At 43.2% G+C, this 144,179-nt stretch overlaps 5 protein-coding genes across 12 annotated transcripts; 3 read left to right on the top strand and 2 right to left on the bottom strand.

Moving 5' to 3' along the window:
• Window positions 1–46,994: 46,994 nt before the first annotated feature.
• On the bottom strand, window positions 46,995–48,658 carry LOC311150550 (transmembrane protein 53-like). Its single transcript, XM_084188028.1, has 3 exons — window positions 48,480–48,658; window positions 48,142–48,245; window positions 46,995–48,029 (listed from the first exon to the last, which is right to left on the bottom strand). The coding sequence occupies exons 1-3, from the start codon at window positions 48,532–48,534 to the stop codon at window positions 47,334–47,336; spliced, it is 855 nt and encodes a 284-aa protein (XP_084044154.1). The 5' UTR covers window positions 48,535–48,658; the 3' UTR covers window positions 46,995–47,333.
• Window positions 48,659–49,678: 1,020 nt separating this feature from the next.
• On the top strand, window positions 49,679–80,094 carry LOC311150717 (dual specificity testis-specific protein kinase 2-like). Of its 3 annotated transcripts, none has more exons than XM_084188237.1 (11): window positions 49,679–50,071; window positions 59,346–59,656; window positions 62,582–62,703; window positions 67,019–67,067; window positions 73,927–74,073; window positions 74,541–74,623; window positions 75,180–75,264; window positions 75,397–75,480; window positions 75,711–75,797; window positions 75,988–76,126; window positions 77,329–80,094. In XM_084188237.1, the coding sequence occupies exons 2-11, from the start codon at window positions 59,429–59,431 to the stop codon at window positions 78,270–78,272; spliced, it is 1,968 nt and encodes a 655-aa protein (XP_084044363.1). In that variant the 5' UTR covers window positions 49,679–50,071; window positions 59,346–59,428; the 3' UTR covers window positions 78,273–80,094. The 3 variants fall into 3 exon arrangements, with proteins under 3 accessions (XP_084044363.1, XP_084044362.1, XP_084044364.1); XM_084188236.1 differs by having other exon boundaries at window positions 49,679–50,075; XM_084188238.1 differs by lacking the exon at window positions 49,679–50,071 and having other exon boundaries at window positions 56,937–59,656.
• Window positions 80,095–80,440: 346 nt separating this feature from the next.
• Window positions 80,441–85,457, bottom strand: LOC311150718 (target of EGR1 protein 1-like). The gene is made up of 7 exons (XM_084188239.1): window positions 85,038–85,457; window positions 84,859–84,899; window positions 83,226–83,322; window positions 82,980–83,138; window positions 82,615–82,874; window positions 82,350–82,512; window positions 80,441–81,523 (listed from the first exon to the last, which is right to left on the bottom strand). Exons 1-7 carry the CDS (start codon window positions 85,149–85,151, stop codon window positions 80,543–80,545), a joined length of 1,815 nt encoding a protein of 604 aa, XP_084044365.1. The 5' UTR covers window positions 85,152–85,457; the 3' UTR covers window positions 80,441–80,542.
• A 278-nt stretch (window positions 85,458–85,735) lies between these two features.
• LOC311098993 (selenoprotein Pb-like) lies at window positions 85,736–96,036 on the top strand. Of its 4 annotated transcripts, none has more exons than XR_014609669.1 (5): window positions 85,736–86,198; window positions 86,410–86,563; window positions 86,769–86,944; window positions 87,177–89,191; window positions 93,074–93,161. XR_014609669.1 is itself a non-coding variant. In XM_084139576.1 (5 exons), the coding sequence occupies exons 1-5, from the start codon at window positions 89,094–89,096 to the stop codon at window positions 95,507–95,509; spliced, it is 912 nt and encodes a 303-aa protein (XP_083995702.1). In that variant the 5' UTR covers window positions 89,088–89,093; the 3' UTR covers window positions 95,510–96,036. The 4 variants fall into 4 exon arrangements, 3 of the variants coding, with proteins under 3 accessions (XP_083995702.1, XP_083995703.1, XP_083995704.1); XM_084139576.1 differs by lacking the exons at window positions 85,736–86,198; window positions 86,410–86,563; window positions 86,769–86,944 and adding exons at window positions 93,630–93,842; window positions 94,870–94,981; window positions 95,264–96,036 and having other exon boundaries at window positions 89,088–89,191; window positions 93,074–93,316; XM_084139577.1 differs by lacking the exons at window positions 85,736–86,198; window positions 86,410–86,563; window positions 86,769–86,944; window positions 87,177–89,191 and adding exons at window positions 92,802–92,906; window positions 93,630–93,842; window positions 94,870–94,981; window positions 95,264–96,036 and having other exon boundaries at window positions 93,074–93,316.
• A 90-nt stretch (window positions 96,037–96,126) lies between these two features.
• elovl8a (ELOVL fatty acid elongase 8a) lies at window positions 96,127–110,879 on the top strand. 3 transcript variants are annotated; one of them, XM_084139579.1, is made up of 9 exons: window positions 96,127–96,995; window positions 97,131–97,250; window positions 97,722–97,781; window positions 97,892–98,079; window positions 99,915–99,995; window positions 100,113–100,169; window positions 100,379–100,493; window positions 101,471–101,598; window positions 106,337–110,878. In XM_084139579.1, exons 1-9 carry the CDS (start codon window positions 96,935–96,937, stop codon window positions 106,502–106,504), a joined length of 978 nt encoding a protein of 325 aa, XP_083995705.1. In that variant the 5' UTR covers window positions 96,127–96,934; the 3' UTR covers window positions 106,505–110,878. The 3 variants fall into 3 exon arrangements, with proteins under 3 accessions (XP_083995705.1, XP_083995706.1, XP_083995707.1); XM_084139580.1 differs by lacking the exon at window positions 97,131–97,250 and having other exon boundaries at window positions 97,715–97,781; window positions 106,337–110,879; XM_084139581.1 differs by having other exon boundaries at window positions 96,127–97,250; window positions 97,715–97,781.
• The last annotated feature ends 33,300 nt before the right edge of the window (window positions 110,880–144,179 follow it).

Below are 144,179 nucleotides of genomic sequence, written 5' to 3'. Positions count from 1 at the left end.
TCCTGTGTAAGGCAGGGTCGTACTCTCCGAATGTTGTAGAGCATGAACCTGCAGAATCGGGTCACCGCCTTGATGTTTGCGGAGAACGACAGGGTGTTGTCCAGGGTCACGCCAAGGCTCTTCGCACTCTGGGAGGAGGACACAACGGAGTTGTCAACCGTGATGGCGAGATCATGGAACGGGCAGTCCTTCCCCGGGAGGAAGAGCAGCTCCGTCTTGCCAGGGTTCAGCTTGAGGTGGTGATCCGTCATCCATACTGATATGTCTGCCAGACATGCAGAGATGCGATTCGTCACCTGGTTATCAGAAGGGGGAAAGGAGAAGATTAGTTGTGTATCGTCAGCGTAGCAATGATAGGAGAGGCCATGTGAGGATATGACAGAGCCAAGTGACTTGGTGTATAGGGAGAAAAGGAGAGGGCCTAGAACTTAGCCCTGGGGGACACCAGTGGTGAGAGCACGTGGTACGGAGACAGCTTCTCGCCACGCCACTTGGTAGGAGCGACCGGTCAGGTAGGATGCAATCCAGGAGTGAGCCGCGCCGGAGATGCCCAGCTCGGAGAGGGTGGAGAGGAGGATCTGATGGTTCACAGTATCAAAGGCAGCAGACAGGTCTAGAAGGACAAGAGCAGAGGAGAGAGAGTTAGCTTTAGCAGTGCGGAGAGCCTCCGTGACACAGAGAAGAGCAGTCTCAGTTGAATGACCAGTCCTGAAACCTGACTGGTTTGGATCAAGAAGGTCATTCTGAGAGAGATAGCAAGAGAGTTGGCTAAAGACGGCACGCTCAATAGTTTTGGAAAGAAAAGAAAGAAGGGATACTGGTCTGTAGTTGTTGACATCAGTGGGATCGAGTGTTGGTTTTTTGAGAAGGGGTGCAACTCTCGCTCTCTTGAAGACGGAAGGGACATAGCCAGCGGTCAAGGATGAGTTGATCAGCGAGGTGAGGTAGGGGAGAAGGTCACCGGAGATGGTCTGGAGAAGAGAGGAGGTGATAGGGTCAAACGGGCAGGTTGTTGGGCGGCCTGCAGTCACTAGTCGCAAGATTTTATCTGGAGAGAGAGGGGAGAAAGAAGTCAAAGCATAGGGTAGGGCAGTGTGAGCAGGACCAGCAGTGTCATTAGACTTAACAAACGAGGATCGGATGTCGTCAACCTTCTTTTCAAAGTGGTTGACGAAGTCATCCACAGAGAGGGAGGAGGGGTGGGGGTGGGGGGGAGGATTCAGCAGTGAGGAGAATGTGGCAAAGAGCTTCCTAGGGTTAGAGGCAGATGCTTGGAATTTAGAGTGGTAGAAAGTGGCCTTAGCAGCAGAAACAGATGAAGAAAATGTAGAGAGGAGGGAGTGAAAAGATGCCAGGTCGGCAGGGAGTTTAGTTTTCTTCCATTTCCGCTCAGCTGCCCGGAGCTCTGTTCTGTGAGCTCGCAATGAGTCATCAAGCCACGGAGCTGGAGGGGAGGACCGAGCCGGCCGGGAGGATAGGGGACACAGGGAGTCAAAGGATGCAGAAAGGGAGGAGAGGAGGGTTGAGGAGGCAGAATCAGGAGATTGGAGGGAGAAGGATTGAGCAGAGGGAAGAGATGATAGGATGGAAGAGGAGAGAGTAGTGGGAGAGAGAGAGCGAAGGTTGTGGCGGCGCGTTACCATCTGTGTAGGGGCAGAGTGAGTAGTGTTGGAGGAGAGCGAGAGAGAAAATGATACAAAGTAGTGGTCGGAGACATGGAGGGGAGTTGCAGTGAGATTAGTAGAAGAGCAACATCTAGTAAAGATGAAGTCAAGCGTATTGCCTGCCTTGTGAGTAGGGGGGGACGGTGAGAGGGTGAGGTCAAAAGAGGAGAGGAGTGGAAAGAAGGAGGCAGAGAGAAATGAGTCAAATGTAGACGTAGGGAGGTTGAAATCCCCCAAAACTGTGAAGGGTGAGCCATCCTCAGGAAAGGAACTTATCAAGGCGTCAAGCTCATTGATGAACTCTCCAAGGGAACCTGGAGGGCGATAGATGACAAGGATATTAAGCTTAAATGGGCTAGTGACTGTGACAGCGTGGAATTCAAATGAGGAGATAGACAGATGGGTTAGGGGAAAAATTGAGAATGACCACTTGGGAGAGATGAGGATTCCTGTGCCACCACCCCTCTGACCAGATGCTCTCGGGGTATGCGAGAACACATGGTCAGACGAGGAGAGAGCAGTAGGAGTAGCAGTGTTTTCAGTGGTAATCCATGTTTCCGTCAACGCCAGGAAGTCGAGTGACTGGAGGGTAGCATAGGCTGGGATGAAGTCAGCCTTGTTGGCAGCAGAACGGCAGTTCCAGAGGCTGCCTGAGACCTGGAACTCCAGGTGTGTGGTGCGTGTAGGGACCACCAGGTTAGAGAGGCAGCAGCCACGCGGTGTGAGGTGTTTGTGTAGCCTGTGCGGAGAGGAGAGAACAGGGATAGGCAGAGGCATAGTTGACAGGCTGTAGCAGATGACTCCAACCTAAGTGTATGTAAACTTCCGACTTCAACTGTAGGTAGCTAACATACCGGTACATACTGCTGTAATGATATGCTATGTAGTTCGTAAGGATAGCGTAGCTAACAAAATGTCAGCCAACATAACATGTAAGGTAACTTATTTGAAAAGTAATTACTTTATTACATTGCTCAACATTTTCTTAACATTTGTCATAATTAGTTACATTTGTATCCGCTCTCATTGGACTTCGGCTGCATATTTTCCGCCATTTTCTTCAAATCTGAAAACGATGAGAAGCCACGCCCATTTTCAGAAGAATTGCATTATGGGCCCTAAAAGCACGGAAATAGTGTCCACTGCTTGTATACTTTGTATTTTTGCGAATGTAGTACGACATCTGGGAACTTATGGTATAATAACTCAATTTACATCACAAATAGTATGGTTAGTGCGGTTAGTATTAGTATTCGAACACAGCTCCAGAGTTACCTCTGCTGCAGAGTTCATTAGAGATACCAGCCTCAAGAATTGCAGCCCAAATAAATGCTTCACAGAGTTCAAGTAACAGACACATCTCAGCATCAAGTGTTCAGAGGAGACTGCTTGAATCAGGCCTTCGTGGTTGAATTGCTGCAAAGAAACCACTACTAAAGGACATCAATAATAAGAAGAGACTTGTTTGGGCCAAGAAACACCAGCAATGGACATTAGACCGGTGGAAATCTGTCCTTTGGTCTGATGAGTCCAAATTTGAGATTTTTGGTGTTTAGCTTCAATCAAAGCATATATTTTGCCTAGTGGTGCCACGAGACAAAAATTTGACCATTCGCACAATCATCCTGAAATCTCATAAGAATTAGGCAGTGTTTTTTGTCTTACAGTAACATTATACCATATTAGGTTATGTTATGTACAATACTATCATTATTAATTAATAATTTAATTAATATGCCATTTAGCAGACGCTTTTATCCAAAGCGACTTACAGTCATGCGTGCATACATTTTTGTGTATGGGTGGTCCCGGGGATCGAACCCACTACCTTGGCGTTACAAGCGCCGTGCTCTACCAGCTGAGCTACAGAGGACCACCATTATGTGATCTTACAGACATTGATTCAGCTTTGATCTAACTTTATTAAACAAGCAGTATTTGCCAGTGTAGCTTTTCTCTATGAGGAGAGAAGAGACTGTGCATAAAGTAGAGAATCACACATTTGCGCAGATGCTTGAGGACCTTTAGCTGTCGGGAAGAGGGGTCCAGAAAAATTTGATCCGCAGGCACTTCGTTTTAACTTTAGTAGTACATGTAAGAAGAATCAAGTTAGCGACCTAGACAATTTTTTCCCCCATTAGCTAGTGATAGCTAGTGATAGTGATGCACAAGCTAGGCCTATTTTAAACATCGCCATCTCCTGGTCGCATTTACCCCATTGAAACCCCCATTAGATTTTTTATCAAAGTTTAGAAAAAAACATCAACATAATTCATGATGGATTTTATTTTATTGTAGTTACTTTTGGAGTCAAAGATAATAGTTTTAGTTTTTCAAACGGGTTTGTTGATTATTTTATTAAACACACAGTAATCGAACATGGTCCTGAAAACAGTCCAGATATAATTTATCATGTCTGTTTTGTGTGAATGGCAAAGCAACGTTTTTATAATAGATTCATATGTCATCCATACTAAAAGCCTCTCCTCGGGAACAATTAAAGATAACAAATTAATATTGCCTATTATTTCAAACAGATTCCTATATGCATAATCCATCATTCTAAACCAATTGTAAAATTATGAATGTGCTGCAACGTGTAATGTAATGTTTTTTTCAGACTAAAGCCATTTCTTTCATTAATCAGCAGTTAATGACACTGAAGTTTTAGAGTTGATGTGATGAGAGGCCTGTGCACTCAGACTCTGAACACTCAACTTTTTGCAGTAGAGAGCAAAACGATTCTATACTATATAGGATGATATGGGTACTGTATGGAGACAAAGCAAAAGTTTAGAGAGAGTGTAAAATAGTATTTTACACCCACACTAGCTTCCCTAGCAAGCCTTAATTTATTAATTCATGTTAAATCTATTTGTTACTAGGCTTAATGACTATAATCCCCAACTTAAGCATACATCATAAATAAGACTATTGTGTTGCGTCGTTAAAAATGTTAAGTACATATAGTGCTCATGTGTAAACAGATATTCTCTCTCAAAAATGTACTACAGTACTACTAGTGATTACAGGATTATTTACAATATCTAACATAGAGCACAGTAGCTCCACATCATTGTCTCTCCACCAGTCCTTTGTCATGCCGCTGTGTGGAAAATGCCTGATGAGGGATTCATACAATCATTGCAATTTCATTATATGTTTTTACAACTCTCAAATTGGAAAGGTTGTATTTCTCTCCTCCTGAAATCACTTGTATGTTCAGAGAGGAAGTGGAGACAATTTCCAAATCTCCTGAATTTACTATTGTAACCAGGGATTTAACAGAACATCAATCTCCAGAAAATGTAAAATGTCTATGTCTATACACAAGACTGCAAACCAAACGCCTGAATAAGGCCTTGTTGGATCATCAAGCGTACAGTGCTTGCAAAAGTATTCATCCCCCTTGGCGTTTTTTCAATTTTGTTGCATTACAACCTGTAATTTAAATGGATTTTTATTTGGATTTCATGTAATGGACATACACAAAATAGTCAAAATTGGTGAAGTGAAATGAAAAAAATAACTTGTTTAAAAAAAATGTAAAAATAAATAATGGAAATGTGGTGCGTGCATATGTATTCACATCCTTTGCTATGAAGCCCCTAAATAAGATCTGGCGCAACCAATTACCTTCAGAAGTCACATAATTAGTTAAACAAAGTCCACCTGTGTGCAATCTAAGTGTCACATGATCTCTCACATGATCTCAGTATGTTTACACCTGTTCTGAAAGGCCCCAGAGTCTGCAACACCACTAAGCAAGGGCCACCACCAAGCAAGCGGCACCATGAATACCAAGGAGATCTCCAAACAGGTCAGGGACAAAGTTGTGGAGAAGTACAGATCAGGGTTGGGTTATAAAAAAAATATCAGAAACTTTGAACATCCCACAGAGCACCATTAAATCCATTATTAAAAAATTGAAAGAATATGGCACCACAACAAACCTGCCAAGAGAGGGCTGCCCACCAAAACTCACAGACCAAGCAAAGAGGGCATTAATCAGAGAGGCAACAAAGAGACCAAAGATAACCCTGAAGGAGCTGCAAAGCTCCACAGCGGAGTATCTGTCCATAGAATCACTTTAAGCCATACACTCCACAGAGCTGGGCTTTACGGATGAGTGGCCAGAAAAAAGCCATTGCTTGAAGAAAAAAATAAGCAAACACGTTTGGTGTTCACCAAAAGGCATGTGGGAGACTCCCCAAACATATGGAGGAAGGTACTCTGGTCAGATGAGACTAAAATTGAGCTTTTTGGCCATCAAGGAAATCACTATGTCTGGCGCAAACCCAACACCTCTCATCACCCCGAGAACACCATCCCCACAGTGAAGCATGGTGGTGGCAGCATCATGCTGTGGGGATGTTTTTCATCGGCAGGGACTGGGAAACTGGTCAGAATTGAAGGAATGATGGATGGCGCTAAATACAGGGAAATTCTTGAGGGAAACCTGTTTCAGTCTTCCAGAGATTTGAGACTGGGACGGAGGCTCACCTTCCAGCAGGACAATGACCCTAAGCATACTGCTAAAGCAACACTCGAGTGGTTTAAGGGGAAACATTTAAATGTCTTGGAAGGGCCTAGTCAAAGCCCAGACCTCAATCCAATTGAGAATCTGTGGTATGACTTAAAGATTGCTGTACACCAGCAGAACCCATCCAACTTGAAGGAGCTGGAGCAGTTTTGCCTTGAAGAATGGGCAAAAATCCCAGTGGCTAGATGTGCCAAGCTTATAGAGACATACCCCAAGAGACTTGCAGCTGTAATTGCTGCAAAAGGTGGCACTACAAAGTATTGACTTTGGGGGGGTGAAAAGTTACGTACGCTCAAGTTTTCTGTTGTCTTATTTCTTGTTTGTTTCACAAAAAAAATTATTTTGCATCTTCAAAGTGGTAGGCATGTTGTGTAAATCAAATGATACAAACCCTCCAAAAATCCATTTTAATTCCAGGTTGTAAGGCAACAAAATAGGAAAAATGCCAAGGGGGGTGAATACCTTCGCAAGCCACTGTAGGTTCCAGAAGTGGTGCAGCAGCCACACTGACTGTACTACAGTGTAGAGAGGGTGGCGAAGGGTCAGGTAAATAGTGCCCAGATCAGGTAAAGGAGCTGTAATATTTTCCAAATACGGTTTCTATTATTTAAATGACATTGTAGCAGGAAGGAAGGAACCATGCTGGCCTGGCACATACACAACAGACAGTGAATAGGGAGGAAGATGATTTAATGTAATGGGGGAAATAAAGCATCATTAGCGCAAATGAACTTTTGTCAGCCGAGGTGATCTTTTTGGTTGATAATGCCACTGGCAACCGTGGAGATAGCAATTTATGTGCGGGGGGGGGGGGGGGGGGGAGTCAAGTGAAGTGGTCCTCTGTAGCTCAGCTGGTAGAGCACGGCGCTTGTAACGCCAAGGTAGTGGGTTCGATCCCCGGGACCACCCATACACAAAAATGTATGCACGCATGACTGTAAGTCGCTTTGGATAAAAGCGTCTGCTAAATGGCATTTATTATTATTATTATAAGTGCACTTCGTGATGCATTTAGCCCTGAATGGCAGCGGCGGTCACCGGCGTTCCACATTGTTTTGCCTCCCTGAGTTTGCAGTGCCAAGACGAAGAATGCACAATTTTTAATTCATACCGTTGGTGTTTCACTCATGGCCAGGAATTAGCCCTTGTCCATTAATTAGTACCAAACGGCTATTCAAAACAAGATCTGCCTTGTATAGGTCACCAATTTTGCAGCACTCTAGTGTTGCCTTGCTCATTTGACTGGAGTGGAGTGGACATCCAAGGCTCAGAGCAGGAGTCCTGCTGACTGCATGTAGCTGGAATGTATCACAACAATACAGTTTCTCATAATGCAGATTATAGCTGCCTAAATGAAGCCTTGCAGATGCCATTTTTGAGAAAGCAGTTATTGGAACAGTCAGATTAACATTATCATTATTGAACTGCTGATGCTGTTAAGGATGATATGATTGTTTGATATTATAATGGATCATGGTACAATAAGATGTCCTGTGGACTTGTGGTTTGTCTCTTGGCTGCTGTGTAGCTACGCCTGAGTACTTCGTGTTTCCTTGCCTTCCAAACATTTCATTGGCTTTAGTTAATTTATTATTATAGTAGTATTCAAAAGGGACACATGAAAATACTTAATAAAAGCCACTGATGATACAGGAATATGAGAAAATGTTGATGCTAACAAAACTGTATGACATGGTTTTCTGTCCATTTTAAAGTGGCAATTAGGTGACAACAGAAGTGGAGGACCTACCATATCCCACCTCTATTATCACTCATTTTGTAAGCAGCCATAAATGTAAAGAACTAAGTACAATTAAAAAGACAAACGAACAGTGTTGACAAATTCAGATGGACCCTGGTGACAGGATTCTCCTTTCCTGGGGAACGAAGCCAAATTGATCCACCCCACAGTGTCATTTCCTTTTTTCCACCACCTTTTCATGCCATGAAACCAGTTATTACTGCAGAGGCCACAGACATCTCCCTTCTGCAGTTTATCTTTGTTTCAATTCATTGTTCAATGTTATTTATTTGGTTGTGCTGATATACTTTTTGTTAACCTGTATTTTCTCCATTAAATTATAATGATGGAAATATTAAAAACCACTCTTCTATTTTTAGGATGTGTTTCTGTTATTTTCTTGGTATAAGAACTAACCAAATTACATGTATTAGTAGTTAGCATTGTTACAATGGGAAAAGAGGAGAGCAGCGGTGACTAAAACATGATCTGAAACTCTGGCGGAGTAGCTGAGAGACTAGGAGCACCATGTTAGATGGGAGGGAGATTAAAGCCTTATGTTAATCAAGCCATGATGAATAGACCATACTCACACAAACACAGGCACGTCACGAGTCCCTTGTGCATTCTCCACACAACTGGGACGGGGGGACGTGGAGAGAGAATTAATTCTATAAAGTGAGCTTGTAAGGATGTACTGTATGCAGGTAAGTGGTGTGTATCAGGGAAAATTGTGGGGGTGGGGGTCACTGGAAAGTTAAGTTCATGTAATGCACTTCTGAGGTGGGGCTGTCATCGCTGTGACATATCTAAATCTGCTTAGTTAGTGGGGTCTAGCTAACGGATTATCAGCCACATTTGAGTAATAGACTCCTCATTTAGCTTTAATGCGTTTTGCATAGAGAGCAACCTCCCCTCATCACTCTTAAAGATGAATCGGCTTCCTAGGCAAAATTCTAAAGATATTAGTCTGCCGGCAACTGCATAAATCATAACATTTTACTAATGGGAGCAAAGTTAAACACTCCTCCCACCCTTTTAAGCACACATGGAGGAGGATTATGATGATGCTGCCGTAGCAGTTCTCCCATGCAGGCAGGCAAAGGTCCTCTTTATTTACATGAAGCTTGCGCCCAAACGGCACCCTATTCCCTTTAAAGAACACTACTTTTGACTAGAGCACTATGGGACTTGGTCAAAAGTAGTGCAATACAAAGGGAATAGGGTGCCCCTTTATTTACATGGAGTTTTGTGTCCACACAGCCCACAGGGAAGCTGGCTTTACATAAGCATAAAGCCATTAATCATTTATATTTATTTCAATTAACTACTACATTATCATAGTGTAATTTATACTGTTTGCCTCTGCATAGGACAAATACTAATGGTAGTGTTGACCTACCGTGTGTTTACCTCTCATGAGAAGATTATATAAAGAGATGGAGAGAACAGTGTGAACATTTGGATTATTAAAGGTGCAGTAAAGTCAAAAACATGATTTTCCTGTGTTATTTACAGTACCAGTCAAAAGTTTGGACACACCTACTCATTCAAGGGTTTTTCTTTATTTTTGCTATTTTCTACATTGTAGAATAATAGTGAAGACATCAAAACTATGAAATAACACATATGGAATCATGTAGTAACCAAAAAGTGTTAAACAAATCAAAATATATTTTATATTAGAGATTCTTCAAAGTATCCACCCTTTGCCTTGATGACAGCTTTGCACACTCTTGGCATTCTCTCAAACAGCTTCACCTGGAATGCTTTTCCAACAGTCTTGAAGGAGTTCCCACATATGCTGAGCACTTTTCTTTCACTCTGCCATCCGACTCATCCCAAACCATCTCAATTGGGTTGAGGTTGGGGGATTGTGGAGGCCAGGTCATCTGATGCAGCACTCCATCACTCTCCTTCTTGGTAAAGTAGCCTTACACAGCCTGGAGGTGTGTTGGGTCATTGTCCTGTTGAAAAGCAAATGATAGACCCACTAAGCCCAAAGCAGATGGGATGGCGTATCGCTGCAGAATGCTGTGGTAGCCATGCTGGTTAAGTGTGCCTTGAATTCTAAATAAATCACAGACAGTGTCACCAGCAAAGCACCCCTACACCATAACACCTCCTCCTCCATGCTTTACGGTGGGAACTACACATGCGGAGGTCATCCGTTCACCCACATCGCGTCTCACAAAGACACGTCGGTTGGAACCAAGAATCTCCTATTTGGACTCCAGACCAAAGGACACATTTCCACCGGTCTAATGTCCATTGCTCGTGTTTCTTGGCCCAAGCAGGTCTCTTCTTCTTATTGGTGTCCTTTAGTAGTGGTTTCTTTGCAGCAATTCAACCATGAAGGCCTGATTCACACAGTCCCTCTGAACAGTTGATGTTGAGATGTGTCTGTGAAGCATTTATTTGGGCTGCAATTTCTGAGGCTAGTAACTCTAATGAACTTATCCTCTGCAGCAGAGGTAACTCTGGGTGTTCCATTCCTGTGGCGGTCCTCATGAGAGCCAGTTTCATCATAGCGCTTGATGTTGTTTGCGACTGCACTTGAAGAAACGTACAAAGTTCTTGAAATGTTCCGTATTGACTGACCTTCATGTCTTCAAGTAATGATGGACTGTTGTTTCTCTTTGCTTATTTGAGCTGTTCTTGCCATAATCTGGACTTGGTCTTTTACCAAATAGGGCTATCTTCTGTATATCCCCCATACCTTGTCACAACACAACTGATTGGCTCAAACGCATTAAGAAGGCACACTTGTTAATTGAAATGCATTCCAGGTGACTACCTCATGAAGGTGGTTGAGAGAATGCCAAGAGTGTGCAAAACTGTCATCAAGGCAAAGGGTGGCTATTTGAAGAATCTCAAATATAAAATATATTTGGATTTGTTTAACACTTTTTTGGTTACTACATGATTCCATATGTGTTATTTCAACGTTTTGATGTCTTCACTATTATTCTACAATGAAAATAGTAGAAAATAGTAAAAATAAAGAAAAACCCTTGAATGAGTAGGTGTTCTAAAACTTTTCACCGGGTGTATATATATATATACTATGAGGTTGGGATAATACTGTAAAATTGTGAAAATTATGATAACCCACTGGGCACAGACATCAGTTCAACGTTTAGTTTTGATTTACATTTGGTTGAGTTGTCAACTAACAAGAATTCAACGTGAAATCAACAACAAAATATGAGGTTAAAGGTTGGGTGAAAAAATATGAAATGCCCTTTTGTTGATGACCTTTTGCAAATCCAATTAGTTTTCCATGTTGATTCAACGTCATCACATTTATTTTTTGGGTTGAAATTATGTGGAAACAACATTGATTCAACAAATTTTTGCCCAGTGGGAATACCCTTTTTAGTGTAAGAGCTGTTTGAAAAGACCACCTGAAATTTCAGCCTGTTTTGGTGGGATGGAGTTTTGGCCTGCCTGGTGACATCACCAGGTGGTAAATTAGTTAATAGACCAATAAGAAAGAGAGTTCCAAACCTCTCTGACAATAACAGCTAGTTTTCAGTTTTCCCCTCCCCACTCAGACCACTCCCAGACAGTCCATGCAAAATTCGTCATTGAGAAATTGCTCTTTGCTAATGAGCAATTATTTTATTTTTTTGAACATCTTAATTGAAAACAATCACAATAAGGTCATTAATTGTTACCCAGAAATGATTTGATATTGAGATAAAAAACAGCTGCACTGGACCTTTAACCTTTAAGCTGACTATTAAAATAAACTTAAATGGGGTACATGATACATTTATTTTATAACCTACAAATACTCTATGAAACTGCATTTAATTACTCACCATTGATAATTATCAAATTAATTTAACAATGAGAATAACTGTATTTTGTGCCCCTGTATTTTAAACCGTATAAAACCTATAACCTAGAGGTTTCTTGAAATAAACAAAAACACACAAAGACAGTTCATGTCGACAGGAGGCTTGACGACAAGGCATGAGGCAGTATCAAAAGGCTGCTAGCTTGTGCCTGGGCCTGTGTGTGTCTGGCTCTTGGCTTTTGACAGTCCCACACTGGTGGCCTGTCAGACACTGGCACTGCTCTCCCCCTCATTAGTCACGCTTCCCCAGTGCCACTCCCTGTGTGCCTCTCTCCCCCTCCAAGCCAAATTAAACACAAACACACACATAAGCGTGAGCACACACACATCGCCCAGTACACCGCCATCACACTGGCGACGCCTAGCTGACACACAGTTTGTTTTGTACATTTCATTTGACAGTGCTTTAACTAGAGAGCCTGCATCTTGTCAAATGCGCCGGCAGCACCCAGCTGAGCTGGAGGTGTTCTGTTGAAGGGCATCTGTGAAGCAGCAGAGTCACTTTTGAACAGGCCGCGCTGGCTGCTGCTCGCCCTGTGTGCTGAGTGGTGCTGTGCACACGCTGAGGGCGTCTCTTTATTTATTTCCCTTCTTAAGTGGAGGGCTGATGGGAGACGGGGATTCTGATGATGACAGTTGGTTCCATGTCTAGTCCAGCTCAAACCCCCCACACACACTCTCTCTCTTCATGCTTCAAACCAAGCACCAGTGAAACCTTTTAAAGTGTCTCAAAGCAGCACTGACTTTGGTCCCTATAGCTTCCTGGCTTTGAAACAGAGAGGGGGGGTGCAGTGCTGTCACCTCCAGCATGTTCCACAGGACACTTTGCTCATTAGGGAAGAGGGGACTGGTTTGTGGCTCCCTGCTCAACTTGATAACAAGTCAGTCAGCCAAAACAGGTGCTGAGGAAAGGGTAGGACTAGGAAGTAGTGTGTTTTCAGTAAACGTCAGTGTTCTGTGCCAGAGTAGTGTGAGGGCAGTAGAAACGGAAAGACAAACCAGGGATGCTGTCGGGTGTGTTTCCTGACTCCAGACAGTCAAGGATGGAAAACAAATGCCTACGAGCTTAGAGAGCCAGATGGAAGAGGAAAAAGGTGAACTAACATATCTGTTCACATTTGACCTTTAAAACTGAGACACTTTTTAAATATAAATATAATGTAGTGGGTTGAATAGGGAGGCTGGTCCTAAAGGTGGGGAGAGGAGCAGTTTTATTCTACCTTTATTAGAATGCTTTGCTGTTTGCATGGTTTTATTGTAATTTTGTTTGAAAAGAAGGAACTTGATTTGGTCAGAATTATAACTATTAGAACATACTGAATGTTGAATGTGAATAAAATTACATTACATTGGCCTATTGCCTGTAAACTGTAATAAATCAAAATACAGTGTTCCACCTCAAAAGCCCTAAGCTTAAATCAGACATATAGCCCGACATTAAACTCAGAGCAAAAGCAGCCTAGTAAAAGAAAGATCATTCTCTCTTGTAGGGTTGGTGCTACTGTACATGGTTGACGGTCTACACAGCAGGCAGTATACTGGTCACACATCCATCCATATTTAAGACGGCCATTTACTTAAGGGACAATAATATACTGACTGATGCCTACAGAAAACGTTGGAAATCCATTAGCTCCTGTGACCAGCATTGATTCACATCATCCAATCTCATGTTGTTAGGCAGGCACTGCCCCCTGAAGAGCAAGACTAGAAATGCTCGAGACATATATGAGACTATCAGATTAAACTGAGAAAATGTTGCTCAATTACCAAATGCTACCACTTAACACCCTTCATCTTAGTGCTTGCCTTGCTTTCTGTATGAACGATGAGCGTCCTCTAATGTAAGGAGCTTGACAGTTACCATTTTCCATGGAAGAGGAGGCTAAAGAGGCCCATTGACCCCTCCTCACCACAATTTATGCTCATCGTGTCGAGAGACTTCATTAACTTTTAGGGCAATTTCAGTGCATTTTCAGATCAGAGCAACCTCCTTAGAGCTTCTACTGTCAGTTACACAGCCCTACTACTGGTACATCAATGACAGCCTATCGTATAATAAAGTGTTTGGCTTTGCGGTTCTTTGAAGGCCATTGAATGGTAAAATTGTGTAAATAATATACTGGAAAATATACAGCAAAAAGTGAACAATTACACCTTCTATATTTCAAGAGCAATGAGAAAGGGTACAGTGCTTAACAACATTTGAAGAAAAAGATTGTGTGTGTATGTATACAGTATATTGTGATGAGATGCTGAATGACTGATAACAATAGGTTGTTGGAAATAATGGATAAATGCTGCCCTCCACAGGCATAGGCATGTTACTGTGGTCACAATACAGCTCAACTACTGTAGGCCTATGTGAACACATGGATCTGCCTTGAGTTTTCCAGCATTTGACTCACAACAATAGTGTCATTATAGTCGCTATAGACCTATTAGGAAGCAGATTGAATAGTTCATTGGATTGATACTAGGATGAGTTTATGAAAAAAATCTATAGACATTTTGGGGAGTTTTATTTTTACACTTTAGGGATCTGGGCCTTGTTTTGGGGAAAAGCCTATAAAGATTGGCTATTTGTTACACTTTTTTAAGGTAAACAAAATAATGAATGACGTTGAGACGAAACACCAGATGAGGCAGGTTAAGAAAATTATAAAGTTAACATTTTTATTACGGATGACAAGTGTATTATTGATTACAAGTTGTTGTTGTTTTTTGGCCCATCCACCACCCACCTCATCGGAGGACAAAAAAAAAAAAATTGTTTCCCCCAAAAAAAGTGATTACAAGTTTGTAGGGTAATCAAAACATTTACTAGAAAATGAAATGTTGCCAAAACAAGGGCCTGCTACAGTGAATAATAAAGGATCTGGACGCACACTCAGCCAAAATTGAAATAATGTGAGGTGTCCACATAATTGTACCAATACTAGGTCTACTGGTGAATAGAACCAGTGTTAAAAAAAGTATAATTATAATAGGTGCGAGAACACATTTTTACAGAGGGTACTTAGTGTTCACATTTTAACAGTCTTATGTTGAGTAAAACAATGTAAATAAACAAATGCAATAGCACAACTGGTGGATTACAGGATAAATTATGTGTTGTGGAAGATGGGACGGAATGGGGGAGATTTTCAAAAGGACAAGATTGTTGCGGGACTGTGACAGTATAGAAGAAAATTACAGACTGAGCAAGATAGCATGTTGCGTATCGCGTTCAGCCAATCAGACCAGGGGTGAAAAAAACAGACTGTTCCAACCTGATTGTCTGAACACAATACTCATCCGGGACTAGCATTAGCCACTGCAGCATGGTGGTGGAAAATTGTGTTTCATAAAGACAGTATGCATATCTTCCCCGTTTTTTTCTGCCTTCGCCATTAACTCGAGTAAAGGAGGAAATCGATGCCTTTGCAGCCTGAATGGAGAATGTTTTATGTAGGAACCGTTCCACGTGGGATACAAGTGTATAGCCAGCTGCATAGATTCCCTTTGGCCGGTAAAATGAAACGACTCAATATCGCAATCTGCCAGCCTTTGGGCTCCATCATATTAATAATTCTAGAAAAGTAAAGCAAGTCAATATTATCAAAACCTTTTTGGAAAGACTATTTGTATTGTAGCAATGTTTTCCGATATTTTGATTATTGATTGCAAAGAAAAAAACATAGTATAGTAGTATATTTTGTGGTTTGAATGCCAGATATTGGTTTGGCAGTCTCATATTATTTGGTTGTGGGTCTCATATTACTCTTTCTAATAATACATTTGCCGATCAAAGGGTAATACTAGACAGTGCATATGTTTAACAATTAAAACAGTATGGCTAAGCGAAATAAATATTAATGCTTACCTTGTAATTGATGAGGGGTTCTTCATGTTTCCTGATCGGAGAATGTGACACAAACGAGCTTGTGTTCGAGAGTGCACTGTCTTGCATGGTGGGGTTGGGAGAAAATAGTTGAGCGCCATCAGCATAACAGTGAGAAGAAAGACCATGTGAGGATGAGACAAAACTAAGTGACTTGTTGTACAGAAAGAACCAAAGGGGACCCAGTACCAAGCCCTGGGGACACAAGTAGTGAGGGGGTAAGGTGTGGACACTGCCCCTTTCCTACCCCATGTTTAATTTTTCTATTGTGTCCACCTCCCAGGCTGTGAAGAACCTCAGTGTGACCTTGAACGACACCCTGTTGTGGAGTTCAGAACCAAAGAAGTTGTACTATGATGCAGACAGCTGCTGCTGTAAGCTGATTCCTGACCTGGGTGAGTGTTCAAATGATTTAGGCAGAATGCTCCCCTCCTTACCCTTGCTCTAATCTCCACCTCTGTGTTGGCAGTTCTGGAGTGGCATGCTAATGCTAATGGTACTCAACTATTTTGTTCCCACCTCCCCTCTGATGTTTGATCACTGTGTGTCTGGCATACTTCTCTGCTTGGATGTTGGTCCACCACCTCAAGATTGTACTCTACAAGACGGCACTTCTAATCCTTCCTTGGGAAGGCCTGTCAGCTCCAAGACCTCTCCATTACCATTGACAACTCCACGATCCAGAGACGGCTGCTGCTGCAACGTACACTGATTCCTGACCTAGGTAAATGTTAGAATTCCTGGTGAATGTAAATGTTAGAATTCCTGGTGTGGTTGGTGCCCGGCGTCTGACCCGCCGGGTGAATGGAGAAAAGTAAGAAAGTCTGTCGGTCCTGTTGTTTTTTGATAAAGAGCAAATACCTATGCATGTGAAGCTTGGTTATGTAAGATACTCCGTAAGAGCTTTTGTCCCCAAACCACTGCAGTGTAAGAATGTAAAGGATTTGGCCATGTTTCAAGTGTGTGCAGACGAACAGAGTATACTGAAGAACGGAGTGTAGAATAATAATAATAATAATAATAAGCCATTTAGCAGACGCTTTTATCCAAAGCGACTTACAGTCATGCGTGCATACATTATTATTTTTTTGTGTATGGGTGGTCCCGGGGATCGAACCCACTACCTTGGCGTTACAAGCGCCGTGCTCTACCAGCTGAGCTACAGAGGACCACGAAGTACAACAGTGTTGCAATTGTGGTGGGGATCATGATCCTGAGTTCCTGGAGTGCCCTGTAAGGGTGAAGGAAATTGAGGTGGCAAAAGTTAGAGCGGTCAATCGAATCTCCTATGCGTAGGTGATACATTTTTATTTTAGAAAACAGGTGATGCTAGTGAAGATATGGTAGTAGATACAGTTGCCAGACAAAAGATACCCTTTGTGTTTAAAAAAATTTGGATTTTGTTGCGTTCGTTGCCACATTTATAAACTGTAGAGTACAAGTCTCAAAGAAGTTGAAGAAACTGGACATTTGTGGCTGCGGCAGAAACGTTTTTGGGACTCAAGGATTTTACATCTGAAGATTTGCGCCGGAAGACCCTTCTTCTTCTTCTATGATATAATGGCGGTCCACAAACCAACGTTAAAGGTGCATGCCGCCACCTACTGTGCTGGAGTGTGTGGTCAATCACGGTTTACAACATTTCTAAATCCTCCTACCTAACTCAGTACTTCTGAGAAAATAAAAAAGAGCCCTACTAACTTCTAATAGACCCTCCCCCATCCCCAAAATCCCTTCCAACCCCCCCCCCCCCAACCTCAATGACCCTACAATTCAATATTTCCCTCTCTTCAACATACTTACAACAATTTAACAACACATGCTCTACCGTTTCATCGACCATACACTCCAGACACAAACCATTCACATGCTTGCCAACCAGATGTAATGACCAGACGAGTTCGATGTACAATGTCCTAAGCGCAATCGAGCAAACACCACCTCTTCCTTCCTAATCTGACCTTTAAATCTTGGTCCACCAACCTGCCTTTGGAGGGCATATAAATGCCGGCCCTTGGGCTCAGAGTCCCATCTCTTCTACCACACATCTATCAAAATGGCTCTGATCTTACATTTGGCCTCACCTCTACCCAGTGGAACATTAATATAAATTATATCTCATTTCAAAGCTCTTTTGGCTAACTGGTCTATAATTTCATTCCCTTCCACACCTGAATGTGCTGAGACCCAGCAAAATCTCACTAATTCACCCATTCTTTCAATTCTTCATAATAACATTAATACCTCCAATAGTAGATCACTCCTATTAGATTTACCAGATGATAAACTATTCAGTACAGACAGAGAATCTGAGCAAACTATAATTCTAACAGGTTGTATGTCCTCCACTCACTGGAGGGCAACTATTATCGGCAACAGTTCAACTGAGTATACTGAAACTTCTTCTACATATCTGCACATCAAATTTAGGAACGTAAATGCCTGCTCCTGTGCGCATACTATCTGGGTCCTTGGATCCATCGGTGAAAAGCGGTAAAAAAGCATAAATCCTTATACCAATGTAATTGTCAACCTGTTTCCCTATATCACTGACTTCTGACCAATATTTCCTTTTCTCTACCAAGGTTAGATCAACAACAGGATCTGGGAGTAACCATGGAGGAACATCCCCTATCACCACAGAAGGGCCAACCTCCAACTCCCTCAAACCACACTTATCAGCAAGATTTCCAACTGTCCAACCAAAACCACTTCCTTGTCTACTAGCATATTCCCAACAGTCATCTAGAACAGTAGCAGTGGGATGCTCAACCTCACAGCCTTTCAACCTAATCCAATAAACGAATGACAATTTTCTACGCCGTATATCCAAAAGCATCTCACCTGCCTCCACTAGTAAGGCACATACAGATGCTGATTTAAATGCACCAATACATATCCTTAAAGCTATATACTGGATTCTGTCCAGCTTCTGAAGCCAAGTCTTCGCCTCTGTTCCATAAACTATACACCCGTAATCAATTGTCGTCCTGATCAGAGCTCTAGAAATATCCATCAACGATTGTCTGTCAGCACCCCATTCATAACCAGAGACCGAGCGCATAAGATTCAACACCTTCTTACAGTTTGTTTAAACATTTATGACATGATCTTTCCATGTATATCGCTCATTGACCCATAGACCAACATATTTGTACTTAGAAACCCTCCCCATAGGCTGTCCATACAGAAACAACTGTATATTATCAGCAACTTTCTTCTTTGAGAAGAACATACAACAAGACTTCGCCACTGACAATTTAAAACCCCAGTCAATCGAGCATCTTTCAACATCCACTATAGCTTGTTGAATAGATTTGATCGCATGAGAGACATTCCTTCCCCTCTTCCAAATATAGGGAAACCCAAATACCCCTACCTACATTCGAAAACACATTGTTAATCATAATGTTGAACAAAATAGGACTGATAGCACTGCCTTGAGAAATACAGTACCATTGTCAACTCCATAGGTATCAGATAAAATGGATCCTATTTTAACTCGAAAAGAGCGATTAAATAAGAAGACCAAATCCCAGTTATATAATCTTTCCATCTTAATCAGCAGGCCTTCTCTCCACATAGTGTCATAAGCCTTTTCAATGTAAAAAAAAAAAAGACAGTAGCCATTACTTCTTTCATGACCAGAGTTTTTTTCAACTTCATTGCTCACCTTTACTAATGCATCCAAAGTAGATCTACCTTTACGGAACCCACTTTGACATTGACTCAATACACCTCTATGTTCCAGGAAATATGACAATCGATTGACTATCACCTTTTCCATCAGTTTACACAAGTTAGAGGTCAGTGCTATTGGTCTATAACTATCAGCACATGAAGGGTCCTTACCAGGCTTTACAAAAGGTAATATTACTGCACGTTTCCAACCAGAAGGTATAACCCCCTCACTCCAAATCGTATTTAAAAAATCCCAGGAGAACATGAATGACCTCATCACGTAGATGCTTAAACATTACATAGCACAACTGATCATGACCTGGAGCTGTATATCCACAGCCTATTTAGGCTGAACGCATCTCATGTATGGTAAAAACAGCATCCAAAGAAGAGTCAACAGTATCCCTTTTCTTATACACATTAGCATTTAAAATCTCTTGCATCAAAAGGTTAAAAAAGTATTGATAGGAGACAGAATGCAATCGGATCATCATCTAATTGGCCTTCACATAACTCTTTCAGAATTTCCACATGGACGGGGATATTGGAAATGTAATCAGTCTACTGGAGGATAATTTATTTTTAACTAAGACAAAATAATTTGTAACTGAATTGTTCCAGTACAATATACACTACCGTTCAATAGTTTGGGGTCACTTAGAAATGTCCTTGTTTTCTAAAGAAAAGCAATTTTTTGGTCCATTAAAATAACATCAAATTGATCAGAAATACAGTGTAGACATTGGCAGCTTCATTAAATAGTACCCGCAAAACACCAGTCTCAACGTCAACAGTGAAGAGGCGACTCCGGGATGCTGACCTTCTAGGCAGAGTTGCAAAGAAAAAGCCATATCTCAGACTGGCCAATAAAAATAAAAGATTAAGATGGGCAAAAGAACACAGACACTGGACTTTTTCTTTGCAACTCTGCCTAGGTCAGCATCCCGGAGTCGCCTCTTCACTGTTATAATAATAATAATAATATGCCATTTAGCAGACGCTTTTATCCAAAGCGACTTACAGTCATGCGTGCATACATTTTTTTTGTGTATGGGTGGTCCCGGGGATCGAACCCACTACCTTGGCGTTACAAGCGCCGTGCTTTACCAGCTGACATTGAGACTGGTGTTTTGCGGGTATTATTTAATGAAGCTGCCAGTTGAGGACCTGTGAGGCGTCTGTTTCTCAAACTAGACACTCTAATGTATTTGTCCTCTTGCTCAGTTGTGCACCGGGGCCTCCCCCTCCTCTTTCTATTCTGGTTAGAGACAGTTTGCGCTGTTCTGTGAAGGGAGTAGTACACAGCGTTGTACGAGACCTTCAGTTTCTTGGCAATTTCTCGCATGGAATAGCCTTCATTGCTCAGAACAATAATAGACTGACAAGTTTCAGAAGAAAGTTCTTTGTTTCTGGCCATTTTGAGGCTGTAATCGAACCCACAATTGCTGATGCTCCAGATACTCAACTAGTCTCAAGAAGGCCAGTTTTATTGCTTCTTTAATCAGCACAACAGTTTTCAGCTGTGCTAACATAATTGCAAAAGGGTTTTCTAATGATCAATTAGCCTTTTAAAATGATCAACTTGGATTAGCAAACACAATGTGCCATTGGAACACAAGACTAATGGTTGCTTATAATTGGCCTCTGTACGCCTATGTAGATATCCAGCTACAATAGCCATTTACAACATTAACAATGTCTACACTGTATTTCTGATCAATTTGATGTTATTTTAATGGACCAAAAATGTGCTTTTCTTTCGAAAACAAGGACATTTCTAAGTGACCCCAAACTTTTGAACGGTAGTGTAGGTTCAGCAAATCCCCTTATTGTTTGGGATACCTTTAAATGTGCCTTCAGAGGTAATTCAATTCAATATTAATCAATAATAAAAAAGCAGTTCTGTCTAAAGAGACAAGACTAACATGGGAAATACATGAACTTATAGTACAGGTAGATAGCAATAAAAACTATACTACAGAGTTACAAAATAAGTTAGAAGAAAATTAACAAATGTACAAAAAGATCAGTGTGAAGGCCAATTTACAGATGAATAACTTTTTGAGGCTATTAAATCCTTTCATTCTAGAAAAACCCCAGGGCTTGATGGCATACCCGTAGAGGTATATCAAGCCTTTTTTTATATACTTAAAGCTCCATTATTAGCCTGTTTTAACTACTCCTATAGAAATGGTAGTCTGTCAGGTACTCAGCTGGAAGGTCTGATTTCATTATTATTAAAACAAGACCCAGATGGCAAATATAAAGATCCAGTCTATCTAAAAAACTGGCCTTTTACACTTCAATGTTGTGATGCAAAAATACTAGCGAAATGCATAGCACTCAGAATTAAAAAGGTTTCACCAGGTATTGTTCATTCTGATCAGACATGTTTTTTACATGGACGATACATTGGAGATAATATACGACAACTACTAGAAATAATAGAACAACATGAAACATCTAAGAAGCCAGGCCTGGTATTTATAGCAGATTTTGAAAAGGCCTTTGATAAAGTAAGAATGGAATTTATTTATAAATGCCTAGAATTTTTCAATTTCGGTGATTCTCTTATAAAATGGGTAAAAGTACTGTATAGCCACCCCAAGTGTAAAATAGTAAATAGCAGCCACTTCTCAGAGAGTTTTGAATTCAAGAGGAGTTAAACAAGGGTGTCCGCTGTCACCATATTTATTTGTTATGGCCATCAAAATGCTAGCTATTAAAATCAGATCAAATAACAACATTAGAGGATTAGAAATCCAAGGCTTAAAAACAAAGGTGTCCATGTATGCCGATGACTCAAGTTTTATATTAAGTCCACAAGCTAGATCCCTGCAATGTCTCATTGAAGATAACTTTTCTGGACTCTCTGGACTAAAACCTAATTATGATAGGTGTACAATATTACATATTGGAACTTTAAAAAATACAACTTTTACATTACCCTGCATTTTACCTATAAAATGGGCTGGTGGTGAAGTAGATATACTTGGTATTCATATCACAAAATATATAAATGAGCTCTCCACAATGAATTTCAATAGGAAACGTGTAAAAATAGACAAGCTCCTGCAACCATGAAGAGGTAAATACCTGTCAATTTATGGAAAAATTGCCCTGATTAACTCCTTAGTCATATCTCAGTTTACTCACTTACTTATGGCGCTACCTACTCCTGATGATTTGTTTTTCAAATCATATGAGCAAAAACTATTTCGCTTTATCTGGGATGCTAAACCCAACAAGATAAAGCGTTCCTATCTATATAATGAATATGAATTGGGTGGGTTGAGATTATTAAATATAAAAGCACTAAACCTCTCTCTAAAAGCTTCACTTATACAAAAGTTTGAATTGAACCCTAAATGGTTTTCAAGTAGACTACTAAGAAAAGCTCATCCATTGTTTAAAAATGGCCTATTTGCCTATTTGGCTTTTATATTATATTGTAAATTGGAATGGTAGAGTTATGTATTTTATGGAGTCATCAGAATTCTATGGGAAGGTCTGCTCAATCCAAAATTACAGCCAATTGATTACAGCATTACCCCAAAAATGGAGGAGGCAGGTGGCAGCTGGAGGAGGTAGGGAACTGGTCTGTCTGCCCAATATAAAGGATCAAAACTGGTGGAGGAATAACAATAGCATAAATAGGAAAGTATACCAGTTTCATTTGAGGACCAGGATGTTGACAGCTGTGCCATACAGATTGCAAAATAGTTGGGAAGAGATTTTTGATGTACCGATTCCATGGTACAGGATGTATGGGTTGATATATAAAACGACGCAAGATTCAAGAATTCGTGCTTTTCAGCTAAAATTATTGTACAGAATTCTTGCCACTAACAAAATGTTGAAATTTGGGGCATACAATCATTGCAGCTCTGCAGATTTTGTTGTGAGTATACAGAATCAATAGACCTTTTGTTTTGGTATTGCCCTCAGGTAGCCTGCTTCTGGTCTCAGGTTCAGGAATGGCTGAAAAAGCATAACATTAATCTAAGATTGACCCTAGAAATAGCATTGTTGGGAGATCTGGAGAGACCTGGTCATTCAATTACTAATATACTAATACTCTTAGTAAAAGTATTTATCTGCAACTCGCAATCTGAGGATTCTATTCGATTAGATAGATTCAAATTGAATGTTAAACATCACAGCATAGTTGAAAGATATGGTGCGTAGAAATTCGAAGAGGGTAGCCAGCAGAGATAGGTGGGATGAGCTGAGGGTTGGGATGTGGAAAGGGAGACAAGTGGGAGCGGAGTTGCTGGGCGGGGTATAGAATGACGGTCAAATATACTTTTTTTTACTTTTAAGTCAAAATAAAACAAAACAAAAAGTAAGTTTGAATGACAGGGGGCAATGTTGTTACAGCTAATGCCTGGTTGCCTGAGGCTGATGCCGGGCAGGTGATTGTACACACTCTCATTCAAATGCACAGACATGCACATACATGAACACACACACACTGCAAGTAGATTGTATGTTTTAATATTCAATAAAAATAAATAAAAAAACATCTCACACCTGCGTTGCGTATATACTTAATCCAAAGTAACCCCACTATGTACCCTAGCAAATGTCTTCCCCAACAAGTCAGCTTTTTCTTTATCAGTTACGGCCATTTTTTGACCCACAAAAGAAACTGGAATTCGAGTGGACTTCCTTCTTCCCGTCATCTTCTTCAACATAGACCATATATCCCCCAGCTCAGTGCCCCTGCCTATTGTAGAGCAGAACTGTCTCCATGCATTTCTCTAGACAGACTTAATGATCCTACATAATAAAGCTCTCTTCCTTTGGAAATCAACTAGATTCTCAGGAGTCATATTCCTACGCAACCCTCTGTAAGCCCTATTTCTTTCTCGAATAGCCTCAGTGCACTCTTCAGTCCACCAAGGAACCACCTTCCTTTTCTCACCCACTTCACTCACTGGCACATATACATTCGCAGCACTCAAAATCAGAGTTCACAGAGGCAGCACATACATCAACCAGCCTCTCTAAAGACAACTGTCCAACACACTTTAAGCAATGTTCACCAAACTTTTCCCAGTCTGCTTTATGAAAGCACCATCTTCTGAATGGTAGCCTATCTGGAAGAGTTACATCAAAGTTCATGGCACACGAAATCGGGAAATGATCACGTCCAACAGTAGAATCATTCAATACATTCCATTCACACATAGATGCAATAGAGTTAGAAGCCATTGTGAGGTTCAGGTAGGATGTAACCCCTCTAACAACATCAACTCGTGTACCACATCCATCGTTAAGACATACTAATGCTCTTGTTTCCATCATATCTTCCACAATAGTACCATTAGCATCTGTATGTGTGCTTCCCCATAAACTATTATGTGCCTTAAAGTCGCCGCACCATATCTCTCTAGAGCCCAATTCTCCTGATATTTCATCAAACATTGCTACAGATAGTTGACGACAAGGGTTGTAGAAATTGTGTAACTTAATATTACTACCTGCACTATAGATTTCCACCATCACACATTCATATTCAAATGGGACAGTTATATTACGATATACAAGACTTTCCCTTATGAACGTAGCACACCCACCACCCTGTCCAATTGATCTATCAGACCTGATTGAACAATAACCAGGAATAATAAAATCAAGATGTGGTCTAAGCCATGTTTCTTGAACACATATCACATCAGGTTTGATCTCTAAGTCAAATCAAATCAAATGTTATTTGTCACTTGCGCCGAATACTACAGGTGTAGACCTTACTGTGAAATGCTTACTTACATGCCCTTAACCAACAATGCAGGTTTAAGAAAGAATACCCCCAAAAAATACCAAAAAAATACAATATAAAATAATACGAAATAAAAATAACAAATAATTAAAGAGCAGCAGTAAAAATAACAATAGCGAGGCTATATACAGGGGGTACCGGTACCGAGTCAATGTGCGGGGGCACCGGTTAGTCGAGGTAATTGAGGTAATATGTACATGTTGGCAGAGTTAAACTCCTGACCGTTAGCAATAAGGTTTCTGGCATTCCACTGAAGGATAACAAAAACCATAACTCTAGTTATCATCATACTGAGAGATTCCATCATTAGTATTATTAGGAGTCAACACATCAACAATCATGGTGACAGTAACATCTGTACTCCTAAAAACTCTGTTGCTGCTTCCACAATTATCTTCAACTTGGCATTTCTTCTTTCCACAAACGCAGTCAGGTTGATAACCTTTCCAGTGAACGCTATCAAGTCAATCTGATTAACTATTAATGTGTCCTCTGAAACGACACATTTGTGAGAGCAAGATTTCTGAGCAGGTCTCGTATCCGTGTCTGGACCAACATAAGCAACATTTCCTACATTAGGTCCACTTATTCCAGGAGTAACCTATTATCTCCATCATTCTGCCTAGTAGTTCCACCAATCTGTCTTGCAGCCTCCGCATAAGAGACATTATGAGTGATTTGATATCTTTGGGCCTCTCTAGCTTCGTTCTGCACCTGGCATCCGCCAAATGCTGCACTGTGTTCCACCCACAATTACAACATTTAACCTTGACATTGTTCCCACATTTACCATAATCATGTTCCCCTCCACACTTGGTACATCTTCTCTTTCCTTTGCACAGAGTCGCTACATGTCCCATTCTTTGGCATTTTAAACACCTTCATGAAAGTGGGACAAACTCTCTAACAGTGAAAGTAAGGAAGCCCATCTGTACTTTCTTAGGTACAACCTTCTCAAACAATAATACTGACAGGCTTTCACTTCTCTGCCCCTCTTCCTTACTGAACAGCCTTTTGGCTTCAACCACTATGCCCCTCTCTACATTTTATTTTATATAATCTATGGACATAGATAGTGGAACCTCAGAAATGACCCCCCTCAGTTTAGCCGAAGATCCAGGGACATGACTTGTGATTTTCTTCCCATTGAGAGTTTTCATTTTCAGAGTCTTCCCTTGCTGAACATGGTCAGCACATAATATTAACAGTCTACCATTACCAATTAACCGGGCTAATGTGACTTCCCCTATCTCATTCTTAACGCATTGGTTAATCGAATAGGGTGAAGATGAGACCCCATGGTCGCATCAAACACAATTACAACTTTCCACTCCTACACATCATTACTTTTGTTTTTCACTAACCTCACCCGCTTCACGTTCTCAACACTTGAAGTGCCACTGCTCTCTCAGCAGCGCTTATAGCAGCGCTATTCGTTTCCTTTTCCTTTTCACCACAGACCATCCAGGTCCATGACTTTCATCATCCCCACCCATACCATCAGAACGATCATCCATGTCGACAACAGTCCAGCACAGCCGTTGCTAAAACCGCCTATCACAATATAGAACGATTGATTATTTTTCGCTTCCTTGTTCGAAGTCGAACCTCGCGCGTCCTAGGCTACGCAGATTCTCGGTTTCCTTCTGACCGATTCCTTCCCGCCAGAAGACCCGCACTCACAGGTTCCCCTTGAGCTTGTGTATTGATCAGATCTGTTTTATTTATTTATTTTTAACAGAAAAGTTGTTTGATTTTATTTTATTTATAAAAAATAAAACAAAAGTGGTAGTTCCGTTTTGGGGGGAATCCTGTTTCCATCCTACATAGTATGTGGCAGGGACGTCACTAGACATTCAGAACATCTGGGGCTCAGCCCGGAAGACCTGGTGCTGAGCCGGGGGGGATTTGATCCCTGCGTGACCGAAATGAAGTGTCCCACACTCTTGGCCTCGCACCCTAGCAGTGAACATTTTGCAGAAACATAACGCTTTGTTGCATATCTCACTGCTTTGTTCCATGCGCTGTGCTCTCCTGCGCCTAATAATTAACACTTCTTAATATTGTAATGACCTGACTAGATCATAAAAGAACAACTGTCCAGACAGAGGATTGAGTTTACGAATGGATGGTTTATTAAACCAACTTTACACAGGCTACTGTTTGGCCGTAGCCCACGCCAAATAAATGAAAGATAACCCACAAGCCAATCGTGACCTTCTCTTGTGAAGCCCAGACGTAAAAAGAGAGAGAACAAAGGCTAAACCTGGTCTTAACTTCCAATGCTCCATCCCCCTGCCCAACCCCCCTCCACGCCACTCCGCCAACCGCCAGGATGCCCGGCATCAGAACATTCCAGGCATTCCCGTGATTGGCAGATAGCAGGTTGATTGACATGTCGGACCCGCCGAACACTGGGTACTGGTAGGTACAACACAACCATCTACTAGCCTAACACATAACACACAGCTGTCTGTGCGGGTCGCTACACAGCCCCCCCACCACAAAGTCCCTCGTCCCCGAGGGAACAAACAAAGTCTCTGAAGCGACCCGGAGGTCTCCTTTGCCTGCGTGGCTGTGATGGCCGCAGAGTGCCCCTCTGGGAACCAGGGGATGAAGGCAAGGACATGGGGGACAAGGAAGCGGGAACGGGTAATACAGTCCGTGGCTCTGGGGAACCACGCGGTGACACAGGGGGAGTGGGCTGTCTGGAGCCTTGTCTGCGGCACCTGGGGGTGGGTGCCTGGAGAATGTCATTGCCAGAGAGGGGAATTGTGGGGGTTCCTGGGGTTTGGGGAGAAGAGGCCCCTCTATATGGGGCTAACCTGTCCCGGTGCAGTGTCACCTTTCTCCCCCTGGGAGGAAGCTGCACCCGGTAAACAACCTCCCCTACCCTCTCCAGGACACTGCAGGGTCCCACCCAGTGACTGTCCAACTTGGGGCATCTGCCTTTTTTCCTTAGCGGGCTGTAGACCCAGACCAGCTCCCCAGCCACAAAGTGCCTTCCCCGGGTGTGCACGTCATAGTTCCTCTTCTGCCTCACACCTGCATTCAGCAGCTGCTCTCTGGCGAAGGTGTGGGCTGTCTCCAGGCGGTCCTGGAGTCTCCGGGCATACTCCGGCCCCGGGGAAACATGAGGGCTATCCAGGGGCCGACCAAACGCCATCTCCGCAGGGGTACGGATCTCTCTCCCCAGCATGAGGAGGGCAGGCGTGCAGGAGGTGGAGTCTTGGACAGCGGAGCGGCATGCCATGAGGACCATAGGCAGGTGCTTGTCCCAGTCACGCTGGTGTTTGGAAGAGACGATGGCCAGCTGCTGTCCAAGCGTTTTGTTGAAGCGCTCCACAAGGCCATCACTTTGAGGATGGAGAGGAGTAGTGCGGGTCTTGTGCATACCCAGCCTCTCACACATGGTGGCGAACACACGGGACTCAAAGTTTCTGCCTTGGTCGCTGTGGATGGACTCTGCAGCTCCAAACCTGCTGAACATCCCCGCTGTCAGGGCGTCGACGATGGTCTCTGCCTCCTGGTCAGGCAGAGCATAGGCCTCGGGCCACTTTGTGAAATAGTCCATGGCCGTGAGCACCCAGCGGTTTCCACTGTCTGTGGTGGGGAACGGCCCAACTACATCCACTCCCACCCTCTCCATGGGAGCCCCCACTGGGAACTGTTGGAGCTGAGCATGAGAGCGGCCTGGGGGGCCCTTTCTCGCTGTGCAGTTGTCACAGCGGCGGCAAAAGTCTTCCACATCCCTCTTGTGCTGCCCCCAGTAAAAGCCCTGACGGAGGCGGCGCAGTGTTTTTGTGACCCCAAAGTGTCCAGTCCCCAACCCCCATGAGTACTCTGGAGCACAGCCTCCCGCAATGCTTTTGGGACCACCACCTGCCACCTCTCCTCCCCCGTAGCTGACTCCTTCCATGCCCGCTGTAACACGCCATCAGCCAGCCGCAGTCGCTCAAACTTTGACCACAACCCTTTGGTCGCGAGTGAGAGCGCTGTCACCTCTTCCCATGGTGGCCTCACCTGCGCCTCTACCCACTGTAGCACTGGCTGTAGGTCTGTGTCCCGTCCCTGCTGCTGCCCCCATTCAGCCACGTCGACAGTCTGCAGCTCACAGCAGACAGGCCCGCTCGCCCGACACACTGTGGCACAGACCCCCTCCTCTGCACACAGCTCTCTCTCCCGTCCCTCTCTCCGTTCACAGTGGCGGCAGCTGTCTGCAGTACAGGGCCGACGGGACATGGCGTCGGCGTTGGAGTGGCGTGCCCCTGCCCTGTGCACCACCGTGAAGTCATACGGCTGAAGCTCCTCCAACCAGTGTGCCACCTGCCCCTCTGGCTCTCTGAAAGACATGAGCCACTGGAGAGCAGAGTGGTCAGTCCTTACAGTAAAGGGCAGACCACCCAGGTAGTACTTGAAGTGTTTGACGGAAGCCACAACAGCCAAGAGCTCCCGCCGGGTGACACAGTAGCGGCGCTCATGTTTGTCAAATGTTTTGCTGAAGTACGCCACCGCTCTCTCCCCCTCTGGCCCCACCTGGGCCAGCACCCCACCCATGCCCACATTGCTCGCGTCTGTGTCCAGGATAAAGGGCAATGTGAGGTCAGGGGGGGCGAGCACGGGGGCCCCGATCAGTGCACGTTTGAGGGTGTTGAACGCCTCCTCACACTCCACTGTCCAAGTGAAAGCCTTGTCCTTCGGCAGCAGGCGGTTCAGTGGAGCAGCAACGCTTGAGAAGCCCCGTACAAACCTCCTGTAGTACGAGGCCAGGCCCAGGAAGCTCTTCAGCTGACGCTGGTCGGTGGGGGTGGGCCAGTCTCTGACAGCCGCTACCTTGTCCTCCATGGTGCTGATCCCCTCCTTCCCCACTCGGTGGCCCAAGAAGGACACCTCTCTCCTCATGAAGTGGCACTTCTCGGGGTGGAGCTTCAGACCTGCGGCAGCCACCCTCTCCAGCACACACCGTAGCGCCCCCAGGGCTGACTGGAAGGAGCTGCCATGGGCCAGGATGTCATCGAGGTATACCAGACACTGCTGTCGGGGGATGCCATCCAGCACCCTGTCCATCAAACGCTCAAAAGTAGCTGGAGCGTTGCACAGGCCAAAGCACAGGACCTTGAACTGCCAGTGTCCTCTGTTAGTGGAGAACGCAGTTTTGGCTCTGGCCTCTGGGGAGAGGGGCACCTGCCAGTAGCCACTGCGGAAGTCTAGTGAGGAGAACCAGGAGGACCCCCTAACCAGGTCCAGTGACTCATCGATACGTGGTATGGGGTATGAGTCCTTCCTGGTTACCTCATTCAGCCGCCTGTAGTCCGCACAGAACCTCAGCTTGCCCCCCTTCTTCGGAACCATGACGACTGGCGCCGCCCAGGGGCTGTCTGAGGGCTCAATGAAGTCTGCCCGCTGCATCTCCAACACAGCCTTGTCTGCCGCCTCCTGGCGTGCCAGCGGGATACGGCGGGGACGCATCTTGATAGGTCGAGCATCACCTGTGTCGATCTCATGCTGCACCAGATGAGTCTGACACACCTCTTCCTCACTCAGCGCAAAGCTGTCTCTGAATTCAAACAGCAACTGCCTCAACCGTTCCTGCTGCTCGGGGTCAAGACCAACACAGTTCCTCCCCCATATCTCCCTCACTGCAGACAGTGTCCTCTCCCCTCCCATCTGGGGTAGCTGGGCTGGGGGGGCGCGGCCCGGGCTCACAGAGGACTGTGTCGTGGAGGTAGCTGGGGGAATGTAACGCAACGCCGTAGGTGACAGGGGGGCTGGGGAAAAGTCACACCCAGATGTGGGGGAGGGGGGGCAGCCATGAGTCTCTGCTGCTTTAACTGTTGGAGTAAAGGGTTTGTTGGGTTGAGTGAATGTGACATTAGGGGCCATGGTGACCTCCGGCCCTCCCTGGAAGCTCAGTGTGCCCCTATTTAGGTCTAACTGGCAGCCTGTGCTCCTAAGAAAGTCCAACCCCAGGATACAAGGGTCCTGCACAGCCGCCACCCACACTTCGAAGCATCTTCAACCCCCGTTCTCACCTACGGTAGCTAGCCACAGAAGTCAGCTAGCTAGCTGGCTAACTTTTATCAACGTTTTTACTTCTGACACCAATGTAATGACCTGACTAGATCATAAAAGAACAACTGTCCAGACAGAGGATTGAGTTTACGAATGGACGGTTTATTAAACCAACTTTACACAGGCTACTGTTTGGCCGTAGCCCACGCCAAATAAATGAAAGATAACCCACAAGCCAATCGTGACCTTCTCTTGTGAAGCCCAGACGTAAAAAGAGGGAGAACAAAGGCTAAACCTGGTCTTAACTTCCAATGCTCCATCCCCCTGCCCAACCCCCCTCCACGCCACTACGCCAACCGCCAGGATGCCCGGCATCAGAACATTCCAGGCATTCTCGTGATTGGCAGATAGCAGGTTGATTGACATGTCGGACCCCGCGAACACTGGGTACTGGTAGGTACAACACAACCATCTACTAGCCTAACACATAACACACAGCTGTCTGTGCGGGTCGCTACAATATTAATTCAATGGATTGTGGTCAGTAAACCCATGGAATATGGTGTCAATAATATTTTTTAAATATATATTAGCAATTACAAATTACAAGTGCATATCGTAATTTTCCATGAAGAAAAATTATTGGAAAAAGTATTTATCATTTTGTTGCAATGTTTTCATAAACCATGTCCAATATTTGATTGGCAATAAAAAAAAGCTTCATGTTGATGTTGGTCACATTACTGCTAATGTGAACAAGTCATGCTGCACGCACTGTGCAGTTCCAAAATAATCCAAATGGTGGCAGCCTAAACCACAAATGTTCTAGTTACAGTGCAATATAGCTGGATTGGGATTTTAGGCTGCCATCCTTTGGATTATGTTGGAACTGCATAAACTCACAATAGCAGTAGGTTTGTATTATAACTGTAGAGTGGTGAGACACAATCTTTGCAGATATGTACAAACGCAGGCACCAAACGCCCTTGAGAATCATGATTTTATCATATTTGTGGTAATAAATCACAGATTCCAAGGTCAATTAGCTACAGGACAATATTTCTACCTAATGAATTACACTAAAACAAATACACCTCCTCCAACACCCCTGTAGTAATACTTCACAATTTTACACACATGTACATACCAGCATACAATCCTTTCTCCAACTAAATATTCACAATGTTTGCAAATTATGTATCACAGTACTAGGATGTTAGTCCATCCATAAAGATTAGGAAATAAACAAAGTGAAACTGTAGGTGCAAACCTGTCTATGACTTCACTCTTTCCCAAGTGTGTTAGTATGTACAGTGGGGGAAAAAAGTATTTAGTCAGCCACCAATTGTGCAAGTTCTCCCACTTAAAAAGATGAGAGAGGCCTGTAATTTTCATCATAGGTACACGTCAACTATGACAGACAAAATGAGAAAAAAAAATCCAGAAAATCACATTGTAGGATTTGTTATGAATTTATTTGCAAATTATGGTGGAAAATAAGTATTTGGTCAATAACAAAAGTTTCCCATCTTTTTGTTATAAACCCTTTGTTGGCAATGACACAGGTCAAACGTTTTCTATAAGTCTTCACAAGGTGTTCACACACTGTTGCTGGTATTTTGGCCCATTCCTCCATGCAGATCTCCTCTAGAGCAGTGATGTTTTGGGGCTGTCGCTGGGCAACACAGACTTTCAACTCCCTCCAAAGATTTTCTATGGGGTTGAGATCTGGAGACTGGCTAGGCCACTGCAGGACCTTGAAATGCTTCTTACGAAGCCACTCCTTCGTTGCCCGGGCGGTGTGTTTGGGATCATTGTCATGCTGAAAGACCCAGTCACGTTTCATCTTCAATGCCCTTGCTGATGGAAGGAGGTTTTCACTCAAAATCTCACGATACATGGCCCCATTCATTCTTTCCTTTACACGGATCAGTCGTCCTGGTCCCTTTGCAGAAAAACAGCCCCAAAGCATGATGTTTCCACCCCCATGCTTCACAGTAGGTATGGTGTTCTTTGGATGCAACTCAGCATTCTTTGTCCTCCAAACACGACGAGTTAAGTTTTTACCAAAAAGTTCTATTTTGGTTTCATCTGACCATATGACATTCTCCCAATCCTCTGCTGGATCATCCAAATGCACTCTAGCAAACTTCAGACGGGCCTGGACATGTACTGGCTTAAGCAGGGGGACACGTCTCGCACTGCAGGATTTGAGTCCCTGGCGGCGTAGTGTGTTACTGATGGTAGGCTTTGTTACTTTGGTCCCAGCTCTCTGCAGGTCATTCACTAGGTCCCCCCGTGTGGTTCTGGGATTTTTGCTCACCGTTCTTGTGATCATTTTGACCCCACGGGGTGAGATCTTGCGTGGAGCCCCAGATCGAGGGAGATTATCAGTGGTCTTGTATGTCTTCCATTTCCTAATAATTGCTCCCACAGTTGATTTCTTCAAACCAAGCTGCTTACCTATTGCAGATTCAGTCTTCCCAGCCCGGTGCAGGTCTACAATTTTGTTTCTGGTGTCCTTTGACAGCTCTTTGGTCTTGGCCATAGTGGAGTTTGGAGTGTGACTGTTTGAGGTTGTGGACAGGTGTCTTTTATACTGATAACAAGTTCAAACAGGTGCCATTAATACAGGTAACGAGTGGAGGACAGAGGAGCCTCTTAAAGAAGAAGTTACAGGTCTGTGAGAGCCAGAAATCTTGCTTGTTTGTAGGTGACCAAATACTTATTTTCCACCATAATTTGCAAATACATTCGTTAAAAATCCTACAATGTGATTTTCTGGAATTTTTTTCCTCATTTTGTCTGTCATAGTTGATGTGTACCTATGATGAAAATTACAGGCCTCTCTCATCTTTTTAAGTGGGAGAACTTGCACAATTGGTGGCTGACTAAATACTTTTTTCCCAAATGTATATCTTTGTCAATTGTCATGATGCATTCTATCTTGGATCATTGGGCTCCTAAGCCAGGTATGTAGACGTCTTATGCACTGAAATATCTCTCACAGCTGCTAACTGGGATGGTCAGCGTGGCCTGTATGATTGCCTTCAGTGATGGGAACATGTCAGGGTCTAACAATTTATACACATAGGACATGACAGAAGTGGCATCTTTCTTTTTTTTGAGAGGTAATGTTTAGCGAGGACTACTTCCTCTGGCTTGAGAGGAATATGCCATGTTTGTCTTGTGTGGGCCTCCCCTCTCTCTATGTTCTCGCTCTGTCCTGTCTGCTCTCCTCTCTTCCTTGCTGTATGAAGTTCTGCTTTCCTGGATCTCCTATATTATTGCAGAGACGGCATAGTATCAGTGCCGTAACAATAGAGTATTCTGAACAGACAAACACACACATAAGCAATATACGCACGCACACACACACACACACAATATGAACAACAGGCAAATATTTACCTGAATTGAGCTAAAGGTAAAATCTGGGATCATTTCTGTTCCTTTATGATATTAGCAGTTCACTCAATCTTAAACCTGATTAACATTCAACTGTATTACCCTTTACTAACAACAATACTTGTGTTTTCTCTCTGTGTGTAGCAGGTGATTTTGGACGGAGTCAGGCGCAGGAGGGTAAATCACAGAATAAATGATATAATATAGCTCCACTGAGCTATAGTAACCTCCACAATAAACAATCAGACACAAAGACAAGGGGGGCAGAGGGAACACTTATACAGGTACTGTTGAGGGGATATGAACCAGGTGTGTGTAATAAACATGACAAAAACAAATGGAATGATGAGATGAGGAGCAGTAGTGGCTAGAAGGCAGGTGACGACGAACACCGAAGCCTGCCCGAACAAGGAGAGGAGGCAGCTTCAGAGGAAGTCGTGACACTGGCTTTAGCAACAAAATCCAAATGCACGCAATCATGGGGCAAAACAGATGAGGTTGGCTTAGATTGTTAACATGTAAGCTATATATCACACACACCTGGTTCTAATCCCCTAATTAGTCAGTGTATAAGTGTTCCCTCTGCCCCCTTGTCCTTAAAGTTCCCAGCTGTGCCTGAATCGACTAGCGCCTTACACTGGGGAACTACCATGAGATCGGGAAAGTGGATAGGTAGGGTACAGTGCGCAGCAGAGGGCTCTGAACAAGTGTGGGTGTTCGATATCTGGGGTGATGCGTGAGTGCCCTGCCTGCCGCCTCCCGGCCCAAAAGAACGTTGACTACGACGTGTGGTGTATTGTCCCTTCGTGCCACCCGAGTGGCACTGTCGCTGTTCTCCTCCGCTCTCTCGGCCGGCGGCTCCACCCAGCTCCATTGGCTCAGGATCCGAGTCGTCCGGGGTAGAAACGGGCAGACCCCTACCAGGATGTCCTCTGGCTGCCAGCAGGTTGTCCAAACGAATGGCCATGTCCACCAGTTTGTTGAAGGACAACATGGTGTCTCGGCAGGCTAGCTCCCGTCGGACGTCCTCCCGCAGATGGCACCGGAAATGGTCGATCAGGGCCCGCTCGTTCCACCCGGACCCAGCTGCCAGCGTCCGAAACTCCAACGCGAAGTCCTGCGCGGTCCTCGTCCCCTGCCTCAGATGGACCAGTCGCTCACCCGTCTCTCTACCCTCGGGCGGGTGATCGAAGACCGCCCGAAAGAGGCGAGCGAACTCCCTGTAGTCCTCCAACGCGGCTCCTCCCTCGTTTCTCACCGCGTTGGCCCACTCCAGGGCTTTCCCACAGAGGCAGGAAACGAGGACGGTCACCTTCTCCCGCTCCGATGGTTCCGGCCTGATGCTGGCAAAGTAAAGCTCCAATTGGAGGAGGAATCCCTGGCATAGCGCCGTCGTCCCATCAAACGCCCGTGGTTGAGATATCTGGATCCCTCCGGGTGCTGGGGTGTAGGAGGCTGGATCCGGTTGGCCAGCTGGTCTCGACAGATCGGGTTCTCTCCTCTCCAGGCATTGGACAACCTGAAGAACCTGATCCATCGCTTCCCCCAAGCTGGCCAGCATCGTGGAATGCTCCTGGACCCGTGCCACGACTCCAGGCATGCACTCTTCTCCCGCTGACTCCATATTTCGGGTGGGTGATTCTGTGATGTGGTGGTGTTGGAGTCAGGCGCAGGAGGGTAAATCACAGAAAAACAGGCTTTAATACGCAAAATACAGGAAGAAAAGGGGGATAGGGAAGAAAGGGAAAGAAGTGGGGTCAGATGAAGGTGAGTGTAACCCTCACATCACATCAAAATCCCATGATACCAAGCTTTCAGCCCCCCGAGAGTCAGGTCGTCCCAGTGTCACCCATGGACACCTCAGTTACTATGGACACCACGGTTGCCATGAATACCAAGATTACTACGGAGACCCAGGGGGAAGGGGCCTCGGAGTCAGACCCCCGCCAAGCCACGCCCATCCTCCCAGAGGAGCGCATCATCTCTTCATGTACACAGAATCACATTCAAACTCACATAGCTTTATTGTCCATTTTATGTTAACAGACAACTTTGTACCTATAAAAAGAAATGTTCAAGAATAAGACAACAGCCAACACTGATTAAAGAACACAAAAAAGGAAGTGTGAAATGAAATAAAATGAAAACAAGAGAGTATAAAAAAGTGTAAGGTCCCTGCATCTGTCCTTTTTCAGACGGCCAGCGGTTCTTTGCGTGTGTGAGGGTACGTATGCAGAAAGACTTCGCCCCACAGGAGGTCTCCACTCAAGAGGGGGCACTACAAGCAGCCTACTGCAGTCTGCTCCAGGCCCTGTCTCTGGTTCCTTCACCTACAGCAGGTACCATACAGTCGTGGTCAAAAGTTTTGAGAATGACACAAGTATTGGTCTTCACAAAGTTCGCTGCTTCAGTGTTATGAGATATTTTTTTGTCAGATGTTACTATGGTATACTGAAGTATAATTACAAGCATTCCATAAGTGTCAAAGGCTTTTATTGACAATTATATTAACTTTATGCAAAGAGTCAATATTTGCAGTGTTGACCCTTCTTTTTCAAGACCTCTGCAATCCGCCCTGGCACGCTGTCAATTAACTTCTGGGCCACATCCTGACTGATGGCAGCCCATTCTTGCATAATCAATGCTTGGAGTTTGTCAGAATTTGTGGGTTTTTGTGTTTGTTCTCAATGGGTTTAAGGTCTGGGGAGTTTCCTGGCCATGGACCCAAAATGTAGATGTTTTGTTCCCCGAGCCACTTAGTTATCACTTTTGCCTTATGGCAAGGTGCTCCATCATGCTGGAAAAGGCATTGGTCGTCACCTAACTGTTCTTGGATGGTTGGGAGAAGTTGCTCTCGGAGGATGTGTTGGTACCATTCTTTATTTATTGTGAGCCCACTCCCTTGGCTGAGATGCAACCCCACACATGAATGGTCTCTGGATGCTTTACTGTTGGCATGACACAGGACTGATGGTAGCGCTCACCTTGTCTTTTCCGGACAAGGTGTTTTCCGGATGCCCCAAACAATCGGAAAGGGGATTCATCAGAGAAAATGACTTTACCTCAGTCCTCAGCAGTCCAATCCCTGTACCTTTTGCAGAATATAAGTCTGTCCCTAATGTTTTTCCTGGAGAGAAGTGGCTTCTTTGCTGCCCTTCTTGACACCAGGCCATCCTCCAAAAGTCTTCGCCTCACTGTGCATGCAGATGCACTCACACCTGCCTGCTGCCATTCCTGAGCAAGCTCTGCACTGGTAGTGCCCCGATCCCGCAGCTGAATCAACTTTAGGAGACGGTCCTGGCGCTTGCTGGACTTTCTTGGGCGCCCTGACGCCTTATTCACAATCTCTCCTTGAAGTTCTTGATGATCCGATAAATGGTTGATTTAGGTGCAACTTACTAGCAGCAATATCCTTGCCTTTGAAGACCTTTTTGTGCAAAGCAATGATGACGGCACGTGTTTCCTTGCAGGTAACCATGGTTAACAGAGGAAGAACAATGATTTCAAGCACCACCCTCCTTTTAAAGCTTCCAGTCTGTTATTCTAACTCAATCAGCATGACAGAGTGATCTCCAGCCTTGTCCTCGTCAACACTCTCACCTGTGTTAACGAGAGAATCACTGACATGATGGCAGCTGGTCCTTTTGTGGCAGGGCTGAAATGCAGTGGAAATGTTTTTTTCATGGTAAAGAGGGACTTTGCAATTAATTGCAATTCATCTGATCACTCTTCATGACATTATGGAGTATATGCAAATTGCCATCATCAAAACTGAGGCAGCAGACTTATAATATTTGTGTAATTCTCAACTTTTGACCACGACTGTACACACCTTAGATGTGGGGAACAACTTCATGTAGACTGACCTTAGATCAGTGGGGGGACAACTTCATCCTATTTCATTGGTTAGTGGATGCTGCTATGACTCCGCCTGAATACGTTGCAGGCAGTGAGAGGCAAAGTGTGTTGGAGTTCTTCAGAAGGGCAGAGTGTGGCCCCCCAGTGGAGGACTGTGAAACAACAATGGAGGGAAAGCACAGGTGCACTCTGAAAATCGTAGGCGAGCTCAAATTCCACAGCCCTGTTGAGGACTTCAAAACTGTACATTAACTTCAAAACTTGTACATGATTGAAAATAAACTGACAATGTGTATGAACCTTATGCAGAGGCAGTAAAGCCAACAGTATCACTCCTTCTGCCATAAGCAGCAAAACAAGTGTATAACTCCTCTTCCAATGCAGCGCAGTCCTAATCATGCCTTCTCTTCTCATCTGCCATAGTACCTGCCCTTGGGGTACCAAGCTCTGCGTACGGCTCCCACACATCAGGACCAGCATGTGAGCACCGCACTGGATCAGAGTTCTAGAGCAACATCCAGCTTGGATTGCATGGGTTAGGCACTGTTGTCTGACTCCGCCTCTCCCTCACAAAAAATTCTCAATAATAATAATATCTATTGAGGAAAGTTAAAGTTTTTTTTTATAATATCTGGGTCGTTCCACCAATTGAGTACCTTTTTGGGTAGTGCAACTTGGTATTTCACCAAATTATAATATTCTGTTGTAAAGATTACATCGTCAATTTAATAAAAAAACATGTTTTCCCATGTCAAGAGGTTAAATACAAAAAGGGTTGACTGTAACAGAGTTGACTGTAAAATGTCAATTTCATCTTAAATCAGACATAAATCCCATTGTGACAGTGGGAATGGAAGCTTGTTGTGTGCAACAGGAAGGGGCAATTGAACGTAAATGTCAAATTAAAACATTTCTAGCCTGTCTACCTATCGGTAACAGGTTTGACGTGCTATGCTTGACCAGCTCAGTTTTCCACCATAAAACACCAGAAAATGGACAAAGAGTAGAACCAGCTCACCTGCTTTTTCACTATGATTTGACTATTAGAAGTTCAATGTTTCTTTTGATTAAAAAAAGAGGAATAGTTTCACCATATTAAAATGAGAGTTCAGTTCACGTAACAGTGTTGACCTTGTAATGAGGGACATGTAAATTAATCACATGAAATTAATAATGATCTTCAGAAAATATTTTTTCAAAGCAACAAAATAACTAGGGCTTATGGTGAAAACGTGGATACATTTTGGGGTTAAAATCTTCCTAGAAATCACAGAGGGTGCACAGAGGGACGTTAGCAAGTCTTTATTCATATAAAAAAAATCAGATGTATTGAATTTTACATGTGGTCTATATTAAAGATGGAATCCACAGTAGGGGAAACAGCGCCACTGTCCATCCCACCGCCATTGTTATTGTTGACGAAGCCGAGGTGAGCGTCGCACAACGTGGTAAAAAAAATAATCTGTACATATTCTGCTGTTCTATCGCACGTGCAATGATGTCTGAGGGAAAAAACTGTGTTTGTTGATGCAGTAACTTCTTTGTTGTTGTAATATCGCAAACGGGCGTGGCAGTCTCACCATTAAAGATTCCAGCTTTAAAGGGAACTTCATTTAATATAACAGGCTTTTAAAATGTAATATTAGTGCACAATTTCTACTTAAAATGTCAAAGGGAAGCAAAAGGCACACTTTTCGTGGAACAACCCATCCATATGGCAGACATATGACAGTATTTACATATACGTGTGGAGATACTCAAAGAGTTGGTGTGGTATTGCGGGTGAATCTGCCTGACAGGTAACCAGTCTCTGAAGGAGGACTTGAACAGGGAGACCGCAAAATCCAGGGACAGTGAGGGCAGTGAAAATAAGAGGAAGTAACAAGCTGTAAGTGTGCACACACACTAGTACAATGTCAATGTGTATTAACAGAAATGCTGAAAAATGTACTGGTGAAGCAAGAGTGGGCAGGTTTACATCAAGGTTAACACAAGCAAAGATCTTCAGCGCTTTGCCCGGCTCTCACCCAACCTAGGGCTCTATTCAATCCGTATCACGGAAATTCAGAGTTACGGAGTTGTTGTGGTAGAATTGGGGTTAGCTGTTGTAAGTTCTCAAGGGTTATGTTATTGTTCTGTGTTAGACTGTGATGTTATGCATTTCATAGACTCCTGTTATCACTGCACCCTAACACAAGGCAATTGTGTTCTGGAACTGTTGCTTGTATAAAATAACTGTTGTGTAACAATATGATTGTAAATTATTATCACCTCCCACTATATAAGGGACATGGAACCATTTACTCTTTGAGCTCCTTCCTTGACTGCGACCAGAGACGGATCTACCTTGCACCTGCTCGTATGCATTAAATATGTTTCTATTATACAATTAAATAGTCTCTGCCTTAATCTTTGGATCTAATTTTCAACAACATTTGGTGCCGTGACCCAGATGAGAGCGACTTGACTTTTTGACCCGTTTTGAATAATCAAATCAAAATCAAATCAAATCAAATCAAATTTTATTGGTCACATGCGCCGAATACAACAGGTGCAGACATTACAGTGAAATGCTTACTTACAGCCCTTAACCAACAGTGCATTTATTTTAAACAAAAAAGTAAGAATAAAACAACAACAAAAAAGTGTTGAGAAAAAAAGAGCAGAAGTGAAATAAAGTGACAGTAGGGAGGCTATATATACAGTAAAATAAAGTGACAGTAGGGAGGCTATATATACAGGGGGGTACCGTTGCATAGTCAATGTGCGGGGGCACCGGCTAGTTGAGGTAGTTGAGGTAATATGTACATGTGGGTAGAGTTAAAGTGACTATGCATAAATACTTAACAGAGTAGCAGCAGCGTAAAAAGGATGGGGTGGGGGGGCAGTGCAAATAGTCCGGGTAGCCATGATTAGCTGTTCAGGAGTCTTATGGCTTGGGGGTAGAAGCTGTTGAGAAGTCTTTTGGACCTAGACTTGGCACTCCGGTACCGCTTGCCGTGCGGTAGCAGAGAGAACAGTCTATGACTAGGGTGGCTGGAGTCTTTGACAATTTTGAGGGCCTTCCTCTGACACCGCCTGGTATAGAGGTCTTGGATGGCAGGGAGCTTTGCCCCAGTGATGTACTGGGCCGTACGCACTACCCTCTGTAGTGCCTTGCGGTCAGAGGCCAAGCAGTTGCCATACCAGGCGGTGATGCAACCAGTCAGTTCTAAAAATCTGTTTTCACTTTGTCATTATGGGGTATTGTGTGTAGATTTATGAGGAAAAACATTAATTTAATCCATTTTAGAATAAGGTAAGAGACCTTTTTCAAAAATCTCTGTGAGGGACTGTCTGTTTTCCAGCTGAACCTTAATGGTGAAAGATCTGTTGCCCTCCTCATCCACAAAATGTTGGGGTTCAATTTGGCAGAACTATTTTCCTATAATAATGAATCTGGACGGTAACATTGATCAATGGGAGCACAGGGGTGTCTCTAATAGTAGGGATTGGTTTTCCTACAATCACGTGAAAATACTGTTGGATCAGTATAAATACTGTTGGGTCAGTATATAAATAGGGATTGGTTTCTCTACAATTGCAGGTGAAGACTGTTGGATCAGTGTAAAATACTATTGGATCAGTGAAAATACTGTTGGATCAGTGTAAAATATTGTTGGATCAGTGTAAAATACTGTTGGATAAGTATAAAATACTGTTGGGTCAGTATAAATACTGTTGGGTCAGTATAAATACTGTTGGGTCAGTATAAACACTGTTGGGTCAGTATATAAATAGGGATTGGTTTCTCTACACTTGCAGGTGAAAACTGTTGGATCAGTGTAAAATACTGTTGGGTCAGTATAAAGTGTATTCGGAAAGTATTCAGACCCCTTTACTTTTTCCACATTTTGTTACATTACAGCCTTATTCTAAAATGGATTAAATTAATGTTTTTCCTCATAAATCTACACACAATACCCCATAATGACAAAGTGAAAACAGATTTTTAGAAATTTTTGCAAACTTATAAGAAAATAATAACTGAAATATCTTATTTACATAAGTATTCAGACCCTTTGCTATGAGACTCGAAATTGTGCTCAGGTGCAGCCTGTTTCCATTGATCATCCTTGATGTTTCTACAACTTGATTGGAGTCCACCTGTGGTAAATTCAATTGATTGGTGGACATGATTTGGAAAGGCACACAGTAAAGCAAGGCTGTTTTGGTAATGAATATAGGCTACAAGATAGCTAGGGTAGCCTATAATCCACCTATTACAAACAGCCTATGTGAATGCAGCCATACACACAGCTGTCTTACCAAAATAATGCAAACTAAATGCTGAATAGCAGTTTGGCTTAGAATACAGACACAACTGCAAATGCGAACAGAACAAAACAGCGGTACCAAGTAGTAGGCCTACTAAACAAAATATCAGATCATAAAGGTATGACACAATCTATATTTAGGCTAGTTACATTAACAGTAAACAAACGCAGTAAACAAAAGGCGAATGGAGATCCAAATAACCAAAACAAAGCCTACTACAGTGAGATGTAGCCATGCACAGCTGTCTTGCCAAATAAATAAGCCTATAGGCCCGCTTCATCAACACATTATGATATGGCACAATACACAAATATGACCCACGCAATCAATTAAGCAATGCCAGCCTACCATAAACATGTTTCCAATACATAGTGTTCCATTTACAACCACGAAAACCAATAGGCTACCATGCAAACCATAATAGAATGTATACTTCTATGACGAAAGGTACCGATATGTAGCTATACCCAGGTTGGGTTCTTGCATTGGAATTACATTGAATTCTGCTTATACCAAGGTATTTGACCAAGAAGTTGGCGCAAAATCTCAGCTGCGCTCTATCAGCACCATGGTCGGCGCCCTAAAGCAAGATTTTGATAAAAATCAACCAGCTTTTCAGAAGAGTTGGAGCCTCCTTGATGTTCTGTGGAACTTCCTGAGTAATCAATCATTCCTTTGTCGCTGAAATCTTCTTGTAAGATTCCCCTCAAATGCCAGTTGGATTAGTTGAGCTTTCCTCGGGTGTGGCATGCTTCTTCTGTGCCGACTAAACATGTTTGTCACGTCCAATGTCCCCCTCAGTGGTTGCTGGTTTGAAACAAGGATCTCAATAATGTCCACAATCGGCGACACATAGCCTACATGCGATTTCATTTATTGCCAGCTCCCCCCATTAACAAGTGTTGACACCTCAGTATAGCACTTTGAACTTGTTATTCTTTCTACAGTGCAGTGCATTTCAAATGCTCTTTGCTTGATGCGTGCCTAGCGAATCCTTTGGTTCTATCAATGGCATGCTTCCCGTTAGAATACCCAGCTTGGGTGAAGGCCTTGTCTGTTAGCATTGGACACAACACAGAACTTTCTACATGGGAAACAAAATGCCACGTCTGCAGTAACTGAGTATTCCAGCCACTATCTTCCTATGAGCCAGTTGCTATTAATAAGAGTCTATTGACGCACCTGTACGTCAATCTAAGTAATATTATTAAAATCCCCATCAAAATCTGTCAGTTTAAGCTAGATATATGTTTTTTTTTGCATGGGCTGCTTCTCAATCCACCGCATCCGCCTATGTAGGCCTTCCACATCTGCTGTAGAAGGTGGCCGAGCTACAGTGGTGTTTGTCAGACCATTAGACATCCCGAAAATCGGTCTTCTCATGAAAACATCTGTGAGCGTCCAAACGGTTTGGCCTACAAATTAATATGACCACTCTATGACAGATGAGATTCTCACGAACAAGATGTTCTCCGTTTTGCTACAACCCCCACAAGTGTCATGGGACTCCTCTGAAGGTAACCCTGTACTGGTAAAAATAAAAAATAAAAATGAATGGAAGTATGGAGGTAGTTTTGTGCCATCAAAAAAAAGGTGTTAAATATGTGTCCAGAAAAACAACAATTTTTCCTGAGCTTTCTTATATCTCCTAGATATAGCTAATTTTCCCCCAACATCGGACACCCCCTATCTTCGGACACTCTCTAGCGGTTGGAGGACTAAATCACCTCCAGCTCAACATTTAAATGGACTGGAAAATAACGGTACGTTTTGCGACTAAAGACACCCTTCTAGCTAGCTGACCACCGAAACACTTCTGGTACGTGGTTGGTGTCTCTTTTTTGAACAAAATTAAATGGATATATCTTGTAATTGAACAAAATAGTAAGGTGGCCAATAACTGGGGACCGTATGCCGATAATACGGGACGTATTTATTTGCTAAACCGCTTATCAAAAAGCTGATAATAGTAGTATTTCCACTGAAATGTCAAACATGCTAATTGCTAACCCGTTAGCTAACATTTATATGACACCAATAATCACATAACATTGATGGCTTGATCACAAGATAACACTGTTGAAGGTAATATATTTCTTAAACGCTGTTGAATATGCTGATAATACGGGGTTCCACGCTAGGATAGACACTTCAAAATCATTTTTTGACTGTCTGTTTTGCCATTTATGAATGTGTTATTCAATGCGTTTCTATGGGATATAGTAGCAAAGGCCAAAATCAAAATCAAATATAATGTTTTTGGACAGAACCTGCAGCTAGGGTAGGATTCTAGGCTAACCTGGGCTGGCTCCTCTGTTCCAAGATAGTCAGGAACAGTCAGAGATGGAGGGGGCTGTGGATCCATTATCGTGGCAGCGCTTGTGGAAGGGTGGGTAGGCTCTACACGTGGAGCTAGCTGCTGGACTTGGCGGCGGCCTTGGTGGTTTGATGCTGCTTCTGCTGCTCATCGCTCTCCTTCTCCTTTTGGCTTTGTTTGGGGACTTTGGCGAAGCCAATTTATTTCTGATGGAGATTATTGAAGTTAGCATATTGTTAGTTTAGCACAATTGCTGGAAGTCTCCCACAGTAGCCAGCTCCTCTCAAAAACATGGAAATAGACCTAACTACTCCAAAGCTGGGTGGTTAGTCATTTATAGTCTTACAAAGCTATACATAGTCATCTATATTTTATAAATTCATTAATTTGACTGATAATCATAAGAAACAAGATTTTATCAAATTCGTCATTCTCTGTCCCGTTGGCGCATAGAGATGTATATCTCTTTCTGTCTCATTATGGCGTCTGTAAGTGCACAGTCAGCGCCATTGAGACAGATGCAACGTTGCGATCTGCTGGCTACTGTACCGGGAGACTTCCAGCAATTGTGCTAAGCTAACAATATGCTAACTTCAATCATCTCCAAACTGCACGCAGAGAAATAAAAATGGTATTCATGAGTTCATCTGGCTCTGGCTAAGTAGAAAAACGAAATCTCGAAATATTGCAGAATCCCAAATAGTGTTATTTGACGAGTGTCTTTTTTGACACGCAAAGACCCAAACAGCGTTACATAAATTTGCTGGCTAACACAAGCTGACTCCTGGCTTTCTTCTGCTTCAAAAAGTCCTGCGGTTTCCCATTTCAACCAATCGATTGTCTCTGTTTAAATAACGAATTTAGTGTCAACTTAACCACATTAGCATCAGCTGATTGATGCTAGAGACAAAACCATTTGAACCAAAAACTTCATCAAAGATTTTAGATTTCATTAGAATAAAGCCCTCGATAAGGCAGAAATATTCAGGTCATACAAGCTAAAGAAAATAAACATCTACAAAGAAGATAAAGAACACACACCACACACACTCCTTTTCATGTTTGTATATTTGGCACATCCTTACTATTAGGGGCCAGTGTGTATGAGTCTGTATTGTCACAAAGTAGGCCAATAGTTTATCCACAAATCACCTCAATAATTCATTATTTCCGGTCTTACGTAATATTGCTATTCAGACTTTCATTAACTGGGCACACCATCGAAATAGTTATTCATGTTTGCTCTTCATCGCTTAAAGTCAGGGAGGCAGTTAGGTTTAAATCAGGTCAGCAGGAAGTGTCTGCATCTCTGTAAAACATTTCCAAAACAACCATTTGGTAACGTGAGCCATGCAGCCACCCAACAAACAAAAATGATCTAGTATGCACTCCAATAAGCTTTGTTCATCTGTCTATGCAGATAAGTAAACTTCACCCTTCTCCTGAGTGGATCTAAATGATGTATGAAGTGCCAGGGTGAGCTTTCTGTAATTTGACAGTCAGAATCATTCAATAATCATCTATGCCTGACCAATTTAGAGCACTGCTCTTCAAACTATTGCTGACGTCTGGCGAGGCAAAGGCTGTGTTTAGACAAGGCCAAAGGTAGCCATGCACAATCTGCAGTGCTAGGTTGAGTGGAAGGGGTCCTCAATTGCAGCATCATGCAGATCGTCACATCAGAAAGAATATCTAAATAATTACCTTTTGTGTGATGCAATATTTACTATTTCAGTATACAGTAAATAAGAATGCTACACTGCTTTACTACAACATGTTATTGAATTGTAATCATGTGTTCGAACCTATAATTTCACAAGAAACTTTATTCATGTTATGGCCATTGCAAACTAATAGTTAATCTTCCAAAGTAATCTAAGGTTCCGCATTTTCAAACAAGTAGACCAAATGAAATGCAAATGAGGACATAATGCTTTTTTAATTTATAGAAGGCACAATAGTTAAACACGTGTTTAGTAAGTACATACATTCTTAGTCAATCACATTCTTTTGAAATATCAACCAGTGGATTAAAGATTCACAAATAGTACCAATCAAAATTCACAGCACTGGCACTTTGGTTATCACCAGTCTAATTTTGCTTAATTGTCTTCAACTCCTAAAACTTAAGCATTTGAAATAAGATGTTCAGTGGAGCTGCAGATTTCCTAGAACAGATTTATACATGTGTAACATTACAGTATAATCACAAAAACATAAGTGCCATAGACTTTTGAGCGATATTACAGTAGTGTGCTTTCAATGCTGGATCAAGTGTCGCTTTTTTATTTGCGTTGTCGAATCCTTCATGCAGTTGGTCAGGAAATCCAGGCATCGCTTGGAGTACTCCTCTGGAAAGTCACGGAAATGGCTCACGTGGGCAGGGGTTTTGAAGTCAAAACATTCCACAGACACCCCTTTCTCCTTTAGAGTCTTGACCATGAGCTCAACATCACTGTACCGAATCACTCGATCAGCTCTGGAGTACAGGTACAGCTGGGGCCAGGTAGGAGGGCACTCCCGGATGGCATCGTAGTGGTTCTTGTGGATGTACTTGGTTATGGGGTACAGAACCACCCTAAGCAGGAAAACAGTTACAGCAAACAGTGCCAAGAGCACACACCTCAACATCACATTGATTTTGGGTCCCAGAGTAGCTGTAAGAGCCCGTAATGCCCCCCTCACATTTCCACTGCCTGGGGCACTGTCCACCACAGTCCCAACTATACATAAGGTACTGAACTGTTTATGACTGTGCAAGTGCTCAACGATGTAGCGGTACAGCATGAATCCCCCATTGCTGAACACATGGAAAAATATGGGGCTATTTTCCACCTCGTAATCATAGAGTATCTCAAGTAGTTTGTGGGCTGTGTTACTCAGCTCCTTGTAGCCAAATGATTCAGAGACGAATACTGTCTTCAAAGGCGCAGTATAGCAAATAGTGACACATCCCTGGAACAAAAAGAGGGGAAAAGGTAAGTCACACATGAATAATTAAGTAGAACAATCATTTATTGAAATGACAGGAGACATTTACCACCACAATAATAGTTTTTACGCCAACCTGTTCGTTATAAATGGAGCTGTACTTGGCAAGATGTTTGTCTCTGCAGCCAGCCCATCCCAGCAGTATGACAACTGGTTCCTTTGTTCCATGCCAGTGTCTTTCTAAAAGGAGAGAAAAACCAATCAGTTAACTACCTAACCAGGACAACTAATTTAGCTAGCTAGCAGCCTTTGAGTCAGTCCAATTCAGCTATCATTGAATTATGGACGAACCTGCCAGTGCCAACGTTAACGTTGTCGTTGTCTAAATAGCTCATCATGGCTCTGGGTGACAGCTAACGTTAGCTAGATGAGTGTTGTTAGCTAGCCTAGCAAGGCTATAGATAAAGTGCTCACCCGAGATCAATGCATCTGGAAACACAACGTTATAGTCCATGCCATCGTCTGCCATTATGTAGCGGATTATATCACAGATAGAACAATGAGCCCTTTTGCTATACGGTTCATTTGGCTGATGCGCTGAACCTCAACGTTTTCGCAGGTTCGCTAGTCGCTACGGAAGTCGAGGGTTGTTCGTTCATTGTTTCTGATTGGTTCGCATTCCTTTCATTATACATCCAGTTCCATGTTCCTCCATGAGATGGCGTACAATGTCCATATTTGAGTTTTCAAACTGCAGTAGAAAATGAATCGAATATTTCACTCCGAATAACATGGGAATTATTTGACAACGTTATGCAATCTGTGGAATAACATTTTTATAATTAATTTCGTTTGAACAAAATATATTTAGAGGTGCTACATTATGTGATTACTGTTGTAGTAGTGTGATATGTGAAATAACTGTAGACTACTAGAGGCCATGCATAGTAGAGGCAAATTAGTATTCACAGCTGGTGAAATTATTCAATACATTCAAACTACCATCAATATTCGAGTTAACACAGTAAAATATTGTACATTACACACACCCCCCTGTAGCTCAGTTGGTAGAGTATGGCGCTTGCAACGCCAGGGTTGTGGGTTCGTTTCCCACGGGGGGGGCAGCATGAAAATGTATGCACTCACTAACTGTAAGTCGCTCTGGATAAGAGCGTCTGCCAAATGACTAAAAATGTAAAAATGTAAAAAAATAAACAAAAACATTAGTGTGTCGCATTCTTGTCCCTGAATGGAAGCCTCATCTGTCAATCTGGACGTGAAAATGGGATCGCAGTTTAGTGGGAGTGTTCAAGGCGATACATGGTCAATCTGCTGTCTGCATTGACCGTGCAGCATTACGATGATATGGCCATTCATACTTCTTGCGCTTCGCGGAGCAGCGCAGAGCTGTTGTTAAGGAAGTTATCAAGAAAGGGAGTTTCTGTTTATACAGGACCTTCCGCCTCACCTACCGTCAACCAATCATGTCAATGTGGAGCTATACGGAGCCCTCCACATTGTTAAAAATGTTGAGAGGCGCACAGCGATGCGGCACAGAGCTCTATTTGGCCTCTGCTTGTCTCTGAGTGCTCCGCAATTGCGTCACACCATCCATATGGCGCCTCCGACCAGATTTTCGGATCAAGCATAAATTGGTTCGTAGGGGAGCCAGCCAACACTGCGTAGCAGAGCTGTCAAACGATTGAAATATCTTTAACCACTGCGATTGTGTCTTACTAATGAGAAAATAAATGCCACATAAGGGGTACTACGAGTTTACGTTTCGTTTTGAGGTCAGCTATAATTCGTGTAGTTAGAGTTACTTCGGCGTTGGCTGCATAACTTCTCGTTTGTTAGCAAAGTGTAGTGGCTACCGTTAACGTTAGCTAGCTTCTCCTCTTGTTGACAAACTAAACTAACGTTTAGCTAGCCGCTACTTGCTCGTGCATGGTGAGTAGACCGACTAGCCTTCAAGCTATATTACAATGAGGTGGAAGTAACTGAGTTTGGCCTGTCATTTCACAAGTTGTTGTTGAAGAGTCCATCATCTCATCATCTTCATGACTGTAGGTAAGAACTCTGGTTAGCTCTGCCACTGCCAGCATGCGAAGTTTGCTAGCTAGGTAACGTTAACTGAGGAAACCTGCCACTCAAATGATGTGTCCGTTTAGTAACTAACGTTAGCTAGTTGGCCAGCTCGTTTAGCAGGCTGAAATAAGCTAACTATCACGGAAAGTGAAACACGTGGCGTAAACAAAGCAACATTTTTGCAAGTAGCAACTAACGTTAGCTACCAGTAACTACAAAGTTACTAAAACAGGTTCAACTTTGTAGCTAATGCATTAACTCATTGTGTTTCTATTGGAGTATTGCATTGAACTCATCAAACGGCAAGTGTTCAAATAATGCTGGCCAGGTAAGTATTTGGTCAGCATATTGTATCCAAGCTCATATTTTAGGTTATAAACTGATGATATCAGATCAGGAGAAACTGGTCCCTCCCCTATGAACAAGACTGGGTCGTTAGTTCAAATCTCAGGAATGTCAGGTATGCTGTTGCTGCCTCTGATACCCACCCTTTACAACTGATTGAGCTCTGATAGTGAGAATAAAAATACCTTTTAGTGAATACAATCCGTTGACTATTTCACAACAGAATAGAAACCTAACTAGATTTTGCATTATTTTCTACCCTCAACCACTCTGATCATTCCTCTTTTTCATGGGAATTCTTAATCTTGCACTTCCTCATAACCAGATGACCCTCCTGTTGGTGATTTTAACAATAAACATATTTTATTGTAGCACATTTAAACAGCTGGATAGAATATAAAATACTTGGTCTCAGGGGACCACAGGGGATGTCCAGGGCTTGACATTCAGGTAAAGTTGCCAATGGCACACCGGGCAAGTGCCAACCGAAAGCTACTGGCCCAAATAATATAAGAAAATACTGGTCCAGGTCAAGATCTGTCAGGGAAGCAAATGATGCGAGCATAATTTCAATAGCAGGTGATTTTCTTTCATTTGGGCTGAGCATGTAGCCTACAGATGCAAGGTCTTTCAAGGACTTTTTCATGCACTTAATTGTAATTTTCAGGGAACAACATTTTATATTGAATTGTTGTATTAGCCTATAGAAAAAAATATGCATTTACACTTAGAGAATAATGCATGTTTTGTTAAGCCTTCCCAATGGCATTATGCATCGACATTAACCTTATTTTTACATTCGAAAACATGTCAGAATACAGTGGGCATTGCCTGACTAGTTTTAAAACATGATACAATAACCCCTCAATAACTCTCAAACATTTCAAATGGCAAGACTGACTAGCTACCACAGATTTCGTTAGGGTGTTTGTTGGGAACATCTACTGTTGCATGCAGTCTATTTAGAAAGTGAGCAAAAACTGGGTTCCCTTTTTAATAAAACGCTTTGTATGGAAAATCAAGTTGAAGCCTAGTTTCGATGTTGTCTTGCTCATAATAACTGCACATGGTTTTACCGCAACGAGAGCAACAGACTAGCGCAACACCCGAAACAAGTGAAAGCGGCTACATCTTACAAAAATGTATCAGGATTTAAATCACATAAATAATTATATTGGAGCAGTAGAACTTCTAAATCGGCTACCATAACTTCAAGGACCAAATATCCTAGAGGAAATGTCTGATTGTCAAGGTAGGCTATTCCATGATGATTGAATTGCGCAAAGCAAAATTCAACCAAGACTGAACTTATTATAGCTGGTTTGCATACCCATTCTTGATTATTGCCTTAGCATTTACTGGTATATATCATAACTTGGAACATCTAATCTCAAGCTAGGCTATATGTGTGCTGCACGCGTGTGATAAATCATCGACATAACGAACTAACAACTTCAGGAATAAATACATTTTCCATTAAAAAAATTAGGCACAAGTAAAGGCTTTGATTTCTGGATAAACAGATGGAAAGGGGGTCTTAGAAAACATCTACCAGGAATAAGTCTTATAAGGTATCAGAAATTCATCAAAACACAATAATGTTGACATAGACCCCTGCCAACTAATATCAACACTTATATTACGTTTTGGAGAAATTGTTGACCTTCTGTAAGTTTTTAAGAAATATTGTCTTGTGCCTTGTAATTCCATTACCAAAAGCCCACACATCTTTAAGATCTTTAATCATTTCTCTCCCTGATGAGGAGGGAGGATAGTGAAAGTTCACAGAAGTAACAAGTAATGGTAGACCTAAAAATGTGTTATAGCAATTTTACTGATATCAGTTTTGTTTATGAATTATTAAGTGATTAAAACAAATTGGTAATAGAATTACCAAAACATCAGTAACGGAGTTACTGCAACTGAATTGGCTACAATGGAAAATCATAATAGTCACAAACTACAGCTGGGTCACCTGCTACTATCCTCTCTTCCACTGGCATACTGTTGTGTTCCGCTCATAGCTGTTTTCTTTGTCTTTCTATTGTCTGGTGGTCAAACTAAGAGTGTTAAAACAGTCTGAGTCTGGACAACTCCTCCCTCTACCTCTCTCACTCTCTAGTTAATGTCACCACTAACAGCTCTTACTGACACCTACCCATGAGCCCCCTGTCTTTCAATTTACTGTAACCAGCATCCTCACCCACTGAGAACCAACCGACACCGGACGTCCATGGATGTTGAAATTTGGTCTGTCCACCCTGGCCTTGACGTTAACGTCCACCGGACTGGACCAAATCTGAACCTATCATAGAAGTATGTTTCATAAGTTTGGATAGTACAGTCAATAAAGCAGAGTACAGTATATTGTACTGTACTGAACTCTGCTCTGCTGTATTGTACTGCACTGTACTCTACTGTGCTGTGATGTCCGAACTTGTAAATCATGAGGAGAATGACATTCATAACCAAATTATGCATATTATGGTAAGGGTAGGTAACAACACATCTGCCATGCTGATCCTCAACACGGGGGCCCCTCAGGGGTGCGTGCTCAGTCCCCTCCTGTACTCCCTGTTCACCCATGACTGCATGGCCAGGCATGACTCCAACACCATCATTAAGTTTGCCGACGACACAACAGTGGTAGGCCTGATCACCGACAATGATGAAACAGCCTATAGGGAGGAGGTCAGAGACCTGGCTGTGTGGTGCCAGGATAACAACCTCTCCAATGTGATCAAGACAAAGGAGATGATTGTGGACTACAGGGAAAAAAAGAGGACTGAGCACGCCCCCATTCTCATCGATGGGGCTGTAGTGGAACAGGTTGAGAGCTTCAAGTTCCTTGGTGTCCACATCACCAACAAACTATCATGGTCCAAACACACCAAGACAGTCGTGAAGAGGACAAGAGAAAGCCTATTCCCCCTCAGGAGACTGAAAATATTTGTCATGGGTCCTCAGATCCTCAAAATGTTCTACAGCTGCACCATCGAGAGCATCCTGACTGGTTGCATCACTGCCTGGTATGGCAACTGCTCGGCCTCTGACACAAGGCACTACAAAGGGTAGTGCGTACGGCCCAGTACATCACTGGGGCCAAGCTTCCTGCCATCCAGGACCTCTATACCAGGCGGTGTCAGAGGAAGGCCCTAAAAATTGTCAAAGACTCCAGCCATTCTAGTCATAGTGTTCTCTCTGCTACCGCACGGCAAGCGGTACCGGAGCGCTAAGTCTAGGTCCAAAAGGCTTCTTAACAGCTTCTACCCCCAAGCCATAAGACTCCTGAACCGCTAATCATTGCGACCTGGACTATTTGCATTGTCCCCCCACCCCACCCCCTATTTTACGCTGCTGCTGCTCTCTGTTTATTATCTATGCATAGTCACTTTAACTCTACCCACATGTACATATTACCTCGACTAACCTGTGCCCCCGCACATTGACTCTGTACCGGTACCCCCTGTATATAGCCTCCCTACTGTTATTTTATTTTACTGCTGCTCTTTAATTATTTTTTATTTTTTACTTAACACTTATTTTTCTTGAAACTGCATTGTTGGTTAAGGGCTTGTAAGTAAGCATTTCACTGTAAGGTCTACACCTGTTGTATTCGGCACATGTGGCAAATAACATTTGATTTGATATCTGTTTAGTATAGATCAGGTACCCAAGATGTAAATCCGTTACCGGGTGTAAATCCACTTCACTTACTGTAGTTCAATAACCAAAATAGATTTTTTTCAAACTTAAGGTAGAGCATGGCGCTTGCAACGCCAGGGTTGTGGGTTCGTTTCCCACGGGGGGCCAGTATGAAAAACGTATGCGCACTCACTAACTGTAAGTCGCTCTGGATAAGAGCGTCTGCTAATTGACTAAAATGTTAAATGTTCTCCTGGCATCTGCCAAACCCAGATTCGTTCGTCGGACTGCCAGATGGTGAAGCGTGATTTATCACTCCAGAGAACGCGTTTCCACTGCTCCAGAGTCAAATGGCTGCAAGCTTTACACCACTCCAGTCGATGCTTGGCATTGCACATGGTGATCTTAGGCTTGTGTGTGGCTGCTCTGCCATGGAAACTCATTTCATGAAGCTCCAGACGAACAGTTCTTGTGCTGACGTTGCTTCCAGAGGCAGTTGGAACTCGGTAGTGAGTGTTGCAACCGAGGACAGGCGATTTTTACGTGCTACGCGCTTCTGCACTCGGCAGTCCCATTCTGTGAGCTTGTGTGGCCTACCACTTCGCATCTGAGCCGTTGTTGCTCCTAGACGTTTTCACTTAACAACAAAAGCACTTGCAGTTGATTGGGGCAGCTCTAGCAGGGCAGAAATTTGACGAACTGACTTGTTGGAAAAGTGGCATCATATGATGGAGCTACGTTGAAAGTCAGTGAGTTCTTCAGTACGGGCCATTCTACAGCCAATGTTTATCTATGGAGATTGCATTGCTGTGTGCTTAATTTTATACACCTGTCGGCAACGGGTGTGGCTGAAATAGCCAAATCCACTAATTTGAAGGGGTGTCCACATACTTTTGGTGATGTAGTGTATTTTAATCTTAATTCGTAGCAAATATTTAAGAGTTTTTGGAAAATGTGGTCGCATAAAAGCAATAGGGTCTCTATGCTGCCACCTATTGATATGTCATCGCTCAGTGCAGCGCATCTCTCAGGAAAAGTGGGGGTGTCGAAAGGAGTGCGCATTTCGAAAGGAACAATGTGGGGGTTTCGAAAGGAACCATGTAAGGAGAGGTGGGGGTTTCGAAAGGAACCATGTAAGGAGAGGTGGGGGGTTTCGAAAGGAACCATGTAAGGAGAGGTGGGGGTTTCGAAAGGAACCATGTAAGGAGAGGTGGGGGGTTTCGAAAGGAACCATGTAAGGAGAGGTGGGGGGTTTCGAAAGGAACCATGTAAGGAGAGGTGGGGGGTTTCGAAAGGAACCATGTAAGGAGAGGTGGGGGGTTTCGAAAGGAACCATGTAAGGAGAGGTGGGGGGTTTCGAAAGGAACCATGTAAGGAGAGGTGGGGGGTTTCGAAAGGAACCATGTAAGGAGAGGTGGGGGGTTTCGAAAGGAACCATGTAAGGAGAGGTGGGGGTTTCGAAAGGAACCATGTAAGGAGAGGTGGGGGGTTTCGAAAGGAACCATGTAAAGAGAGGTGGGGGGTTTCGAAAGGAACCATGTAAGGAGAGGTGGGGGTTTCGAAAGGAACCATGTAAGGAGAGGTGGGGGTTTCGAAAGGAGTCTTAACACTAGAAGCGCTGGAATTCCATAACTACTAGAACCGCCATGACTTGATATTTCTATTATTATTATTTCTAATATTAAATAATAAATAATACATTGTAAAATTTAATAATTTTAGCTAGCATTTACAATTACAATAAACTTAATGTTACATACATTGCTACCGGTAGGTAACGTTCAAAGACACAGGTCACAGTGAGTGAATAGACATACATTCTTTTTTTTTGCATAACTGAAATTCCTTACTGTCAACTCTACAGACCATGACTAACAGCCGATAACCCAAACGATGTCTTGAGTGGTACCTTTCGAAACCCCCACTTCTCCTTATGATTCCTTTCGAAGCACCCACTCCTTTCGACACCCCCACTTTTCCTGAGCGATGACATATCAGTAGGTGGCAGCATGGAGACCCTGAGGAATGACTGCTCTGAGAGGTCGCAGCTGGACCCTTCTCAATAAAAGGGAGATGTTACCGTAATTCCGTTACCAAAGTTTGCATCTGCACAGTTCTAGTGTTGTCACGATACCAGTATTGCGATTAATATATGCCATTTAGCAGACGCTCTTATCCAAGGCGACTTACAATCATGCGTGCATACATTTTACGAATGGGTGGTCCCGGGAATCAAACCCACTGCCCTGGCATTACAAGCGCCATGCTCTACCAACTGACTTACAAAGGACCACTACGATACCAGATTTTTCTTGGCAAAAAAGAAAACATGAAGCAGACTCAACTCTATGTTCCTGTAATTTTTTCATTACTGGCCCACTGTACCAATTCCTATGTTAAAATTCCTCCAGTTCCCTATCGTTGAGACTCAGATTTATCACTTTGGAAGCATGCATTACGTCCACACAGGCCTACAGTGCCTTCAGAAAGTATTCATACCCCGTGACTTATTCCACAATGTGTACAGCCTGAATTCAAAACACAATACCCCATAATGACAAAGTGAAAACGTCTTTAGACATTTTTGCAAATGTATTGAAAATGAAATACAGAAATCTCATTTTATATTAGTATTCACAACCCTGAATCAATACTTTATAGAAGCACCTTTGGCAGCGATTACAGCTCTTAGTCTTTCTGGGTAAGTCTCTAAGAGCTTTCCACACCTGGATTGTGCAACATTTGCCCATTTTTATTATTTTCAAAGTTCTTCAAGCTCTGTGAAATTGGTTGTTGATCATTGCTAGATAATCACTTTTAGGTCTTGCCGTAGATTTTAAGTCAAAACTGTAACTCTGCCACTCAGGAACATTCACTTGGTAAGCAACTACAGTGTAGATTCGGCCTTGTGTTTTAGGTTATTATCCTGCTGAAAGGTGAATTCATCTCCCAGTGTCTTTTGGAAAGCAGACTAAACTAGGTTTTCCTCTAGGATTTTGCCTGTGCTTAGCTCCATTCCGTTTATTTTTTATCCTGAAAAACTCCCCAGTCCTTACTGATTACAAGCATACCCATAACATGATGCAGCCACCATTATGCTTGAAAATATGGAGAGTGGTACTCAGTAATGTGTTGTATTGGATTTGCCCCAAACATTTTGTATTCAGGACAAAAAGTAAATAGCTTTGCCAATTTTTTTTTGTTGCAGTATTACTTTCATGCCTTGTTGCAAACAGGATGCATGTTTTGGAATATTTTTTATTCTGAACAGGATTCCTTCTTTTCACTCCGTCAGTTAGGTTAGTATTGTGGAGTAACTACAATGTTGTTGATCCATCCTCAGTTTTCTCCTATCACAGCCATTAAACTCCGTAACTGTTACATCATTGGCCTCATGGTGAAATCCCTGAGCGGTTTCCTTCCTCTCTGGCAACTGAGTTAGAAAGGACGCCTGTGTCTTTGTAGTGACTGGGTGTATTGATACACCATCCAAAGTGTAATTAATAACTTCCCCATGCTCAAAGGGATATTCAATGTCCGGTTTATTTTTATTTTTATTTTTACCCATCTAGTCATTGGAAAACCTCCTTGGTCTTTGTGGTTTGAAATTCACTGCTCGACTGAGGGACCTTACAGATAGCACATTTTTACTCCTGAACTTATTTAGGCTTACCATAACAAAGGGGTTGAATACTTATTGACTCAAGACATTTCAGCTTTTAATTTTTAATAATAATAATCTAAAAACACAATTCCACTTTGACATTATGAGGTATTGTGTGTAGGCCAGTGACAAAACAATCTAAAGATAATCCATTTTAAATTCAGGCAGTAACACAACAAAATGTGCAAAAGTCCAGGGGTGTGAATACGTTCTGAAGGCACTGTAGTTTTCTCACCAGCTACGACGTGTAGGTTACTGCTGAGATGCTAGTGAGGGGAGTAAGCATTAAGACTGGAGAAATCCTGTTTACAGTATCTGCAATGTTGCTGTGGGAGGATTGATATGACATCCGTTATTTCTGTTGAGTATTTTTGCTTTGAATGAAGGAAAATGTGTCATTTGAGTGACTTTTTTTTATTTATTACTTGTTCTTGTGAACCCAGAAGACTAGGCCTAGCAGCAATTGAAATGAAAGAACAGCTCTCATATGTTATACATTCGTTCTGCTTCTGATAAGCAGATTTACTAAAATAGCAACTTTAAACATTCTTGGCAGACTGAGTTTGATCATTGTCATACACTTGCAAAATGGCAAAAATGCCTTTAGTAGTGGAGGACGATAACATCCTTTTAAGGGTACGGCTAGAGCAGCAAAAAGATCCCAGAACAAGTCCAGTAACCTCGGATGGTTTGATTTCAGAGTTGTTTTCATTTGGGATTGGATGGGGGATGGGAATCTCACAAGAGGTTGAATTAAGAATAGCATTCTTCTCCCAGAGTTTAATAGCATCTCTAACTCAAGAAAAGGGGAGGACAGCAGAATAATCCAAAGACATCACCTAGTTACAACCAGCTCATCGAGTATGCTCAATAGACCTGTGCATGCTGGGAAAATCAGGGGTCCTTAACCAGTGCTGGATGCTTCAAAGCACTAGTGCCATGTGAAAGGTCATCCTCTCCTCACTCAGTCATAATTTAAATCAAAGGGCTGCTTCCTATGATCATTACTATGGGGTTCTTATGTTTCCTTTTGTTCCTGTTCATGCTCCCTTGTTTGTTTTGAATCCCAGTCTTGAACTTTGGCTTTATCTTGGCTTAATCTCATATAATTGGACAATCCATCCCTATTAGAGCCATTATTTGTAGGCTTGTCAGACGAGAGGTGGGTTAGGGCCCCTGTCATGTGTGTCTAAGTAGATTGACCTTGTGTAAAGTAATGCTTTTGTCTTAGTAGTTGAAAAAAGTTGGAGGAAATGTCAGAGGAATGTGATAAAATAGATTAGGCTCATTATCCCCCTCATGACAACACAACTGTGTTCTGTTTAAATGAGTGTAATGGGGATTAAAAACACGCACACACAGATTTCTTATACTTCAGGGGTGCATAAAACACCATATTTTCAATACAGATACTACCAATAGCTGAAACTCTTAATATTTTTGGCTTTTCTGGCTTGTTATTCGTGTCCTGTGAACCATAAGCTTGTACTGTATATTCTAAACTACAGAAAAGTACAAATATTATTAGCTGGCACCAAAACACACTATTTTCTCAGTCTGCCTGCTGAGAAGGTATTTTGGTGTTTCTGTCCTCTTAGGGCTGTAAAGGGTTGCCAAGCAGTTGTCGAAAATGTGAAACCTTCATCGAGGAGTCCCCCACAGAGTTCACAGTGAAGAGACAATGATGGATCGGAACAAGCGCAACTCCATTGCTGGCTTCCCCTCCATGAGGCCAGACCGTCTTGATGACCTGGATGGTGGAGGTGGAGGGGAATGGGCTCTGTCTCAGGTGGGAAGAGTGTGCCCCTCGTCCTACCGCGCCCTCATCAGTGCCTTCTCCTGCCTGACGCGTCTTGATGACTTCATCTGCGAGTGGATTGGCTCCGGCTTCTTCTCAGAGGTCTACAAGGTGGGTCTACGTTATGATTGACCTGAAATGCAATAGTTCTTTATGGTAGGTAGGTGGTACTGGTAGGTACTAGGTAAATAGTAGATTGTCTGAGGACCATTCATTCATATCAACATATGGTTTAGGCTAGGCTAGCAGAAAGCTGTAAAGCAATGGTGTGTCATCACCAGGATGATTTAGAACGCTATGATCTCATACACTGAGTTGTGGAGATATCTCTCAGCCCTCATTCTATTATTAAACCTCAGTGTGTGGTATAGAATACAGTTAGCTAACACATTGAGCGAGTGACACTGGGAGCATGAGGGGGAGACGAGAGACAGCAACCAACTAATAGCTGCCATAGCTAGGTTATTTATCATCAAATAGGATTACGTAGTACCTGTCTTGACTGCATCAAACTGGGAGAACCTAGTTAAGCTAGCTAATGTTTGGGTATGTACAGGCCCTTCCGGATAAGTCAGTTAAAATGACACATACCTGTGACAATCAGATCTGACCCAGATTGGGTCTCGGGTATTCGGGTACAGGTGGATCCGTGAACACCTCTAGCCGCTTCCTATTACATTGATCTAGCCTATTCTCTCACAATCGACTGATTTGGGACGGGCGGAATGCCCTTCTATATTTTCATGTCGTAATCAGAGCGACATGGAAATATAGAAGGGCTTTTCGCACTGAAGAGGTTTATGATAGTGATTAGACGTTAGGCTACAATGGCTGTCTAAGTGCTATATTGTCAATTACACTAAGTCAGCCTGACATGGTTGGTACTTGTACATAGATTGCTGTTGAGGTTAGATGTTCAAGTCCTTTGCTGACATTTTGAGGTCATGTTAGCTACGTTCACTTTTGGTGTAACCCACATTGTAATTTCCTACATCCGGTCTCAGCGCTCATTAAAGTTATTTTCATTTTTACTTTCAATGAGGGACTTTCAATTAGTTATAGGCTATTGACTTCAGCTTCACCTACTGAAAAGTCAGGGTATTCTTTTTTGATGTTGTCACAACCACCACAATAATGTCAGCACTTTCTATCTCATGCCTCCGTCTTAGTCATACTATTTCCATTCCATCTGTATGTATGAGTCATGCATACAGATAGAATGGAAATAGAATTCAGAGCAGTTCTTGGATCAAGCATGAAACTATCCGAATTACAGAAAGGAGTAGAAGTGTTGCTATGTCTGGAGCCGTGATGTACAGTAATCTAATGCCTGCTTCAGAGCATGGCCATAGTGGTCTGCCTTGGAAATGCTCATTGGATTCAAAGGGTTAATGCATAGCACCCAATGCTGACTTGGTGGGGGAAGGGCAACGTGTAGGGTCCTGCCCCAGTCTGTCTGAGGGGAAGTCATCACACCATGTATTTTAGGGAGGGAATGCCCATCTAACCTGAACATGACTGGGGCCTTCTGCCCTACAAATAGTCCTTGTTGAACAAACCCTAAAGAAAAAGCTTCCTTTATTTAAACACATTCTTTTAAAGGTGCTGTTTAATCCTTAGGGCCATGATATTGTTATATTGCAGCTGATTCCAGTCTTTTTCACTCGAGATTCAATGCAGACAAGAACTATGGCTCAAGTCAAAATGATGACTTCAGCTTTATTAGTACAATATTTACCCTCGTTGCTTGTCAATTGTTTGTCGTCTCACTGACACCACACTTGCATCTGTAAATGCTTAACGGACCCAAATATTTACTGTGTAATGAGAGTTCCATATTTGTCCAAGCAAGGGGACGAAAGATCTACATTACGTTTTCTTTTTTTAAATCATGAAATCAATGGAATTATCTGTTTGTCTTAGACTGTGTGTCCTGTCTACAGGGCTAGGTATTGAGGAGGCTAGCTGGATTGATGAAACAGATTGGAGGTGCAGGGTCTTGCTGGGGCAGCATTATGGGTCTTTGTTTGAGCCAGGCTGTTCTCGCTCTCTCTCCTGGTGGGCAGAGGGTGGGAGTGGGGGAGGTGGTCTAGAGGAGGCCATCTGCTCCTCTCCTACAGGGAAGAGGAAGACTAGCTGCACCTTTGTACTTGAACTTCAAGAGTGGCTAAAGAACCACTATAAACTGGAGACTCATCCAAGTGCTATATAAGACTAGATTGGTCTGCTTCCCTTTTCTGTACCTCAAACTTCCTTTTATCTCCGCTCTCCAACAACGTTGATAAACCCCTCATATCGATCTGAAAAGGATCATAGAGAGATTGAGACAAGGACAGCAAATGAAACCTATAAACTAGCTATATAACCAGATATGCATTGTATCTGTTACTGTACTCGCAGACCGACCTGAGAGACTTAGTATCTTCTTAGTCACTGGTTTCAGTGTCTTAATATTTCAGCTGGAGGAAGTGTGCAGTAGCAGATACAGCTTATTTTCTCACCCTGACTCATAACTTCCTGTGTTTTTTATGGCCCTGAGAAAGCAAATAAATCTGATCTTAGGGAAGTACAGAGTTTGTTCTGTATTGTTGTAGTTGTTAGGACAGTGTTCTGCCTTCTCTGCCAATAAAAGGGGTACATTTTAGGTATTTGTGATAGGGTAACACCTAGGTTACACATTACAACATTCATAGTCTTGACCTCAGCTCAGTATTCTTTCAAGTGCACCACTGTGTGGATGACAGACAGCCACTCATCTTTGATCACAACAGAGAACATGCTGCAAGGAAGGCCAGTGACTGACCTAATTCAAAGTAGAAATAGATTAGGTTGACTCCCCATTGTTATGGTTCTGGATTTGGAATGACATTCATTTTGCTGCAGAAATAGAGAAAACCATTCTCCACGATCTTGGAATAACGATAATGTTTAGGGAAAAGTGTCCCCATGATAAGGGAATATTGATAAGGGAACGTTAGTGTTAAAGAGAAGCGTTCAGATAATGCCTAAATGACCGGATTGTTGTGTTCGTTGCAGGTACGCCACAGAGTGTCGGGCCAGGTGATGGCTCTGAAGATGAACAAACTGAGCAGTAACCGAGCCAACATGCTGAGAGAGGTCCAACTGATGAACAGACTGTCCCATCCCAATATCCTCAGGTGACCTCCAGGAAACAAAACACCTGTCTACCACTACATTTTGGACAGTTAATTTTTTTGGCATGCCACCATCCTCAATATTTTGTATAGTTTGAATATCAATCTGTCCTTTTGAAGAAACATAGAAATAAAATGCCTTCTGCGATATTATACAATTATTTTTAATTAAGTATTGTTCAGTTACTGATTAAATTATCCCAGCTTTTTAATAACAATCTTAAGGGGCTATAAAAAACATGGGTAAAATACAGGGCTAGCAAAGTTCAGTTATGGTGCCTTATTCATAAATGGGGTCATTTCTTACTGACTAATGGCATAATCCCTTTTTTTTCTAGAAAGTCACTTAGTATCACAGTCATTTGTGAACCCTTCATCTTTTAAAGAGACTTTGATCTGTAAATTTCTGTCAAAATGACATTAGCCTCCGCTTTGTAATGGAATCAGTGGGCCCTGTGTAGCTCAGTTGGTAGAGCATGGCGCTTGCAACGCCAGGGTTGTGGGTTCGTTTCCCACGGGGGGCCAGTATGGAAATGTATGCACTCACTAACTGTAAGTCGCTCTGGATAAGAGCGTCTGCTAAATGACTAAAATGTAAAATGTAAATGTAATATATAAATAATATTATAAACCGGGTGGTTTGAGTGCTGATTGGCTGAAAGCCGTGGTATATCAGACAGTATACCATATGTATGACAAAACATTACTATTTATTGGTCTAATTACGTTGTTAACCAGTTTATAATAACAATAAGACACCTCAGGGGTTTGTGATATATGGCCAATATACCACGGCTAAGGGCTGTATCCAGGCATTGCGTTGTGCATAATGGCCATATATAACACCTCCTCTTGGTTTATGGCTTAAATAATGCCATTTAGCAGACTCTTTTATCCAAAGCGACTTACAGTAATGCTTGCATACATTTTACATATGGGGTGTGACCTTGATCTCCCCTGTTCCACAGAATTGAACAATGGATTTTCTGGAACAACATCCTGAGTTTGGATTTCATTGACATGCACACCCTTCTGAGGAACCAACCATTCCTTTTTCACTTTCTTCTCACCAAAGCTGTTTATTTTCGTATAAAGTTGTGAGCCTGCAAAATGGGCATGCACACATATTTGACCAAACCCATCATGATAGAACAAATTGTTTTGGATACATTATTGTATGACATTGTTTTATGTTGTCATGGACAATAATAATTAACTATCTGTGAATTTCCTATCCTCAAATAGATTAGGCTGACTGAGGCTTTGCATGATATTCTACAGAGCTCACATTCTGCTGTAGGTGGTGGGTAGGAAAGCGCGATGGTCTGTGTGTGCTGTGTTACAATCACAGCTTTGTTGCAGTTAGTTCTGTGGTGGTGGGCTGATGACAATTCTGAGGGGTCTTTGTCTGAGAAACCCTTTCGGGGACCCACAAAGTTGTCTCGCATTTATTGGGTCATAACTCAGGGCCACCAACACTCGCTGTGCGTACAGCCTGGCTCGTGTGTTAGGATATTCATACAGCCAGTTTGTCATTTAGAAAAACAGACTGCCTTGACTGGGACTCCTGCCTGTTAAGATTTGGAAGCAGTGGCTCAAAAAAAGAGGGAGAGAAAAAGAGATTGGAATGCAGGTCAAGAGAGTGAGCCTTGTTTTCCCCTAGAAAATGACTTTCTTGTTTGCACCGCTCTTGTTGGGTCTTGTCTTGCAGTGCAGAAATATGCTGTCGTCCTTGGGCCAGATTATGACTTTTTTGCACTGCATATAGGCCCACTCAAATGTTAAACTCTGGACCCCCATAACTTAGCTTTGTCATGTCAATATACAGTGGGGGAAAAAAGTATTTAGTCAGCCACCAATTGTGCAAGTTCTCCCACTTAAAAAGATGAGAGAGGCCTGTAATTTTCATCATAGGTACACGTCAACTATGACAGACAAATTGAGAAAAAAATTCCAGAAAATCACATTGTAGGATTTTTTATGAATTTATTTGCAAATTATGGTGGAAAATAAGTATTTGGTCACCTACAAACAAGCAAGATTTCTGGCTCTCACAGACCTGTAACTTCTTCTTTAAGAGGCTCCTCTGTCCTCCACTCGTTACCTGTATTAATGGCACCTGTTTGAACTTGTTATCAGTATAATAGACACCTGTCCACAACCTCAAACAGTCACACTCCAAACTCCACTATGGCCAAGACCAAAGAGCTGTCAAAGGACACCAGAAACAAAATTAAAGACCTGCACCAGGCTGGGAAGACTGAATCTGCAATAGGTAAGCAGCTTGGTTTGAAGAAATCAACTGTGGGAGCAATTATTAGGAAATGGAAGACATACAAGACCACTGATAATCTCCCTCGATCTGGGGCTCCACGCAAGATCTCACCCCGTGGGGTCAAAATGATCACAAGAACGGTGAGCAAAAATCCCAGAACCACACGGGGGGACCTAGTGAATGACCTGCAGAGAGCTGGGACCAAAGTAACAAAGCCTACCATTAGTAACACACTACGCCACCAGGGACTCAAATCCTGCAGTGCCAGACGTGTCCCCCTGCTTAAGCCAGTACATGTCCAGGCCCGTCTGAAGTTTGCTAGAGAGCATTTGGATGATCCAGAAGAGGATTGGGAGAATGTCATATGGTCAGATGAAACCAAAATATAACTTTTTGGTAAAAACTCACCTCGTCGTGTTTGGAGGACAAAGAATGCTGAGTTGCATCCAAAGAACACCATACCTACTGTGAAGCATGGGGGTGGAAACATCATGCTTTGGGGCTGTTTTTCTGCAAAGGGACCAGGACGACTGATCCGTGTAAAGGAAAGAATGAATGGGGCCATGTATCGTGAGATTTTGAGTGAAAACCTCCTTCCATCAGCAAGGGCATTGAAGATGAAACGTGGCTGGGTCTTTCAGCATGACAATGATCCCAAACACACCGCCCTGGCAACGAAGGAGTGGCTTTGTAAGAAGCATTTCAAGGTCCTGGAGTGGCCTAGCCAGTCTCCAGATCTCAACCCCATAGAAAATCTTTGGAGGGAGTTGAAAGTCCGTGTTGCCCAGCGACAGCCCCAAAACATCACTGCTCTAGAGGAGATCTGCATGGAGGAATGGGCCAAAATACCAGCAACAGTGTGTGTGAACCTTGTGAAAACTCACAGAAAACGTTTGACCTGTGTCATTGCCAACAAAGGGTATATAACAAAGTATTGAGAAACTTTTGTTATTGACCAAATACTTATTTTCCACCATAATTTGCAAATAAATTCATTAAAAATCCTACAATGTGATTTTCTGGATTGTTTTCCCTCATTTTGTCTGTCATAGTTGACGTATACCTATGATGAAAATTACAGGCCTCTCTCATATTTTTAAGTTGGAGAACTTGCACAATTGGTGGCTGACTAAATACTTTTTTTCCCCACTGTAGATCAAGATGCTCAAATAAATTGTAGAGATGAGCACAACAGGCGATCCCTAAATATGCATCCACCACATGTATCTCTCATGGTATTTTGTGGTAAATATACTGAACAAAAATATAAACGCAACATGCAACAATTACAATGATTTTCCTGAGTTACAGTTCATATAAGGAAATCAGTCAATTGAAATAAATTCTAATCTATGGATTTCACATGACTGGGCAGGGGTGCAGCCATGGGTGGGCCTGGGAGGGCATAGGCCCACCCACTGGGGAGCTAGGCTCAGCCAATCAGAATGAGTTTTTCCCCACAAAAGGGCTTTATAGCAGACCGAAATAATTGTCAGTTTCATCAGCTGTCCGGGTAGCTGGTCTCAGGCGATCCCACAGGTGAAGAAGCCAGAAGTGGATGTCCTGGGCTGGTGTGGTTACACGTGGTCTGCTGTTGTGAGGCCAGTTGGACATACTTCCAAATTCTCTAAAACGACGCTTATGTTAGAGAAATTAACATTACATTCTCTGGCAGCAGCTCTGATGGACATTCCTGCAGTCAGCATGCCAATTACACTCCCTCAAGTTGAGACATCTGTGGCATTGTGTTGTGTGACAACTGCACATTTTAGTGTCCTTGTATTGTCCCCAGCACAAGGTGCACCTGTGTAATGATCATGCTGTTTAATCAGCTTCTTGATATGCCACACCTGTCAGGTGGATGGATTATCTTGGCAAAGGAGAAATGCTCAGTAACATGAATGTAAACACATTTGTGCACAACATTTGAGAGAAATATGCTTTTTGTGCGTATGGAACATTTCTAGGATCTTTTATTTCAGCTCATGAAATGTTCAGGATACATAGAAACAATAACTGACTGATGTTTTTGTCTTGCTATAGGTTCATGGGTGTGTGTGTTCAGGAAGGCCAACTCCATGCTCTGACTGAGGTAAGATGAACCACTGTTCTCCTTTGTGACTTACAGCCTTCTAATAGATGGCCTACACCTCAGAAACATGACTGTGCCGCTGGCTGTCATGTTTCAGGTTGGGACACTGTCTTCTTCTGTTTTTCATCCACTCTATGATGGAATGTGATTCTAGAAACATGATGGTTTCTCTAGCATCAGTATAGGCCTAAATGCTTTTTACTTGTAATGTAGCGAATACTGTCATAATGCTCATTGAGTCCTGTTGCAGTATGGTCAGTTTGTTATGTAATGTAAGTCTCAGATAAGTATAACCCACTGAAAGGTGACATCATAGCCATGATTATAATGAAAATAAATTGTGAATGTTTATCAGGGGTTTTTCTTCAGGTGAACACTAAACAGTAACGCATCGCCCAGAAGGACAGCAACATGTAATTGAAAGAACCTTGAGTTTTTCTGCATAGTTTACATGTGAGCAAATAAAGCTGTGTTGATGTTTTCAATGAAAACCCAGGGGATGGGTTCTATTAGGGCTATGGGTTATGTTTTCAAGCTTGACTTATTTTTAACCTGTCTGTGTGACTGAGTCGGCATGTGCGTGTCCATGTAATCCAAATAGATAACCTTGTGCTAATGAAAAGCGTTGATTAGTAAGGGGGAAAAGCTTTACGACTGACTGCCCCATCTGAGCCCAAGCCCTCGTGTGAAGTGAATGATAGCAGGAAGTTATCCAATATGTGGATCCATGGAGATGAAGACTGGGAGAGAGGGAAATGTGTCACACAGCAGTCTCCTGGGGCTGTGGTGTCAGCAGCCTCGAGCCAGGCTGTGAATACTGAAAACACGGCATCATGGGGTTATGTTTTGCTGCTACTGCTGTCTAAACAGAACTAGCCGCTAGCTACCAGCACTGTCTGCTCTGGCTGGATCCTGATCTTAGTGACGGGCCTGACGGGTCTCCATGGTAGGAAATGAAGAGTCACCGTGCACCGTGCAGCCACAGGCTTAGAGATCCAATCACTCCTCAGGGCTCTACAGTGCAACCATTTACTCCCATATGCGCCTAAATATTTTGCTTTGTGACCTGGAATTTTAATTTCGGAGCACCAGTATGCCTAGAAAAATGAAGGATTCTAGCTTAATTACCTCATATATTTAATTGTGTTCCTACATTTCTTTGTGTGTGCCTACATTTTTACATTTAGAATCACACGTGCTCCTTGTAAATAAAAGGTCAGCGTAGAGCCCTGCTCCTCCGACCAAAACTCCCTTGGCCTCCGCTGGCCCCGCCAGGGCCCGTCAGGTCGGCACACTAACCTCTGCTCTGCTTCCCACTGCCTGATAGACCTAGATTACACATTAGGCAAAGACCGATTAGGAGCATTATAATCTGGGTAATCCATGAGCCACTGGGGGATTAGACCATTATTTGAAGCTGCTCGCAGTGGTCACAAGAGACAATGAATTCCCATTTTCTTTCTGTCTTTCTTAGCTTTAATTCAGGAAGGCTCAAGGAAAGCCTTATCTAAAGCTAAGTGTATCAGTTAATGATTTCTAAAAATTGGACCTGCCTAGAACAGTGTTTTCCATTGGTACTTGGGGTAGCCAGCCAAATAGAAAAAGTAGCCAGCCAGGGAGTTCCGGGGAAATTCTTTTTTGAGCTCTATTTTGGTTGCATATGGTACATTCTAATACCTTGATTCCATCTGAAATACACAGATAAACGATTTAATACTTTGGTATTGAGTAGAAAGACATGACTTTGCAATTAAAATTACTGAAATTGTATGAATTCAGTGTGTTAGTAGATGTGGGTATTGTCTAGGCCTAGGCTTCTATGATCAGGACTATATTCTAAGTATGATGACCTTCTTTAACATTAAACCTGTCTTCTCTTGAGATTCAAGTCATGTTTACAGTTTTACTGCAAGATATGAATTGCCACAATGATGTTTGTTAAAATTATGTATTTTGTCTGCTGCGGACATAAAGGTAATATGGGTGACCTATACCATTAACAGTTTGGCCTGTCAATCAATCACTGTGGGTGAGACATTGAAGGAAGGCAGCAGATTATTAATCTTGTCAGAAAAACTAGTCTAGTCTACCCTTTCAATTTAGTTTGTGGCAAAAATCTAAGAGAAAAGGTTGTGTTGTGTTCTGTCAAGTAAACATATATCGTTTTTTTATGCAAACATTGTCCGGTTTTGTGCACCTCCACTTTTCTACAAAGTCAGGCGCCCATGAATAGACCTACAGGTATGATTGAACAATGAAGCAGTTTGACATGGGCTTTGCTACACAGAACAAACTCAATCATCAAGTTTGCTGACTACACAACAGTGGTAGGCCTGATTACCAACAACGATGAGACTGCCTATAAGGAGGAGGTGATAACCCTAGCGGAGTGGTGCTAGGTAAATAACTTCTCCCTCAACGTCAACAAAATGAAGGAGCTGATCGTGGACTACAGGAAACGGCAGAGAGAGCAAACCCCCATCCATATCGAGGCCACATTGGAGAGGGTCAAAAGCTTTAAGTTCCTCGGCATGCACATCACTGAGGACCTGAAATGGTCTCTCCACACCACAGGAGACTAAAGAAATGTGGCTTGGCCCCTAGACTCTCACAAACTTCTACAGAGGCAACATTGAGAGCATTCTGTCAGGCTGTATCACCGCCTGGTACGATAACTGCACCGTCCGCAACCGCAGGGCTCTCCAGAGGGTGGTGCGGTCAGCCCAACGCATCACTGGGGGCACACTGCCTGCCTTCCAGGACATCTACAGCACCCGGTGTCACAGGAAGGCCAAGAAGATCATCAAAGACCCCAGCCACCCGAGCCACGGCCTGTTCCTCCATCTAGAAGGAGGAGAGACAGTACAGGTGCATCAAAGCTGGGACCGAGAGACCTGATAAACAGCTTCTGTCTCCAGGCCATCAGACTGTTAAATATTCACCACTAGCCGGTCTCCGCCCAGTACCCTGCCCTGAACCTTAGAGACTGCTGCCCTATGTACATAGTCATTGAACACTGGTCACTTTTAATCATGTTCACATACAGTTTTACCCACTTTATATATATAAACTTTATTCTAGTTATGGCTCATCCTATATAACTACTGCTGTACACCTTTTCTATTCATATGCTGTCTATACACACCATTATACACTCAGTGGCCAGTTCACGAAAACGGTTCAATCCTACAGACAGTGAGTCACGTAGCAATGGCTTGCTATATAAAGTAGGCAAAAAGGCATCGAGGCATTGTTACTGTACGATTGAACGTTAGAATGGGCAAAACGAGTGACCTAAGCGACTTTGAGCGTGGTATGATCGTCAGTGCCAGGTGCGCCCGTTCCAGTATCTCAGAAATGGCCAACCTTCTGGGTAATTCACACATGAGTGTCTAGGGTTTACCGAGAATGGTGCAACAAACAAAAAAACATCCAGTCAGCGGCAGTCCTGTGGGCGAAAACAGCTCGTTGGTTTGAGGTTGAAGTACAATGGCAATAATCATGCAAGCTAATAGGCGGGCCACAAACAGGCAAATAATGGCACAGTACAACAGTGGTGTGCAGAACGGCATCTCGGACCGCACAACTTGTCAGTCCTTGTCACAGATGGGCTATTGCAGCAGACGACCACACCGGGTTTGACTCCTATCAGCTAAAAACAAGAAGAAGATGTGGCTCCATTAAGCACGCGATCACCAACACTGGACAATTAAGGACTGGAAAAACATTGCCTGGTCCGAGGAATCTCGGTTCATGTTGCGTCATGCTGATGACAGAGTCAGGATTTGCCGTAAGTAGCATGAGTCCATGGCCCTATCCTACCTGGTGTCAACGGTACAGGCTGGTGGCGGTGGCGTAATGTTGTGGGAAATGTTTTCCTGGCACACATTAGGTCCCTTGATACCAATTGAGCAACGTTTCCATTCCCCAAAGAATTCAGGCTGTTCTGGAGGCAAAGTGGGGTCCGACCCGGTACTAGATGGGTGTACCTAATAAATATTCCGGACTGTGACATTGCTCATTCTGTATTTCTTGATTATAATTTTTTTACTTATTGGATTATGTGTGTGTTGTTTTGTATTGCTAGGTATTACTGCACAAGCATTTCGCTGCACCTGCAACATCTGCAAATTTGTGTACCCAACCAATAAACTTTGATTTGATTGAGAAAGCAGCAGCTGACTACTCCATTGTTGACACTTTAATCAAATCATTAGGCCTATATCAATATATTTACTAATACCAAATAAGTATCATGACATTAGTTTTTAAAACCTTCAATCTGTTTTCTTTTATCATATTTTGGACCAGAATGAGGCTCTCTCTCCACTGCCTATTGTTCCGTCAGTGAGGACTAAACAGCTTTATCGAATGTTTTCATAATTTATCTGCAGATAATCTCCAAAAAGCAGTAGTAGCCTACCAGTATGCAAATTGGGGAGCCAAATGAACGGCTCTCTCACCGATTCGGTTCCGTTCACTTTAAAGATAAGTTCAAAAAGAGCCATCCGTTCGCAAACAACCCATCACTAGGCTACATCAATGACTGTATGGGGCTACACTGACGAGTCACTTTAGCGGTCACAGGCAAGTCTCGACATGGGCTTCGAATCCTAGGAAAATACACACAAGATCTTTGGTTTACTTGTCCCAATGCAATACCCTGGACATATAACTACGTTGTATGATTTATGAATAGCAAAGGGATATATGAGATTGACTTTATTCAGTCAGTTCGACACCTTTTTATAAACTACTTTCGGTCATCCAATCAAATGACAGTAAATAGCCTATATGACCAATCTGTGGCTGGCTAAAGGCCTATGAAACACGCAAAATAAAATGTAAATGAATGTGCCATAAAACAATAATTATGTGGATTTCAACTCATCGTTACCACTTACATAACATGGGACGTGTAAATTCACGCACAGGAGACGACGAAGAAGCATCATGCTCTCCTTCCGTGAAAATAAATTTGACCGCAGCCAACCACAGCGCACAAAAATAATACAGGTTCCGAGAGTTGGGACAAACAGCAGACTAACAAAACAGAAGTTTGTCATTGCTGGCTTTTGACTGACAGGCGCATGTCATCGATGGCTGTGACTGACAGGCGCCTGTGCTATCAATAGATTGCTAGAAGATGCATATCGTTCATTCTAGTGGGAAAAGCCTATACTGACTTTTCTGACTAGCGAATTTAAACGTTTAAATTAAAAGAAGCCTGGTTAATGAAGTGGGGAAAAAGTAGCCAGCTGACAATGTCTGTTATCGGCTATTTAGCCGACAGCCGGCGCTTATGGAAAACACTGCTAGATTTGTTTCTCCATCAACATGTCCTGTTTAGACAGTCACATTTTCACTGCCTGGGTTCTGCCCTTTTATCCTTTAGTCCACTACTCTTGCTCTCTGTGATCATGTGTCAATGTCCTTACGGTCCCTTCTCCAGGTTACTGTGTCAGGGTTTGGGGTGGAGGTGAGTTGATGTGGCCTTGTAACCTTGAGCAGGCGTCGCTCCCTGTGTGCCTAACTTTGGTCTTGGCTCACTCTGATCTGGAGACTCTCGTCTCTAAACCTACTGGGTGCATGGAGTGCATCATGTCCACACAGACCGACTGGCAGCAGGATTTGCCTGGGCTTTACCCCTGTGAAGTGGAGGCTCCTAGTGGAGCGCTAGGCTGGCAGACAACAGATGCGGGGGGCTACAGAGGAATTTGTAAGGCAAACAAGCTGTAATCGTCTCCTGCGTCTGGCCTTGGTTTGGGGATGGTCTGCAGGGCAGGGGGAGAGACCAGACAGAGACCGAGGGGGTACGGGTTAGTGTAGAGAGGATTACAGCATGCTGGGCTTTCAGTGCCTTAGACCAAATGACATGCGCACACACACTTGAGTTTATTTGTGTGTTTCTAGGTTTACTTATTATTAGGCCTACTTCAAACATTCTACCTGAACAAAGGTAGAAGACTGAAGCACATGTCAAAAGTGAGTGATGCTGTAACCTCCACTTTGGGAAGACTAAATTCCATTGAAAGGTTAAGCAGTAAAAAGTATTGGCTAAGGGAGTTTAGTCTTTGTTCACATACGTCATTTATTTACAGTTCCAACTGGGAGGAGACACAGACGCGTTTGACTAATATATTTTCTAGATGTCCTGAATGAATTCATTGACAGTTTGCCAAGAAACCTAAAACACACCAGTCTAAAATCACAAGGGAGGCCCAGAAAAATCTGGTCAGTCAAGGGACCCCAGTCTCTCTTTTCGTTACCCTTGTCTACTTCAATTTCTATCAGTAGTTATTTTCCACATTTTTGTTGTTTTGTGGATGGATGAATCATTCTACACTACATGATATACTGTAGGTTAGGCTAGTTCTGTGTGGGACAGCCAAGCCTTTCCTGTTTAGAGCCGACATGCACAATGTAAAAGAGAGCTACTTTTAAAACCACTTAGTGGATTTCCACTTCACTTAGCTTTCCCTGCAAGCAGGTAGTCCCGTTTGTCTGTCACTGGCATTGTCCCCAACTATGTTTAGAGCGCTCAGAGTAACTCGATTGACTTCTTTAACCTGTCTTCCTGAATGGGGCGGTGCTTAGCCCCAAATGACCAACAGGATGCTGTAACAATGTCTGTACAGAACCGTACCTCATATCTCAATACCTCATATAGAGTATGTACAGGATATAGTCATTGAATTCAATAGAATGTACATTTACTGATAATGTGTACTTTTTCCTACCCAGGTTTTGCTCACGTCGAGGTGAAAGCCTGTGACATAGGATAACTTTCTCCTGAACTTTAATTTGAAACCGTCCTAAATTGTTCTATTGTTTTCCCTATCTCTCTACCTTTCTGCAGTACATCAATGGTGGGAACCTGGAACAGCTGCTGGACAGCAACAAGCCTCTGAGCTGGGCTGCCAGGGTCAAGCTGGCCTGTGAGATTGCCAATGGCCTAGGCTACCTGCACTCCAAAGGCATCTTCCACCGGGACCTCACTTCCAAAGTGGGTGGCAGTTAACTGTGGCTGGATGCGTCTGAAATGTGGTGCTCTATAAAGGGAATAGGGTGCCATTTCAGATGCACCTGTGTTTCCTTTCTAAAACAGAATAATACATCTAGTCAGCCTTAATGTACCGTAACGGGTGTGTTCCAGTGTGTTTTCTTCAAACCATGGGAGTTGGGACCTGGTTTCCTCGCATAGTACTTGATGTTATTGTGATTATCTGGCTATATCGGTTTCTTCAATTGCGGGTTGAAACTGAGCCACATGGGGCTTTGACTCATGGGGCACCTCTTGAGTTGAATCTAATCGACCAACACTCTTTGTTTGGTGGCTATGTGATTTAGTTTATTTCTGATTCAGTTCAAGTATGACTGATTTGAGCATTAACTCTGAAAACTTTCCCATTTCCTCCATAAATGTCAGTCATTTTAGAAGCTCATAATGGAATTTGTGCTCACTGTCCTCAGAACTGCCTGATCAAGTCTGATGAGAACGGCTACACAGCAGTGGTCGGAGACTTTGGTCTCGCTGAGAAGATTCCCAGCTATGAGTAAGTCATTTCCACGGAAACGGTTATATATTAAACAGGGGCCAGTGCTATACAAACACAATGTTGGTTGACATTCATTGCTTAAACAGTTTTTAGCACGATACATAAGATAAAGATCAACACTGAAATTGAATCCCACGGTTTAATCAACAAAAACTCCAAAAATCAAATCTAGATTTGCTCCTTTGAGTCGAAGTCCAGTGAAATGTCTCTGTACTAAATGAATGTGGGGCTGGGAGGTAAAGGGATGGAGAAGTGCCAGTAGGAGAGGGTCATTTGATTAGGCAGGAACATGAAGTACTGTTCAGGAATAAACTGGCGCGCTAGGCTAATAATACCAGAGCAGGTTAAGAATCTCTCTCTCTCTCTCTCTCTCTCTCTCTCTCTCTCTCTCTCTCTCTCTCTCTCTCTCTCTCGTTTGTCTAATTGTTGCGATAAATATTGCAAAAATAGTCCAATTGTGTGATGTACTGTAATGAATTGCATTATTCCCTCACCCAAAAGGCTTGTAAACTCCCAGTCTGTTTATCTTCCTGTACTTGTGTTGTGCCTGCAGTGGTGAGGGGGAGAAGTTGGCTGTGGTTGGCTCTCCCTTCTGGATGGCCCCTGAGGTGCTGCGAAATGAATCCTACAATGAGAAGGTAGGTCCCTGATCTCTAACCCTTGACCTCTACTCTTGACAGGACTGGACAGGACCACTGGTCTGATACACATCAACCCCCCAAGCTAAGAACTCATCTCAAACGTCTGTCTCTGTTTTCTTCCATTTCCAGGCGGATGTGTTCTCCTACGGTATTGTCCTCTGTGAGATTATTGCCCGAATACAGGCCGACCCCGATTACCTTCCTCGCACTGAAGTGAGTATTGCTCCGTTTCCTCAGTCCTCCTCATCCCCTTGATACATCACGTTACATAAGACTAACACTCATAAGACTCATGTCTGGGATCTAGTTGAAATGACGTTGGCACCAGGGGTGAAGAACAGCTTTTTCAATATGTTGGGTTAGATGCCAAAAACAGATTAACATAGATGAAATCCCAGTATGAATTTCCTGTCTGATCTCTCTCTCCACTCCCTCCTTGATAGAATTTTGGCCTGGATTATCATGCCTTCCAGCACATGGCAGGAGACTGTCCTCTTGACTTCCTGCAGCTGGCCTTCAACTGCTGCAACGTGAGTGAGCCCTCAATCTCTCCATTTTCCAAAAACACAAAACTGATTCCAAAATCTTTATTTTCTTGTGTGGGATAGAAACTAGAACACAATCTGATTTAGCAGTACCCCTGATCTTGTTTGACCTGGCTGCTGTATCCCCCCTCCCTTTCCCCCCACTCCTCACCATGTCCGTGTCCACTTTCTCCAGATGGACCCCAAGCTGCGACCCTCGTTTCCTGAGCTGGTCAAGAGGCTGGAGGAGATCCTGTGTCGGTTGAAGGCCGAGGAGTCTGAACAAGAGAGGATCCCCCTCAGCGGGGACAACGATAAGAAAACCTTCCCTAAAGGTGATGCCTCCAACCACCTCATATCTAACCCCTTCAGAAGCCTGACTGCCATGGCAGTGGAACTGTTTCATGTAATGATTCTTGAAGATCATTTTATGAGGATAGCATAAAATGTGCATGATCAAAACATCATTTTATGAGGATAGCATAACATATGCATGATCAAAAACATAAACATCACCACCTAATAAACTCCCTAAAACAATACAAACTGTGTAAAGATGCCCCTCAGCTACCCATTTCCCTTCAATGTACATTTCCACTGGCAATAAAAGCTTGCCTGGCATGACTGCCATGTTAGCCCGCAGTCCTGCACCACTTGACACCCAGTTTCCATGTAATGGCTGCACAGTGCAGACCAATGGTTTCTTGGAACCAGGAAGAAGCTATTAACCAAGCAGCAGTGGGGTTGCCTCCCAAATGGCACCCATTCCCTTTTATAGTGTAATACTTTTGACCACAACCCACACTATATAGGGAATAGGGTGCCATTTGGGATATACCCCAGGTCTGCTCTAAATAGGTACAGTGGCAAGCCAGGGATGTCCTTTCCCTCCCCAGCGCTGTCCCAAAGAGTCCCCTCAGTCCTTTCCTCTACATTTATCATGCAGTGTCTGTTGCAGGTTCAAGTTGCCTTACAATTTAGCATGACGTAAACCTCTTAACCTCTTGAGTGTTTCACAATCACCCGATTCTGTGAAGCAAAGAATAAGATATAGTACGGTTATTTGTTGTTAGGTGGAAACCACCATGTATCCTTTGAGTAGGTTGTAAATCATTTGTCTTTTCTCAGATCCTATTTTATTTCTAATTTGGTTCAGGGGCCATTTGGAATGTTAGGGCTGGGCTTTGTTTTTGTTTAGCTGGCTTTCATTCCTCGGCCGGTCCCTCCTTCTTCACTGTTTGTTTACCTTCTGCATCTACATTCTCTGAGGCCCCAGTCCACTTTAGTATTTCTACTTCATATCTTAATTATTGGCATTCACATAATGTTTTGATCTATGCCATTTACTTCAATGTAAGAATTTGGCTGTGCCTTGTTTATTTCTCATGCCTGTACTGTATATCTTTGCATATATTGCCCCCTGGTGGTTACATTGGGAATGAACACTTCAAAACAATAATGTGTTGTGGAGTAGAGATTTGACTGTTGCCACTCTGTCTGTCTCTCTGTGTCTCTGTCTCGCTCTCTCTCTGTCCAGGTGACAAGGTCCAGGGGATTAAGAGGTTGAACCCGTTGGGTCTGCAGGATGATATGATCTCTCCCAAATCACCCCGTCCTCGCCGCAACATCTGGCTGTCCCGCAGCCAGTCAGACATATTTTCCCGCAAGCCCAGCCGTAAGGTGAATGTCCACGACCCCTACTACAACCCGGGGCCCAGGGCTGCGCCAGGGGCCCGCAAGATCAACCCCTTCAATGCCCGCGAGGACCTGTGCGGAGGCAAAATCAAGTTCTTCGATGTGCCCAGCAAGTCTGTGTTCTCCCTGATGTTCGACCTGCACTCTCCCCAGGACAATGTGTTCTCCTCTGGGACCCAGATCCACTCTGGAGCCCCCGTCCACCCGGGTATGTGGCAGGAGACCTGGTTTACTGGCAGACAGTGCCGCTCTCTGCCCGCCTCCCCCCAGCTGGCCCTCTTGGACGGCTGCTGCCCCCTTTCTGCCACCGTCTCCAAGTGTGACCCGGCCCAGCTGGGCCAAGAGGTCCGACAGAAGGTGCTCAGCGCCTGGGCCAGGAAATATGCTGTGATGGAGATCCCTCCTTACTGTGGAGGGAAAGAAACAATACAGGAGGAGAACAGAGTAGATGAGAGCTGGTCTCTCTCTCCCAAGCCCAGTGACAGTACAGAGGCTATGGACTGCTCCAGCAGCCAAGGGAGTCCAGAGGAGGACAACGTCAAGGGCAAACACTTCTGCTGCCCAATGCAGGCCCAGAATGGAGGCCCAGTGGGGGACAGTAGGGACGCAGTGTCTGAGGAGATGGAGGCTGAGGACCAGGAGGGCATGCAGCATCAGGGCACTCCCTGTCCAACTGTCACCATCAGCCCACCCACAAACAGAGACCATCTGAATCCCATTGTACTGATGCCATGTACGGCCCCACAAACCTCCACAGAACTGCCCTCTAAGTGTGACATCATCTAGGTCTAAAACAGGTCAAGGAGAAAGGAGCTTTGTGTGAACTCGTTTTTAACCTAGAGAGAGACACACTCCTCAGATAGGAATGATGCCGTGTGATGATGATCGATGCTCTGCAGATTATTTCTTTATTTTTTAAAGATTTATATTTAATATACTGAGAAAGATGTGTATTTTATTTCTTTAAAAAGGCGCCCCTAAACCAGGGGTCTCATAATTCCTTGCGGTTCTGTGTGTATGCTGGTTTTAAATCACTGCCTTCTCGTTGATGTTCAGTGGTTTTATTGTGTTTATCTTCTGCCGCATGGGGAAATGTAGGAGAGTAGATGTATATGATATTAAAGTAACACTCCAGGGAGAAAGGGTTGGGGTCTGAATGGGAAAACCGCATACTCACTGCCTTTCCAACATTGAGACCCCTACCCCTGCTTCATCGTGATTAGTGGTATTTCTGTACTAGACAATTGTGCCTGCCAGAAAGGAGAGTCCAAGCCATGGTGTAGAGAATAGATCCAGAACATATCAAGGCTAGTTAATGAGTGTGGTTCACCAGACTGAGGTCTCTTATGGAGAATAAAAATAATTGACATTAGAGTGCACTTAAACTTGTAGTAAAACCTAATACTTTGTGTAAATGTACACTCCCACGTGCACCGGAAATTGTTTAAAGGTACGTACAAACATTTTATGATTTAAATGTTTGGTATACACTGAGTGTACAAAACATTAGGAACAACTGCTCTTTCCATAACAAACTGACCAGGTGAAAGCTATGATTCCTTATTGATGTCACCTGTTAAATCCACTTCAGTGTAGATGAAGGGGAGGAGACCGGTTAAAGAAGGATTTTTAACCCTTGGCTTTTGTATGTATGCCATTCAGAGGGTGAATGGGCAAGACAAAATATTTAAGTGCCTTTGAACGGGGTATGGTAGTAGGTGCCAGACGTACCGGTTTGAGTGTATCCAAAACTACAACACTGCTGGTTTTTCACACTCAACTGTTTTCTGTGTGCATCAAGAATGGTCCACCACCCAAAGGACATCCAGCCAACTTGACACAACTGTGGGAAGCATTGGAGTCAACATGAGCCAGCATCCCTGTGGATGCTTTCGACACCTTGTAGAATCCATGCCCTGACGAATTGAGGTTGTTCTGAGGGCAAAAGGGGTGGGGGTGCAACTCAATATTAAGGTGTTCCTAATGTTTTGTACATTCCGTGTATGTTGGTGTGCATGGTTTCTTTCAGTTGACTGCATACAGAAATACTTATAGATTTTGAACACCAGTTTCATCACATTTACTTTTGTTTTCACTGTACTTTTGTCCATCCTCCATCATGAAAAATGAGAGCTCTATGAATAGAGGAATGATATGTTGTGTTGAAAAGTTGTGGAATTGGGTGTGGCTTGAATGTGTGTAGTTTTGGAATGTGTGATCCACCACACTTATGTTGAGGTGGGTCCTATTTTGGCAAATGGTCTTAAGTTGACAGCTCTGTTGGGTATAAGCAGCACTAGTTAGCATGGCTGGATCACTCCCACTTTTTGGTTCACTACTCCCTTGGCATGTTTTGGTCTACTGAAATACTCCAGTCTAACTACTTTTATAGAAAATTGCACATGAAAGGAAAACATTTTAGTAAACTCTTGTTTATTACTACATTTCTATGCAATAAATTTAAACTGCATCAGGATTGTTTTACATAGTGTATCTATTTTGATATAAAAAAGGAATAGATTTTACGTCTTACTCTGTATGCAATTTGTCTATTAAGGCATGTGTGGATGCCACGCTGTGATTGAGATGTTTGCCAATGTTAGAACTGTCCTTACTTTGTATTTTCAGTTATTTTCCTCCCAGTCTTGGCTGATTTTATGACCATGTATTGGTATGTAACAGGATGTTTCAGCCAAAGCTCAAGAGTTTTGAATTAAATTGTACCTTTTTTTTTTTTTTTACGTTGATAAAGGAACATGCGTCTGCAATCGTTTTAAAATAAATGCTTAACTTTAGCATCTTATGCTTATTTCAGTGTGATCCTATGAACGTAGTCATACTGACTGCACTACAGGCTGATGAGAGCTAATGTGAAATAAGAGCTCACTTTTCTCTTTTCCTGCCAAACCTCACATCAAGTTGTTTTCAAGACTCATAAATTACCATGTTTGTCATATAACCAAGGAAAAGCCTTTTTATTGAAACATAATACTGTATCAACAAACATAAAAATGTCTAACTAAAAAGGCTTTATTATAAACAGGGAATACATTTGTTTACCCAGTTCCCTCTGCTTTGCTAGCCACACTGCTAGAAAAACTCTTTCCCCACACAATGTCCATCTTGTGCATGTGAGCCTTGGAGGACTTAGAGAAGGTGCTCTTGACAATATGCATCGGGACAGACTTACCACTGAGGTAAACCTTGTTCAGGCACTCAGGGAGCCAGGACTCTGAACCCGGTGACTCACCTACTCTCTCTGTCAGAGTGGCGGCATAAGAGAAGATGTAGCCGGTCATGAATGCATCAAACCCTGCCCGGTGGGTACCTCCCTCCAGCTTCTTCCTCATGGACTTTTCTTTCTTTGCTGCATCCGGTGTGGCCAGAGGCTGTGGCTCTGACACTCCATTTTCTTCTTCCTTTGCTGCATCCGGTGTGGCCAGAGGCTGTGGCTCTGACACTTCATTTTCTTCTTTCTTTGCTGCATCCGGTGTGGCCAGAGGCTGTGGCTCTGACACTTCATTTTCTTCTTCCTTTGCTGCATCCGGTGTGGCCAGAGGCTGTGGCTCTGACACTTCATTTTCTTCTTTCTTTGCTGCATCCGGTGTGGCCAGAGGCTGTGGCTCTGACACTCCATTTCCTTCCACCTTTTCTTTGTCAGTCTTAATTTCTTCATCTGCAGACACAGCCTGTGGCTCTGCGACTCTGTTGCCTTCCTCCTCTACCTTCTCTGTAATTTTCTCACCGCTCTCTGACCCCTGTGCCGGAGTCCCATCTACCTGCTCTGTGACAGGGGTAGGTTTGCTGTCTGTGGCAGGGATCACCTGGTCTGGGCCCTGCTCTCCATCATTCAGCTCCATATGGGCCTGCTTATTATTGGGGGCACCTTCAAAGTCAACGTTCCCCTGAGAAGAGTTTTTTCTTTTCCTCTTCCGTTTCTTTTTCTTTTCCACCTTGTTTTTTTCATCGTGCTGGATGATGAGGTCTGTGTCATGTGACAAGGGACACTGTGACCCATTGGGGCACCAACCGTAAGCCTGCCAAATACAGAAGACGTTAAGTTAGTGATAAATTGGACTGATTTACTTGACTTAACTGTATGCAAGCATTCTGTGTTATCTTGCCAACCCCCATTGTCACACCTCTGAGAAGCAAAGGTTCTGTTGTCTTTACAGGTCTGACATCTGATTGGAGGTTAACTTTACAGTAATGCTATTGGTCAACAACTCAGATTTTGAATCCAAACAACTCAGATGCTTATAAAAGGGTCTTAGATTCATTGTCTTTCACTTTTTTGTTCCTGAACTGCTGTGGTGAGATACCTACACACTCTCTCTCACGCAACATGCTTAGAATAATGCTTTGTAACTTAAGCTCTATATGTGAATCCATTCATTTTACAAAGTTATTAAATAATACTTGCTTTGATATTCGCTCCTCATGACCATTCCTTGATCTTAGTCTGCTAAATGCATAATACTTGATTGCACATGGTTTACATAGTCTCTTGCATATTGCTCTTTATCTTATGTAGGCAGATAATTAATTGAATGGGTTAATTGCATAGTCTTATTACGAGTTGCATGTGGGGTGTATATATATATATATAATATACTTATGATAAATATTACCCCACTACACTTGTGTCAGCTGAAGTGTAACAGGGTCATGATGCAGAGTCAAGACACTGCATTGTTCAGATTAAGTTTATCATTAGAAATATGGCTTGGTTATACACTAGTTATTGCAAAATAACAGAGTCCATGAAGTGCCCCAGTGCTGATCATTATGTCACACACATTTTAGAGATCCTTTAAAACAGAATCTGGGCTTGCCTACAAGTTTGAGAAGTGATGTACTTACAGAGAAGCGCTGGCAGACATTCAGCGGTCCCTCGAGGCTAGACCCGGCCAGACAGGGCCTGTAGTCCACATAGCTGGACAGGTGGCCTGAGTATTTGCAAAACTCCAGGAACAGATGGCGTCCATTACCACCAACCTCAAGAGACTTGCTGTTGTCCAATTTACTGTGAAAAAAAAGGAAGAACACCAAAAATACTGTAACTACTTCCTTGAATGTGTAGTAGTATGGGTGGAAATAAGTCATATTTAGAGTTTAGTATACTTACCATTTCTTGTAGGCATACTCTAGGTAAGAGGCAGCAAAGCGCAGCTCATACTCTGTGGCGTACTTGGTGTCATATATCCCAGCTGGGAACATCTGGGACAGGTCAGCAGTGAAAGTGGCAAGTTTATCTGGCAGGTGGGCATAGAAGCACTGATATAGGAATACCATGTCGATCAAGCCATTGTGTAGAACCAATGGCTTGCGAGCACGCAGGAGTTCTACAAACAGCATCCGCATGTTCATTCCATGGGCATCCCCTCCCTGGATCAAGAAAGGAACAGAACTCTGGATCACTTCACCACTTAAAGGTAACAATAAGGAATAGTCCACGATCTATGACTGATCACAACAAAATCTTGATCTCACCTTGTCATTGCCCTTGAGATAAGGGACACCTTCAGCATATTGTTTGTTGAAGTCAAATCCATGTTGCACCAGGAACTGCACAGACTGTGGTTCAATTACGTACTCCTCATCGCAGAGCAACGTCAGGTTGTACACCTGAACAAGGTACGTATCATCATCCTGGAAAGAGATAATACATAAATTAAAATAATGTAACATTTGATGTTAAGCTTTCTGAATGTCAAAATGTGCAAAGGATACATTTACCTTGTTTTCACGTTTCTTATAACAAGCAAACCCAAGGGAGAGAATGGAGCGTGTGCGAGCTGCATTGCATATGGCTTTGTAACGCTCCTCTATGCATCTTAAAATGAAAACAGAGATAGATCCAATGTAAAACTTGAGATAGCATAGTGAAAGTACATTGGGTAAACCCAATTGAATTAAATAACTTTTTGACAGCATCCCTTTTGATTTAAACAAAACTGTCCATACATGTTTGCCCATGGAAGAAGTGGTCAGAAAGTGACTTTTTGGACCTGAATGCCAAAACATTCAGGAGATAAAGGTGCTCAAAGTTGACCCATTTTGCATACCCCACCATACCATGGAGACATCAGTCTTTCTTCATCACCGGAAAAGATAAACGGCTGAGATTGATCATCATTTAAAAGATTACAAACTGGTTTTTTATCAAAATGATGTCAGATTTTGATATATTTGCATATGTTAGACCCTATTTCACGTCTGAAGTTTTTGTGTAGTGCCCACCATCGGTTGAGACAGCATGCTCTTGAATACAGGGCGGCTGTCATTTCAATCATATAAATAGATTTCATAGAATAGACCTATCCCTTCAGACCACTGCAATTTTGCTGGTACACCATTGAAATGTAAATTGAATTGAAATTTGAACTTCTAATTTGTACAACAAAGATGAAAGCCAGTCCACCCACTGTCGAATATCAACTTAAATCGTCATGTCTTTTCTATGATCTATATTTCAAGAGGTTTCCTATGGAGGATTGACAGTATATAATAATAATATGCCATTTAGCAGACGCTTTTATCCAAAGCGACTTACAGTCATGCGTGCATACATTTTTGTGTATGGGTGGTCCCGGGGATCGAACCCACTACCTTGGCGTTACAAGCGCCGTGCTCTACCAGCTGAGCTACAGAGGACCACGGTATAATTTAAAACAACAGATATTCCCATTCAAGTCAACATTCTCTTATGTATGGACCTCCAACCATCTTTGTGGTATCATTTGAAAGTTGACATTTCAATTTTATTCCCATTTTAGTACTTTTATCAGCCAAAACATGACACCCACCCTGTATCCAAGAGCATGTTGTGTCTGAACCACACAACACAAAAACCTTAGATTATGTAAAATAGGGTATAATCTACAACATGTGCAAATATGAAGAAAACCCCCCAGATGTTACTAACCTGATTCATCTTATCAACCTGTTAATTATTAGAATCAGGTGTGCTAGATTAGGGTTGGAGCAAAAACCTACAGGACAGTAGGTAGCTCTCCAGGAACAGGGTTGGGCAGTCCTGGGTTAAACAATGATTACATTTTTATTTTAAAATAATAATAATAATAATAACAATACAATAGTTTGACAACCCTGTGTGTAAGCTTTTAAATTATATAAATCTCAGCCGTTTGAAAATATGGATGTCTCGTGGTATGATGGGGTATGAAAAATGGGTCAACTTTGAGCACCTCTTGATTATTTTGGCACTCAGGTCCAAAAAGTCGCTTTCTGAATGGATGGTTTCGTTCAAATCAAAAGGGGTGCTGTCAAAAAGTGACTTAATTCAAATGGATTTACCCCATTAGCTACATTAAATAATGAAGAAAAACACAGAATCAACCACACTCACTCTGCCAGCAAAGCTTTTCTGCTTCCAAGGCCACTCAATTCCTGAAACAAAACAGAATGCAGACAGAATGAGTGTCAATGGGCCTACATAAAGGTTTTTAACACAATGTACAGAACGTAAACAATGCATGTAAGTCACCCACAGCTATGTTTGTCTGCTAAACTCGCTGTAACACTTACTGTATCCAGTGCAATGTAGGAGGCAGTCTTGATTGCAAGGACCATTGCAGGCCACAGTTCTTTGAAATTATCATTCTGCACATCAATAACAGGGACTACCATGGAGGATGTCATAGCTAACTTGTTAATATTTTGGAGCACAACCAAAATGTTCAACTCAGTGTAAGCTAGCTAGTTAGCTAGTGAAGCTAACTGAACACTGTGGCGGAAGTGACTATACTTATTGAATGGTCAGGGAACTCATTGCAGAAGGTTTTCGGTTGTCCAATGAAAGCTTTCTGTTCACTACTATGCGATATTCTTCACGTTTGTCGGATTGCATTGATTCGTTTGTCAATAATAGTTTTCAGGGAGGAAGACCCAAATTCATGGCAAGAATGAAGCGCAGGTTCAGCTGTAAACATCCAACGAACGTGGTCTGAATGGGGTCCTCACAGATGTTACACCAACAACACACAAAGGACCCCAGTAGGAGTGTACAAAGTTTTCCAATTCAAAATTTAAATATTCGTTAATACCTTTCTATAATCACTAAATTTTCAATATGGGGACAATGTCGACTAAATAGACATTGTATATTTTGTTAATCTGCATAATTCGAAATTTTATTAATGCTATTGTATCCTTCTCTTGAATAAATATTTAAAGCATGCAGTGTAATGGCCAGCGCAACCCTGTGACGTCAGCAAACAACCGTTGAGGACAAGTGCGCCATTTTGGCTCAAACAAAGTCGGAATTGATTTACTTTGCAATTTGATATTATTTGGCATGCTAACATCGCTTAATATTTTTGTGAATCTTTGGGATGAGATAAAATATCTTATGTGAGCTCATGTTTCAACCCATGTTGTATTTAGTTTTGTTTCCTATGAGAACAAGTGTAAAGTTCTGTTAGCATTAGCCTCAGCTAGCTACATGCTAGCTCTGTCGTTTGATTGCAAACACTGGCTCTATAGTTAGCTTGCTAGCAAGCTACATTTAGCAGTTTTTGACTTGTTAGCTCGATAGGTATGGGTGGGTGCTCCGCTCCAAATTGCTCGAACTCAACAACCATTGGGAAGCAACTGTTTCGTTTTCCAAAAGAGCCCATACGCAAGAATAAATGGCTTGTAAACTGCCGGCGTAATTTTGTACCAACTCCACATTCCAGACTGTGCCAGGCAAGTTTATGGGTGACCAACGTTACTGGCTAGCTAGTTTAGTCCACCAGTCAACAGTTTCCCAACTCCAAATTAGGACAACAAAACATGTTGACATGTTTATCTACACTTTTAATATCATAACCTAATTGATTGAATGCAATATATAATGCACCAAGAGAAAATACATCGATATTTAGCTAGCTAATCCTACAGCTATGTCTTCTTGCAGGACCATTTTGAGCTGAGTCAGTTTGAAGAAATCGCCAGGTCGCCAGCAGGGGGAAAGAAGCTGAAACCAAATGCTATCCCCACTCTTTTCCATGTGCAAAATCCACCTTATCCCATCACCCCACAGATAGTGCTACCACTCAAACCAGAGCCAGGTAACTTTACTTTTTTCTTTATTTCTTAAAATCACAATAACATCTGTGAAATTAGATATTGACACATTATCAGATAGCCTACTATTGTCAGATAGTAGTAGGCCTAATGCAAATGTTGGTCCAGTTGAGCTAACACACAACTGATTGTAACAGTGGATCAAGTGAGTGATTTGGGTGTGTTGTTTAATGTTCTCTGTATACCAAGTGGAGAGGGATCTGAATGTGGGGGATCATGGCTACGCAAGGCGACAACCAACTCTGGGCATGGAGGAAGATGCTGATGAACTACACAAGGCAGAGGAACGTCCCTGCACCCATTGTCAACCTTACAAAACCCTGCTGGAACAAGAAATGCAACACACTGCCAGACTTCAGAAAGAGGTGTGTTGGTAGCTCCTTTTTCCCAACTATTTCAAACTATTGCCTCATATTTCCTAAAACATCTTTCTCTAGTCAAACCTTTTCAGTGTGAAGTATTGTTATGTTATGTGAAATTATACAATGGACCCTTTACGCTTTCAGTCATAAGAATTATCTCACAGAGAAGAACAACAACATTTTGTGAGAATCTTTGAAAAGATAACACCTCCTCAACATGTTATCTTGTGTGCAGGCTGAGGAAATGAAGAAGAGGATGTTCAAACTGGACAGAATAGAGAGGGGCCTCCAGACATTTCTGTATGAAGACCAGATCCGTGCCCTGACCCTGACCAAGCGTTCCCGGAGAGCTGTGTGGTCCCACGAGACAGTCCTGAAGGCCCGTAAGATCCGATGTGCAGTCGGTGCCAAGGGTTACGAATTCCTTCGGGAGTTAGGCTACCCTTTGCCCTCTTATAGAACTTTATGTAACCGCCTGGAGGAAAAAATCATGGTGACGACAGCCATGGGCTGTGATGAGCTTGCAGAGCTTGGTCTAGGAATCATATCCACATGTGACAGTCCAGAGGGAGATGGGGACAATGAGGAGGCTTTCATTGGAGTGATGTCATGACTCATGAAAGAGAGATTTTCGATCAATTTGTTTGAATGTGTGTTTCATTTTGAAGGATGTAACGCAAAATGACAGGACAATATAGCAAAGACTGATGACAGCTAGTAGGCCTATGTGGTGAAGAAAATGTGGAAGCATATGCACAATGGGAGATGTTTGTGTTAAAGCATTATTGGTTCTGGACTTGGTTTCATATAAAAGTGGTTTTTAGAATGGTTTACTCATGCTAAAGAATTTTGTGTTTATTTTGGGGATGGAACATAAGCGCCTTCAAAACAATAAAGAGCAGCAGTCATCTCCCTTAAAGCTGCAATCAGCAGTAGAAACAATAACAAAGTGACCTCAGTAAAAAGCTGAGGGATGGAGCTTGAGGAATTGAATCACTCTCAAATTCATAGACAGACCTATGGATGCAAGGATTGACCATCCATGATATCAAATTATAGTTTTAATGTTTTGAGGCTATATAGTGTTTGTTTACATTTTCTTTGTCTACAAACATTGGAGTAAAACAAGCTTATATTTGGAGTTCTAATGGGGCACGACAGTTGAACTAAGCTCATGAGGCATTTATAAGTTATATTCTTCAAGAATGAATGGGTACATATCATTAATTTATAAGTCCAAAAATTGATGTAGCAACTGCTAATTGTCCCTTTAAGCTTTGAAGCTGCAATTTCAAACCACCTTTCTGTGCTCAATGTGGGGTCATAATTCAGAAGCTATGCTAATCATTTGCTGTACACCTTTTGTCTTCAGCTGAGAATGTTTGACAAATGCAAAGGAACAGCAGAATTTTAACCACTGTTTGCAGAGTTTTTAGTTGCCCTTCATTGTCACTTATGTTAAGTGGACAAATTGGAGGATTCGTTTGTATTTTGTAATGGGAATCAGTTTAGCTGCATTTGGAAACTGCAATGCAGTATACAGCCATTGGAGAACTGGTAGCTGCAGTGTATACTGGCTGCGCCTCCTGAACTTAGGTTGAATAACCTGAGGCTTATTTTGTTACAATCACTAATGGGATATTAGCCAGCAAGCAGAACAGCAAGCAGAACCTCTGGGTGGGAGGAGGTTTGTAGACAACACACTAAAGAGGCAGGAGAGTATACAGTACCCTTATCAAAACAATGGTACTGTAGAAGAATAAAGAAATCGTATCAAGTAGGGCTGGGAATTGCCAGGGACCTCATGATACAATATTATCACGATACTTTGGTGCCGATACAATATGTATTGCGATTCTCACGATTCTGTATTGCAATTCGATGTTTGGTATTTTATTAGGATCCCCATTAGCTGTTGCAGCAGTTACTCTTCCTGGGGTCCACACAAAACATGAAACATTACATAATACAGAACATTAATAGACAAGAACAGCTCAAGGACAGAACTACATCTATTTTTTTAAAGGCACACGTAGCCTACATATCAATACATACACACAAACTATCTAGGTCAAAAAGGGGAGAGGCATTGTGCCGTGAGGTGTTGCTTTATCTGTTTTTTGAAACCAGGTTTGCTGTTCATTTGAGCAATATGAGATGGAACGGAGTTCTATATAATACTGTATGCTTTCTTGAATTTGTTCTGGATTTGGGGACTGTGAAAAGACCTCTGGTGGCATGTCTGGTGGGGTAAGTGTGTGTGTCAGAGCTGTGTGTAAGTTGACTATGCAAACAATTTGGGATTTTTAACACAATCTTTGTTATAAAAAGAAGAAGTGATGCAGTCAGTCTCTCCTCAACTCTTAGTCAAGAGTTCCAAACATATTGCTCATATGTCTGCTGCAAAGGGACAAGAAAGAGCCATGAGAAAACAAGTTTTGATCAGTCATGGAAATAAAAGTGCTTAAAACAAATTGGCTCCGTATTTAAAAAGACGATGGAGAACAAGCTATGAAGGAAAAATACTGGAGTTTTGGTGCAGGTACAGTGAACTAGCGCAAAAATAATATTGCGATATTGTCAAAACGATACATTGTCAAAAATAATATCCCGATATGTAACTACCGATTTTTGTTCCCCCTATCACTACTATCAAGTAGGCTGCCTATGTTTGTGGCTTTTGTTTTTTGTAGTGTTGAATCATTCACTTTTATCAACAAAGTGTGAAACATTGTTTTGCAAAGGAGACCATACCATACTCATAGTACTATAACTATACTGAACAAAAATATAAACGCAATATGTAAAGTGTTGGTCCCATGTTTCATGAACTGAAATTAAAGATCCCAAAAATTTTCCATATGCACAAAAAGCTTATTTCTCTCAATGTGTTGTGAGTGAGCATTTCTCTTTTGCCCAGATAATCCATCCCCCTGACAGGTGTGGCATATCAAGAAGCTGGTTAAACAGCATGATCATTACACAGGTGCACCTTGTGCTGGGGACAATAAAAGGTCACTCTAAAATGTGCAGTTTTGTCACAACACAATGCTACAGATGTCTCAATTATTGAGGGAGCATCCAATTGGATGCTGACTGCAGGAATGTCCACCAGAGCTGTTGCCAGAGAATTGAATGTTAATTTCTCTGTCATTAGCTAACTCCAACGTCGTTTTAGAGAATTTGGCAGTACGTCCAACCGGCCTCACAACCGCAGACCACGTGTAACCACGCCAGCCCAGGACCTCCACATCCGGCTTCTTCACCTGCGGGATTGTCTGAGATCAGCCACCTGGACAGCTGATGAAACTGAGGAGTAGTTCTGTCTGTAATAAAGACCTTTTGTGGGGAAAAACGAATTCTGATTGGTTGGCTCCTAAGTGGGAGGCCTATGCCCAGTTATTTGAAATCCATAGATTAGGGCCTAATTTATTTATTTAAATAGACTGATTTCCTTATATGAACTGTAACTCAGTAAAATTGTTGCATGTTGCGTTAATATGTTTGTTCAGTATAGATACTATGAAACTGATTCATGTTACAGGAACTATTCTGTATATATCCCTGACATATTATCTTCGGATTAGTATTAATATCTATAGTGCTCCACTGGAATGCTGTGACCTTTGAAAAGCCATGCCCATCACACTGTAAATGTACTTTTAGCCTGTACTGTACTTTGACCTAATCATTCAGGGGAGAAAGAGCATTGCTGTGTTTTTCCGAAATTCTGAGAGCCAAAAGAGGGGGAGAAAATATGTTTGTACGACGGTAGATGTTTTTTACTCCAAATATGAAAAGACCATTGGTGCTGAAGTTTTTTGGAGTTCTCAGAATCATACAGGCTACTTGTAGACGTGTTTGTATGTCACACATTTATTCTTCTCCCACACAGTTGGACCCCTGACCCACTTCTTCGTAAACCTTGCTAAATTGTGATCAATAATGCCTCATGGTGTAGCACACTAATGGTCAAAGGTTTTAGAACACCTATTCATTCAAGTCTTTTTCTTTATTTTTACTATTTTCTACATTGTAGAATAATAGTGAAGACATCAAAACGATGAAATAACACATATAGAATCATGTAGTAACCAAAAAAGTATTAAACAAATCAAAATATATTTTATATTTGAGATTCTTCAAATAGCCACCCTTTGCCTTGATGACAGCTTTGCACACTCTTGTCATTCTCTCAACCAGCTTCATGAGGTAGTCACCTGGAATGCATTTAATTTAACTAGTGTGCCTTCTTAAAAGTGAATTTGTGGTATTTCTTTCCTTCTTAATGCGTTTGAGCCAATCAGTTGTATTGTGACAAGGTAGGGGGGGTATACAGAAGTTATTTGGTAAAAGATCAAGTCCATATTATGGCAAGAACAGCTCAAATAAGCAAAGAGAAACGACAGTCCATCATTACTTTAAGACATGAAGGTCAGTCAATATGGAACATTTCAAGAACTTTGAACGTTTCTTCAAGTGCAGTCGCAAAAACCATCAAGCACTATCATGAAACTGTCTCTCATGAGGACCGCCACAGGAATGGAAGACCCAGAGTCACCTCTGCAGCAGAGGATAAGTTCATTAGAGTTACCATCCTCAAGAATTGCAGCCCAAATAAATGCTTCACAGAGTTCAAGTAACAGACACATCTCAACATCAGCTGTTCAGAGGGGACTGTGTGAATCAGGCCTTCATGGTCAAATTGCTGCAAAGAAACCACTACTGAAGGACACCAATAAGAAGAAGAGACTTGCTTGGGCCAAGAAACACAAGCAATGGACATTAGACTGGTGGAAATGTGTCCTTTGGACTGGAGTCCAAATTGGAGATTTTTGGTTCAAACTGCCATGTCTTCGTGAGATGCGGTGTGGGTGAACGGATGATCTCCGCATGTGTATTTCCCACCGTAAAGCATGGAGGAGGAGGTGTTATGGTGTGGGGGTGCTTTGCTGGTGACACTGTCTGTGATTTATTTAGAATTTAAGGCACACTTAACCAGCATGGCTACCACAGCATTCTGCAGCGATACGCCATCCCATCTGGTTTGCACTTAGTGGGACTATCATTTGTTTTTCAACAGGACAATGACCCAACACACCTCCAAGCTGTGTAAGGGCTATTTGACCAAGAAGGAGAGTGATGGAGCGCTGCATCAGATGACCTGGCCTCCACAATCCCCCGACCTCAACCAATTGAGATGGTTTTGGATTAGTCCGACCGCAGAGTGAAGGAAAAGCAGCCAACAAGTGCTCAGCATATGTGGGAACTCCTTCAAGACTGTTGGAAAAGCATTCCAGGTGAAGCTGGTTGAGAGAATGCCAAGAGTCATCAAGCTGTCATCAAGGCGAAGGGTGGCTATTTGATGAATCTGAAATATAAAATATATGTTGATTTGTTTAACACTTTTTTGGTTACTACATGATTCCATATGTGTTATTTCATAGTTTTGATGTCTTCACTATTATTCTACAATGTAGAAAATAGTAAAATAAAATAAAAAATAAACTTGAATGAGTAGGTGTGTCCAAACTTTTGACTGGTAGTGTATATATACACTCAGTTTGATAATGTTGTTTTTGAAGGTTTACACAACCCTTTTCTTTCCAAAGTGTTCCTGTTTTGGTATTATTTGTCAGCCATCACACATACAGTATATGATCATGGAATGCAGTGTCTTGGATCTGGTGTCTATAACATTTATTAGAATACAATATCATTTGAGGAATTTTGCCTGACCATTAATTACATTATACAAAAATGTAGCCTCATAGAGAAGAAAACATATCTGGAATTGACAGGTTAGTGTTTGGGTTTCACAACCCTCTTACCCTAAAGTAAACACAGTGGCTTACTCTGTTTGTTTTGGGGGCAGTGCTTAGCTGAGATGAGGGCTTAAAAACAGCAGCGTAACATTGTATTGCTTAGTTGTGTGAAGCAGAAGAGAGGCTCAAAGAGGACAGAGGTCAGTCCAGGTATCATGTCATTCAGTAGTAATTTATTTTGCATACTGTATGTAGCAGAGACTATGGCTATGTTCCTTGCTAGTGATACATACGAAGAGTTGCATTGACCATCAAATCAGAAAATTAACGTCTGACATCGGCCTCTCTCTCCTGGAACTCTTTTTAGGTTAGGTTTGGAGGAGATGATGCAGGGTCTCTTGACTCTGTGGCTGTGTGCTGCTCTGCCAGGGCTCCTATGCGCATCGCCTCTGTTAGTAGAAAGGGACAATGATACCTCCAAGATCTGCAAGCCAGCACCGCACTGGGAGATCAAGGGCCATGGGGCCCCCATGAAGGAGCTGCTGGGAAATGTAGTTGTTCTGGCTCTGCTGAAAGCAAGTTGACACTTCTGCCGCACACAGGCCTCCAAGTAAGAGAGAAGTCTTCAGAATCTGTCTGGCATAACAATTACTGTAGACCTACCGTAACATACTGTGCAAAGATTTGGTATAGAAATGTAATAAATGTAATAATAATGTATTTACAAACAAATTGCTATAATGTTGTTGATGTAATGCTGCTGGTGATCCATTTCAGAGTTATTGAGAGCATTCTTCCCAACCAGTAGTGAGAAATGGTCTGAATGACGAAAGAATAGGAAATTAGTCAATAGCGCCATCTAGTGGCAATCAAGTGGTACCTCATCATGACTGATCCGCCATTGTCCTGTTGCTGCTGAGTAGACTAGGAGGCCTACGTGACAAGCTGCTCCGCAGCAAACTGACAGACGTGTCGTTCCTCATTGTGAACGAGAGGGAAGCCCAGTCCAGAGCCATGTACTGGGAGCTGAAGAGGAGGGCCCCCCCGGGCATCCCTGTCTACCAACAGGCCCCGCTACAGGACGACGTCTGGGAGGCCCTGGATGGAGACAAGGACGACTTCCTGGTATATGACAGGTAATAAGGGAAGGTAACACTGCCGCTATTACCTCGCTTTTCTACCAAGATGCAGAAATTGAGGAGCAAAAACCCTGATAAGGGCCGAAATGCCTTGGTTTTACTTAAAGGGCCAATGCAGCAGTTTTTTTCTCAATATCAAATGTTTTTTTTGTTTTTTTGTCATTTAGCAGACGCTCTTATCCAGAGCAACTAGGATTAAGTGCCTTGCTCAAGGGCACATCAACAGATTTGTCACCTAGTCGGCTCAGGGATTAGAAACAGCGAACTTTCGGTTACTGGCACAACGCTCTTAACCACTAAGCTACCTGCAGATTTCTGGGTAACAATTAAGTAGGCCTACCTTATGGTGATAGTTTTCAATTAAAATGTTCAAACATTTAAAAAAATATTAAAGCTTCTTAGCAAAGATACATTTCTCTAGCAATAATTTTGCTAGGACTGTCTGGGAGTGGTCTGAGTGGGGAGGGGGAAACTGAAAACGAACTGTTATTGGCAGAGGTTTGGAACTCTCTTTCTTATTGGTCTATTAACTAATTTACCGGCCAAAACGCCGGCCAATCCCACCAAAACATGTTGAAGTTTCAGGCAGTCTTTTCAAACAGCTCTTACACTAACAGGGCATTATCATCATTTTCACAATTTCACTGTATTATTCACTGTATTATTCCAAACTCGTGTTTTTGAATACACTGGGCCTTAAACAATAAATAAGGAATTTTATCAACTTCCACTGTCCTCCAAGAGTTGCTGAATTACCCCTTCACTTCAATATGACAGGTAAGGGCCATTGAAGAGGGCCAAAATACTGTCACGTTGTTTCTCAAAATGATACATTTTCTATGAATAAGGAATGGGCTTGTATTGATTGAAGGCAACACATCAGCCCTAATCTAAAGCTACCACTGCTCTTTGACTTTAATGGTATGAAGTGTCTATCAGGTTTTATTTAGATATGTTCTATCTACAGAGATCTTTATAATTGGTGTGACACCTCATTCATGTGGCCATGTTCTCTCTCTGACAGATGTGGGAGACTGACGTTCCACATAGTCCTGCCCTACAGCTTCCTCCACTACCCCTACATAGAGGCAGCCGTCAGAGCCACCTACCACAAGGACATCTGTGGCAACCTCACCGTAAGTGAAAGCACAATTCTTAAGGGAATTGTAGACATTTCATTTCAGTTTCGCTCCTCAATTGAAAAACACTACAGTGCAGAAGTGCCCCATAGAAATACAATTACTAGAACAGGTAAACCCCACAGTCTTCTCTTTCTAGTAATTATATCTCTATGATTTGTAGCGTAATAAAGGTTCTGATTAGTAAACCAAATAATAGAGATCTCTCTGTGGCTCTCCCAGGTGTATTTTTAGCTTGTACCTATTTTGTTAACTTTAGTGTATTCTACTCTTCTACAGGTGGACTCCAACATGACCTCCTCAGCTGGGTGCACCCAAAGAAATGAGACACTGAGCAGTTCAGAGATCCATGATACAGCGAGGCCTATTGATGTCGATACCGTCAGCAACCCAGCTCCAAGTGATGGACGCCAGATGTCGTCTTACTGGGGTGGTAACATGTCACACATACATCACCATCAGCACCAGCATCATCAGCAGCAACACAACCATGGGTCAGGCACAGATAAACAGGACTCCAATTAACATCGTCTATGTCGTTTCTGAGAAGAGTAATCGTTATTTAGCATGGTGGTGGTGGTGGCTTGTGTCAGTGACTTGACCGTCCGATAAATAGTTTTGTATGAATTACATTTGATTTTGTCTGTACCTGTCAATTGTGTCTGATAAGGCAAACCTGTACAGTGAACTGGAATTATTTAGGCCCTTGAAATACAGAATGTCTTCCCTACATGTGGTTGGGTGACAGGTCCTGCTCTCCTCTGCAGTTTATGAAGTCTGCAGGTCAAACCTTACGGAGGTGTCTGTAGACAGATGCTATGCTAAGGAAAGTTGGACTGACAGTCACCGAACCCATGCAGGGCGGTGTGCTAGACTTCAGGGTATACTTAGCCATTTAAGATTTACGTTCCAGGTTGCTGGTTGTTCCATGGTCAGATGCTGGTTATTCATAAGCATGTAGCCTAAGCCTACTATGTTCTATATAACTAATCTGAATTCACAATTAAAAGTATGATTATGTTGTTGTATGAATGTAATCAAAATCATTTCAATATGTTGTGTTTCTATGTTCATAAAGGGTGGGGTAGATTTATTTTGCTTGTCTGGAGTTACTGTCAGTGGATACAGTGAGGAAACCGAATATGAATACATCATCAGCAAAACCTAAAAAGTAGAAATAATAAGAGTTGCATAAAGTGATCTAAGACAAGCAGACAGTGGGGAGGGGGCAGCCAGAAGTAGGGAATTCATAATGCAGTTTGAGAGGATGGGCCTAGTCTGACTCTGAGCTGAGGAACAACGCTGTTGTTATATCACTGATGTGCCAGAGAAGCGGTTGGTGAGCTGAATTAGTTGAATGAGTCTTACCTTGCTCCTACTGACCTGTGAGTCATACATTATAAATGAGCAGTAGGGCTACATCTCAGTGTCATTAGTTTTTTGACTTGGACTGAAATAGGTGCCGGTACTCGTGTTGGGTGCCGGTACTGTTTATATTTAGGTGCAGGAACTCCACAATATTTTTGAGCAAATTATTCTATGAAGAACAAGAGCTCAAGCATTAGAACATTTGAGGTGCCAGAGTACTGGTGAGCTCCTGTCTAAGTCAAGCACTGAGTGTCAGTAGTGTTTCACCTTTATGTAAACTCATAGGCTATTTCCCAACAAATAATAGGTCAATATTACTGTTTGTGTTTGGGCCTAGGCCTATATCTATTCATTATTCTTTGAAACCATACATTTTTTCAAGCTAAATAGCTTCTCACAAGCGGGCAAGGCATGAAATAGATAGCCTAGGGCTCTACTATAGGCTAAAATACCATGCACAGCAGGTGGATTACCTCATTGCCGCGTGGGGTGATGGTAAATGACAACTCCGCTCACTCATATCACCATCAACACTCAGGGAGAATGGCACGCTGGACGGCGGACAAATTCAACCATGGTTAGATGGTTTGCGACCATCAGATCCGCAATTTGTGCATTCCGGTCGATGAGTGCAGGCTACGAAGTAAGTTCTGTTAATCTTGCACCTGAATATAGACAATTACAGCCTATTATAAATGACTTTCGTATGACAAAATCAGTTAGTCTTAGCCTAAATAGTTATTTTGTAATTTCTAAAATGAATGTCCCTCTATTCTAGACTCTAGTGGTATAACCAAGGGAAATACCTTCATCATCGTATCATCACCATTATCATCATCATCATCACCACTATTCATGCCAACACCTTGTTATTTGATAAAGGACTATACACACTTCTGTGAGATAACATACACTTTTATGATTATTTTTTAAACTCTTTTGTAGGCGACTGAGAGTTAAAATACAGAAGAGGTTATTGTAGGTTCAATAGGCTGTGTCGTTGTGTAAGGGATTTTCTAAATCCTCCTGAAGCAAGAAGCTAAACCTACTTTAGTTTATCCAGCTGGCCGACTGACTTGCATAGCCTATCAACAAAATGTCTGCATCTTGTCAGATACAGTATTTCTGTGCGTGTTTTGCAATTGTGACCCTTTTCATAATTTACCAATCTGACGTTAGGTGGCAGTACTGTCGCTTGCATAGACGTCCTTATGAAGTCTGCTATATGAGTTATGAAATGTAAACTTCTAGAAGCAAATAATTCACACCAACTATTTGGATAGTTTCATCAGAGTGAATATTTACTTTATATAATGTAAAGTGATAAATGAATTTAACTAATCACATAATGCATTTTTGCAGCGTTTAGGGATGGCCACAACATGGCAGAAAATCAAACTGTTCTACCAAGGGGTGCTAGAGGATGGAGGTAACTATGTCCAGCTTCTAAGACCAGACAGTGCTCACTGAAGTTCTCCATTCTATATACTCCATTCCATTTTCTTATCCTATAGTAATGATGTCTCTGTGTGCTTTCAGACAAAAGAACCGACAGCTGGTTGCTGGTGTACTCACCTGTGCCAATCACCTGCATCTTCCTGTGCTACCTGCTCCTCATATGGGTGGGCCCCAAGCTGATGGCTCATAGACAGCCAGTCAACCTCAAGCCTGTGCTCATCATTTACAACTTTGCTATGGTCTGCCTGTCTGCCTACATGTTCTATGAGGTATGGAAACAGGGGAAAGCATGGATAACTTGTAGGTATTTTACCCATCTTGGATGTGCTTTGGATCTATTGTACACAGTACAGTACCTATCGATATCCTTGTTATACAGTTGAAGTCGGAAGTTTACATACACCTTAGGCAAATACATTTAAACTCAGTTTTTCACAATTCCTGACATTTAATCCTAGTAAAAATTCCCTGTCTTAGGTCAGTTAGGATCACCACTTTATTTTAAGAATGCGAAATGTCAGAATAATAGTAGAAAGAATGTTTTATTTCAGCTTTTATTTCTTTCATCACATTCCCAGTGGGTCAGAAGTTTACATACACTCAATTAGTATTTGGTAGCATTGCATTTAAAGTGTTTAACTTGGGTCAAACGTTTCGGGTAGCCTTCCACAAGCTTCCCACAATAAGTTGGGTGAATTTTGGCCCATTCCTCCTGACAGCTGGTGTAACTGAGTCAGGTTTGTAGGCCTCCTTGCTCGCACACGCTTTTTCAGTTCTGCCCACACATTTTCTATAGGATTGAGGTCAGGGCATTGTGATGGCCACTCCAATACCTTGACTTTGTTGTCCTTAAGCCATTTTGCCACAACTTTGGAAGTATGCTTGGGGTCATTGTCCATTTGGAAGACCCATTTGCGACCAAGCTTTAACTTCCTGACTGATGTCTTGAGATGTTGCTTCAATATATCCACATAATTTTCCTTCGTCATGATGCCATGTATTTTGTGAAGTGCACCAGTCCCTCCTGCAGCAAAGCACCCCCACAGCATGATGCTGCCACCCCCGTGCTTCACGGTTGGGATGGTGTTCTTCGGCTTGCAAGCGTTCCCCTTTTTTCTCCAAACATAACAATGGTCATTATGGCCAAACAGTTCTATTTCTGTTTCATCAGACCAGAAGACGTTTCTCAAAAAAGTACGATCTTTGTCCCCATGTGCAGTTGCAAACCGTAGTCTGGCTTTTTTATGGCGGTTTTGGAGCAGTGGCTTCTTCCTTGCTGAGCGGCCTTTCAGGTTATGTCGATATAGGACTCGTTTTACTGTGGATATTTCCTCCAGCATCTTCACAAGGTCCTTTGCTGTTGTTCTGGGATTGATTTGCACTTTTCGCACCAAAGTACGTTCATCTCTAGGAGACAGAACGCGTCTCCTTCCTGAGCCGTATGACTGCTGCGTGGTCCCATGGTGTTTATACTTGCGTACTATTGTTTGTACAGATGAACGTGATACCTTCAGGCGTTTGGAAATTGCCCCCAATGATGAACCAGACTTGTGGAGGTCTACAATTCTTTTTCTGAGGTCTTGGCGAATATCTTTAGATTTTCCCATGATATCAAGCAAAGAGGCACTGAGTTTGAAGGTAGGCCTTGAAATACATCCACAGGTACACCTCCAATTGACTCGAATGATGTCATGGCTTTAGAAGCTTCTGATCGGCTAATTGACATCATTTGAGTCAATTGGAGGTGTACCTCTGGAATTTTCCAAGCTGTTTAAAGGCACAGTCAACTTAGTGTATATAAACTTCTGACCCACTGGAATTGTGATACATTAATTATAAGTGAAATAATCTGTCTGTAAACAATTGTTGGAAAAATTACTTGTGTCATGCACAAAGTAGATGTCCTAACTGACTTGCCAAAACTATAGTTTGTTAACAAGAAATTTGTGGAATGGTTGAAAAACAAGTTTTAATGACTCCAACCTAAGTGTATGTAAACTTCCGACTTCAAACTGTATATTGTATGTGTAAATAAGTGATGATGAGTAGCTATTTCTCTACCTGTAAACATACAGTATTTTAATGCATTTTTCTCTCTCCTCAGTTCACAGCGTCATCCTGGTTGGCAAACTATAGTTTATTATGTCAGCCTGTGGACTACAGCACCAGCCCACTGGCAATGCGGGTAACTCATATCATCCACTGCAATGCCTTGCAATTGCCTTAATGTACATATACTGTATGTCAATTATTTCTAACCTAAAACTACTGCTGAAATGTATCTTCTTTGTGTTCTGAACAGATGGCAAAGGTCTGTTGGTGGTTCTACTTCTCCAAAGTCATCGAGCTCAGTGATACTGTAAGTACACTTCGGGGATTCTACTATCCCAGGTTGAAACAAAAACTGTGTAAGCAGCACCACTTGGGCTATTATTACATCTCTTCTATCAAGACATCTATTATGTGCTGTCTTCTGTCTATGTGACTGTGGCTAATTGTGTTTCTTGTCATATTCTTGTATATCTGTCATGTTTGATAAATAAATAAAATATGACACGTCTCTTACAGCTTTTCTTCATCCTGAGGAAGAAGAACAGTCAGCTGACGTTCCTGCATGTCTACCACCACGGCACCATGATCTTCAACTGGTGGGCTGGGGTCAAGTACGTGGCAGGAGGCCAGTGTAAGTGTTGTCATATTCACATTACTACAGCAGGGATGGTGTTTCATTTACCCGGTGTTAGACCCTGACAATTCTCTCCTGTATGTGGCACAGCGGTCTCCCGAGTGGCGCAGCGGTCTAAGGCACTGCATCTCAGTGCTTGAGGTGTCACTACAGACCCCCTGGTTCGATTCCAGGCTGTATCACAACCGGCCGTAATTGGGAGTCCCGTAGGGCGGCGCACAATTGGCCCAGCGTCGTCCCGGTTTCGAACGGTGTAGGCCGTCATTGCAAATAAGAATTTGTTCTTAACTGACTTGCCTAGTTAAATAAAGGTAAAATAAAAAAAATTAATACAAAATGTAACAGTATGGCACTGCACAATCTATTTCTTGTGTCTGCTTACTGCTCAGTCTTGGTTGAAAGAATGATTAGGCTATTCATACTTGTTCTGTAGGAGACATACAGTACACCCACCCACACACTGAAATGCACCTGACATTTCAATGAATCTGGAACACATGCCGTGATACCTACAGTGTCCTTGGAACTGTTTCACACCCCTGCTATTTGAAAAGGACATTTGCAGTGGTCAAAGCAGTGATCAAAATAGACCAGCCAGGAACAGAACGGCCAGGATTAAGACACGTTTTTGGCACTAAGATGCTCTATAATGTGTTTAAAATGGCGGTGAGTTTGCAGAAAACAGCTGGCGAAGCATTTTAGGGCAGCATTTGCCCTCCTTTTGGTTTAAAGATAGTCAACACAGCCTGGCTATTTATTTTCACATTGCACATACTAAGATGGGCAGATGGGTTGTTAGTTACACCTTGAGATAAAATAAAGGACGAATCATGACCTTGTTATTCAATCAAAGAACCCAGCTTTAGAAACAAGTTATAAACAACTGACCTTGTAATAAATGAAGAACTGCTATAAACATATCACTGAATGAATAGGCCATTCTCGGTGTGTATTGTGTGTTCTCCTCCCTCCAGCCTTCCTTATAGGCCTTATCAACTCATTGGTGCATGTGGTGATGTATCTATACTATGGGCTGGCAGCGCTGGGGCCTCACATGCAGCAGTATCTGTGGTGGAAGCGCTACCTCACCTCCCTGCAACTGGTGAGTAGATTGGCCTTGATGCAGAGCATCTGTTACAGTATTGCTGCCTCTCAAATGGCACCCATACAGTACATTCTCTAGAGTCTAGATAATACACATTTACATTTACTTTACATCCTATAGGGGATTTTACCCTAAGATCCTCAAAGTGCTTTAAAACCCCTTTAATGTTAAGTCCCCTATATTACCGGTTCTGGACCGGTTCTGACTGACATTTTGGTGTACAAAGCGCTGTGAAAGTCGTAGGGTCCAGTTTCTTATAGTGCCAGAAGCCCCATTTGTCTGCTCTCCACTACCAAGTGTCAGGTTTCAGACCCAACATTTGCATAGGGAGTGACGTGTCACATGTTCTGGCCTATCCAGACAAAGAATAGATTTGCTCTCCCTCTGAGCAACTGAGCCCAGCCAGGGAGACATATTAAATGGGACAGTCTAGCGATTTCAGCAATCGTGGTTGCATCTCACTGATGTTCTCAGCTGGATTTAGAGCTCTCAACATGAAAACATTATAAATAATTTCATAGAATTGAAACACGACCACTTTCTTTTGGTCACAGAGGGACAAAATCACTTTGTGCGTAAAGCTGAAGTTGTAACGAGTCTGCAGCAATTCGAATGGCGTTGCTCAGAGGAGGGTTGGCAGAAAATGCTCTGTCTTCAGTTATATGAAATGGGGCCAAATATGTACTGTCACTAAATATGATCATATTTATGTTTCAGTTATAAGAAATATTAAATCTTATAGTAAGTTGTTTATAATTTGATTTATTTAGAAAGCAATTCAGTCATTTCAAGCCCTATTCCCCCACTTTTGTTGAATATATATTTTTAGTAAGTACACTTCAGCAATGTATAACTGCATTCTCATGAAAGATTATTACTTTTGTATATGTCTATTTTGGCGGAAATCTACATTTTGGATTATCAGCTGGAATCCTTAATTGAAACAATAACAAAGCTGTCTTCCCACCTGTGTTTTGGTAAAAAGCTGAGGGATGGGCCTGGAGAAATGTAACCACTCTCAAATTCAAAGCGAGAGCTATGTATGCAAGGACTGACCATCCATGATATCAAAATTATAGTTTTAACCTTGTTGAGGCTATAGAGTGTTTGTTTACATTTACTTTGTTTACAAACATTGGAGTTTAACAAGCGTACATTTTGGGTTCTGATGGGGTACGACAGTTGAACTAAGCTCATGGTGTGATGAGGTGGTGTTGAAGTAGTCAGGCGCAGGAGGGTAAATCACAGAATAACAGGCTTTAATCCGCAAAATACAGGTTTACGCAGAACTGCGTCAAACACACTCCAGGGCACAAAACAGGTGCACTGGAAAATACAAGGCACACAGGAAAATACTCCCGTCGAACAAAATACACGAGCTCCACAATAAACAATCACCCACAAGGACAAGGGGACAGAGAGAATACTTATACACAGATTAATTAGGGGATTAGAACCAGGTGTGTGTGATAACGACACAAGACAATGGTCGGCAGTGGTTAGTACTCCGGTGACGACGAACGCCGAAGCCTGCCCGAACAAGGAGGGGAGGCAGCCTCGGCCGAAGTCATGGACGTGAACTGGGGACCTCGGTCGGACATGATATCCTCTGGCACCCCGTAGTGCTGGAAGACGTGAGTAAACAGGGCCTCCGCAGTCTGCAAGGCCATGGGGAGACCGGGCAGAGGAAGGAGGCGGCAGGACTTGGAGAAGCGGTCCACAACGACCAGGATGGTGGTGTTACCTTGGTAGAGGGGAAGATCAGTCAGAAAATCAATACTAAGATGAGACCATGGTCGTTATGGAACTGGTAATGGTTGCAGCTTACCCGTTGGGAGGTGCCTAGGTGCCTTACTCTGGGCGCACACCGATCAGCAGGAGACGTACACTCTCACTTCCTTAGCCAAGGTAGGCCACCAGTACTTTCCGCTCAAGCAGCGCACTGTACGACCGATACCTGGGTGACCAGAGGAGGGTGACGTGTGTACCCAGAAGATCAGACAATCACGGATAAGAGCAGGCACGTACCGCAGCCCAGCTGGACACTGCGGTGGAAATGGATCTGTGCTTAATGCCTGCTCTATATCCGCGTCCATACTACCGGTGCCACAATGCTGGTGGCCGGGAGTATGGGGGTGTTGTCTCTGGGCCTCTCTTCTGTGTCATACAGCTGGGATAGTGCGTCTGCCTTCACGTTCTTCGTACCCGGAATGTATGATAGTGTAAAATCAAACCGGGTGAAGAATAGGGCCCACCTGGCCTGGAGAGGATTCAGCCTCCTCGCTGCCCGGATGTACTCCAGGTTACTGTGGTCTGTCCAGACGAGGAAAGGGTGTTTCGCCCCTTCGAGCCAATGCCTCCACACGTTCAAGGCTCGGACAACAGCTAACAGCTCCCGATCACCAACGTTGTAGTTCTGCTCCGCCGGGCTGAGCTTCTTAGAGAAGAAGGCACAGGGGCGGAGCTTGGGTGGCGTACCCGAGCATTGAGACAGGACAGCTCCTATCCCAACCACGGACACATCCACCTCCACTACGAACGGTAGTGATGAATCGGGGTGGGTCAGTACTGGGGCTGAGGTGAACAGACCCCGCAGTTTGCTGAAGGCCAGGTCAGCCTCAGCAGACCAGCGGAGCCGGTAAGGCCCACCCTTCAACAGGGAGGTAATGGGAGCTGCAACCTTGCCAAAGCCCCGGATAAACCTCCGATAGTAGTTGGCAAAGCCAAGGAAGCGCTGCACCTCCTTAACCGTGGTTGGAGTCGGCTAATTACGCATGGCTGAAATGCGATCTCCCTCCATCTCCACACCTGAGGTGGAAATGCATTATCCTAGGAAGGAGACGGACTGCTGGAAAAACATACACTTCTCTGCCTTAGCATAAAGGTCATTTTCCAACAGTCGGGCCAGCACCTTGCGAACAAGGGACACATGCTCGGCGCGCGTAGCGGAATACACCAGGATGTCATCGATGTAGACCACTACACACCGCGACCAAGCATGTCCCGAAACACCTCGTTCACAAAGGACTGGAAAACTGAGGGAGCATTCATCAAACCATAGGGCATCACCAGGTATTCATAATGCCCCGTGGTTGTGCTGAATACTGTCTTCCACTCATCTCCCTCCCGGATACGCACCAGGTTGTACGCACTCCTGAGATCTAATTTGGTGAAGAAGCGCACTCCATGCATTGATTCAATCACCGAAGGAATGAGGGGGAGAGGATAACTAAATCTTATCGTCTCCCTGTTCAGTGGTCGATAATCAATGCACGGGCGCAGACCTCCGTTCTTCTTCTTCACAAAGAAGAAACACGAGGAGGCGGGTGAAGTGGAGGGACGTATATACCCCTGGCGCAGGGACTCGGTGACATAGGTTTCCATAGCCACCGTTTCAGCCTGTGACAGGGGGTATATATGACTACTGGGAGGTACAGCGTCTACCTGGAGGTTTATCGCACAATCCCCCGCCCGATGAGGTGGTAATTTAGTCGCCTGCGTTTTAGAGAACGCTTGCGCCAGATCGAGGTAGTCAGGGGAAATGCGCACGGTGGGAGTACTGTCTGGACTTTCCACCATGGTTGCACCAACGGAAACATCTAGATACCTACCCTGACACTCTCGCGACCACCCCGTGAGAGCCCTCTGCGGCCATGAGAAGGTGGGGTTGTGGAGTGCTAGCCAAGGGATACCTAATACCACAGGGAAAGCAGAAGATTCAATAATCGAAAAAATTACCTGCTCAAAATGAGTCTCCTGGGTGATCATGTAGACTGGTATCGTGACTTCCGTAACAAACCCAGACCCTATTGGTCGACTATCGAGTGCTCTGATGGGGAGTGGAATGGATAGGGGAACCAATGTTATGCCTTGACGGCGTGCGAATGCCCTGTCCATAAAGTTCCCAGCTGCGCCTGAATCGACTAGCGCCTTACACTGGGGAACTACCATGAGATCAGGTAAGTGGATAGGTAGGGTACAGTGCGCAGCAGAGGGCTCTGAACAAGTGTGGGTGTTCGATACCTAGGGTGATGCGTGAGTGCCCTGCCTGCCGCCTCCCGGCCCAAAATAACGTTGACTACGACGTGTAGTGTATTGTAGTGTATAGTGTATTGGGCAGAGGGAACACTTATACACAGACTAATTAGGGGATTAGAACCAGGTGTGTGTGATAACGAGACAAGACAATTGTGATGATGATTGGGGCGGCAGTGGTTAGTACTCCGGTGACGACGAACGCCGAAGCCTGCCCGAACAAGGAGGGGAGGCAGCCTCGGCCGAAGTCGTGACACATGGGGCATGTATAAGTTATATTCTTCAAGAATCAATGGGTATATATAATTAATTTAAGTCAAAAAATGGATGTAGCAACTAAGGATTCTACCTTTAACCTTCAGTGTCATGTCAGGATGCAAGCTCATTAACTTGTGGTTGATCTGAGTGGTCAATGGAAGCCTTGTTAACATGGTTAGGTCTGGGACATAATGAACATTAGATCATCACTAACCCTACTAACCCTGAAGCCTTACTGGAAGACCCCAGTTAATAACTGTTGTGTGAAGACAATAGGATCATACTGTATGTACTGTATGAAGCTGCATCAGTGCTGAATACGTTAACTCTTTTTATGGGCTCTACAACTGTGTATTTTCAATGTGGTCACACTAGAAGCCGACAACTGAGCTTTCTACTTATTGACACTGGTTATGTTGACCCTCTCTGTCTGTGACCCCAGCTCCAGTTCTTCATTGTGACTATCCACACCACCTACAACCTGTTCACTGACTGCGACTTCCCAGACTCCATGAACGCTGTGGTGTTTGCCTACTCCCTCAGCCTCATCACGCTCTTCAGAAACTTCTACTACCAGAGCTACCTCACCAAGAAGAGCAAACAGACATGAGACATGGATGTAGAGGCAATTGTTAGTTATTTTATGTAATTGATAATGTATGTTTTTTCAATATTTATTGACCTATTTATTGACCCATCACATTTAAGTAAAGCAGGTCTCTATCCGCTGGACATAAGCCTCTGTTTGTTTCTGTTCCAGCCTCCCCTCTAACCATTAGGGTAACACACACACATACACACACGTAGACACTCAGAGAGAGCGAACCCTCTCCTATTCCCTCCCATCCCCCCTTAGGTCATTAGGGATGAAGTCCCAGCTACGCTCTGGCGACTCTGCCAAATTGAAATAAACCTGAGCAGGCCTCCTTCTCTTCACTCCACTTATTTATCTCTCTCCGTGACACTTCATTTGTCTTAGGAGTCATTGGCTGGGAGGTTAGCCAATCGCAAGTCAGCTGGCAGTCTAAAACCGCACCCTGAGCCCCTCCTACTCCCTCCCTCCCTGCCTCTGTTCTGTGAGGAGTCCCAGTAACTCAGCTAGGTGAACCAAACGAGTGTGCTCGCATACTCCCTTAGAATATTTTCGCTTGAAAAACAAGAAATAGCGGCAATAGTACTCTTTGTCCATCTTGAGACACTGTAGCCAGTATACACTTCCTCAAAATAGTCAGAATTAATCTAAGATAACTCAAGAAATCTGTGATTAATTTTGAAGTTTTTGTCAAGGATATCTTAGTCGCTAAGATGTTTGGTGCAATATTTCTCAAGTGATTTTTTTTCTTCATGAAAACCTGTCGTCTGTCGTTGTGAATGACAACAAACACTTGAAGAATCCCTACTGTTGACCCTTGCCGAAGACCAAAACGAACAAAAACGTCACAAAATGTCTTTAGAACAGCCTGCGGATGCCTTTAGCTGTTCCTGTTTCCAATGTCTATTTGAACCATTCAAGTGAGGATAACTCTGAGGGGGTTTCCATCTTATGTCACTACTTTATGACTTGTGAACAGTTAAGCCTGTTTTCATTACTGAAACTGATAAGCCTGTTTTCTATGAAAGTCGAGTGACAAGTAGTGTCTGTCCGTATAGTGTCACCAGTCACTGACTGTTCTAGTTTTCCATCCTGGGTGTGTAACTCTCGCTATTCATGGGTTCTGGAAAACAACGTAGCTTGTCTTGCAGTGCATGTGCTCAGTCTGTTGTGTTGAATTGCATGCCAGCTGTCTTTAAAAAAAGCTGTTCAACAACAATCACTAAGAGGTCAATCGTGCAGGCACTGTGACGTCTTTGTCACACGTGTCACAACCAAGGACAGTAGGGCTTTGTGGCCCCATGTAAAGTAGCCAGTTTGAAATGTCTCTGGTACACTCTCAGAAAAAAGGTGCTATCTAGAACCTAAAAGGTTATTCGGCTGTCCCCATATGAGAACCCTTTGAAGAACCCTTTTTTGTTCCAGGTAGAACCCTTTTGGGTTCCATGTAGAATCCTTTTTGTGTTCCATGTAGAACCCTTTCCACAGAGGGTTCTACATGCAACACTAAGGGGTACTACCTGGAACCAAAAGGGTTCTACTTGGAACCAAAAAGGTTTCTCCTATAGGGACAGCCAAAGAACCCTTTTGGAACCCTTTTTTCTAATAGTGTAGATACAGCTGTGTAGAGTTACAGACCATATCCTGCTGGCGGGATGACCGCTGTTGTCCCCGCAAGTATGAGTGTCACATCTCATACCCTACAGCTTATTGCCAGATGCACATTTGGACACATTTGTCACTGGAATTAGCCTGCAGTATTGCTCTGGGGGAATGTGTCCTCTCGCAACGATTTCTGAGAGGAGCGATATATTGCTGTCTGTCTTCAATCCCAGCCATCCAACACCACATGCGCATGGCTGTGCTGATGTGTCTGAAAACAAACCCTTGAGTCTCCTTACTCCTAAGAGCACATTGTCTGTCTGTACATTGTGTTCACACAAATGCCAGATAAATAAATGATAGCCAGTATTTTCCACCACTCTCATTTTAATCAAAGTTTGACACAGCCGACACTCCTCCTTGGCGCTCTAAGCCTGTCACATAATATCTGACAAGATATCCTCTTGGAACTTGTCTTTTAATGTGACTCGTCTGGGAGAATGCAGTGGTCTACAGCCACAGTGATTTACAGCAGAGGCCTCCCATCCTCAACGTTCATCCACTGACTGTCTTGTGCAATAAACAAGTGACAGGTTCCTGGGTGTGCAGTTAAATGTCACTTTCCCCGTGAGACAGGAGATGAAGGCATCCTTTAATGCCACTGTCACTTTAAGTATCGGAGGCTTCCTCTGCTGCTGCCGTTTGATAAGGGGAATTGAAAGCGGATGAAAGCACATTAATTTGTGGTGAGAGAGAGGTTGGAGGGAATGAGAATCTCTCCACTAACTCCCCTCTGTTTCTTCCTTACCCTATTTCTCAATTTCTTTAGTTTAGAATGTCGTGGTTGTGGCTGATATTAAGGGATCCATCTTACCTTCAGTGGATGGTGCCAAATGGTTTGGGATTGAGCAAGGGGTCATTTGAATGACTTGTGTCCTGTCCTCAGCTACTCTATGCTGTTCTAGGTATACTGTAAAACACCCACATCCACACTTCCACATGAAAAAGGATCTGTTAGTTGTACAGTCTAAAAGCTTCAACTCTAATCAAGATGAGAACTCATGTTCACAAGTCTCTCTCACATCTAGACATGGCAACATTCTCTTCTAAAAATGACTCACAGATCAACAAAGGATCACCATGTGGCAGCGATGGGGAAAACAACCACTGATAGCAAGATAAAATGATGATGTAGAGGCACTTGTAAGTTAGTTTGGTAGTCTCCCCAGTAACACCAAGTAGCACACTGTAATTTGTAATCACTTAAAGTGGGGGTGAGCCCTCCGTAGCCGGGCCAGCCAGTAATCACAGAGTCAGTGAGAGGGGCTGGAGAACGAGCGGCTGATGATGGTGCTTGACGTGAGCGACTGGTTTCAGACAAAGAGGGTTAACAAGAGGGAGAGCAATCTCAGCTAGTGCTTTCATTTCAGCCTCTTGTTTCAGCCAGTCAACCAGCTAGCACTCGTAAAGGGGTCAGTACAGGGCATAAGGTATGTATGAGAGTTCTGAAGAGTTCATGCAGACATGGAAGGAAAGGATGGGAAACTGTTTTGTTGAAACAAGAGTTTATCATTTGGTTCCTAATGGAAGCGGCCTAACGTGTGTGGATATCCCTACACACGCGCACACACACACACACACACACACACACACACACACACACACACAAACCTAACCTTAACCCTAACCCTAACTCTAATTCTACCTCTTAACCCTAAACCCCCTAGAAATAGCATTTGACCTTGTGGGGACCAACAAAATGTCCCCAGTTTTTGTTTCCAAGTAGAACCATTTGGGGTTCCATGTAGGACCCTCTGTGGAAAGGGTTCTACATGGAACTCAAAAGGGTTCTACCGGGAACCAAAAATGGTTCTTCAAATAGTTATCCTATGGGACAGCCGAAGAACCCTTTTAGGTTCTAGATAGCACCTTTTTTTCTAAGAGTGCAGAATAAATCATCTGGTAAGAATGGACACTTTCATCAGGAAACATGAAAACTGTATCAACATTTGTGTTAATACACTCTGTAGCTGCCAGGCTGTACCTTTTATGGGTGTCTGATGAACAATACAAAATGGCTGCCAAAGGGCTACAAAGGCTCCTGGTCTAGCATCTTGTTTACCCCTTGTAAAACCCTCATAGAAGAGTGAGACTAATAACCTTCAGCCACCATCAGTCTCCAGCGGCCTAATATCTGGTTTGAACAGGAATCTAGCCTGCACTGAATGGATGGTTTGTCTGTGACTGATGTTCTCTAGCTCTCTGGTCTCATATAGAGATGAATTGACCTTTATCAGTAGTGCTCTAATGCACCACACCGCCTGGCCTCCCTCTGTGTTCAAATTGTAATCAGCAGCTGTGCTGTCAGGTTCAATTCCAATGTGCAGACAGCCCACCTGTCACATACACTCCCACACATATACAGACTCACACACACAGACATAGCAAACACGCACACACAAACGCACGCACACACACACACACACTCATTGTTTTAAAGGGGTCCCTTATGTACCCTGTAGTCTTAGTGAATCACCGTAAGATGGACACAGCTACTTTGTGGTTTATTGTCACACCAACTGTGATGCAGAGCCTCACACCACAGACACAGTGGGCCCTATTTGATATAAACACTTCATTTGGTTCAAATATTCTTCAAATGCATCTCGTTACTGCCCTCTAGTGAGATCAGAGGCCATACCAAGCTCATTTGAATTGGTCTAGTGGTCTATACCTGCTTATAAACTAGTCCTATAAACTCACCCATAACATTGTGATTGTACATAAAAATTCTTCTTTTACAACATATTCTCTGTGTCCTTCCTTACAAGGTCAGTCCAAAGGCTTGATAGCCTCACATGACATCTCTAGAGCACTAAGTGTGTGTGTGTGTGTGTGTGTGTGTGTGTGTGTGTGTGTGTGTGTGTGTGTGTGTGTGTGTGTGTGTGTGTGTGTGTGTGTGTGTGTGTGTGTGTGTGTGTGTGTGTGTGTGTGCCGTGCCTGGTCCCAGTGACCTTCACTTCATTTTCAGTGGGATCACACAGAGTCAGTTAGTTGGGGTCGCTGTCCCTCTTATGTGTGATAGATCTGAGAAAACATTAGTTTTGATTGGACCTCTGAAATAAGCACTTATATTTCCACTATCCAGTAACCATCTAACCATCAACTTATCGGTTGATTACTTGGTAATGTGAATAAAGTAATACTAAGAATAGATATAAGGATTTCATTAATGGACAGAGAAACTGGCTGTAAGTTCCTACTTGCACTTACCTTTTGCAAATTTTCCCTTGATGATCAGTCATGTCAACCCATGCCAAAGGTTGTTGCATATTTCATCATGAATAAACAGTGAGTGTTCAGTTGGCCTCTGTGGTTGTAGGGCAGATTGTCTATGTTAAACTGGCCCTCTTTGCCTACCTACTGACCACCCCACCGCACGGGTCCGATTGGCCTTCTCTGCATTATTCAGAGCCACAACACCAAGGTACAGAGCTGTATTTCCAATGTCTTCCATTTCAAATGATTTTCCAACCATATTTTACTTGACACAAAGACAAAGGACCCGCACGTGTTTCTCCCCATTCCCTCATAATATTAAATATTAATGCCGGCATAATTTCGCAGGCTCCCGAGTCCCAAGGAGCGGGAGTGTACAGCCTTGTAGTCATCAGTGATTTCAGTATTTTTTCCTAAAGGTAAGGAGTTTGTCAAAATCAATTCTGAGATGCCCCAGCAACAGCACAGTATTTACAGTTACATATCACATATGCACTTTTGTTAATATATGGGGGGGCTATTTAATATGAAGCTCAAGTCTGTTCTATAACATTTGCCTGGGTGTTTATGTTTATCTTTGTTTGTGTGTATTACCAGGTCCTTACCCGGACCAAAACAACACAGAGAGATGGCAGCAGAGTCTGCTGGTGCATGAGTGCAGTCACAGTGCATTGCAGTGGCAACATTTATACAAACCATTATTCATGCATTGTGGAGACCCCGCTCCCCGCAATACGCCAAGACACTTTAACATCAAAGGCGGCACACATGGTCGCCTGGCTCCCGTAGGAGCGTGTTCTTTTGATTCTCTTCCCCCTCTCCCTCCACTGTCTGCTGAGTGGTTTCCCCCAGTTCCCTCCTCGCCCCAGCCCCCTGTTCTACTGCTCCCTGGGTCACCTAGCGCTTAAAATAACTGCGTCAAGGACCCGCTACGTCTTCTCCTCAGCTCCTCCAGTGAATTACACAGCCGTTCCACGTTATTAAACATGACACTCAACCAAGATAATGAAGCCTTTCTTCATCTCATTTGGAATCCTAATCTAATTTCTTTGATTAATGGGCACAGATCTGCATATCAAGGGCTCTTGTTAATTTCTCCGGCAAATCCCTTTTTATGATGCGCTCGCAAAATGAAAAAAAGTATATATCTGTCTTAAGAATCTCTACCCCTTCTTTTCCACACGAGAGGCTTAATGGGGAAAGGGAATGCGGCCGGGTAACAAGCTGATTAGATGATGGCTCCAACCACCATCCCCTCCACCCACTCAAGACAAGACAGAAGAAGAGAGAACCTACCATGTGTTTTGTTCAAGTTCAAGTTTATTTGTCTTATGTACAGGATACACATGGTATACACCGTCGAACAAAATGCTTACTTGCAGGTTCCATCTCGATAATGTGACAACAATAACAAATAATAAAATATACAAATAAAAAAAATAGAATGGACCAGGACCAGTCTCCTCATTTGTCCTCACTGTGGGGTAGTACTGCTCTGCTGCATTGACCGTTAGTCTACTCCACATCCTGACCTTTCACCACTAGACACCAGTCGAGCCATCAGGAACCACCAGGCTTCTTCATGGGGGAGGAGGAGGGATGGAGGTCTGGCCTGAGCCATTAATAACAGTGGAAAAATACAATAATGCAGCTTCACAGCACAGGCCTCCTTCTGTGTCTCACTGCTGCCCCTACCACCATGTCTTCATCCCAAATGGAATCCACTGCTGCCCCTACCACCATGTCTTCATCCCAAATGGAATCCACTGCTGCCCCTACCACCATGTCTTCATCCCAAATGGAATCCACTGCTGCCCCTACCACCATGTCTTCATCCCAAATGGAATCCACTGCTGCCCCTACCACCATGTCTTCATCCCAAATGGAATCCACTGCTGCCCCTACCACCATGTCTTCATCCCAAATGGAATCCACTGCTGCCCCTACCACCATGTCTTCATCCCAAATGGAATCCACTGCTGCCCCTACCACCATGTCTTCATCCCAAATGGAATCCACTGCTGCCCCTACCACCATGTCTTCATCCCAAATGGAATCCACTGCTGCCCCTACCACCATGTCTTCATCCCAAATGGAATCCACTGCTGCCCCTACCACCATGTCTTCATCCCAAATGGAATCCACTGCTGCCCCTACCACCATGTCTTCATCCCAAATGGAATCCACTGCTGCCCCTACCACCATGTCTTCATCCCAAATGGAATCCTACTCCCCACAGGGCTCTGGTCAAAAGTCACACACACAGGGCCCGATTCAGACTTAGGAAATCTGTTCCTTTTTTATGCATTTTTATCTAAGCACTTCTCAGTAGTTGGTATTCATACTTACTGTTCCCTTGCATGCGCTGAATAAATGTAATTCAACAGATTTAAACTTTCCCACTTTCTGGCTAACAGATTTTCTTGTGGAGTTTTCATTTAATAGGGTTTCAGTACATTCATCTAAAGCCATCCCTTTAAATATGGTATACCTTTAATTCTAATTTCTCGACAGACTCACTATGGAGAAAACGGTTCAGAATATTAGGGCTCAATGAAAGAAAGCCCTCTAAATACATGCAGCATATTCGTCTCCTTTTCAGCACCAATTGGTAGATAAAGAAATACTCTGATCTTGTATATTATTTAGGTTTAGGAAAGTATTTATGACAAATAAAAAACAGGTTTGGAGAGCCTTAACACACAAAATATATTGGTGAATCAAAAATGTCATCCTGAAAGTTGCCATATTCAATTGTTCAATCCATGAAATATTGGAAGGTGAGAAAAGTGTACAATGGGGGTTGAACAGTAGTCCTATAAATCTACACTAGTATTCCTCACTAATCATGGAACTGTGATGACAACGGTCCAGTTGTCGTGAACCGTGCACCAGGCTCCAGGTTAAACTGCTATGTGTGTTCTGCGTTCCATAATTATTCAAATAGGCTACATATCACAAATTAATGCACAACTTGTAATACATTAGCTTAATATGATCCACTGTTGCTAGCGATCCTCAGGAACAACCACACGGACGCAGAGGAAAGAAAGGTAAACTAACAATGGAATGGAATGATCCAAAATGTAAGGAAACTAACACTAAAGTGACAAGTTCTAAATGTATGTGGGTATAACTGATGGTGGCTACTGATAGTGGCTAATATTTAACACGGTACAAATTGTACGGTACAAAGTCTGGGCATATAATTAATACCTTCTAGAAATCATAAATCAACTTGGTAGGTTTGGCGTTATACTGTCATTTGCGCATGGCTACAGAAGCCTATTGCTTGGGTCTCTAAATTTCACCCCTGCATGTTATAAGGCCAGCATTTCATAAACTTCACTATGAAAAAGGTTGATATGCTTCAGTTTGCTGCCATATGACTGGTTTCACATTTGTCTCCAGCAATCATAAGGTAGGCCTAAAATAGATTTTAAATGATTGTAATTTATATTTATAATCCCCTTGTCTAAATGACTTACTCATTTACCTAGCTCTTATCAATAGCTCTTATCAATTTGTAAATTACAGTGCATGGAGAATGGTGTTATATCTATCAGAAAAAATAAAGTAGATGTTGTTCCACTTGGAACTGACAGGTTGCTTAACCTTATTCATAATTTCATTGCGCGTAAAGGTGGTGGAATTATGAGGGAATTAAGTCACGGTCAGAATATGGCGTATCTGTAGACACTCCTCCGCCATCAATTTATTTGATCTCTACCCCAAACGAATAGCGGATGAATAGCATGCTATCCTCATGCTTAAATTCAAGGTCAGAATACGCATAGAGATAAAAGTGCATAAAAAGGGAATTATGTTCCATTTGCGTACGCTTAACTTGGGTCGGAATTACCCCCATAGTGAATAGAGTACCATCTGGGAGTCACCCCATCATGTTTCTCAGTGCAACTGCAACTACAGTGTTTTTCAAAATGCTGTTTTTCTTAAAGCTACCTATACATTACATGTCTATCTCTGCGTCTTCTAAAATGGCGCCGACAGAGAGGGCTGCCTTGCTTCTAGCTCTTGGGAAACTTTGCAGTATTTTGTTTTTTTAATGTATTATTTCTTACATTATTAGTCCAGAAAACAGTTTGTGTTATTATATACAGTCGGGAAGAACTATTGGATATCAGAGCAGCAGGAATAAATATCTCTCTGGAAAGCAGAAGGGCGGAGGTGTATGTTTTATGATTAACGAATCATGGTGTAATTGTGACAACATACAGGAACTCAAGTCCTTTTGTTGACCCGACCTAGAATACCTCACAATCAAATGCCGACTGTATTATCTCCCAAGATAATTTTCTTCGGTTATAGTCGCGGCCGTGTATATCCCCCCTCAAGCCGATACCACGATGGCCCTCAAAGAACTTCACTGGACTCTATGCAAAATGGAAACGACATATCCTGAGAATGCATTTAATGTAGCGGGGGATTTAAACAAAGCAAATTTGAGGAAAAGGTTGCCGAAGTTCTATCAGCACATCGACTGTAGTACTCGTGCTGAACTTGAACAAAACACATGGTAGGTTCTCTCTTCTCCTGTCTGCTACTCCAACTTCCGGGATGCATACAAGGCCCTCCCCTGCCCTCCTTTCGGCAAATCTGACCACGACTCCATTTTGCTCCTCCCTTCCTAAAGGCAGAAACTCAAATAGGAAGTACCCATGCTAAGGACTATTCAACGCTGGTCTGACCAATCGGAATCCACACTTCCAGAATGTTTTGATCACGCGGACTGGGATGTGTTCCGGGTAGCTTCAGAGAATAATATCGACGTACAGTGCCTTGCAAAAGTATTCATCCCCCTTGGCGTTTTTCCTATTTTGTTGCATTACAACCTGTAATTTCAATGGATTTTTATTAGGATTTCATGTAATGGACATACATAAAATAGTCCAAATTGTGAAGTGAAATGAAAAAAAATATTTTTTTTCCAAAAATTCTAAAAAATAAATAATGGAAAAGTGGTGCATGCATATGTATTCACCCCCTATGCTATGAAGCCCCTAAATAAGATCTGGTGCAACCAATTACTTTCAGAAGTCACATAATTTGTTAAATAAAGTCCACCTGTGTGCAATCTAAGTGTCACATGATCTCAGTATATATACACCTGGTCTGAAAGGCCCCAGAGTCTGCAACACCACTAAGCAAGGGGCACCACAAAGCAAGCGGCACCATGAAGACCAAGGAGCTCTCCAAACAGGTCAGGGACAAAGTTGTGGAGAAGTACAGATCAGGATTGGGTTATAAAAAAATATCAGAAACTTTGAACATCCAACGGAGCACCATTAAATCCATTATAATAAAATGGAAAGAATATGGCACCACAACAAACCTGCCAAGAGAGGGCTGCCCACCAAACCTCACAGCCCAGGCAAGGAGGGCATTAATCAGAGAGGCAACAAAGAGACCGAAGATAACCCTGAAGGAGCTGCAAACTCCACAGCGAAGTATCTGTCCATAGGACCACTTTAAGCCGTACACTCCACAGAGCTGGGCTTTACGGAAGAGTAGCCAGAAAAAAGCCATTGCTTAAAGAAAAAAATAAGCTAACACGTTTGGTGTTCACCAAAAGGCATGTGGGAAACTCCCCAAACCTATGGAAGAAGGTACTCTGGTCAGATGAGACAAAAATTGAGCTTTATGGCAATCAAGGAAAACACTACGTCTGGCGCAAACCCAACACCTCTCATCACCCAAGAACACCATCCCCACAGTGAAGCATGGTGGTGGCAGCGTCATGCTGTGGGGATGTTTTTCATCGGCACGGAAACTGGTCAGAATTGAAGGAATGATGGATGGCGTTAAATACAGGGAAATTCTTGAGGGAAACCTGTTTCAGTCTTTCAGAGATCTGAGACTGGGACGGAGGTTCACCTTCCAGCAGGACAATGACCCTAAGCATACTGCTAAAGCAACACTCGAGTGGTTTAAGGGGAAACATTTAAATGTCTTGGAATGGCCTAGTCAAAGCCCAGACCTCAATCTAATTGAGAATCTGTGGTATGACTTAAAGATTGCTGTACACCAGCAGAACCTATCCAACTTGAAGGAGCTGGAGCAGTTTTGCCTTGAAGAATGGGCAAAAATCCCAGTGGCTAGATGTGCCAAGCTTATAGAGACATACCCCAAGAGACTTGCAGCTGTAATTGCTGCAAAAGGTGGCTCTACAAAGTATTGACTTTGGGGGGGTGAATAGTTATGCACGCTTAAGTTCTGTTTTTTTGTCTTATTTCTTGTTTGTTTCACAATAAAAAATATTTTGCATCTTCAAAGTGGTAGGCATGTTGTGTAAATCAAATGATACAAACCCCCAAAAAATCTCCTGACGTTGAGTGAGAGGTTATTTTCCTGGCACCACACTCCCAGAGCCCCCTCCTGTACAGTCTGTTCACCTATGACTGCGTGGCCAAGCACGCCTCCAACTCATTCATCAAGTGCAGACGACACAACAGTAGTAGGCTTGATTACCAACAATGACGAGACAGCCTACAGGGAGGAGGTGAGGGCTCTGGGAGTGTGGTGCCAGGAAAAAACCTCTCACTCAACGTCAACAAAACAAAGGAGATGATCGTGGACTTCAGGAAACAGCAGAGGGAACACCCCCCAATCCACATCAACGGGGAGAAGTGGAGAAGGTAGAAAGCTTCAAGTTCCTCGGCGTACACATCACTGACAAACTGAAATGGTCCACACAGACAGTGTGGTGAAGAAGGCGCAACAGCGCCTCTTCAACCTTAGGAGGCTAAAGAAATTTGGCTAGGCACCTAAAACTCTCACAAACTTTTACAGATGTACAATTGAGAGCATCCTGTCGGGCTGTATTACCGCCTGGTATGGCAACTGCACTGCCCGCAACTGAGGACGGCAGGTAGCTTAGTGGTTAAGAGCATAGTGCCAGTAACCGAAAGGTCGCTGGTTCTAATCCCCGAGCCGACTAGGTGAAAAATCTGTCGATGTGCCCTTGAGCAAGGCACTTAACCCTAATTGCTCCTGTAAGTCGCTCTGGATAAGAGCGTCTGCTAAATGACAAAAAATATATATATATACAAAAATAAATAAAATTATGACAAAAATATTTTTAAAAAACTAAAAAAACTGCAAGGCTCTCCAGAGTGTGGTGCGGTCTGCCTAACGCAACAAGCATGCAGATGCAATAAGTGAAAACACATTATCTAACTGGAGATAGCTATCTAACATAATGTCAAAGCATGATGAGCTAGCAAGTTAACTTTCATTCCAAAATAACTTCATATTTCCGAGTTAGTCAGATATTAGTTTAGAAATACTTGAAATTGGCATGGGAGCTAACTAGCTAGCAAGCTACCAGCTAACTTATCAAAGGTAGATAACTGGTTAATTTGATCATGCTTTGTGATACACCTGGTTTTATGCTGTTTTAGTCCACACAACATGTCCCCCTGTCACCTACAGTAGAACATGATGAACACTGGGGGAAACAATAAAATTGGCCATGCTTTTTTGTCCTACCAGATAGGCGATGAGAAGGTTCTAGCTAGTGTATCCCTCTGTCATTCGACTCTTGTTGGATGGAGTTGTCCGGTTTATCAGGTACCAGGCTCCCATGACTGCTATGATTATTTATTTACAAGTTCATTACAATTTGCTTTTGACTTTAGCGCCATCTGTGCCTGATAGAGCAGATCTAGTCTCACGTGCGAGATTGAAGCTGTCTGGCGCGAGAGACTCCTTTCAGCAAATCTGACCACCACTCCATTTTGCTTCTCCCCGCTTACAAACAAAGACTCAAGAGGGCAGTTCCGGTGGTCAGGTCTGTACAATGCTGGTCCGACCAATCAGAATCCATGCTCCAAGACTCTTTTTATCACGAGGACTGGAATATATGTTCTGTGTCACCCCTGGGGATAACATCAATGAATACGCCGACTCAGTCACCGGATTCATAAAGTAATGCATAGATGATGTGATACCTATAGTGTCTTTCAAAACTTACCCGAATCAAAAACCGTGGATTGTTGGCAGACTTGTAGAGAAACTGAAGGAGAGAGATGCTGCTTACAAACACAGCAAGGTGACCGGGGACAATAGTATGGTTAAACAGTACAAATACGACCTACGCAGATCGATCAAGATGGTGAAACACAAGTATAGGGACAAAGTGGAGGAGCAATTCACCGGGTCGGACAAGAGGCGTATGTGGCAGGGGCTCGTAACGATTACGGATTACAAAAAGAAAGCCAGCCACCAACGCCGCCCTACCGGACGAGCTAAACATATTTTTCTCACACAACGACGACTCTGATAGGCCGAGGAGAGCCCCTGAGGACAACATACTAACAGACCCCACGGAGGACGTGTGTAAGTCATTCAAACCTGTTAACCCTCGCAAGGCTGCCGGCCCAGACGGCATCCCTAGCCATGCCCTCAGAGCATGTGCAGACCCATCTTTCTCTAGCTCAGGTCGCTATCCCCACCTGCTTCAAGATGTCCACTATCATCCCCGTGCCCAAGAAAGGGAAAGCAACTGAACTGAATGATAACTGACCTGTAGCATTCACTTCCGTCGTCATGAAGTGCTTTGAGAGGCTAGTCAAAGACCACATCACCTCCTCCCTCCCAGACACTGACAGATCCACGGATGACACAATCGCCATTGCACACTGCCCTCACCCACCTGGACAAAAATAATGCATATGTGAGGATGCTCTTCATTGACTACAGCTCGGCTTTCCATACCATAGTGCCCTCTAAGCTCACCACTGTCACGATCGTCATAATGAGCGGACCAAGGCGCAGCGTGATATGAGTACATACTTTAATAGGTACTTTTAATTACAACACAAAACAACAAAACGATACGTGAAGTCCTCGGTCAATAACACAAACCTACACGGAACAAGATCCCACAAAACACAAGTGCACAACAGGCTGCCTAAGTATGGTTCCCAATCAGAGACAACAAGCAACAGCTGATTCTCGTTGCCTCTGATTGAGAACCATCCCGGCCAACATAGAAACACATAACCTAGAACAGAACATAGAAAACGAAACATAGACACTACACAAAGAAACTAACACCCTGGCTCAACATACAAGAGTCCCCAGAGCCAGGGCGTGACAGTACCTCCCCCCAAAGGCGCAGACTGTGACCGCGCCAACAGAAACCCAACAGGGGAGGGGCCGGGTGGGCATTCCTGCCCCGGGTGGGCATTCCTCCTCCGGATCCGGGCGTGACCACCACCCTCTAACAACCCCCCCCGTAGCGCCCCTGGTCTGGTCCCGCTGGCTGGAGCTGGACTGGACATCGGTGGAGCGGATTGCTTAGGCTCCGGTGTGGAGCAGCTGACCGGTACCTGACCAGGCACCGGTGAAACAGGCACGGGCTGTGCCGGACTGATGACGCGCACCACAGGCTTGGTGCGGGGAGCAGGAATGGGCCGGACCGGGCTGACGAAGCGCACCACTGGCTTGGTGCGGGGAGCAGGAACGGGCCGGGCCGGGCTGGCGACGCGCACCATAGGCTTGGTGCGGGGAGCAGGAACAGACCGGGCCGGGCTGGCGACACGCACCATTGGCTTGGTGCGGGGAGCAGGGACGGGCCGGACCGGGCTGACGAAGCGCACCACTGGCTTGGTGCGGGGAGCAGGAACAGGCCGGACCGGGCTGACGACGCGCACCATTGGCTTGGTGCGAGGGGCAGGAACAGGCCGGGCCGGGCTGGCGACGCGCACCATTGGCTTGGTGCGGGGAGCAGGGACGGGCCGGACCGGGCTGACGAAGCGCACCACTGGCTTGGTGCGGGGAGCAGGAACAGGCCGGACCGGGCTGGCGACGCGCACCACAGGCTTGGTGCGGGGAGCAGGAACAGGCCGGGCCGGGCTGGCGACGCGCACCATTGGCTTGGTGCGAGGGGCAGGAACAGGCCGGGCCGGGCTGGCGACGCGCACCATTGGCTTGGTGCGAGGGGCAGGAACAGGCCGGGCCGGGCTGGCGACGCGCACCATTGGCTTGGTGCGAGGGGCAGGAACAGGCCGGGCCGGGCTGGTGACGCGCACCATTGGCTTGGTGCGAGGGACAGGAACAGGCCGGGCCGTACTGGGAACACACACCACTGGCCTTGTGTGGGGATCAGGAATGGGCCGGACCGGACTGGTAACACACCTCAATACCTCTCGCCGTGCCTCTACACTCTCCTTCCCTCTACTGACCAATGGCCCCCGTAACCTGGTGGCCTTCTCTCCTCGTCCACAAACTCGCCCTTCATCTGCCTCCAGCAGCCCCGTCGTCCATGCCGTGTGCCCCCCAAATTTTTTTTATTGGGGGTGCCTCTCGCCTGTCCGACGACGTCCCGGTTGGCGCCGCTTCTCCTCTCCTGCCTGGGTCTCCCCCTTCATCGCCCTCCGGTAACGGACGGCCTCCTCCTCCGTGATCTGCCCCCAACCGAGGAGGACATCCACTAACGTTACCTCCGGCGTTTGCTCCTGGACACGCTGCTTGGTCCTGTATTGGTGGGATCTTCTGTCTCGATCGTCATAATGAGCGGACCAAGGCGCAGCGTGATATGAGTACATACTTTAATAGGTACTTTTAATTACAACACAAAACAACAAAACGATACGTGAAGTCCTCGGTCAATAACACAAACCTACACGGAACAAAATCCCACAAAACACAAGTGCACAACAGGCTGCCTAAGTATGGTTCCCAATCAGAGACAACAAGCAACAGCTGATTCTCGTTGCCTCTGATTGAGAACCACCCCGGCCAACATAGAAACACATAACCTAGAACAGAACATAGAAAACGAAACATAGACACTACACAAAGAAACTAACACCCTGGCTCAACATACAAGAGTCCCCAGAGCCAGGGCGTGACAACCACAAAGCTCACAGCCCTGGGACTGAACTCCTTCCCATGCAACTGGGTCCTGGACTTCCTGGCGGGCCACCCCCAGGTGGTGAAGGTAGGCAACATTACCTCCTCGACACTGATCCTCAACACGGGGGCCCGACAAGGGTGAGTCCTCAGTCCCCTCCTATACTCCCTGTATACCCATGACTGCGTGGCCTCACACATATCCAACTCCCTCATCAAGTTCGCTGATGACACGACAGTAGTAGGCCTGATTACCAACAACGACGAGACGGCCTACAGGGGGGAGGTAGAAAGAAAGAAAGAAGAAGAAATGTCATTTAGCAGACGTTTTTATCCAAAGCGACTTACAGTCATGCGTGCATACATTTTTTTTGTGTATGGGTGGTCCCGGGGATCGAACCCACTACCTTGGCGTTACAAGCGCCGTGCTCTACCAGCTGAGCTACAGAGGACCACAAGGTAGGCCCTTTGACTGTGTGGTGCCAGGTAAACAACCTCTCCCTCAATGTCAGAAAAACAAAAGAGCTGATTGTGGACTTCAGGAGGAACCAGCCTGGGCACGCCCACACAGTGTTCTACAGGAGCACCATCAAGAGCATACTGTCGGGCTGCATCACAGCCTGGTACAGAAACTCCACCACTGCGGACTGCAAGGCACTACAGAGGGTGGTACGCTCAGAAGAACGCACCATTGGTTGCGCACTGCCTTCCCTCCAGGACACCTACGCAGGACAGCCAAGAAGATAATCAGGGACCCCAGCCACCCGAGCCATGGCCTGTTCTCCCCGTTTCCATCACTCAGACGCGGGCAGTATAGGAGCATCGTGGCAAAAACTGTGGACTGGCAAAAAGCTTCTACCCCCAGACCACCAGGCTGCTGAAAAGCCACCACTAGTCAGCTACCTACTCCCCTGTCCCCCTCCTGTCCCCCTCCTGACCCCCCCAGACTTCTCTCTCTCTGTTGAGCCTGTATGTGGTGATGTGATTTGAAAGAGTCAGGCGCAGGAGGGTAAATCACAGAATAACAGGTTTATTCCATTGACACAGCGGTACGCAGCAATGTGTCAAACACTCCAGTGCGGAAATATACAGCGCACTGGAAACAACAAGGCACATGGGTGAATATCCCGGCGATACAAAATACAAGAGCTCCACCATGCTAAACTAACCTCCACAATAAACAATCACACACAAAGAAAAGGGGGCAGAGGGAACACTTATACAGGTACTGATGATGGGAATTGAAACCAGGTGTGTGTAATAAACAGGACAAAACAAATGGAATGATGAGATGAGGAGCGGCAGTAAGCTAGAAGACCGGTGACGACGAACGCCGAAGCCTGCCCGAACAAGAAGGCAGCTTCGGAGGAAGTCGTGACACTGTAATTATCATCATACTCTGCAGCTCTGCTCAATTAATCACGGTAATTCTCTCAGCCATGCACCCCTCGAGGAACACTCCATCAAAACCTTTTGAATGTGTTTTGCTGTTGGGCAACAAAGATAAATAGAGAGAGATACAGAGCAAGATAATGTGTTTTGAAAGTGTGTAGTATAGTATAGAATTCACTCTCACCTTCCCTGCCTTGCCACTCTCTCTTTCTCTTCCTTTCCCTCACGTTTATGTCTGTCCATCCCAATGCAGCAAAACCTTCAAAGCACCTCTGTGAATCACCGGCTCGCCAATAGCCGGGTTGATCAGAAATCAATCCCTTTCGTCGCTGCTAGAATAAATACCTGTGAGACCACTGGTCACAAGTCAGACAAACCAGCCATTTGTCTTCTCTCAGCCTCTGCAGCAATATCTCCTTAATCCATGGCTTCCAGCCTAAGAAACAATAAGTTAATTAACCAGCTCATTTCCACAGCACCTCAAATGAACTTAAAAGCAAGCAATCCCTAATTTATGGTTAATTAATAAGATGGGTAAAGGTAAACATCATAAGAATCAATTTGCCAGACCAAAACTGCAGTGGGGGAGGCCTTGGAAAAAAAGCTCTTCCGACTGATCAAGATGATCCCGGAGACAAAACATGGACACATTTTCTCTGACTGCAGCCCTCTCCAAGGTGGATATTGTTTTGAAGTTTAATGGGAAGGTTAACTTCCCAATAGCTACATCAACGCAATCAAATCATTTTACGCTTGGGAAATTAGGCTGTCAAATAGCAAGCAGCTGTGCCATTTGGGAAGGCAGACTGTAGTGTACAGTGAGTGCTGATATATGCCTGCAATCTCCAATTGTCTTTGCAGACAAGCAAACCCGATTGACTGCATTATTCTGCTGTCGTGATTGGCTCTCTGCTCCTCCATCTTGGCAGCTTGACATCAGTAGAGGAAGAGTGACATCCAAATACACCCAGTCTGTGTTTGTCTGTCCAAAATGGTTCCATTTTCCAGCAGCCCTGTATCATCTGCCTCAGCCACTATAGATCCACCAGTGATGACAGACAGACAGATAATTTTGTAGTCTCACACAAGGCTACAGTAGGTGACCATGATAACAATAGGCGTCCGTGATGACAATGTCAGACAGAGGTTGTTGTGCCCCAGTCTCTCTGATGAGCAAGTGTGTCTATCTACGCTCCCAAAAGAGACAGTTCCAAATTACCATGAACTACAGGCTCCAAATTGTGATTACAATCGTGCATGGCTAAATCATTCTGCTGTTGGAGGAAATATCCACAACATAATCCACAGATAAGACTTGTATAGGCTATGGAAATCATGTATAGTACCGGCATGGCATTCAATCTGCCTACATGAAAGGTGTCCTCCCACAGGGCAAAACCCTTTATTTTCCAAAATGGCTTCTCTAAAAATAAAAATAAATGTATGCAACGCTGGGAGTGTTTTTAATCTCTTAATTTCCTTTGGGATATTTTTTTCTTCACATTTCAAGGAGAGGTAACAGAGGTGGTAGTGGTACTACTACTAGTAGTCCTAGTAGTGGTGGTGTTGGTGGTAGCATTAGTAGAGGTAGTAGTAGTAGTGGTAGTAGGCCTGGTGTGGCTACTGAGGTATAATAAGAACTAGACTGCCTCCAAGATAGCCGACCTTTGTTTTCAACGTAATCTACTCACATCCGCATACACCGTTTCGTGGTTGCTGCCATCCTTCTTACTGGGATTACTCCACCTGTGCACTAGAACTCAGTGCGCACTGACGGATAGCAGTATCATGAGAACATGCTCTGGGAACTCTGTCAGAGCATGAGGACAGCTAAACAAGCCAACCAGCACTTCCCTGGCTAGCTGGCATCATGACCTCAGAGCATGAATATAAAATGTTAGTGTAAGTGATGATGAAAATAAAATAGTCCTCAGCAATAATAATTTGAATAATTCAATGGATGTTTTGTGCTCAAATTGACTTCTCTATGGGGCCGTCAATGGGAATTGTCTTCAGTTAAACTGCAGTACATAAGCAATACTGTAGGTGCAGTCAAAAGCGTGCTTCCATACTCTGGCCCCTTTGGGATGGCAGTTGTAAGGATTATGAGGCATTTTAACTTAAAGGGCAATTCCACCACTTTTCAAACTCATTTTCATTATCTCCAGCACAATACAAGTGTCTACGTTAGTGAAAACTGCACATTTCTATGTTTTGTAGAAAGAAATGTAAAGTTAAAAAGTTCTACTGCATGACATCATCAAAAGTAAAAACACTTTAAAAACAGTGATTTCCAAACACTATGAGGTTCACATGGATGTGGGGAGCAAGAAAATACCCTCCCTCTGGCTAGAAACTCGTTGCAGGTTTTGAAAACCACAGTTTTTCTTACTTTTAATCCTACCCTGTGATGTCACAGAGACCATTTTTTAGGACCTTTCTTCTTATCTTTTTATCCACAGATCATAGAAATGAGCCATTTTCACATTATGTAGACACTGGTATGGTGCTGGAGATAATGAATATGAGGTTGAAAAGTGGCTGAATTTACCTTTAAGTACTATTCTTTATCCAGATGTATTATAGCTTGGTTCTTTGTTTAAAACTACCAGCAATACCAGTTTCCTCTGCCTCATGCTATTGCCAGGTTGAGTGACACAGTTGTGCCATGAGATGTCATATCGATCGGGTCTGAGCGCTCATCTCCCAGGCAGGTTCCCTCCCCCTGCTCTGTCTCAATGCCAGGATGTTTAATGTGGGGAGGCAGGAGGAATTTTCGGATTAATAAAGATATTATGCAAATTATCATTACCTGCCTACCTTGCAGCCCTGAGGTGCGGGGGAACGCAAGGCAGGTTGTTCAGAATGGGAGCCATAGGAATGACAGTAGCTGGAGGTAGATGGTGAAATGACGAGTAAGCAAGGTGACATACGTACATTTTAGAATGTTTTTCTTGGAACCAACCTATGTCAGGTATTGGCCACAGGCTGCTGTAGGAATGTTCTCTTCCATCTCTTTCATACTATACTATACTATACTATACTATACTATACTATACTACTATACTATACTATACTCTTTCCACCTCAACCGAACAACAATAACCACCACTCTTGCTTCTCACCAGTAGTCTCATTCCATCTGTGATCTCTGTTTCTTCAAGGCTGGAATGGAGGTGCCACTCGTTCCTGGCTGGACACTAGAAGTACATTTAGAAAAGACAAGAGAGACAAATCTTGTTTCTAGCATTCTCTCTTAACATTTTTGTCCTCCAAATTTCCTATTTTTCATCGTTTGACCCCTTCTACCCGCAACCCCACCACAGCTGGCCATGCTTTCTCCGTAAGACCCAGGCTTTCTCTATTATTACCAATCTGACGTCTTGCCTGGAGTCCTTTGACCCCTCCTCCTCTGAGCAGCCGGGCATCTCGTATCCAGGGCCATGGGCCATCCGCTCGCTCGCTCACAGCTCCCCACTTAGCTCTCTTGTTGTAGTCCACTCTCATAAATATGCCCAGTGGGACAGTTGACCAGGGCCAGGGGCTGGCTGGTAACTCTGGCCCAGTGACCAGCCTCCTCCTGAGGGACAGTGGAGTCCTTTGTTCCCCTGTCATGCCTCACATTCCCAGAGCAGCCATGGGTCCCCTGGAAGGCAAAGTTCATGGGGAGGGACACAGTGCCATAGCCTCATAATTACCAGACTGATTCCGTGGTAGCGAACATTCACGTAAGCTCACGAGATCAGGCGGCTTGCGAGGCTAACAAACCCATTTTCCTACACCATGGTTTCAAAATTCCGCCCCCAGGCATACCTATTGAGAGCAGAGCAGTGATATGGCTCAAGCCCTCATTAAATATGGCAGTTTCAGACAATGGCTTTGGACAGAGGTGCTTGAAGGTGGTTGTTACGCGCCTAAGGAGACGATTGAAAGACATGCAGTTTGGCATCCAGGATTAGACTATTACATAAAGGGTCAATGCATCTGGATTGGAGTGAGGTGCGGGCATATATGGATGGAAGGATGGACCTTTCAAGACTTATGTTTAAAAGACAGAAAGACAGAAAGAAAGGTCAATGGTAGAAGTGAAATGTTATTGTTGCAATTTGAAGACACAACAATTGATGTTGTACGTAAAATTGTATATTTGGCTTAAAGCTGTAAAAAATAGGGGAAAAAACATACAATAATATCATAGCGTGTAACATTTGACTGTCCACATTAAATCCACAGTAAAGAAAGATAACATCAGATAATCAGGTACATAAAACCTGATAGTACACAATGTATTTTTCCATATCCTGAGAGGAAAAGGACAATCTGAGACAGAGCCCCCTGGCCGCTGTTGTTCCCCCATCCAAAAGAATTGGAGCAGACACTTCAGGCTAGGCCATGATGTCCCCACACAGGATTTGTTTAATGAAAATTTGGTGTAGGAGTACATCCCCCGAGGGACACTGAGCTGTAACAAATCTCAAGGACGTGCTCCAAAATATGACATTTACCCGCTGCTGGCATCACAAATCATTCACACCAGGATGTACTAACCAGTGCACACAGATCCAACCAACCGTCACCGGAAAATACATCCCTCTCCAGGACCACACTCTCTTCTCTCCCTCTTTTTCCCTCCACACTCACCCACAACACACAGGATTTATATCTGCACCTCTCGTTTCTACTAAATACCAAGTCTGATGATGGACAGGTTCCTAATTAGAATTATTGACGTGTTCTTAGGGATTTAAGCCCAGGTGGGACAAGATGTTCTGTTCAAGTATGTTTAGTTCATAGCTGTGTGATTGTGAAGTGAACGTCTAGCTAAACTGTATGTGCAGTATAGTTAGATGTACAAATAACATACAGTACCTAACGCACAGTGATGATTCCAGATAATGAAAAAGGTAAGGCTTTGACAAGGCACTGCAGCGCACACAAATACTGGGCTCTGTTGGAGGATAGACTGTTAGGGAAAGTTAGCCCAGGGAGGGAGGGGGAGATGGGACCAGGCTGATCCAGAGAGGTGGGTGGGTAAATGTTTCTGATGTGGACAGGAATGAGCTTCGACAGCTAGACTAAGGATGGAGGAAGGAGCTTATTTCACGGCTGATTTGTTTTAATATCTGGAGCAACAGCAGGAGAGAATGTGGGGTAGAGGGCTACGGAGAGGGGATCGAAGCCAGGCAGTGGGAGAGAGAGAGGGGATTGGAGATGAGAGTTGTGTGGTAGGAGGGAGGGACAAGGTGGAATGTTGGAGAAGAAGAACAACAACAACAAGAAGAACAAGAACAAGAACAAGACGACGAAGAAGGTTGAGGGTTTATATAACAGGAGACTTGAGAGAAGGGAACATGAAAGGAGGCAGGTGATCATGGCTTCAGAAGGCTACAGAAGGTGAGAGGCTGGAGAGAGAGAGAGAATAAGAGAGGGAGGTTGGTCTCTGGAAGAGAACAGAGAGAGAGAGATCAGATGGACCGAGAATGAAAGAATGAGAACAAGAGAACGAGAGAGAGAGACTTGAGATAAAGAGAGAGAGAGCCAGTGTAGTCATGGGTAGAGGCTGTGAGGTATGGGGAACTGTGTGCTCAGGGCTGAGGGCTGTGCTGGGCTGAACGAGGTGATGTCAGGTGATGGTCAGGCTCAGAGAGAATCAGAGGAGAGCTGCCCTTTGATGCGATCAGAGGTGAAGAGCAGAAAGGTGAAGAGTACATGAAAGGCCCCAGAGCTAAAAGAGAGAGTGGCAGAACAGAGAGAGAGAGAGAGAAATAGTAGAGCGAGAGAGTGCTCTACCCTGATAGAGGATGAGTAGAAGAGATCATGCAGTTTCTGCATGTTACCTGCCCCACCAACAACATCCCATGGGCATGTCTATAGCTGCTAGCACAACATCTAAAATACATCTATGCAGTAATATAAACCAATGTATCATCTAGAGTTAAAAGAAAGAGTTAAGAGAAGAAGTGAAATCAGCAGGAAAGTAATTGTGGTTTGCCTAAGAATGAGCATGGACATTGATAGGAGCTGATTGCTGCTACTGAGAATCAAATTGAAGAGGAGAGGAAGGGAATATTAGCAGTCCCTGCTTAATCAAGCTAGTGTGGAGGGACGAGCCCAGAGCCAGGCTAACAGATCTGTGATCCGTGAGTAACATCTGTCAGCAGGACTCAGCTCCCCTGCCCACAACACCATGGATCACAACCTGGGAGCTCCTAGTTAACACTACAGTCTGAATACAGCCCTATATGATCACAATGTGGCAGCTCCTAAACACTAAAGTCTGAAAACAACCCCATGGATTGTAATGTGGCAGCTCCTAGCTAACAGCACTACAATCTGAATACAACACAGCCTCGTAGATCACAACCTGGCAGCTCCTAGCTAACAGCACTACAATCTGAATACAACACAGCCTCGTAGATCACAACCTGGCAGCTCCTAGCTAACAGCACTACAATCTGAATACAACACAGCCTCGTAGATCACAACCTGGCAGCTCCTAGCTAACAGCACTACAATCTGAATACAACACAGCCTCGTAGATCACAACCTGGCAGCTCCTAGCTAACAGCACTACAATCTGAATACAACACAGCCTCGTAGATCACAACCTGGCAGCTCCTAGCTAACAGCACTACAATCTGAATACAACACAGCCTCGTAGATCACAACCTGGCAGCTCCTAGCTAACAGCACTACAATCTGAATACAACACAGCCTCGTAGATCACAACCTGGCAGCTCCTAGCTAACAGCACTACAATCTGAATACAACACAGCCTCGTAGATCACAACCTGGCAGCTCCTAGCTAACAGCACTACAATCTGAATACAACACAGCCTCGTAGATCACAACCTGGCAGCTCCTAGCTAACAGCACTACAATCTGAATACAACACAGCCTCGTAGATCACAACCTGGCAGCTCCTACCAACACTCCACTCTGCACAGGCCGATAGAGTTAGTTCCAATTCGCTCCTTGCGCCTCTGCCTTGGCCCTAACCCTTCGATGTTTGCAGATCTGAAGATTCTGGATAGGTATAAGCAATGCAGTGGTACTAGGTTGGGTCCCGTGTGGCTCAGTTGGTAAAGAATGGCGCTTGCAACGCCAGGGTTGTGGGTTCAATTCCCACTGGGGACCAGTATGAAGAAGTAAAAAAAATTATGCACTCACTACTGTAAGTTGCTCTGGATAAGAGTCTCTGCTAAATGACAAGACATGTAAAGGGTTACAAAGAGAATTGGGAGCAGCTGATAAACTACCATCAAACTCAGGAGGTATAGGTAAGTAGATACAACTCTTACTTTGAAAGGGAACGCAATTATTCTGCCCATCGAGCGGTGAATGTCTCAGTACTTGTTATCCAGGGCTTGTGTTGTAGTTTGAGTCATCCTTTGATGGCCAGATTTACACGGAGCATCCTTTCAAATAGCCGTCTGCACCAAGAGCACTCACTCCATTGGAGCATTGTTAGGAGGAACCCACTGAAATTCTCTCCCCATCTACCGTCTACTTTGTCTCCCACATGGGCCTGTCGAAAGCCATTTTAGACTGTAAGCACCTATCCTCCTTTATGCATGGCTGTTGTTGAAAGCCAAAGCAGTGTGCTTGTGCGAGAGAGAGGTCCGTGAATAATACTCCAAATACAAAGAATACTTTTACATAATACAGTGCCTCTGTAACAAACCATTGTCGTTGCTATTGGGCTAGCAGCATATGAATTGATGTCGCTTTATTTGGCAAACAGCATCCAATTTTTCTTGTCCTGTGTCCTCTACAGTGACAGCTTGTCCCAATGGCACCTGCTATGGCCTCCTGCCAATTTATTGTACATCTGTTAGGTGACATCATTGTGTTACGTGCTGTCTTAGAGACAAAGTAACAGGGCACTTGGCACAGCAAACTCTGAACATGTCAACGAGACTCTGAACATGTCACCCACCACAGCAAAGAAGGCTCTCTCTTCCTACCCCAAATTGAAGGGTAAACAACCTCCCCCTCATCTCCATTGGAGATGGGAGGCAGTGCAGGGAGTTCACTGCAGTATGTGTAGCAGATATGGCATAGTCTAGAGCAGTGGTATTCAAAGTAGGGGTCACAACTCCTACTGGGGTCGAGGGGGAACTGCAGTGGGGTCCAAAAATTAAGAGAACAGATTATTGTATGGGACAATATGCAAATGTTTTTGAGAAAGATCATTTTAAAAATACAATTTTATTGAGTAAATGTATTTATTGGTTTCTTTTCATTTTGATAAGAGATTAAATGTAATGAATTTAAGGTTATTTGTTGAATTACCGTTTTTAAGACTAATAAAAAAAACGAGGTCCCCAGAAATTCTGCCGAAAAAAATGGGTTTTGAATACCACTGGTGTAGAGGGTGCAGGGAGTGCAGTGTGCGTACCAGCGCTGTCAGAGAGAGAGAGAGAGAGAGAGAGGCCGCTTTGTGTGCAAATAATTCTCTGTCCATTGACAAGCACAGAAATAATTACCCCCTTGCAAATGTGCCTGAATAATTTGCTCGATTACACTCTCCATGTAGACAAGCACTTCCCCCATTGCAGAACTCAATGGATGGAGAGGTAAAGGATGGTGACATGTTAGCTTTTGGGAAGTTGTGTAGAAAGGGAGAGAGGAAGCCGTGCCTGTGACTTCAGAGGAACTTCTTTGTAAAGTTTATTTGAGCAGGGTTACATGGGTGTTCTACGTGCATGCGTGTGTGCGTCTGCGAGTGCGTGACTTTGTGTGTCTTTCTGTGTGTTGTATATGCCACAGCGGTCCATGCAGAGTGTGGTGTCGCTGGTGCTCCAGTTAGCTAATCATCCCTGCAGTCTCCACTCACAGTGGTGTCATTACTGAGCATTCCGCATGGCTGGCCAACTAACAAACAAACTGTGAAAGACATTAAGGGGAGAAATCCAAATTTGCCTCGCTAAAAAAAGCCCTCTTCTGAATCTCTGTGGAAAAAGGCTCTCCACTCGTTTTAATATGGACTATGGAAGAGCAAAGGCTTTCATAATTATCTATGATTGGGCACTGCGGCCATGATCATTTTCATCCTCTGTTTTGTAAACAAAACAATTTCGACTTTAATATCTTGAGTACCATGAAATTACCCACCGTCTACACAACACAATTTGATGAGGTATGTGGAGAATGTCAGCTCTCATTCCATGTAGCAGGCCTATGATTTTCAGCAAACCGTTGGTCGTATCTTCCCAAAATGGATTGAGTCTATTTACACAGCAATGGGTTATACTTAATTAAATCATTCTAAAGTGAGTTTCACATGCTGCACAGTAGAAGTGCAGAGGTTCGAGGAGTGATGATTGCTACTAAGTTGAAATTCCAACTAATTTGAACTTTCCAACTCTTCCATCCCCACCAGCTAACTAAAGGCCTTGCACAAATAATGTCAAAGCTACATTACTCCATAGACAAAACTATCATGGAAACACATACTAGTCTCTCCCCTCTCCAGACAAATGCCAAATGTCTCAGTAACATTGATATTTCAGCAGGTCAGAGGTGATCATGTTTATCACCACAGCCCTATTCACAGTCCTCTGACTGCCGTGCCAGAATACTTTGTTTCATCACAGCTGATGGATGTGGACCTCTCTCCCTCTCTCCCAGCCGAGGTGGCTGTTTATTGTTCAAGCCCAGCAAAATTTTTCAGCCAGGCACTTGGTTTACGTTTGTTACCAGAGGAATCTCAACAGAGAGCAGGTCGTGAAGACTGTGCCATGAGACAGCTGGCCAAAGCCAGTCCTCTGTCTCTCTGGTCTCTGTCTCTCTGTCTCGCTCAGCCTGTTATGGTGGTGGGATTGTGGTTTGCATCAATATTATCTACCCACAGAACTGCATAACTGTGCCCTCCTGGCCTTCCTCTCTCTCTCTCTCTCTCTCTCTCTCTCTCTCTCTCTCTCTCTCTCTCTCTCTCTCTCTCTCTCTCTCTGTCTCAATCAGAGTGATTTATTTTTTCAAGATACTACCCACAGAAAAGGATGCCAGGTTTCAATGTCAGGCTATCTGGTTTTGTTTATGACAATAGTTACACATCACTAGAAACACTACATTATACAGGCTCACTTTAAGACCTGGCACAACCCCTGCCACTGGTTGACTTGGGTTTTGACCCTATGATGCACTACCCCCTCCCATATATTCTGATTCCCTATGTTATGCCACTAGGGACTAGCTTAAAGGAAATACTTCCATATCAGCCATTAATTATCTGTGTGTGTGTGAGACTGTGTGTAAGAGACTGTGTGTGTGTCAGTGAATGTAAGCAGTAGTGAGGCCTTGGCTGTATTGCTGTAGCCAACACACATGCAATGTAGGCCTAATCAGTGATTTGGATACACAGTGACAGGTCATCTGGTTTGTAGGTCAGAGGTAATAGAGTTCAGGAACTGGTGGGCCTGTGAAAGAAAATAGTAAGAGCTGAGACCACTACCTTAATGTGTCTGTTTTTATCTACCAGCTAAAGCTTTCATGTTGCCTTTCCCATATGTTCCAACCTGGGCTATGGATGAGCCATACAGAGGCCCTGCTGCTGGGATTGAGAACACAGATCTAATAGCTCAGGTTGTATAAGTTACATATAAACTGTATTTGTGCGTGCGTGTGTGTGTGTGTATGTGTGTGTGTTCTCCATGACATATGAGAGGAGAGGGGGGAGGGTCCTCGTCGAGCTGAATAGCAGGCTGAGTGATGCTGCTGAGTGATTGGCTGACTCGGGGTGTGTGTAGCAGGGTGGAGAGAAAAAAAGAAGGCAGGCCCAAGGGAAAGATAATGAGTGTACGCAATCTCTAATTAAAAAGAGTGATGAAGGCTGACACACCTTGGTCGACTTGTGTTATCAGTCATTAGTGAGAGTGCAGCAGATTATGAGAGGTTGTGACCCTGTGCTACAGTGGATTGCCTCTCTCCCGATACACATCTCATTTTCTCCTTCTCACCCGCTAATATTACACCCCATATCTGGGGTGGATGCATGGCTAAATAAGGGCGCTCAGAGAATAATCCCCAATACTGAAATCAACAATGATAGAATACAGCACTACTATCCTGTTTCTCTGGATGTGTTACTACTCTCCAGTTGCATTCTGCTAGCTGGGCCTACGCTACCTCCCACATAGGTTGCCTTAGTGTCAAATTGATACCTCTGCCGATCTGGTGCAAACCATCTGGTGGTGTATTCAACAAACAATGGTCTCATATGAAACGGCTGAGGGGGTCTGAGGGGGAGTACCTTCACTGGGTGCAGTGGTCCAGAACACTGTGTTCAGTCAGTAACCCCCCACCACTGGTCATTGACAGGACCAGGCAACTCTAGCCCCTCCAGCCCCCTCCAGGACCATGCTACTGTTACTCTCCATTAACACGGGAGGGGGAGGGGAGAGAGGGGAGATGTAGGAATGAGGTATGGGGCAGGACATACTAGTGAGCCTCTCATGAATTGTGTATGATTTATGATAATTAATTTACTGCACTTCCAAGTGCATGATGTTAAGTGTCCCTGGTGTAGCTCAGAGGGTCAATAGATCGCCGGAGAGACCTGACGTAGGCTATGACTTCTCCTCCCTTTAGCTATCGCCACCTCTCAAGCCCAGCCTCCAGAGCCCAGATTCACAAAACACTTCTTACGTAAAAACTTAAGAAGCTTCTTAAGAAAAAAAATAAGAAGTTGATATGATAGTTCGTAATTCCTCAACAATTTCTTAAGATTTAATGATTTTCTTACGAACTTCTCAAATATCTTCTTACGAATCTTCTTAAGATGTTTGTTGCTAGGCAACCAATTTAGCTAGTTATCTAGCTAGCAATGAATCATGTTAGCATATTTAATTCTGAGATTACTGTTCTAAAACATGTTCTTGGGTTTAAAATAATCAATACTGAAACTTTCAGATTAAGTTTGTGAGTGAATTAAACATGTTCAATTGCTTTCATGAGCTTATTCTCTCACTGCCCAGAGTGTAAGACAAGGGTTTAGCTATCTTGGAATTAAAAACAAATTTCTTCTTAACTTTTTGCTTAAGGAGAAACATAAGAAATAGTGCAAGAACATTTCCAATAACCTTTTTGTGGGATAGCAACTTTGCTTAACTTTCTTCATAAGTCTATAGTTAAGGAAGAAATGGCAGTTAAGAAGACATTTCATCTTAAGAACGTTTCGTGAATCTGGGCCCTCCAGCACCCAGGCCCAGCCTCGTCCTCCATGGTAAAGGCAAGGGCGGTAGGCGGCAGGAGGGGCCATGCCAGCATGCCGTGTGTTGCCCCTCACCCCTAATGCCCTGTCTGGCTGTGGCAGTTACACCACAGCAGTCAGGAATACCCTTCAGCTTGTATTTGCTTGTAAATGCAATTTCACAGTGCTGACTAAGTGTTTTCTTGTTTGTTGTGCTTTTCTTTACAGAGGCTTCATTACGTTTATTTTGTAGGACTATGCTTTCTTTGAATGGAAAGAAAGCATAGTCCTACACTGTTATGGTGGTGAACTATATACTATACACAGGCATTGTAACATATCATACGAAATGGGTGATGGACATCCAAAGATTAATACATACCATACGAAACGTAACATATCATACTAAATTGAGTGTCTCGTACAGAATAATATGAAATGCTCTGAGACCAGGTTGTTATAGAAGGACCATTTCACTTCATCAACTAGCCTTTGAACTATTAATTTGATGTTTTTATTGATTGAATGAATCTGGCAATTTTGACCTCAAAGTCTTTTAGAGCATTGTTTCTCATGGTGATGGAATTAAGGATTTCCCAACTGATCCAGGGTTCTGTCCTTTGTTTGATCCTTATCAATTTTAGGGGTGCCAGCTTGTCCAATGTTTACTTTATCAACATCCTCACTTTCCATTACATCAGACCAGTCTACCTGTCCTAGCAGTTCATTAAATTGGTCTTTGTTATAGTTTTTGAGGGATCTGATGGTATTGTGACAATTTACCTGTTTTTTTTCTCACTTTCCTAGTGCAGTTTATTAAGAAATGGTCACTAATTCCCTATGCAATTGCAAAACTGTGGGATATCTTGTGATTATCTAATACCCTATCAACTGATTCAAACATAAGGTTTTGCAAAAGCTAGACAAGCCCTTATACAGGGGGCAGCTCATGTTCAGTACATCAATATTTACATCACCCAGTAGAAACACGTCAGAGTTTAGAAAGTCACAGTAGGCAGAACACACATTTTCAAGGATTTCATAAAAGTCACTCTGGCCTGGAGGTCTATACAGAGCCCCTACCAAGATTGGTTTGCTCTTAGGAATTAATATATGGTGTTAAGAATTAACAAATATTCAGGAGAGAGGACCAGACTTGAATGCAACACTTAACTAGTTGCCTTGAACGCAGCTCCCTACTAACTCAACAAGCACCAGCTGCTACTAACTGCCAATCAGCTTCCATGCCTGTTGCAACACTTTAACTATACTGAACAAAAATATAAACTCAACATGTAAAGTTTTCGTCCCATGTTTCATGAGCTGAAATAAAAGATCCCAGAAACTTTCCATACGCACAAAAAGCTTATTTCTATCAAATGTTGTGCTCAAATGTGTTTACATCCCTGTTAGTGAGCATTTCTCCTTTGCCAAGATAATCTATCCACCTGGCAGGTGTGGCATATCAAGAAGCTGATTAAACAGCATGATGATTACACAGGTGCACCTTGTGCTTGGGACAATAAAAGACCACTCTAAAATGTGCAGTTATGTCACAGGACACAATGCCACAGATTTTTCAAGTTTTGAGGGAGCATGCAATTGGCATGCTGACTGCAGGAATGTCCACCAGAGCTGTTGCCAAATAATTTAACGTTAATTTCTCTACCGTAAGCCGCCTCCAACTTCATTTTAGAGAATTTGGCAGTATGTCCAACCGGCCTCACAACCGCAGACCACGTGTAACCACGCCAGCCCAGGATCTTCAAATCCGGCTTCTTCACCTGCGGGATCATCTGAGACCGGCTACCCGGACAGCTGATGAAACTGTGGGTTTGCAAACCGAAGAATTTCTGCACAAACTGTCAGAAACCGTCTCAGGGAAGGTAATCTGCGTGCATGTCGTCCTCACCAGGGTCTTGACCTGACTGCAGTTCAGCATGGTAACCGACTTCAGTGGGCAAATGCTCACCTACAATAGCCACTGGCACGCTGGAGAAGTGTGCTCTTCACGGATTAATCTCGGTTTCAACTGTACCGAGCAGATGGTAGACAGTGTGTATGGCGTTGTGTGGGCGAGCGGTTTGCTGATGTCAATGTTGTGAACAGAGTGCCCCATGGTGGCGTTGGGGTTATGGTATGGCCAGGCCTAAGCTACTGACAATGAATACAATTGCATTTTATCAATGGCAATTTGAATGCACTGAGATACCGTGACGAGATCCTGAGGCCTGTTGTCATGTCATTCATCTGCCGCCATCACCTCATGTTTCAGCATGATAAAGCTTAAAATGTCCCAGTTCTTCCATGGCCTGCATACTCACCAGACATGTCACCCATTGAGCATGTTTGGGATGTTCTGGATCGACGTGTATGACAGTGCAACTTCGCACAGCCATTGAAGAGGAGTGGGACAACATTCCACAGGCCACAATCAACAGCCTGATCAACTCTATGCGAAAGAGATGTGTTGCACTGCATGAGGCAAATGGTGGTCACACCAGATACTGACTGGTTTTCTGATCCACGCCCCTACTTTTTCTTAAGATATCTGTGATCAACAGATGCATATCTGTATTTCCAGGTATGTGAAATCCATAGATTAGGGCCTAATTAATTTATTTCATTAATGTAACTCAGTAAAATACAAATAAACTGCCCATCTTAATCTTTTATTTTTATTGGCCAGACTGAGATATGGCTTTTTCTTTGCAACTCTACCTAGAAGGTCAGCATCTCAGAGTCGCCTACTTAATGAAGCTGCCAGTTGAGGACCTGTGAGGCGTCTTTTTCTCAAACTAGACAGAGGAAAAAATACATTATAGTGTCTAGTTTGAGAAACAGCCGCCTCACAGGTCCTCAACTGCCAGCTTCATTAAATAGGCGACTCCGAGATGCTGACCTTCTAGGCAGAGTTGCAAAGAAAAAGCCATATCTCAGTCTGGCCAATAAAAAGAAAAGATTAAGATGGGCAGTCTGAGATATGGCTTTTTCTTTGCAACTCTGCCTAGAAAGTCAGCATCCCGGAGTCGCCTCTTCATAGTTGACATTGAGACTGGTATTTTGCGGGTACTATTTAATGAAGCTGCCAGTTGAGGCCCTGTGAGGCGTCTGTTTCTCAAACTAGACACTATAATGTATTTTTCCTCTTGCTCAGTTGTGCACCGGGGCCTCCCACTCCTCTTTCTATTCTGGTTAGAGACAGTTTGCGCTGTTCTGTGAATGGAGTAGTACACAGCATTGCACGAGATGTTCAGTTTCTTGGCAATTTCTCGCATGGAATAGCCTTCATTTCTCAGAACAAGAATAGACTGACGAGTTTCAGAAGAAAGTTCTTTGTTTCTGGCCGTTTTGAGCCTGTAATCGAACCCACAATTGCTGATGCTCCAGATACTCAACTAGTCTCAAGAAGGCCAATTTTACTGCTTCTTTAATCATTACAACAGTTTTCAGCTGTGCTAACATAATTGCAAAAGGGTTTTCTAATGATCAATTAGCCTTTTAAAATGATAAACTTGGATTAGCAAACACAACGTGCCATTGGAACACAGGACTGATGGTTGCTGATAATGGGCCTCTGTACGCCTATGTAGATATTCCATAAAAAATCTGCTGTTTCCACCTACAATAGCAATTTACAACATTAACAATATCTACACTGTATTTCTGACCAATTTGATGTTATTTTAATGGACAAAGAAATTGCTTTTCTTTAGAAAACAAGTGACCCCAGACTTTTGAACGGTAGTGTATATTGGAAAGCTATTATTAAAGGTGCACTTCGCCCTTTAAGAATTCCATGTGAGACTAATGGACATTCAATTTGACATGAAGTTCCTTTTCATCTGTTTTGTCTAATCATAAGCATGCATGGCTTAGAAGAATATTTCATGCAATCCTCTCATTGGCCTATAACTTCTTATAGTTGTGTCTGCTGCTTAAGCAAAATCGGCTGGCCCACACACAAAGCTCCCAGGAGGTCACTCGTCTCTTTTCTGAACTGACACGCAGCCAGGACACTTCAATTGTAATTTACCTGAATTAGAAACAACTATGCATTTGATAATCTTTGCTTTCATATAGGCAGGCCATTTTTACATGATCACATCAGAAGCCATGTGCGCTGTTATTCATCTGTCTTTCCCCTCTCACGGTCTGCAAATGTAAGTTGTGGTTGCTTTTTTTTAGATTGGAAAAACGTATTATATTTGCTGAATATTAAGAGTACAGTAAAACTTCTGGCATTGTTGGAAAGCTCAGGTTATCTCCCTTTTGAAGGAAGTCAGTATTATTTACCCCCCTCTGACGGTTATGATGAGTAGAAAATCAAAGCAGTAAATTGTTTAACCTGTAGCCAAGGCTTTATAGCCTATATGGTAACTATGGCTGGCATTGGTTACAATCTGCCACAATAGCAATGCTGCCAGCTAAGGTATATGAGGGGATAGAACGCTGAGTTGGACAAGGCTATCTGAATGTGCCCATGATGGAAGTTGGAGGTAAACATTCATTATTTAATAGAAAAAAATGCACAGACTATTATGTGACTAAAATGACTGTGACTAAATCTAGACCAACATTGTCCAGAGCTTTATTCGACTGATAACTAAAACTAACGGATGAAATTACTAAAATGTGACTAACATGAAAAGGTATTTTAAGACTAAAACCAAATCTAAAATAGCTGGCAAAATTAACACTGGTGTGCATCATGTGACAACTATGAGCAAGCAAAGGCTACCTTACTAACCTGTGTGTGTCATAGAGGATGCAGATGATTTCTGCATACAATACAGTACGATACAATACACTACAAACTTTATTGTCCATCTTTCAACCAATTCATCAGTAACACAATCACTTTCAGAGATGATTTTGGCATGACAGTTGATACTGTACATACTAAATGATGGAGATTGACTTACATGGGGAACTGATCCCAAAATGCTAATGTTGCTAATTGTTTGCAGAATGTAAAATCGAAATACGTAAAATCACTTAACTATCCCTTAAATGTATCACAGGTTTAGAAATTCCATGCAATATGTTTTGTTAGGGTTAGGGTTAATGAGTACATTAACAACTGGTGAGTAAATATCAAATATATGTTAGTTATACCTTAGAAGCAAAAATATATTCCAGCTCTTGTGAGTTCCAAAATTACATATAAAATCAAAGAGATTAAAATAAGCATGATGGGGTTTTGTAAATAATTTCTCAGAATTTCTCCCCTATGTGGAAGCTAGGTGAATTACAACAGCACCAGGCTGCAATCAAAACACATACACTACCCCCTCCTCCGCATCCCATTTCCACATCCCATTTCCCCATAACATGGCAGACACTGGGTGTTTGAGCCTTTTACTTTCAGCTTTGGTGCACCAGCTTCAAACAGCTGTAAAAACGTTTTTGTTTGTTATTGAAAATATATTTCACAGCGATTTAGATGGTACAATGATTATAATATAAATGTGGTCCTCTGTAGCTCAATTGGTAGAGCATGGCGCTTGTAACGCCAGGGTAGTGGGTTCGATCCCCGGGACCACCCATACGTAAAAATGTATGCACGCATGACTGTAAGTCGCTTTGGATAAAAGCATCTGCTAAATGGCATATATTATTATTATATATTAATACATGATAAACAATAATGTTGATAGAAATAACACAATAAACAATAGAATACTTTAAAACAATTGATTGTATATTTAACAGTTGTTTATTGTAAATGCAGCCCAAGCACTACCTCCCCATAAAGTAGTTCCACAAAAAGTAAAAAAGTAAACATTTATTGTTCAAAGTAATTTGATTGGAGTCTGGGACACAGAACATACACTGAGTGTACAAAACATTAGGAACACCTTCCTAATATTGAGTTGTCCCCCCTTTTGCCCTCAGAACAGCCTCAATTCTTTGGGCCATGGACTCTCTGAAGCGTTCCACAGGGATGCTGGCCCATGTTGACTCCAATGCTTCCCACAGTTGTGTCAAGTTGGCTGGATGTCCTTTGGGTGGTGGACCATTCTTGAAAAACACTCAAAGTTCTTGACACACTCAAACCGGTGCACCTGGCACCTACTACCATACCCAATTCAAAGGCACTTCAATATTTTGTCTTGTCCATTCACCCTCTGAATGACACACTTGCACAATCCATATCTTAATTGTCTCAAGGCTTAAAAATCATTTTTTAAAACCTGTCTCCTCCCCTTTATCTACACTGATTGAAGTGGATTTAACAAGTGAAATCAATAAGGGATCCTAGCTTTCACCTGGATTCACCTGTTCAGTCTGTCATGGAAAGAGCAGGTGTTCCTAATGATTTGTACACTCAGTGTATAATTCATTAGATTTGTTTGTATCCTTTATCTATTCAGGTGAGTCTCATTGAGATATTAATCTATTTCTCAAGGCCCTGAATAGAAAAGGGGGATACCTAGTCAGTTGTACAACTGAATGCATTCAACTGAAATGTGTCTTCCAACCCCTCTGAATACTAAAGGTCTAAGCTGTTTTTTATGATCTCTACTAACCTAACATATGGGATTGTTTTAAGATAGTAATAAAATGGACCATCTAGCTATTTGATTTTGTATTTTAGGACCCCTGTAGGTATTTTAAAAAATATTACAATTATTTGATTAAACATTTAATTTACTGCTATTTGCCCATAGAAACGCATTGAATAACACATGGCAAAAAAGAACATGCATATTCGTGAGAGCCTCAGCTTTTTATGTTTTTGAAGAACCATTTTCGGGATCCTCACAAACACCGCTCTAGCTCAGTCCCCGTCCACTGCAAAGGCTAATGGGCGTCATCATACATTGAATTTCATCAAAAAACTCGGATTAAAACACAGATTTCCATGCGGGCAGTAGAGTAATATTCATTGTATACAGCACCCTTTTCCCCCTTCTCTCTCAGCCTCTTCAAACATCCTAATGGTGTAGTAGCTTCCTCCATTCTTCATGATCATCTTGCTATCTTCCTAAGTAGCTCAATCACCTGGGAGCGATTATCGTTGTTGAAGACATGATATGCCATGATTTTCTGAAGATATAAGTCCCCGTTCACATAGTCTTCAATTGATTTCTCCCCCAGTAGATGTCCATAGGTAAAGAGCACAATTGCATACTTTTTTGCCTGTTCACCTAAAATTGTCTTAAGGATCTTCACTGTTTCCTTCTCCTGTGTGCATCTACCCAACGGAATGACAATCAGGAACACATGGGGGCCAGGAGATCAAGCACTGCTTGATCTCTGCCAGTACCTCTTTGGTGTGCTTGGAGTCAAACACACCTGGAGTTTAAACAACTAAGTCCTTTTGCCCATCCACTACCCCTTTTGCATTTCTACAGTCTGATGTCTGAAACTCAGAGGAATCATTTGACTCAAAAGCTTATCTCCCCAGGATGAAGTTTCCTGCTGCACTCTTCCCAACTCCAACTGTCCCAACCAGCACAATCTGGACCTTTTCATTGAGTTATGTTGGATTACAAGGGCACTGTTGTTACCTTTGACATAAGTATAACCTTGACATTATTCCTCTTAGCACATTTGACAAACAGCACTTTTCAGTAAAATAGTTTTTCCTCCACAAAGTGAATGGATCAATGGGTGCCATTACCCATGTAAGAACTTGATAATCCTTGAGTCCTGAGAGTTCTGTTGTGGTTGATGCTAGTGGTGTTGCCCATTCTTTCATTTTGTGGAATGAAGACTATTAAACTGAAACGTTGTGGCAGAGGTTCCCTTGCTTGTGCCAGCATTCGTAGCAATACACTAAGATGCATTTTCAGTTTCACACTGCTTCTTGACAGCAATGACTAGCATTTATGGTCTGTAGAATATAAACTGTGAAAATTAACAATGACTTTATGAATCAATTGAATTGTTTAAGAAACAAGGAGGCCTACACGTTCAATGAATACTTGACACCAGTCATAGTAGGGTTCTTCCTTACTTGTGTTGAAGGTTGTTGACACAGGTTGACTTCTCTACCCATTTTACAGCATAGTCCAGACAGTCATACAGTACTCAGAGGCAGGCTCTAGATCAGAAAGAGTGATGCTATTTGAGAATGTGGTAGTGATGTTGTCCAGTGGTTCGGTCCCTGGACAGGGGTAGGAGATCTGGTAATGTTGTTCAGTTTCTTTGATTCCATCTGGCTGGCTCCAGCTCGCAGTAGCTGATGTGGTGTCCACCAAGTCAACATTTAGCTTGTCTGGTGCAGGGATTACTAAGGGAAAATACATTATTGTCAGTGCTGCAGTTTAACTCCAGTATTAGGAAAGGTATAATAAAGCCATGGCTTAACATTTATTTCCAATTGCTTTTGATATGGGA

The sequence above is a fragment of the Coregonus lavaretus genome (genome assembly GCF_964263955.1).
Source record: "Coregonus lavaretus genome assembly, chromosome: 23".
Taxonomy (NCBI): domain Eukaryota; kingdom Metazoa; phylum Chordata; class Actinopteri; order Salmoniformes; family Salmonidae; genus Coregonus; species Coregonus lavaretus.
Note: the sequence above shows the minus strand (reverse complement) of the source record. Positions and strands in the feature narration are given on the sequence as shown.

Coding starts and splice junctions, on each gene's coding strand:
- LOC311150550 (XM_084188028.1), bottom strand. CDS start 48,534: ATGGCAGACGATGGCATGGACTATAACGTTGTGTTTCCAGATGCATTG. Junction 48,246..48,479: donor TCCAGATGCATTGATCTCGG/GTGAGCACTTTA, acceptor CTCTCCTTTTAG/AAAGACACTGGCATGGAACA. Junction 48,030..48,141: donor GCTCCATTTATAACGAACAG/GTTGGCGTAAAA, acceptor TTTTTGTTCCAG/GGATGTGTCACTATTTGCTA.
- LOC311150717 (XM_084188237.1), top strand. CDS start 59,429: ATGATGGATCGGAACAAGCGCAACTCCATTGCTGGCTTCCCCTCCATG. Junction 62,704..67,018: donor TCCCATCCCAATATCCTCAG/GTGACCTCCAGG, acceptor GTCTTGCTATAG/GTTCATGGGTGTGTGTGTTC. Junction 74,624..75,179: donor GAGAAGATTCCCAGCTATGA/GTAAGTCATTTC, acceptor TTGTGCCTGCAG/TGGTGAGGGGGAGAAGTTGG.
- LOC311150718 (XM_084188239.1), bottom strand. CDS start 85,151: ATGACATCCTCCATGGTAGTCCCTGTTATTGATGTGCAGAATGATAAT. Junction 83,323..84,858: donor AGAAAAGCTTTGCTGGCAGA/GTGAGTGTGGTT, acceptor TTTCATTTTAAG/ATGCATAGAGGAGCGTTACA. Junction 82,875..82,979: donor ATCTCAAGGGCAATGACAAG/GTGAGATCAAGA, acceptor TTCTTGATCCAG/GGAGGGGATGCCCATGGAAT.
- elovl8a (XM_084139579.1), top strand. CDS start 96,935: ATGGTTTGCGACCATCAGATCCGCAATTTGTGCATTCCGGTCGATGAG. Junction 96,996..97,130: donor CGATGAGTGCAGGCTACGAA/GTAAGTTCTGTT, acceptor CCTCTATTCTAG/ACTCTAGTGGTATAACCAAG. Junction 97,782..97,891: donor AGGGGTGCTAGAGGATGGAG/GTAACTATGTCC, acceptor GTGTGCTTTCAG/ACAAAAGAACCGACAGCTGG.